The 121,896-nt window shown below is 45.0% G+C and overlaps 1 protein-coding gene, 1 long non-coding RNA gene and 1 other non-coding gene across 7 annotated transcripts; 1 reads left to right on the top strand and 2 right to left on the bottom strand.

Moving 5' to 3' along the window:
- Positions 1-2,993: 2,993 nt before the first annotated feature.
- Positions 2,994-43,175, bottom strand: ANP32A (acidic nuclear phosphoprotein 32 family member A). Of its 3 annotated transcripts, none has more exons than XM_060618181.3 (7): positions 43,070-43,175; positions 11,232-11,381; positions 10,900-11,022; positions 8,603-8,801; positions 7,308-7,405; positions 4,491-4,554; positions 2,994-4,230 (listed from the first exon to the last, which is right to left on the bottom strand). In XM_060618181.3, exons 1-7 carry the CDS (start codon positions 43,121-43,123, stop codon positions 4,169-4,171), a joined length of 750 nt encoding a protein of 249 aa, XP_060474164.1. In that variant the 5' UTR covers positions 43,124-43,175; the 3' UTR covers positions 2,994-4,168. The 3 variants fall into 3 exon arrangements, with proteins under 3 accessions (XP_060474164.1, XP_060474162.1, XP_060474163.1); XM_060618179.3 differs by lacking the exon at positions 43,070-43,175 and adding an exon at positions 40,381-40,688; XM_060618180.3 differs by lacking the exon at positions 43,070-43,175 and adding an exon at positions 39,992-40,145.
- On the top strand, positions 40,569-56,775 carry LOC132668953 (uncharacterized). 3 transcript variants are annotated; one of them, XR_009605891.2, is made up of 4 exons: positions 40,569-40,683; positions 43,146-43,621; positions 47,415-47,582; positions 53,236-56,775. It is a non-coding gene; the product is annotated as an uncharacterized LOC132668953 (long non-coding RNA). The 3 variants fall into 3 exon arrangements; XR_009605893.2 differs by lacking the exon at positions 47,415-47,582; XR_009605889.2 differs by lacking the exons at positions 47,415-47,582; positions 53,236-56,775 and having other exon boundaries at positions 43,146-44,025.
- Positions 56,776-64,463: 7,688 nt separating this feature from the next.
- LOC132670506 (U6 spliceosomal RNA) lies at positions 64,464-64,570 on the bottom strand. Its single transcript, XR_009606744.1, has one exon. It is a non-coding gene; the product is annotated as a U6 spliceosomal RNA (small nuclear RNA).
- Positions 64,571-121,896: the final 57,326 nt, after the last annotated feature.

Below are 121,896 nucleotides of genomic sequence, written 5' to 3'. Positions count from 1 at the left end.
GCCTCCACAACTCCCGGGCCTCCGACCTCCCAGCCCCAACCAAACCCCCAACAGGAAGTTGCTCATTTTCCAAATTCCAGGGGCCAAGCCTCATTTAACCAGTTTGGGTTCCAGGCTCTTCCCTGTACCACTCAACATGGTCTAAGTTCAGAATACACTGATTGGCCAGGACTGGGTCATCCCCGGAACCAGAGCGGGTAGCCCTACCTGAACTTCAGGTCTGTATCCACACGAGTCCTGCTGGTGGTCCCTGTAGTGTTGTTGCCAGACCAACTCCACGGATGTCCCCTGCATCGGCTTCTTGAGTCACAGTCGGCCATCAGGTTGGAATCTTTCTCGTCTCTCCCCTGCTGGCGTGCGCATGGCCTGCCTGATTCGGCCTGACCTGCCCTCCTGCGTCCAACCACCTCTCCTCGGCCCTGCTCACTCACCCCTGGGCCCAGCCTGCCACAGGGGCCTGTCTAAGGGCTGGTCCAGGGACTCAGGGCCACCATTGTGCAAAGCTGCTTATTAGGGACCCACTGTGGGAATCCTTCCAACCATGAACAATGAGTTTCTGAACAAGGATAAAAACAGCCTTTGCAAGTCAGCAAACGAGAAAAACGGAATTGCTCACCCCGCCTTCCCTCAGCCGCCTGGCCCTTTTAACACAGTGGATAAGAACAAGTCTTCCAGCGTCAGGACGTAGGCTTGAGGCTTAACCGCCACTTACTAGCCAGGCTAGTTGTCTTCTCTTTGAACTTTGATTTCGTCAGTGAAATCTGTACGAGGATTAAGGGAGGCCATGGATATAAAGCGCATGACACAGAGTAGCTCCTAATCTAGAAGCATCATCATTACGCTCTTTCCAGGCACTGGTTCTGCATCGGGAAACACACACCGATTCCAGGGATGACCAATGTCAGACACTATGGGGAACATTTAAAAACACAGGACACACTCCGAAGCCAATGGAGCACCCGGGTGTGCCGTGGCGCTCGCTCCGTCCTGCCCGCCCAGGGCTTAGCGGTGTTCTTCCTGGAAGGCACTACACTGTGTATCTTCCACTTCTGGAAGCCCACAACAGCTGGGCTCCCCGCAACCACAGTGCAGCTGCGGAGGTCAGAGCAGCAGCCCAGGAAAGGGGGTCCTGCCTTCCACGCCGGGCTCTCCCACCGCCTCGCTGCATGACCTTGGGCACATCACTCACCCTCCCTGATTTTGGTCTCCTTTTTGGTCAAATGGGACGGTTGAGGACTGGGTGATTTCTAAGGGCCCTTCCCTCTCAAGGGTCCATCCTGTTCATTTGCTGGCACTCAGCGGGGAAACCTCTGTCCTGGGGGCACCGTGACGGGCAAGGAGGAGGTGGCTGCAGGGATTCTGGTGGAAGGTAAGAGGGCTGGCTCTGGAACCACACACCCCTGGTTTATTACTGGCGCTGCTCCTTCCTGCCTGCATGACCTTGGGCCAGTCACTAAACCGCCTGTACAACAGGGATAACGGCACTTACCTAAGGCAGCTGTGAGGATTCGGTAAGGTGGAGATGACGCACATACAGCGTGGTACCTGGCACACAGCGAGTTCAATGACTAGGCTTTTAGTGCCTCCCCACCCCCCACCCGCCCCTTGGGCTGAGCTTCCTCTTCCTCCTTGTCATTCTTGACTAACTTCAGTGAAATGGAAATAGTTCAAACAGACCTGGGTTTCATCCTGGCTCCACCTCTTCTTACCTCCACATCACTTGACCTCAGTTTTCCTCATCTGTAAAATGGGCACAGCAAGACCTTTCCTTAAGGGTTGATGTAAATACTTGGTATGATTGCTACAGATAGTCTGCTCTTCCCTTAATCCCATCAACACTAACCCAGTCATCACTATGCATTTTACCTTACATTTTATAGCATGTGTGTCCATTATCTACATGAGTCAGCTAGTCTCTAAAGCCCCCAAGGAGGCAGTCAGGGTCAGAACACCCAGGGCCAGGTCCGAGACGCTCTCAACTTCACCCCCTCCCCGTGTTCTTTGGCCGGCTCCGGGAGGCACAGAGCATGCCCACCAGTTGATCTTCACCATCCCGTTGCTTGGCATGGGACCTGGCCTCTGGGAGGTCATCTTCCCCGCCTTCCACCTGGGGCTGGAGGATGTCTTTGCCAAAGAGCAGGACAGCAGGTGTCTGGGCACCGCCCAGAGACGGGGTGGGTCGGTCTCTCCCCAAGAAGCACCTCATTCTGCTGGAACCATGCAGAACCAGGCCTTGCTAGAACTCAGGGTTCAAAGACGTAAGGCAGAGAATGAACATAACATGCATACGCATTAACTACCACAGTATTCTACCATGGCGTAATCCTCCTGGAAAACACAGAACCTTGCACGGGAGCCTTAGAAATGTCCAACTTTTGGTTCCACGACCCTGCTTCTAAGGCTCTGTGCTGAGAAATCCACAAAAAGTAGAACAGAACCGTTGCAGGGGGAAGTGAGAAACAACTCAAACCTCTAACCATGTGGTTAGACTGAGAATCAAGCGAGTCAGAATAGTTAATGGACTACTACATAGCCATTTAAGATCCATGCTTTTGAACTCTTCAGAGGTAAGAGAAATTACCGTAACGATGGTTAAGGAAAGAAGGAACAAATTTCTTTTATCCCTCCCTGGGGGCTTCAGGTGAGTATTCTTTCCAACAAAACCACGAAAGAGAACTCAAAATAAGGTCCCAAAGTTGGCCTCACTTTTGGGTGACTGTTTCGGTGTTCGAGGAACTCTTTTTCTAGCTTTACATCTTTTGGGTTTTTACTCTGAAGACGAAGCTTTTAATGAAGACCACACACCACTGAGAGCCTGGCTTTGAGAACCCCAAGCCTCCAAAACTTGGCACCAGGTTCCATACTCTGTAAAGAAGCTATTTTAATCAGGTAACCAATGCTAACGCTTCCCCGCATCAGCTAGCAGGTTATCTGGAATGCATCTTAGAAAGATCAATGGCCTGCTGGACTCAAAGAAGCCATCCCCAAAAAAATTGTATAAAAAGATTTATTGAAATTTATCAATGACAAACAGACATAAAACTCAAAGTTTGGCTCTTCTGAGGGGGAGGAGAAAAACCGGTGCAGATGTTCTTTTATACAGATGAAACGCGGGCTAGGAAAGAACACGTCACTTCTAAAGCAATCCAGAAGGGGGACACGAAAGCAAACCTGTACACTCACTAGGAATTTGCAGTCATTTCAGATTTCCACTAGGTAAGAAAATACAATTTTGCGTTAGTTTATCCGTGCTCGGGTGTATGAAAAAAAAACCCAGCCGACATGCAGCACTGCCTCCCGTGCCTAGGTTTGTAAAAACGGTCTAAGCACAGAAGGACACGCGGAAGAATTCTCTGGTCATTTTTGTAAAACAAGGCGTTCGAGTATTTTACAGAACAAGATAGGACAGTTTTGTGTTTTCTTAATCTTATTTTAAAGAGGCTGAAGTTTGAGGGTTTGCTTCTTCTCTTTTAATTGTCATGACCGAATCCGTTCTACTCATAACCCATAAGCCTGCTGTTTTCGGCTCTCTGGCTCATAGCTCTGAAGAGTGACGCCACAGTCTTCTTCACAGAGCAAAGCCCACCACCATCTGTGAAGAGGGAAAGGAATGAGAGACGGGGAATGTCCCCCAACCAGTGCCAGAATACGCCTTTAGGTTGCTATTTACAAACCAGGGCGTTGGATGCCTCTAGCAGGCCCAAGAAATGCAGAAATCACGGGAACCAGCACAAGAGGTAAGACGTGGCTGGTGCTCAGCGCCTTCTGGGCTTCGAGAAACCAAACGGAGGCCAGCCACGACCTTCCAACTGACTCCAGAGACTCCGGAAGTACCAGGAGACAGAAGAGCCCTCCAAACCATCCTCTTTGAGAGTAAGAAACAAATGCTCACTTGGTGTGTACCTTAGCTATCGCATTTACAGGGACAAAACCAGACACAAAGAAAAAGTAGGGGAAAAAAATAAAGAGTGGCAGTAAAAATAGTATTTTATTCCACCCCCTCCCGCCCTCCCTCCCCCCACAACCCCCAGTACACGTTTCCCCTCTCGTTCCCACAGCAACGTTACAATCAGAAAAAAATAAGTTTCGGGGGGCGGGATTTCGGGGGGGGGGTATGGGTAAAAACAGTCAAATCACAATAGGAATTTTTCAAAATAGGTTATTCCACTTAGTCATCGTCTTCTCCCTCATCTTCAGGTTCTCGTTTTCGCTTCTGACCCCTTTCTTCTTCTGGAAGAGGAAGGAAAAGGCGTTTAGGTTAAAACACTGAGCCTGCCTCTCACTCGACCCACCTGCTGGGAAACCAGGGGACCATACGTCTGGGAAGCTGGGCCATCCCTGGCAGATCTGAGGGGGCAGATCTGCAAGCCAGGGAGGCACGGGGGGGCCTCGGATGGGTGTGTTCTACCCTCGGGCAGGTCCCCAGGGCCTGTGCGGTCCGCTGCCGACCGAGGGGGCCAGGTTAGCTGAGAGTAAAAAGGCTGCCATACCACCAACATCTTCTTCGTCTTCCTCGTCGTCTACTTCCCCATCGTTATAACCCTCTTCATCCTCCTAGAAGAGAATACAGACAGCAGACATTAGTGATGCCCCTGGCCCAGGGACACGCTGAAGAGGCCACTTCCCCAGACAGTGAGATCGAGAAGGTGGGGGCCTCTCAGAGCCTCACAAGAACCTGCCACCTCAGGATGGATCCAAAGCAGACGTTCTCTTGCATCAGGATCCCTTTGAGAAAATGACAAAGCTCTGAACCCCTTCTCCAGAAGAAATCGCCCACATCACACACAGTATCTGCAAACAATGTTGGGGGGGATGGCAGATTCTAACCCAGTTCAGAATTCTGACCTGGAGTCCCTGTAACTCAAGCAGCTTTCCAATCTGTGCGCTCTCGGGAGAGGAACTTCCCCAAGCCGACTCTGTCATGCACAAGCCAGCCGTGCTTTTATTTGCCCTCAAAGTAGTTTTCGCTTCAAGGGAAGACCCCGGTTTTAGCAAATCCAGGTTCTGTGGGCAAGTTCAACCTCACGCTACCCAGCCTGTCCACCGCCTTGCACACTTGGATCACTCGGAGGGGACGATCAATCCCAGGCCCCTGGAGGACATCATTCCCAGCTCCTTGAGATTCAGCAAGGTGTGTGAATTCATTCTCAGCACAGGATCCCTGTTTTACGCTGCTTCTGAAGTCCTATGCTAGCTGAATCTCTACATGTTGAACACTGTTCCTAAAGCATCAGGCAACCCATAGTTTAAAAAGAACCTGGTGTGGGGCAGTCAGTTAAGCGTCTGACTCTTGGTTTCAGCTCGGGTCATGATCTCTCCGTTTGTGAGTTCAAGCCTGACATCAGGGTCTCAGCTAACAGTGCAGAGCCTGTTTGGGATTCTCTCTCCCTCTCTCTCTGCCCCTCCCCTGCTCATGCTCTCTCTCTCTCTCTCAAAATAAATAAGTAAACTTAAAAAAAATAAATAAAATAAAAAGATCTTGATGAAAACCTTCTTTTTGTCAAGAGACATATCCTTTTATAAGATCACCAAATAGTTTTTCAGTCTGTCTGCTAAGACTTTTTTGGTCTGTGTGTAAGTTCAACTTCACTGGAAGCTAGAACTCTTGCAGATGGTCAATGAGATTACAAAAAAAAAAAACAAAAACAAAACAACAAAAAAAAACCACAACAAAACCCTGCACGTTGGGACTCCTGTGACAGGAAGCGCAAGATGAAAAATCCATTAGCTAACATGACTTACTGCCCTGTCCTGGGGGGGGGACTGTTTTTCTAAGTCTTTATTTTTTAAACATTTGCAATATTCTTGCAGCCTACACCTAGGGAAAAGGGAAACCCAGCAGCAGAACTAGGCGGGAACCCGATCTTTTTCTATTTGCCTTGCCTTGTGCCTCTCCTAAGTTTGGGGTGGGCAGGAGATCCTGTCCAAATGGGTCTGTGGCAGGATAGAGACAGGAAATCGGAGAAGGTAGGTACCCTGTCCATGTTGTTCTCACTTTCAGCCTCTCCAGGTGTAACTTTTTTTTTTTTTTTTAACGTTTATTTTATTTTTGAGACAGAGAGAGACACAGCATGAACGGGGGAGGGGCAGAGAGAGAGGGAGACACAGAATCGGAAGCAAGCTCCAGGCTCTGAGCCATCAGCCCAGAGCCCGACGCGGGGCTCGAACTCGCGGACCGCGAAATCGTGACCTGAGCTGAAGTCGGACGCTTAACCGACTGAGCCACCCAGGCGCCCCTTTTTTTGTTTTTTTAATGTTTATTTATTTTTGAGAGAGAGAGAGAGAGACAGAGTGCAAGCAGGGGAGGGGCAGAGAGAGAGGGAGACACAGAAACCAAAGCAGGCTCCAGGTTCTAAGCTGTCAGCACAGAGCCCGATGCGGGGCTTGAACCCATGAGCTGTGAGATCATGACCTGAGCCGAAGTCAGAGGCTTAACTGACTGAGCCACCCAGGCGCCCTTCCGGGTCTAACTTTTGTAATCAGGAAAAGCTGATTTAGAATTCTGAACAAGTCATGAAAAATGACTATTACAGAGAGACTCCGAACATCCAAACAGAAAACCTAGCACAAGACCTTGGAGAAGGGTGTAAAAGCCTAAAATAGTAAGTGGTATTACCTACAAATTTTTATATTCTCTTAAGAATTCACTGAATTGATCCTTCTTTTCAACTCAGATGTAAAACAATACCTATCTTACAGATGAAGAAATAGGCTCAGAAAGGTTAAGGAACTTGTCCAGGGACACACAGCCAGCAAATGGTAGAGCTGGGATCCGCCCTCCTCAGACTGTGCTATTAGTAACCCTCACAGACACGCACAAACCTTGTTAAGACGCTGGGAGCAAGCCAACGTATTAGGATCACAGCATTATTTCCACGTGTGCTAGGGACCCTTGTCACTCTGAATGGCACCAAGCAGGGTCTTCTCCTATGACCCATGAGTTCAAAGCAGTCTTTGATTTTCTCTAACACACTCTAAGTGCTCAGTAAATATCTGAATTAACGTATGAATGCAAAAAGGCAGAAAATAAGGATGTGGATTCCCTAAGAAGTAATTTTCCACCAGCACATGGCTCCCCTCCTGACCTGCCTCCAGAATCTTCTCCCTCTTCCTCTCCCGGGGCTGGCTGCAAGCCTGGACTCCCCCATAGTAGCCCCATAAAAGGCCCCGACATGGTCTCGTTTCCCCAACCAGGGTTTCCTGGCTGCCAAAGGCCGATCACTGAGGCCTTTAAGTTGGACGGAGTCATAGGCAGCAAGTAAGGGGGACTCTGGGAGCTGGTGCCCCTGCCCGGTTCAGCCTCTTACCTCTTCTTCTCCACTCACGTCCTCCTCTTCTCCTTCCTCCTCCTCCTCTTCATCCTCCTCGTCTTCCACTACCTGAGCATCTTCATCATACTCTTCCTCTGTGCAGCAGAAATGGGGACAAGGGAACTGGTGGTGAGCCCGCCTCCCTCACAGCACGAGCCCAGGCTGTGCACGGGTGTTCCATACAGGTAGTCTCCCGTGGGGCCCAGGACCCTCCCACGCCCACTCAGGCCCAAAGCCTGGAAGCCCCAGTGTGACTGAACACACCCTAGAGTCATCCAAAAGCTAAACCCTCCTCCCAAGTTGTACAAAAACGAGAAGGTCCTGGGTGGAGGCTTAGCCCACAGAGAACTCGCTGGATCAGAGGAACAAGTTACAGGGTCTAGGAAGGCAGGGAAGTCAATTCATTTGCCAAGAGCATCTAGCCAAATTCCTTGCTTTAAAGGTGAACATCCGAGTCCCTGAGGGGGGATGTGACTTGTTCAAGGTCATTCGTCAGAGTTAGCCACGGAGGTGGGCCTAGAAACCTGGCCTCAGGACTCCTGTCCTGGGCCCTTCCTGTCATACCACAAGATGGAATAAACTAAGGCAAATGGGTGTCTTGAGTATCTGACCTAACAAGGAAACTCAAAAATCCTATGTCTGAATTAATGGGCCAAATGTCTCAACTCTCTATGTTACTGTGGCCATGAAGAACCCGCTGGGAAACTACACTACGCTGGCACAGGGGGGAAGGAGACAGGACGCGCTCCTTTCTTTTCTTCCTTCCTTCCTCCCTGCAGGTCCTGCCGCTCACTGCTCAACCTCACCCTCCCCGTACCACCAGGGGGCCCAGCATGCCACGCGAAGCAGCCTCTTGTACTTCCGGGGTCCCTGGGGGCCCCTGGGGCTCCAGCATCCACACCCTGCAGGTCCCGCCTGTGGTCCTGTGGGCTGCAGCCACCAGGGGGCCCCACAACCTCTCCAGCTCATGACCTCATCTCCACTGCTGGACACCCAGGTGAATGGGACCCTCAGGCCACACCCCACCTTCCTCTGTGCGCTCACCAGCCCTGGGCTGGGGAGTCCACAGTCACACTACAGAGAGACACTGTAGGATCTCATTCCGGGGGTGGGAACTTCGGAAAAGAGGAAAAACCAGAAGGGAAGGTTTAGTTAGATTTCTTAGAGAGTTACTGCACTATCAGGCAGTGTCACGACGCCTCTCTGGGGTTCGAGCCCCAGTGAGAAAGGTGAGGGATGGTGGCAGCAAAGCAGCCCCACTCTCCCCACCCTCCCCACCCCCCGACACCCACCATCCTCGTCCTCCTCATCGTCGTCCAGCCCCTCCACATAGCCCTCGGCGTCTGAGTCAGGGGCCTCCTTGTCATCCCGGTCGTAGCCGTCGAGATATGTGAGCTGTGGGAGGAGCTTGAACACGTTTTCTCGGTAGTCGTTCAGGTTGGTCACCTCACAATTGAAAAGGTCTAAGCTCTTGAGGTTTTCTAACTTTTTCTGCAAGCAGAAACATGAAGTCGACAGTGAATGATCTGTGGGAGGGCGGGAGGGCAGGGGGGAAGCAGGAGGGGGACTGAGTCAGGTGGAGGAAACAGCTTTGCTCTGCCCAGCCCCGTCACCCTGGTTGGTGGGCCTCAGTTCCTTCACCCATGGGAGGGTGGTTCCTTCACCTTCATATGGGAGGGTGGACTTTAGGGCCTTTGAAGCTCCATCCAAGGCTAACACATTTAGTCTGCAAATACAGCTTTGGCCGTGTCAGTGACCGGCTTCAAATTAACCTGGGGCTCCCTGGGGCTCCAGCCAAGAGTTTTGCGGCTGCCCCTGTGACGAAGGAGCCAGAGGGGAACGAAAAAGGCGCCACGAACAAAGAGACTCCTGATGTGTCTATTACTAATGATGGTGTGGATGACGGCCATTCACATAGCACACTAGGTATTAACTCAGTTTATCCTCACAGCCCCGATAAGGTAGAAGTGATTACTAATGTTCAGTTGCTCTCAAGATCTCAGGAGCGAGAAGTCATTCTCAGCAGGTCAAGGGCAGGGAAGGAGTCTGGGCTGTGGTCTGGGTGGGCGAGCCCAACACCCTCCCCCAGCCTGAGGAGGTGAGCGTAAGGCATCAATCACATTGATACCCAGGGAAGGAGAAGCTCCAAAAACATGTGTGGTCTGTGCAGGGAGAATAGGGTGTGTCTGTCTGTCTGTCTGGGTCAGACCTTTCATCGTAAGCCGAATCACAATGTTTTATATACACATACGCTTGGTCTCTACACCTGCCTCCCCAAATACACACATACAGAACTTCAAAGATCTTCCTAGGAAATCACGAAATCAAGGCTTCCAGGTAGATCCAAATAGTTTTGCTTTGCCCTAGGAGGTTGGTGGAAGACCTAAAAAGAAGTTCTGTGGGACGCATATACTCATAGTTGACTCCACGCCACAACGGGCAAAGTCGGAGCTTGGGAAAGATGTGCCGGCTTCTGGTTCTGCCGTTCTGGCCCATCAACCTGCCCCTCGAGCGTCCACAGAGGGCAGGGAGTGCCTTTTGGACAAGAACCCTACAAACCCGAACTGAGGGATGCCCCAACTTCTACTCTGTAAACCTAGAAAGTGTGGCAAACTTGGCAAAATACCCTCATGACCTTTCCCTGACTCTAAGGTGGATGGCTTGCGAGAGGGTTCTTACGTGTATGTTCGCAGTAAGAATGCCTATTTAACGTGGTAGTATTTCCGTATGTCAAGAAAGCTATTAGTCAAGGACAGCTGAAATCAAGGGAACACAATCACTCAGATCCAGGTAATGGAGAAATTGTTATTGTGACCATGCCTTGTCTCTTTCTGGTGAGTAAACCCATTAAGTTTGGGGTGTGTTCAGCTCTATATAAATGAACAGGAGCCAGAAACACGGCCCACGTCTCTGAGGCCCTGGTCACTATCACACCAAGGACTAGAGACCATGGCTCAGTCACTCTCCTCTCTGCCCCTCAGAACAAGGCCTGCATCGAGGCTCTTGCCCCATGCCATTCTGTGCCATCCAGGGGGCCATCCCACCATTTGGGGGTACCAGCCTCAGGCCAGCAATCCAAGGAGAAAACAGGTGGCCACTCCCAGGGGCAGCTTAATTCTTGGGTGGCTCCTCCCTCCCCAACGAGGGACTATGAACCAAGCTCAGGTTCCCAAAGCTGAGCAGAAACTGTAAGAAGAAAAGCACTGGACCAGAAGTTGAGGCCAGGGTCCTACCCCACCCGGCCCCCTGACTACCCACTCTGGCAGTGTGAACTTGCTCAAGCCATTTAACTTCGCTAGGCTTCAGCTTCTCTGCGGACATGGCAGAAATAGTAGGTCCAAGTTGATCTCATAGCACACGAGAGTCAAATAAAGTAAAAGAAGTGAGGAAAAAAAAAGAAAGGAAAGGAAAAGGAAAAGGAAAAGGAAAAGGAAAAGGAAAAGGAAAAGGAAAAGGAAAAGGAAAAGGCAAAGGAAAAGGAAAAGAAAAAACAAGCCCCAAACATTCTACAAACGCAAAAGTAGTATTCCCTGATATCACCTCCTCCCCCCTCCCGCCCCGAGGAGAGGGAAGGACCAGAATGACTCACCAGTGGCTCTATTGTGCTGAGGTCTTTAATTTTGTTGCCACTTAAATTTAGATGCGTGAGGTTCGGACACTTTTCTGCCAATACTTCCAGGCCCCCTGAGATTCTGTTATCGCTTAGTTCAAGCTAAACAGGGCAGGGAGGGGAAAAGCAGAAAGAGCTCTTAACACGAAGGCGGAGGGCCCAGGGTGCCCAGCCCTCAAAGTCGTCCGAGGGCCTCGACCACGGGCGTGTTGGCGCACGCGGCCGCCTCACCTTCGCTCGCGCCCCCTCAACACCAAGCAACAAGCGACCCTCTCCCCTCCTCCCAGCGCACACTCCTAGACTCTATTTACCTTCTTAAGTTTGTTTAACTTTGGTAAGTTTGCGACTGAGGTGAGGCCTACGTTGATTGTACTTAAGAACTCCAGTTCTTCAAATTCATCTGTGAGGCCCTCGATTTTGCCTTCGATTGACCGGCAGTTGTCCAGGACGAGCTCTTTCACCTGCAAAGGGAAGGCCAGCGGGCGGTCAGACCCAAAGAGCAGTCAGTCTGTCCTACACTGCAGGCTGCGCCTCCTCTGTCTCTTCAGGGGCATCGTGCGGTCAGCACCCACCCGGGTCCTCCTGCCGTCTGCGGTCCTGAGGGGAAGGACGGAGGGGGTGGGCACACGCCCCGGGGAAGGTGGTCTCGTTCCAACGCCACGGCCACACTTCTCCAAAACTCCCCTTAAACATAAGCCGCCACAGTCCCCAGCTTCCCACCAGCGCCAGCCACGCCGTCAGATCCCCACCTCCCTCCTCCCAGGCCCTGTGGCCTCAGCCTGACCACCTCCCACGGCCAGCTACTTCCCCTCCTTCTGCCTCCGTGTGCCTGTGACCCTCGGCGTGCGGACGGGGCCCAAGACACACACGTACGCCACCCTCACCAGCTCACCGGCCAGAGCCTGCCCACTCGTCACCACAGTCACCCGCTTGGCCTGGCCCCTGGTAGGGGCCGCAGACTAGGGAGCCCCCCACTCCCCGTTCTCTAGACCAGCCCCGTGCAACAGAACCTCCTGCAACGATGGATGCCTCCTGCTCTGGCCAAGAGAGGAGGCGCTAGCCGAGGGTGGCCACTGAGCACCTGTGACCCAGCTGGTGAGACTGAGGAACTGAGTTTTCACTTTCATTTTCCTTAATTTAAATGTAAAAAGATACTTAGAATTACCATACGGGATAGTGCATCTCTAGACCCTGCTCTTCCGGGTCCTGAGCATAGATGTGAAAGGAAAAGAATGGAAATCCGCAACCCTAGGACGGCCCCGTAATGCATGCTGAGGTCGTCGAAGTACAAAAAGTCAGTCTTTGGAAGCACCTCTGTGACCCTGTCTGGCCCTTCTTTAAAACTCCCTGGAGGCAATTTTGCCGCTGGAGTTCTTAGATTCTCTTCTTTTCTCTTCTTACTCCAATCTGGGTCCAAATCCTTTATTTCTGATGATGTAGAAAGAAGAGTTTGGCTCAGGTCATGATCTCATGGTTTGTGAGTTTGAGCCCCACCTCAGGCTCTCTGCTGTCAGTGTGGAGCCTGCTTGGGATTCTCTCTCTCTTCCTCTCTCTCTGCCCCTTCCCCGCTCTCTCTCTCTCTCTCTCTCTCTCAAAATAAATAAGTGAACTTTCAAAACACCCCCCCCCCCAAAAAAACTGAATTCATTAAAAAAAAAAAAAAAAAAGACTCCTGAAAAGCAACTTCTCATTAGGTGGTTAAAAGGTAGATTTGGCTGAAGGGAAGATTCCAGGCTCCAGTACAGATGGTGGGGAGACAAGCTGAGGAACACATCAAGTCCCAGGACCCGATGTCTCTGGGGAGTCAGCAAGGGAAGCCAGGGTGCCCAGCCCTCCAGGAGGATGCCCCGGTGACCCACTCCTGCCCCAGCAGTCTGGCTGCTCCTTGGCCACCCAGGGCTGGCAGGCACCTTAAAGGTAACTCTTCCTGGCCGCATCTGGTGCTGGACACAACATCCCCACCTGTCTGCTCCCCACAGCCTCAAGGAAACACACATCACCATGTCGGGATCTGCTGTCCCCCTAGGACTTCCCCCTACAGGTTCTGATTGGTCACGGATGGTTCAGACAGTACGATCTAGTTCTTCCAAATGGCAGTCCCACACTGTCCAAAGGGTCATGCCAGCCCCTCAGAGCCTTTTCTTCTCCTGGACAAGCAGATGGCCTTCTGTTCTAACCAGCCCCTGTCCAGAGCTCCTCCAGCCCCCTGAGCAGGCCAATTTGCTTAGACCTTCCTGCCGGGCCCAGGATGACCGGCTTGCCACAGTCCTCCAATCCTCCCTCCTGCTCAGGCGTCTCGAGGCCAAGCAGAAACCTGGGGGGACAGAATCTACAGTGGGCCTGCTGGGCCCCTTCTCAGCCCACCCTTGTCAGCGGGCAGACCAGGGGCGCTCGGGGCACATCTGGACTGCAGAGCCCCCACAGTTACCCTGCTTTCTTCTTCCCTGGCAGACAGAAGTGGTGTGCCTAGCCCAGCGACAGTGGCAATCTGCCAGGAAGGGCAAAGCCAGGCACAGGAGCTCCTTCCCAGAGCTGACCCGTTCTGGGCCTAGGCAATGGCCGCCAAGTCCTGCCTTTCCCCTCGGATCTGGGATGAGAGAAGTTAAATCCTTTTCCACTCCCTCAGTCCCCAGGAGAGGCCAGATGTCCAGGTCAAGCCACCTTCTCAAGGTCACTGGCAAGAGTGCCTGGGAATAAATCCTGAGAGGCCTTCTGCCCTAGGGCAGGAAATCAGTGTAGAGCCAGGAAGCCAGGCCTTAGGGGAGCAGGGCAAACGGAGGGAGGTTCACAGTGCTGGGGAAGGGGGTAGGCCCACCTCCTTCATCTGCACCAAACTCTGGAGCCACAAGGCCTGCGGTCTTCGGAAGTCGCTGCAGTTTCTTACAGCTCCACCAGAGAAAGACAAATACAAGCAGGGATTCCAGTCCACCCTCAAAGATTTCAGACATGTGGTTTTTCCAGACGGGTCAAGGGCTTCTCCTCTTAACGACCATTTGCCAAGGAAAAGAAAGCCTTAGAGATGGGGGTGGTGGGGCTGGGAGTCAGGGGAATTCCTCCCGGAAGTCAGCCTCTTTTCCAGAGAGCCACGGCGCTGCCTGGGAATTCTACGGACAGGCACGGGGTCCCAGTCCCGGCACCCCACACGACCGCCAACTGGGGGCCATTCCTCCCGGGGGAAGATACGCAAGCGGCTGCCACTAATGTTTTTATTAATAGGAACCATCGGATCTTTCCAGAGCCTGCACAGGCCCCCTTGAAGTGCTTTGCTGGCACCAGCTGGTTCACTGGTGGGAATGGGATTTTCCCATTCCACAGCCACATCAGAACCACCTATCCTAATGGCCCCTGGAATGGACATAAGACCCCATGCAGTGAACCAAGGTGGTCAGTGTTGGCTCCTGACTGGTCCTCAGATGTTCCCAAATGTGAGGCGCGCTCTCCCAGACTCCCCCAACTCAACCCTATAAGCGCCCCTGAAGCCCCTTCCAACAGGTCCACCAGCAGGGTGGGGACCGCTCCTGGCAGTCCCCGCCCTGGTTACACTTCCTCCGTAACCAAAACAAAATCCCAGCCAGCCCTCCTTCAGATGACACTGTGATTAGGGAGCAAGGATGTGGAGAGGGGCTGGGGGACCTGGCACCCTGCTCTTGCCAAGCGGGAAGAGGCTGCTTCCAGCCGCTTGGGCAAGTCTATGCCCTCTGGAGTGCCAGCGGTGGCCAGTTATAGGTCAGGTCTGCGGGGCCTCTGGGACCACCACTGGTTTCTGCATTTCCTTCCTGGCAGGAGTTTCGGCAGTGTTTGGGGTGAGATCAAAGATGTGAGAGAGGGGCAAGGTTCAGACACTGCGGCTGCTGATATCACCAAAAAGCCCCAAAACCACGAGGGGGAAACCCACTGCTGCTTTGGGGAGTGACTGTCACTTTGGGGATGGCAGGTAAGCCGCCTGTGAAGTGCCTGAAAGTGACCAAACAGGAAAAAACAAAAACACCGGCCCAAGAGGTGATCTGGAGTCATTCCATGCACGTCCCCCGGGTCCCCCTGGGTCCCCAGAAGGTGGCCCTTTCCTAGAGCTCCAGGACAGACTCCCACGTTTGCAAACCTCCAACCAGCCCCAGCGCTCCTCAAATCCACTCTTGAGCTTCTGATCCAATTCCAACCCACTTCCTCCCGTCTCTGTGCGGTGGCCGCCACTCCAAGCCCTTCCAGGCAGAGAACATATCCCTGTTACATCCAGGGTGTGTTCTCCTTAAAAAAGAAAAAAAAGAAAAAAAAAAAAAAAAAAAAAATTAAGGTCCACTTCCCCCTGCCAAATCCTGGGTGTGAGCTAAGTGCAAAGTTAAAATTAAACTGGAAATTTGTACTTTGGGTTGAGACTCTCTCCCAAGCTTCACTGGCCCTTTAAAAATATCTGAATGTGGTTGCTCTCTAGCCCAACAACTGGCTTACTCTGCTGGTAGCAGAAGCTTTTCAAACACCCATGGACAAAACTACACAGGATTCTAGGCTTCACTCCTCAGGTGTCAACACCCAAGAGGAGTCTGCATGTTCACACTCAGCCCTCACGAGAGGTCAGTGGGGAGGCCACTGAAGCTTCCCAAGAAATCAGACTGTCCGGCTCCAGCATTTCCTGAAAAACTTGTCCCCAAAGCAAGGACACAGCAATCATTTCTCACCAATGGGAGCTGAAACGTCCGTGCTAAACACAAACACATTATTACTCTAAGGAACAACCCGTTGCTTGTTTCAAAACTGTGAAATCTTGTCTTCACAGCTCTCTCAAATGTGACCATTTCCTCTCTATTCTCTACACCGCATTCCTGATCACAGTCATCGAAGTCACTCTAAGTCCGATTCTGCCTCCCAAGGGGGTCTCTGTGACAGCGGGGGACACTGGACTACACGAACAGGTCAAGGACCTGGCTGGCTGAGGACCCTGACTCTGTCCCTGAGGGCCGCCTCTGCGGAAAGAGGAGAATGGGATCTGTTTAACTTGTGAAGTACAAACCCCAGCCTAGAACACATTCCTTGTGTGTGTGTGTGTGTGTGTGTTTCGGGGGGAGGGACGGGGGCTCCAAGTTCCTACACTGACCTAAGTGGGCCCTCCACTCTGACCTCTCCTCAATCTCACCCTTGCATCACAAATCGAGTTCAGGCCCCCCTCCTCCCCAGGAAACCTTCCCCACACCCAGCTCTGAGCATCCCAGGGCACTGAGGGCAGCTGCCACATGAATCATTTAATCGTGTATTAAGCATCCGATCCTCCTAGAGGTCAGGGACTGTCCTTCCCCGTAATCAGCCTAGCGGGGAGCGGACACCAGAGCAACTGCTTAACAAATGTCCTGCTTACCGTGCCAGGCACAGCACTAGGTGCCGGGAGTACAGAGTGAGTCAAACTTAGTGTCGCGGGTCCCCTACACACTGAATGAACCCGACCTCTTATAAACAACGTTTTCCACGTGTCTTGTGTCCCCCAGGAGGCAGGCCAGCTGCGCACGCTCCCTTTGACCTGACCCAGTGCTCTGCACGCCAATCTCTCGCCTATTAAAAAAACCCTCCCTCCACCAAGGGTGCTCCTATGACACTGTTCACCTGGGTAAATGCTGAGGGGACTCAGAGGCAACGGTGAGCCGGTGAGCCGCAGCAGGGTCCCTGCCAGCAAGAGGTGTGGTGGCGGCTGGGAGGAGGCAGACGGCTGGTAAATAACCTCAGAGCAGCGTGCCAGGTAGCAGGCCGAAGGCTGGGACAGAGCGCATTCTTCAAATGCCTCTGCCCCAGCAGGACAGGCATGTTAAAGGAAGACAGGAGGGACCCAAGCAAGGGGATGTACTATATCAAAGCCAGGACTGGCTATATCGTTGGCAGGGCTTCGTGCAAAATGAAAACATGAGCCCTCTTGGTCAAAAATTATTAAGAACTCCAAACGCACGACAGCAGCGCATTGAGCCCAAGGGAGGGCCCTCCTAAGCACAGGTCACATGCCCGTGATCAGCTGGCCCTGATTTAAATGGACAGCTTGGGCCTAAAACAGAGCCCTCTGAAGGCCAGAGCCAGAGAGAAGGAAGCTTTAGTGAGAACAGCTCTTTATTTTCCCAGCACTTCCGGAGGCAACGTGGAGAGGTGGACAGAAGGCAGGCTCTGGAGTCAGAGAGACTTGGCTCAAGTCCACATTCTCCACTTGCTAGCTCATCTCACCTCTCCTGAGCTTCCGTTTCCCCCAGTGACAACAGTGCCCATCACCTAGGGCTGGATTAAGTGAAATAATGAATGCACTTAGAGCATTCCCAGTTTGGAAAAAGCCACTTGCCTTCTCCGTGATCCACAAGCCACCTTTACCACGGTGTCCACAGCCATGCCACAAGAATGGGAACAAAGGCAAGCCGCCACATCTGAGCCACCAAAGCTGTCTCTCATGGAATGCACGAAGCCTCTTAACATTCTGGAGAACTAAGGTAGTAGGCCCAAAATATACCCCTCTCGACCTTACATCTACACCTCTCGTTTTTGGCCTTGTTTTCCCCCACTGGCCTCGAGTCTCGATTTTCTTTTCTTTCCCTGAGCAAGAATTCAACAAATATTTGTAGCTTTGGTTTTTACCTGTCCGTCCCTGACCAATTTAGTTTTCAGGTTCCAGTCTTGCACAGAAGAGGAGACTCAAATCAAATTGACCCCGCGTTTTTTTGGTGCTCATGGGTTTTAAATAGGTCAGCTTTTAAATGGGCCATCCCCTGCTGCAGATCCCATTTCTGGCTAGAAGGCCAAACTCGAGTTCTGCTTAACAGTCTTGTGTGGCAAGACCTGCCAAAACCCAGTCAGGTTCCATGGAGGGGAAAGTCAGGCTCTGGGAGAAAAGTCAGACATTTCGAAAGCTGGAAAGGCCTTTTGGGATCATCTAGGTCAGTGGCTTTCTGACCACAACCCACAGTAAAAATATATTTATACCCTGGCTCAGTGCACACATGTCCTGTGTATACAAGATATGCACACCAAAACGAAACGTACCCTATTACAATTACTGTTTTCTGTTACATTAAAAAAAATTTTTTTTTAATGCGATTTTTTTTAATGCGACCCACAGTTTGTAAAATGCTGGTCAAGTTTAGCCCTCTTTTTTTTCCAGAGGAAAGAGCGAGGTCCAGAGTTGGCCCAGAGTCCAGGAACCTTGAGCTGGGTGATTCTTCTGTCAAGCTACCCCATACCACCCCTCTGAGCAGAAATCAGAGGCCCCAGTGGAAGACTGGGGAATCATCCACATAGCTTTCGAATTTCTGCTAACAGGAGGATTATTCTGCAGCCTCAGTGGTAGCCAAGACTCTGGCCTCCACACCTTAAAGATCTTTTAAAATCTTAAGGGGCAGGGTCCCAACACTACCTTAAAATAAAAAAAACAAAAACAAAAACAAAAACAAAAATCTCTCCAAGGAAAAAAGCATCTGAGTGTCTGGATTTTGTTTGTTTCCTACAATAGAGCTCTGAAGGCACGGGTGGGAGCACATGGCCGCGGGAAGTCGGTGACGCCATCCTTATTATTTTAGGGAACCGTGGAACGCAAGCCGAGGCGCGCTGCAGCGGTAATTAAGCTGTCGGCCAGGGCCCGGGTAATAGGCTAAGCGCCGGCTGGGGGAGGGCCCGCATTAACATAAACCCTGTGACTGGCTCCTGCTCCGCCTGGAACCGGCTCCCTACCTCCTCCAGCGGGTGCGGGGAGGTCTCGGTTTCTGCCTCGGAGACAGAGAGGAGCTGGTTCCGCTGCGGATGCTTCCTCCAGCCAGAAGGACAGACTCGCAGTAACCGGAGGCGGGCGGGGATGGCTGTAGGACCTGGGCTTCCGGCTTGTGGCATGGGCCCCACTTGGCGAGTGAGCCCCCGGCACAGCCGGGCCTCCTCCCTGATGTTTCGGGCCCTGGCTTTCCTCCCCTAACACCTCATTCCTCCCTCCGGGGCCAGTCTACATTCTACTCCCCTTCAAGACTTGTCAGTTCCACTTCCCTGACCGCCCAGCCCCTGCCCTAGCCCTGTCCGCCTTAAGTGTATGGGAAGCAAAGTATTCCCAGAGCGGCAGAAAATAGGGCCAGAAGGCTGTTTGGACCCAGGACGTGGGGAGGGGGTGTCTTGGTCTGACTTTGCTGGGGGAAGGCAGTGTAGTGGGAACAGGGAGAGATGAGGTCTTGGCTCCGGTGGATGATGCGATCGGTTGGCAACCTAGCAGGCTACATCTTCTCCATGGTTGTCCCTTCCCACCTTTAGTGGGTACTGGATGAAGCAGGAGTTTGAAACTGGCCCCAGAAGGTGGTATCTGAATGGTGACCAGAAGGAGGAAAGAGGGACAAGAAGCATGAGGGTGCTGATCAGGCAGTCAGATGACCTCGACCCTGGTGCCCACCTTGCCAGGGACTTGCTGTGTGCCTTGGGGGAAAGCCACATTCCTCTCTGGGTTTCTGCCAGCCCCCTAATTCACACACTGGACAATGGAGCCTGAGCACAGAGAGGAGATCCTTTCTAGCTCCAAAATTCTGTGGGTCCATCTACTTTTAGTCCCACTCACATCCAAACTCAGCCTCTGTTCCTCCGAAAGGAAGTGAGAGATTTCATGGACCAAAAGAGCTCAGGAATCATCACTGAGGGACGCCAGAAAGGAAATTTGGGGCCCCAGGCAATTAATGAAACACAAAAATCAATCGTGTAGTCTCTTAAAACACACCAGGGTCACAAAAACAGCCCCCAGAGGCCCAGGGTGCTGGGTTCCAAATGCAGCAGTCTGGCATCGTCCCATCTGATGTCTGCCTTTTCCCAGGGCAGCAGGGAGCAGGCACCTCAGCTCACGGGGTCCTATTCCCTGCTCAACAATGCTGCGGTTCATAAAAAAACCACACTGTTCACAATGATCTTATTAAATAGCCACAGCACTGGCCCCACGCAACAGAAAAGCCATGAGGAGATTGAAGGGGAAGGCCCAGAGAGCAGAGGGGTAAATCCTGACCAATCTCCTAAAACGCTGCTTTGATCATGTCCTATCACGTCCCATCACTCCTGGTCCACAGACTTTCATGGCCACAGGGACTGCAAAGCCGGAGAAGGATTCCCAGCCCCCCAGCCATCAGTGCTCCTGGACCAAAAACCCTGTGCCTCTTCCCAAGGCAGCTTGTCCCCACCTCACCTCTCTGCCAGCCTCCCTGCCCTGCAGCAAACACGGTGGCACCACCTGGCATTTCTTCCCTATATGACAGTTTACAAAGTGCTTCCCCAGGCATCACTGCATTGAATACTCAGACAACCGGAATTCTACTCATCCTACTCGTCTCCCAGGGAAAGTGCTCCTTCCACCAGGGTCCTCTGAGAGCTGCTGCTCGGCCACAGAGGGCATCTGGCAGTTCTTCTTCCTGTGATCTTTTCTCCAAACACAAGCTTACCAAGGGCTGAGGTCTCAGTGTTCCCCGCTGGTGCCCTGCCCAGAGGGGCTGGCTTTCAGTAAATACTTGCTAAATGGTCAAACTGGAACGGGTCACTGAAGCTAGAGCAAAGAATGGAGTGGGGGGGGGGGGGGGGGTGGGGTGGTGATGGCTCTGAAGAATCTTCTAGATTCTAAAAGGCTAACTAATCCCTAATTCACTTTCCTTTTTTTAAATTTTATTATTATGTTTATTTATTTTGAGAGAGAGAGACAGAGTGTGAGTGGGGGAGGGGCAGAGAGAGACAGAGACACAGAATCTGAAGCAGGCTCCAGGCTCTGAGCTGCCAGCACAGAGCCCGACGTGGGGCTCGAACCCATGAGTGAGATCATGACCTGAGTCGAAGCTGGACACTCAACCAATCGACTGAATCACCCAGGCGCCTCCCTAATTCACTCTCTTTAAAAAAAACTTTTTTTCTTAAGGTTTATTCATTTCTCAGAGACAGAGACAGAGCGTGAGCGGGGGAGGCACAGAGAGAGAGGGAGACACAGAATCTGAAACAGGCTCCAGGCTCTGAGTTGTCAGCACAGAGCCTGATGTGGGGCCCGAACTCACAGACCGCGAGATCATGACCTGAGCTGAAGTCAGACACTTAACCGACTGAGGCGCCCCCCCCCAATTCACTTTCTGAAGCAAACCATCCCATTAGTTCCACTCCTAGACAAATCAACAAGCATGGCTTCCTGGGCCCTCTGTCCCAGCTGCCTGATGTGGTTGATCTGGACTCCTGAAATCAGATTCAGGGACTGTCAGCCTGGCTGACAGCAGGGGCACCTGTGGACAGCAGGGGCAGTCTGATGTGGAAATGCCACTGGAGTCCTCAGGTCAGCAGAGTCCAAAAAGAGGGCAGTGGGCCCAGTGTGGACCTTGACTGCTACCCACTCCCTGTGGACCCCCAAGTGGAAGAATGGTCTGCAAAACAAAAGTTAATTCACTTCCTCAGATCCACGAGCTGGCAGGTCAACCCTCTGCCCAGCCCAGCCCAGCAGCACAGCCCATCTGAGAAGACACCTCACTACCCAGACTCAGACTCAGAGGCTGGGACGCGCGTCCCACAGCCTCTGGACGTGCCTCAGCCAAATTTGCAGCTGGCTATTAAAAAGTACATCACAGAACCAAAGGACCCCATCATCACCACCTCTAGGGAACCACCGATCCTCTCCAGCTCCTCAAGCAACTGATGAAGCTCTGTGAAAACCAACCCAGTGACTCACCCAAGGTCACACAGCCCATTACGGAATCAGACCTTGGGCTGTTCTCAATTCTCCCACACCCTAAAGCACAGGCCTCTCCGTGATGAACTCCTGGAAGCAAGAGGAAACAAAGGAGGAAAAAGAAAACAGCTGTGAGGAAAAGAGCCCCATGCCTGAACCTGGCCCTCCTCCCTCCCTCCCTCCCGCCTCCACACACACACACACACACACACACACACACACACACACACACACCCAGCAGGACCGGAAATGCCGAAGAGGCAAAGAAAGGCTCAGTGGCCTCAGAGTCGAAACTCTCGACCTTGGCCTCCTTCCCTGCCACCTCTACCCAAAATGACAGTGGCATTGGCAATGACAGAAACAGAGCAAGTAGTGCGGTGTGGAAGGCCTCATGTCCAACCACCAATAGGAAACCGCTGATTTGGGCAGAAATGGGAACCCATCATGCAGAAGAGCCTAAAGCTGGGGGCTGCAAGTTTTTTCTATCCAAGGCCACAAAGCAAATTAGCCAAGGGTCACACATGAGAAGCAATTTAATCTCCGTTCTTTCTCCTTGAGAAAAATGGGACACGTGCACCTTAGCCTAAGCCTGTAAATGAAAGGCTATGGTAAAAGTATTTGCAATGGAAATGCTGAGAAGTAAGTGTTAGCTCCCCCTGTCTACTAAGTGGGAGGGCAGGGATGGGAGCAATGGCAGGAGGGAGAGGGAGGGAGGGGGAAGCGAGGGGTGGGCGGGAGATGGAAGGCAGAGGGACAGACAGACACTGAGGAAAAGACACAGGCAGTCAAAGGCAGGAGAAAGAATAAAGTGGAAGGCTCTGCACGTTTTGCTTTACTTCCAGAGTTCCACCCTCTTCACGTGGATTTTGGAGACAGAACTTTATTCATGTTTACTATCTTTTAAAATAGGGGACAGGGTGGGGCACCTGGGTGGCTCAGTCAGTTGAGTGCCCAACTTCAGCTACGGGCATGATCTTGCAAGTTCATGAGTTCGAGTCCCAGGTCAGGCTCCGTACTTACAGCTCAGAGCCTAGAGCCTGCTTTGGATTCTGTGTCTCCCTCTCTCTCTGCCCCTCCCCTGCTCACACTCACTCTCTCTCTCTCTCTCTCTCTCAAGAATAAACATTAAAAAAAAATAAAAATAAAATAAGGTACAGGGGCACCTGGGTGGCTCAGTGGATAGAGTGTCCGAATTCAGTTCAGGTCATGATCTCATGGTTCTTGAGTTCAAGCCCCGCATTGGGCTGGCTGCTGTCAGCTTAGACCCTGCTTTGGATTTTCTCTGCCCCCCCCCCCCCCACACCCATCTCTCTGTCCCTTCCCTCTTGCACTCTCTCTCTCAAAAATACATCTTAAAAAAAATTTTTTTTTAAATGCCAGAAGCCAAAACCAAAAACAAACCCTTATAATAACCTTTATGATTCTTGAAGAGTCCGAGAGGGGCTCAACGACTAGAGACAATGTAAAAGTGAACCGAATGTGTTCTGTCTCCCAGACGAGGTCATCCCAAGGCTGTGCTGACAGCAACAGGTCAACAAGGACCGAGGCTCCTTGGGCAGGGTCTCTATATACACTCTGCTCCGACGGGACTAAATCTTGAATTCTGAAACTTGAGGCAGAACAAACTTGAGGAAGGCACCCAGGGTGGGAAGGCCCCTGACAACGGTGGCACCGGGAGAACCATCAAAGGGACCGGGGATGTTTTGGCCGGAGGGTGGGGGAGAGCCTTTCGACAGCCATCTTTTTCCAACTATCTTGAAGGAGTGTCCTGTGCACACAGAAGTGCGTTTATTCCGTGCTCTCCTGTGCTTCGAGAACGAAGATCAGTGTGCAGGAATTACAATGAGGCAGTTTTCGGCCCCACGTAAACTATGAGAGTGTTTAAATCATTACAACTGTCCCAGAAAAGAATAGGCTGCTCTGAAAAAAAAAAACAAAAACAAACCAGTGAGCGGTCTCCCTAAGCATACAAATCAGAGGCCTCTAAGTGACCGTCTGCAGAGGGCTCTAAACAGGGCTGAACAATTATTAAATGGAGTGATATTGTATGATGAAGCGCTGCAGAGAGACAAGCCTTGGGTCTTTTCGCCTTTAAAAAAGAGGCTATGATTTGCTTCTTTCCTCTTTAAAGAAGTGTTACTTGTTTAGGCCACAGGGCAATTTACAATTTACCTGTTCAATACTGTGTACAGAGTATCTATTAGATGCTGGGCACCTATGCTAGGCAGACGTTAGGGATACCGTGCAAAGCCCAACTTGCCAGGCTTCGTGGGCTTGCACATCGGAGGGGACGGGGGGTGAGGCAGGAAAGCGATCAATGTAGTCTGTATGTAATATGAACAGATACCATAAAGAGAAAACAGCAGTAGTGGGGAGGGATGCCACTTTCCTATCCAAGGGAGTTTCCAGTGGGGACTTGAAGCCACGGAAAGAGCTTTTCAGGTAGAGGGAGGGAACAGCCAGGGCAGAGACCCTGAGCGGGGAGCATGTGTGGCTCTTCTGGGAAAGAGGATGACAGAATTTGTGGAAGAAGGGAAGGAAAAGAAGAGGAAGCGGTGGCAGGAGAAAGGGGTGGCGAGAAGGATGCTGTCACATCCACCCTTACACACGCCTGGGACATTCTGCACCTAACTTGTGGCAGGGTGGTGGGTTTCACAGGCAGTGGAGGTCCGAACTGTTGGGACCACAGCAAAGGGGGTTAAGACCCAATGTGTGACCATAAGCCTGAGGTTTCCACTGCCCTTCCATAAAAGCGAACAGTGAAGGAGGCTTACTGAGGACTGTGCTCAGCTGACTGTTTCCAGGTAGAGACTGGCCCACACCACACACCTCCGGGAAATCTCCTGTGGCGGAATGTTCTGCTTACGAGCATCTGGGCTCATGAAGAGCATCACAGAAAATCTGGTTTAGTTCCAGGCTCTACCACTTAGGAACTGTGTGGCTTTCGTTGGGCAAGACTTCACTGAGACTCCATTTCCTCATCTGTGAAATGGGGAGAATCCCTACCAACCCCACACGTCTGAGGGACCAGATGAGGTAAACTGTGCAGTCCTGGACGGTATGAGGAGGAATTTTACACTCAAGTTTCTCACCCAAGACTTCACACTCCAGAGAGCAGAGATGAGATGTTATGTAGCTCTGACTCCCCCACGCTGCCTTGCACTTAGCTCTCAATTAATGTTTGCTGAACTGAAAAGCATTAAAAATAACCTGGGAAAACATTCTGCCATTTTTTTTCCTTCCTATTAAACTGCAGCACTTTGCCAGAAAGCTCCAGAACAGTCTCTCTTCACTGTAATCCTCCTGTTTGAGGGAAGAACCAACTGAGTCACACCAGGGCAGGGTGTTCAGAGGATAAACTGCCAGGCACGGGGACAGAAACAAGGCCCAGACCTCGGCAGAGGGCTCCTTGCTCTCTGCATCGCCCCGGCCTTTCTCAAACAGCCAGAGCTGATCCAGGTCGAGGCCACCAAGAGAAGGGACTGCAGACCTAGGACCAGGTCAGTGTCTCCTGGAAAAGCCCACAAAAGTCAGAGATACACACAATATACACAACGTGATGAAACCTTGCTCTAATCCAATCGCCTCGTTGTTCGGATGGGGAGACGGGTTGCCCGGACAGACAAAATAGCGAGTCCAAAGTGACTTCCGTTATTTTTTTTCTTTTTACTTTTTTGAAGAAGTTAACATTCATTCTCATGGTTTCAAAACCAAACAGCAGGGGCGACTGGGTGGCTCAGTCGACTAGGCGACCAGCTCTTGACTTCAGCTTGGGTCATGATCACACAGTTCATGGATTCGAGCCCCACATCAGGCTCTATGCTGCCAGGGTGGAGCCTGCTTGGGATTCTCTCTCTCTCTCTCTCTCTCTCTCTCTCTGCCCCTTCCCTGCTCATGTGCTCTCTTTCTCAAAATAAATACTTAAAAAAAAAAAAAAAAAAGCATAGGATAAGCAGTCAATTCTCCCTCCCATCCTGCCTAGTTAACCATCCCACCCATTAAGTATATCCTTCTAGAATTTGTTTACACATACACAAATTCAAAATCTTATTTTTCTCCCCTTTACCCAAAACTAGTGCATATTAGCATATTATATACTGATCTTTGCCTTTTTTTGTTTTCGTTTTCCATGAAGTTCATGTGACATAGTACACAAAAACCTTTCTTGTTTCTTATTTGCACCGTTTGGAATGTGCCATCATTTTTCTTCACCGGGCCCTTATTGATGAGTATTTGGGTCGCTTCCAATCCTTTTCTACATTAATGTTGCAATTCAGATAAACGGGTACGTATGTCATTTTGTGTTCATCCCACTTATTAACCAAAGAGCTGGAATCAGATCCTACTTCTGACCCACAGAGCAGCTGTCCTGGAGCCTCGGAGTTCTACAATGGAAAGGCTTCACCACTGCACCTGTGTGGACAAGTTACTTCCCCTCTGCTCGTTCAACAACGCTTAGAGCCTACCAAAAACGCCAAGATGGCACCGCACCAGGCACCAGGGACCCAATGATAAGGTGTCCTTGCCCTCTGCCCCCAGATTGGCCAGTCTGGAGGGAAAAGCAGAAGGGACTGTTAGGACACATGGGGGCAGTTCGGCGTGCCTTGAGGGCCATCTAACCTCAGGGGGCCAGTTTCCCTGTCTGGTAATGGGTGTCCACATGCATACCTTAGGGGTGTTCTTGAGGATCAAAAAAGTGTTGTTTGCCAAACACCGAGCTGGACACAAGGCTTGCAGTAGGTGCTCTGTAAGGGGGCAGCCTGACTCCTTTCCCAGAAGGGGTCCTGCCGATGGCCAGGCTGCAAGGGGTTCCAGGGAAAACACACCGCCAGGCCCGTTCCACAACCTCCTACGCTCTCTCCTTACTCGAGGTCAGAATACGCTGCTGTGCGGTTTTTGAGGCAGCACCTAAGCCCCTAATTGTCTTAGCCTACTTTTACCGGAAAAGAATTTGGTCTTCCCCCACTTCTCAGACCCTCTTTAGTACTCTGAGGCACCCTAGGTAGGCTTCTCATCTGTGCGCCCAGGCCCTCGTGGTCGAAGAATGTCAGAAACACGGAGACGTGCAAACAAGACTGGCACAGAAAGGCAAAGGAAGGCACGTGGAAAGCGGATTTTGCTGGGATTTCCCAGACGATGCAAAAAAATCACTTAAGGGGAAAAATCCGAAGGAGGGGTGCCTGGGCAGCTCAGTTGGTTAAGTGTCCGACTTCGGATCAGGTCGTGATCTCACAGTTCGTGAGTTCGAGACCTGTGTCCGGCTCTGTGGAGCCTGCCTGGGATATTCTCTCTTTCCCTCTCTCTCTGCCCTTGGCCTGCACGCTCTCTCTCTCTCTCTCAAAATAAATAAATAAACTGAAAAAAAATCCATGGGAGAAAAATCACTGAACCTCACATTTACTTCATTCACTTTGATGTGTTCCATATCACAATAAAATATATATTTTAAAAAAAAAATTTTTTTTTTTTAATGTTTTTTTTGAGACAGAGACAGAGCATGAAAGGGGCAGGGTCAGAGAGAGAGAGGGAGACACAGAATCCAAAGCAGGCTCCAGGCTCTGAGCTGTCAGCACAGAGCCCGACGCGGGGCTTGAACTCACGGACCGTGAGATCATGACCTGAGCCAAAGTCGGACGCTTAACCGACTGAGCCACCCAGGCGCCCCTAAAATATATATATTTTAAACCAGATATGTTGGCATCATATGTCCATCCTCCTAGGGAAGACAAATGCAGCAAATTTTATAGAAAAGAGAAAGAAATGAAAGTCAGGAATCTAGAGCATTCTCATATTATCAGCAGCCTCAAAGTGGCTGGGAAGATGGGGGAAATCACAGTTAAGATTTGAGGCTATGTGCACAGCTCTGAAGTCAATGACCTGGCTTTGTACCCAAGCACAGCTCCTCAGTAAGATGTGACCTTGAGCTAGTTGCTAAACTAGCTTTCTGAGCCTCAGCTCCCTCATCTGTTAAAGTGGGAATAATCCCACTCAGCTTGTAGCATTTTTTTATACAGATTAAATAAGAACAAATATGGTATCTGGCACACAGCTACTCAACGGTTAAAAGCAAACAAAACACATAAAAAGATACTACATTTTTCTCAATATTTAGTAAAAGGATGAAAACCTAGCTCCTCCTTTTCAGAAGCCCAAACCAGAACAGTGGTCATCAAATTTATCCAGCCCCCCTAATACTGGGAAGCCGTTTCCCTAAACAGGCTAATTAATGAAGTCTTACTTCACCAAAAGCTCCTTTCAAATTCACGCAGGACACCTTCTTCTAGATGAAAACTATCAGCCAATTAAGGCTCTTCCTGGTCCTTGGGAGAAGACATGGGTCAGGGCTGGTTCTCTGACCTGATTTTACAGTGTGTTTCTCCCTGAAAGTAAGCCTGGGGGGAGTGGGGGCGGGGGGCTCTGAGTCCTGCCTCACCATCTTGGGTCAGAGGTAAGGGCAGGGTCTCCCTAGCCCACCCAAAGGCACCTGGCCCCTCAAACCAGGGTGGGAGGGCTAGATGGAATCCAAAACGTAGCAATGGGACCTTCCAAGAAATCCTGCCATTTCAGAAAGAACACGAAAAATCCCACTTAGAGGTGCCAGGGTGGCTCAGTGGGTTAAGCGTTCAACTTCGGCTCAGGTCATGGTCTCGCGGTCTGTGGGTTCGAGCCCCATGTCCGGCTCTATGCTGACAGCTCAGAGCCCAGAGCCTGCTTCAGATTCTGTGTCTCCCTCTCTCTCTGTTCCTCCCCCACTCGCACTGTATCTCTCAAAAATGAATAAATGTTAAAAAAGAAAGAGAGAAAGAGAAAGAGAGAAAGAAAGAAAGAAAGAAAGAAAGCAAGCAAGCAAGCAAGCAGGGAGAGACCAACACCAGGTGGTCAGCCCTTGCCCAGAGGACTCACTAGCGGTTACAAGATGTGTTTAAACTTTGTGCCCCCCACCCTCTGACTCACACAGCCATAAATGAGAAAATAAATCTGCTATTGTTAGTAAACGCAAATTTGCAAGTACAGATCTTTCAAAGCCGGAGCCTTAAGAAAATAATAAGACCTTCTGGGATGAAAAGGCGGGGTGGGGGGGGGGGGTCAGCTGGCCTGGGGAAATGACTAACGCTGGTGTGAGCAGAGTACTGGCCACTTATGTTTTGTCCCACTCTTCTATCACATCATCTTTCCTACTTATCACCTCACGAATCTGCACCTTAACCTCGCTGGGCCTCGACTTGCTCGTCAGCAGGATGATTCGTAGGTACTCTGAGATCAGATACTTTAGGTTCTGGTTCACGGGGGCCAGATGTCCAGTGTAGGTTACCGAGTGATTGCTCAAATGCCACCTCATCAGAGAGGCCCTCCGGGATCACACACCCCCTTTAGCACAGCTCTGTCTTCTCGGGGCTTAGCACACAGGCATCGTGACTCTTTACCGACCACCTCCCTCAATGGAATGGGAGCACCGCACGGGCAGCGCAGATGAGAAGTTTGTCTAGTTCACTGCTGCATCATGCAGAATGCCTACCCAGTGCACAGTGGTCATTCAATCAATATGTGAAATTGATGCATTGAATGACCCCTCCACAGTATTTGCTATCTGCAGAAATCACCCTCATAACTCTGGTGAACATCAGACGCTAGCCGGCCAAGTGCTGTTTATCACCAGAGACATCTGTGGCCGTCATAAGCCTCCCAGGGCTACTAACGAAGCATCTGCCCGAGACGAGTCTGGTTTGCCAGTACAGTGGGCACCTTGCAGACCAGGATCCCGACCTTGCTGGAGTCTATGGCCCCTGGTCAAACTCACAGATGCATTTGCACTTCCACTTTAGACACTCCCCTGTGGCCACTCCTGGCAGTGACCACACTGGCCGCTGGGACTGAGGGAAGGTTCCCAAGTGCCTACAGAGGCCAAATGCCTGCCCTGAACCACGTACTCCTTCACTGTTAAGAGGAGAGCATTCCACTTCTGCTGCCACGACCGCAGCTCCTCCACCTCCACCCAGAACAGCAGCCCTAGAGGGAGGGCCCTGCTCTGGGAGAAGCCTCCCGAGACTCACAGAGCACACCTAAAAGGACAGACACACCAGCTCTACACAGGCACATCTGCAACAGAGCCGCAAACTAGACGGGGGCTAGGAGCACAGCCACTCATCATGGCGGCAGGCCAACCTCTGCAGAGAGGATTCTCCAAGCCTTCCAGACAAAGCTGAGGAGCTGTACCAAAGTGCATGCCTGCCCACCCTTCCCAGGCTGCACCCAGGGTGCACCCGAATCTCCGTAGGGAAAAGGAGACAGGCAGAAATGGCAGGAACGCCCCGGGTGACTGTGATGGCCAATTCCCGGCCCTCCATATGGAATAGGCCCCTGTGCCAGAACAGACAGATCCTTCCCACAGGCAGCTAGGCGGGAGGCTGGAGACACATGACATCATCACAGAGCCTTCCTGGGGCCCCCAGCTGCAGGGGAGCTGCCCCGGTCTCTGCAAACCCTCAGGTCTCTGCAAACCCTCAACGCCACCCTCAGGCAGGGGGAATAAAGAGACACGAACCTGACCCCACAGAGAGCTGAGCCACAGTGGACGTGAGGTGCCATGGAAATTAGCGCAGAGGAGAGCACAGCTGGAAGTCCTGGGGACTTCTGCATCTTGACATCACCTGGGAGGAGGGACATGAATCGCACCCTTTCGTCCGGGTCAGTAGAGGAAGACTTCCTGGAGGAGGCCCATCGGGAGCTGTCTGAACGAAAAAGGCCTGACTGAGGCACACCTGGGGTCCTGCAGCCAGGAGGGGAGTTGAGAGGCAGGAGGGCCTGCAGACAGAGCAAGTGCTCCAGAAAAGAGAAGCCAGGCAGAGAGCCCAGTCACCCCTACTCCACAGGGAGAGGGAGGCCCTGGGGCAGGGGTGTCTGCAGCTCGCAAGCAAGCAAGCAAGCATTCGGGCTGTCTCTTGCCCGGGGCTCCTCCAGCCCCCTCCCGCCTGCTTGAGCAGCTCCAGGGGAGGCCTCCTTCTGGGACAGGCAAAGGCAGCTCTCCCCAAAATTGCTCCGGCCACACACAGGCTCAGACACCTCAGAGCAAGGGCCTTCTTCAGACAGGCTGCCCCCTCCCCAACCCGGTTCAAACACTCCTTCAAGCCTGGGCTGGTTAGAATCCACTAGCCTTCAGGGGCTATCCGCGACCCACACCCGGCACAAACATTTCTTTCGGTCCTGACAACAAGCCGGCGTTATTGTCAGTCACCATTTTACAGACGAGGTAGCTGAGGCTCAAACCTGCTGGGTGGGCTCTAACAGTGGAGTCAGCGGCTCGGGCCCTGCCCGAGACACCCGACTGCTTGGCCCTGGGGTCCCGTCCTCCTTACATAAAGGTCCCCTGGAGATCAAGGAAGGGCCAAGTGCAGTCTTGCTCAAGAAACCTCACTCGACAGACACTCCAGTAGCAGCCCCGTGAGGTCCAGGTTCACGTGCGAGTGTGATGAGCCGGAACGTAGGCCCGTGAGGGGGCCAGGCCAAGGACCAGAGCCCGGCACCCCGGCGGCGGGGGGGATTCTGGACCCCTCTTTCCCCTTCCCTGTTTTCCTTCCTCCATTTTCCTCGTCTTCTACCTCCACTTACTTTACTTCCTCCTACCTGCTGTGGAGTTCTGCACCCTGCCTCAATGTGGCGGTTCCCAACTGTGCCTTAGAGCCCCCTTTAGAGCAGTCTAAAAATACACTGACTGGGCACCACCCTCGGAGACTGATTCTGTAGCTGGGTAGAGCCTGGGAATTTCTTAAAATGCTCCCCTGGTGGTTCTGATACACAGCTGGGGTTGAAATCTGCCTTTCTAGCCACATGCATTCTTTCCCCTGTCCGTGCTCTATCTCCCCAACCCCACCACAGAAACCATAATTCCACTGGTCTGCAACCCACTCCCCACCCAGCTCGTGAACCACCCCCCTCCCCCGCCCCCCTTCCCCCAATCCAGAACATAGGAACTGCATTCACTAAATTCAAGCTGCTACCCAGATACTTACGTGGCATTCACAGAACTCCCTGCATCATTCTGGATGCTGGGCACACAGGCCGTGTCAGTGAAAGTGGGCTCCCCTCACCCTCCCTTCACAGCCACGCCATTTGGGCCTGCTGGGGAGGCCAGCAGCTACAGAAAAGTTGGTTACATAATGGGGGATGAGGGCCTCCACGGGATGCATGCTCCTGAAGAAATCTGTAATCCTTTTAAATTTACTATTACAGGTTCTTGCTTCAACCCGCCCCCTACGCGCGCGCGCACACATGCACACACAAGCGCACACACACGCACACTCTCTCTCTCTTCCTCTCTCACCACCACCCCCCCACCCCCGACTTCTGAGGGACGCAGCAGAATCCAGTGACCTGGCCCTTCTGGACACTTCTGACGGCAGAGTCCCAGCACAATGTTGCTCACGGAGACACCACAGGCCTTTCTCGTCCAGACTTCACTCTGGCCCTCCATTCCTGTTCTTCCAGCCCGCAGCAGAACCCTGCCTTTTCCTTATTCCCAGCCGGAGGACAACTAGGGGGGAAAGCCTCCTCACTCCCACTCTGCTAATGGAATCCTCTCACCTCAGACATGTCTGAGCCTCACAAGACATCTGCAGAACAGCCCAGGGGGTTGCCTTCGCCGGACCCTACGGGATGGCCTGAGAGGACTCTGGTGGGTCTGTGCACACGGCCTAAGCAGACAGCACCTACTAACACAGAGCAACGGATGCTTCCTCTGCTGGGGATCTCAGGCAGAACCCTGCACCTTCCCTGTTTGTCAAAGAAGGGTAAAGAATGCTCTTCACCCCTAACCCATCACACACCAGGGCTGGGAAGTTCCGAGTAAGGAAAGAGTGCTTGGTAAGGTACAGGCATTTCTTGTATGGCATGAACTTTCGTGACCAAATTAAAAATAAAATAAGCCACAGAGTAGAGCAGTAGTCTCCTAACGCAATCCACTGACATGCAGGAAGGAACTATTTGGACCTTGAAAAATACTTTTGTGTTTTATTAGTTTTTTGGTGTTCTGCTTTGCTGTGTGTGAATAATCCACTAAACTAAAAGGCAGACAAACTAGGGCTGAGGTTCAGATGTAAAAACCGGAAAAATCGGAGAAGCACAGGGCGCTAAGAAAGTGTGAATCACCCACTCAGAGGAAGAGCTCACACTCACCCAGGGGAGAGCTGGAGGGGAGGGGGTTGGTGGGCAAAAAACCCTACATTGTTTCTGATGCTTTGTTTCAGGGGCTTGTGCTTGGCTTTCCAGAAGGCGATGAAAATGACAAGAACACGCAAGGACCCTGGTTTCTTCATTCACCTTCATTTCTAGAATGCCCACCATGTGCCGAGTGCGGTGCTGCGCTCCGAGAGCACACAGTGATGTGTACCAAAAGCAGGGCCTTTAAATCATGCGGCTACACAGGGGGACAGAGATGCTAATTAAAACACTCACATTCGGGAATGTATAATTACCAACTGAAGCACTGTGAAGGAAATTTCTGTAAGAGTTTCATAACAAAAGAACCAGACCCAGGGCTGAGGAGGGTGGAGGGTGAGGGAGCTGGTGGAGACAATTAGATGCGAAGTCGGTGATGGTGGCTGTTATGGCCTGGAGTAGATATGCAGGAATAAAGGCGGTGAGTGAGGCCAGCGCCGTGGCAAGGCGGTGAGGGAAACGATGAGGGCAACCAGTGGCCAGTCCCTGCAGAATCTTCTCCTAAGAACACCACGTATTTGAAGCGCGGCGACACAATTACATCCGCGTTTCGGCGAGAGCATGCTGGCTCAAGTCTGAAGCGTGGCTCGAGGGGGCTGTTGATGCAGGGACATCAGCTGGCAGGGAGTAGAGGATGGTATTGCGAATAGACAGGACTCGTAACGGATAGAAGGTCGCGGCACATCCAGGGGAGGACGGAGGTTACAGAGGTCATGGGTTCTTTCTTGGGCATTTGCTTGTGGGGTGATTTGGGGACACTCAGGTGGAGACATCGGGTGGGTCCCGAGCTTAGCCAGGAGTCCAGGGCGGGGACGCACACATCAGTCACAGAGCGAGCACGGTCCTTTCAGCTGTCGGTGCGGGAGGACACCACATGGTGTGGAGGGAATGCAGACCGAGAGGGCCCAAGACCCGACCGGGCAAAATGCTTCGTGGCCACAGAGAGGAGGGCAAGGGACACTAGAAACGAGGAGTGACCAGAGCGGTAGGAGACATATTGGAGAAAGGGAGCGCGGGAGGGAACACGTTTCATGAAGGTCAAGGGTGCAAATGCTGCTGAGGAGTGATGTAGAAGACGACAGTGAAGTCTCTTTAGAGCTGTTTAGGAAGCAAAGCAGACGGAGGAGGGTTGAGGTGTGAGAGAAGTGAGGGAATGGAGAAGGTGGTTCTAGACAACTCAGGAAGTCTGACTGTAAATGGGAAGACAGAGCTAGGCAGCAGCCACGGTGACACAGAATCAAGTGAGGTTTTCTGCTGGCTGGAAGATGGGAGAAACACCACAAGCTTGAAAAGGTCCGAAGGAGAGGAGCGGCTTAGGTGCCCAGGGCCAAACACCGAGGACACCTGAGCTGGGCACAGATTCCGGCTAGGCATTTCTTAGGAAACCAGGCGTCACTTTTCCATGAAGAAGGCGGGGGTGGCCAGCAAGGGGGCAGGCTGGGAGGGCGGTGAGGAACAGTGCCGTCGCCCCGTCCGGGGGAGAGAGAGAGTGGTGACCTTACCCTCTGCACAGACTACCTGGGACCCATGGCTGGAGCTGCTCCGTGATGGTTGGATGTTCAGCTATACTCACATCCAGAAGCCACGCGTTTACTACTGAATTGCTTGCTCGTGGGGAAAAGACTTCTGCCAAGTTAAGAATCTCTAGCTTCTAACCTCTTTTCTCACTGAAACGAACGTTACTTTTTTATATAATGTGTGTTGTTAATGTATGGGCTTTTTTTGTTTTGTTTTTTGGTTTTTTTTAAAGCGAATGCCAACTATGCGGTTCCAGTGGGACAGAGCATAATACCAATGACAGTTCTGGTTTCCTGAGTGCTTACCGTGGGGTAGATACTATCACATCGTCACGTTACAGAGACAAAAGGAGGGAGGCGCTGTGAGGTGAAGGGGCTTGCCCAAGTGCCATGGCTGGAAGTAGGGGAGACAGGATGCACCCCCCCAGGCAGGCTGGGTGGGAGCAGAAGCCAAAGGCACCCTCCTCACCCTCTCTCCTCCACGCTGGAAAACGTGGAAACCAGGCCCCAGGCAACCTGCACAGTGTGTGGCACCTGAAGGATGGAAGGCACTGGGTGGTGAGCGTGGAGAGAAGGGGGTGGAGGAACAGGCTTGGCTGAGGGCCACTGGCACAACCAGGAACCTTGGAAGGCATCCACTTGGGGGTAGGAATTTAGGATAAGGATTCCTTAATGCCATGAGAAGGTTTGGGGTGGGAAAGAGCTAGAACTAAGGAGAGAGTGTGCAGTTGGAGAACACGGGACCCAGGGACAAGCGGTTTTTGTTTTTGTTTTTTTTTTTTAGTTTTATTTATTTTGAGAGAGAGAGAGAGTCCAAGCAGGGGAGGGGGTGGGGGTAAAGAGGAGGATCTGAAGCAGGCTCTGTGCTGACAGCAGAGTCCGACGCGGAGCTCGGACTCACTGAGACCATGACCTGAGCCGAAGTCAGACATTAAAGGACTGGGCCACCCAGGCGCCCCTCGAGCTGGCTTAAAAGCTGGAGAAATCACTATTGACCCTCAACGGAGGGAGTTCACAAAGCTACACATGGCATTCCCTCATCCCCCCAAATCAAACCACCAAATATTTGAGTGCGAAGGAAGCTCAATACTCATCTTTTAACGTCTTTCAAACAATAACAACTGACGCGATCAATTAATGGGTCAAAGCCAGCACACTTTTTTTAATGAACAGAAATGTTTTACATGTAGTAAGGAAGCGTCTTGTCATTTGTTGGTAGAACATATGCACGTATATACCTACCGGGTAGTGGTGCAAAACATATCTGTACTGTTAGGATCAAGAAGTTTGAAAGCCACCAATCCAATTCAATACTCCCATTTTAGAGTGAAGGAGACAGAGAGGCCCCAAGAAGCCCAGCAACTTGTCCAAGTTAGTTAATAATAGCAAAACTGAGAACAGCACACAAGTCTTTAATAGCCCTCCGCTAATTTGCTCACCAAACCGGAATCTCCAAACGCAAATATCTCTGGGAAAGACAGCCTTGACTTTAATCCACATTAGGGTAAGTGATAGTGGAGGAGTAAGCTGATCTTTTAGATCTGCTGCCTAGGGCAAGTTCTGGTAGAGAAGATAGATGAGCGTCCCAGGGCAGCCGTGGGGCTAAAACAAAATAAATGCGAGTGGATACATGGGGGTTGCAGGGTGTGGCTCGCTGGGCACAAGACAGGGACTAGTGTGGGAGGGCAAAGATATTTTATCTTGTTTACAGTTTTTGTATGAACAAATATCATCAGGACAACTGGTTCTATGGAAGGAGGCTGTTTCCACGTCCGGGCAGGTGGCCCAGGGCCACGGGTGCTTGGCTCATCTTGTTTCAACAAATTTTATTAAATGACAAGTTCTGAGTAACAGGTGCCTTCGCAATTCTCCATCCCTGCCCAACTCCATCTCTTTAATGAAAACATCACTGTTGGGTATTTATCATGTGTACAATTGTATTTCAATGTAACGTAAGATTCTAAGATTCAAAGTCGGGTCCCTTTTTCTCTGTATTCGTGGGAGGAAAGCGGTGGTGATGCGGAATGGGTGAATGGGTGGAGCACACTTCCCCAGGAGCCGAGACAACTAGCTAGGGCAGCGGGTGGGCAGGTCAAAATGGGGTGGGGAGACACGGCAGTACACATCTGTGAGGGAGTGGCCGCCTCTGGACAGCAGAGTAATGAGCCTCCTTTTCGTCTCAGAACTCAGGCCAAACAACTGGGCCAACCAAGCTCATGTGACCAGGGCTCCTCACCACTCAGCAACAAGCTCTGTGCTCCCCTCCCAGGCGGAGACACCAAGGTAGAGGGGGCAGGCACAGGGGGGAGGAGTCGCCTGATGAGTAGCCGATACGATATCCATAACGGGTCACTAACAGTCCCCGAGTTTTTTATTTCAACGTGGGATCATTCATTCGGATGGAGGCTCTGGGATGGCCAGCCCCCAAAGCTCAGTTAGGTGCCTGTATTACAAATAAAAAGGATTGTGTAAGTCTAGCGTAAGTCACCTTGAAAGGCTGGTGGTGCAAAAGCGGCCAAGACAGGGACCTGGGTCTGCAGTCCGCTGTCCTTAAAGCATACGCCAAAGTTGTGGGGACTGAGATTCCTCCCCTTGGATTTATCTCCTCCTCCCCTCAGCCTGGCCAGTCTTACTCCTGCTCCCTCTGCTCATTAGCTCGGGCACAAGTGGCTAGAGGTAGGAAGAAGGCTCTGAAACTCAAAGCCACTTTGTTGAGGGTGTGTTCCCCAGGAAACATGCATGGGGGAGGGGAGCAGCAGGGCAGGACCAGAGATTTCAGGATTATCTGTGGCTTTCAATGATCTGTGTTCTGAGGGTCTGATGTCAGCCATGGAGGACACAGCTGCTGCACCTTCTGCAGGCCTCAAAGCTCCGAGAAGACATTTGAAATTGAAGAGTAACCACAGAACTACAAGATACACAACACCCTTTTGAAATACGGAGTATGCAAGCTGAAGAATTTTAGTTGGTTACACAGAAGAACTTCTAGATAGAAGGGGCACTCAATTCTGAACTGGTAATGAGGACAATTTCTCTTCTGATGGAGGTTCTTGGATCAAAGCCAATTTCCACTAGGCATCAACTAGATAAAGGGCACACACAAAAGAACTTGGAAGCACTCCTAGAGCACCACCCAAATGAATGGTCTGCCACATGCTTAATAAAAAATTTAAGAATTAAAAACAATAAAATAAAAAAATCCAGATCCCAGCCCTCTCTTCCCCCAACTAAGAAAGGGATCACCAAGCTTTCTCTGTAAAGGGCCAAGTAGTAAACTTTACCTAGAGGCAAAACTAACAATACAACACAGGCACTTTTATAATGACAGAAAACAAATTTCCACAATTCTTTTATTGATGAAACTTAAGATCTGTAATAAATACAACTCGGGGGTCAGGGTAATGATGGTCTAACGAGACAAGTGGAATTCTTTTGGTGGGGGGGGGATAACATTTCACATAATTGGAATTCAAAGTTAAGCGTTCCACATCATCAAATTGATTGCAGTATTTCTACGTACAGATTATTCTTAGCTCATGATACCAAAACAGGCAGCTGACCCTGAATTTGACAGCACTTGTGCTAAACCAACATCTAGGGGTGCCAGGAATCTGCATTTTACATGCTCCCTAGGTGATTCTGATGATGGATGGGCCATGTTTGGGACGTGATGGGCTAGACAACTCTCAAAGCCCCTAATTTCCAACCAAAGAGGCCTCTGGTTTTACAGTAGGAGGAGAACCCAACTCTGTTGCATACCGGGACCACCCTCACAACATGGAGGATGTCACACAGCTTTGCCTACCCTTAATTAGTCGTTAGGAGAGTTCAGTGAGATGATCCATGAATTGTTACTAGTATACCACATCTTAGGTAAGAGGACATGCCAATTCTCTTCAGTTTTTTGGATGCAGATGGTGACAAATAAAACCAGAAAATGCATTCCATGCAGGATCCCATACAAACCACTGCCTAAGAGTCTTCTGATTACTAAAATGTGTACCCCAACATCTAAAAGGACAGACTTATTTCAGCGTCAACAGATGTGATGTTCTAAACCAAACTCGGAAAGTGTATGGCTTCCCTCCTTAAAATGACAATTCAGAGCCCCCCGGTCCTGACCACCCACCTCAGTATCTTCAAGCAGGAGGCCGTCCAGGGTTCATTTCAATACCTTAAATGACAGGAAACTCAATCTCTCATGAGGTGGCACTATTTTAAAGCCAGAGAAGAAAAAGCTCTCCCCTTAGTGTCTGATCAAAAAAAAATAAAAAGGTGCTTCAGGAGATGGAACAGAGAGTAAGATGATGAGTATGCAGACTGGCTGTGATAAGCTCTCTATGCCTCAATTTCCCTGTGTGTAATATGAGGATAATAACAGTACCTACACCTCACAGTGCTGCTGTGGGGACTAGATTAATTGATCTGTATAATCCACTTAGAATTGTGCCAGGCACAGCATGGTGCTGTGTAAGCACTCGCTATTATTATTGTTGTCGTGGTGGTTGTTGTTGTCCAGAACTGCAGAGAAGCTCAGAGTTGTGCTCTATTATCTCTCCAAGACCAACACTATTGCATATTGGGCACCTGACGGCCAGAACAAGCCAGTTTTGTCACTTACTCATTAGACCAGCTCACTAGTCCCCTTTCAAAGATGAGGAAATGAAGGTTTAAAGAGGAGGTTAGGTTACCTGCCCAAGATCACAGGGACAGGTTAACTTACCCTACCTCTTTTTGGCCAGAAGAATTCAAACGCAGAGGTCTGTGCAGCTCCAAAACCCACCTTCACTATGGAGTCCCCAGACTCAAAACTACCAGCAGCAGGCAGCAATCCAGGAACAAAACATCACTGACCATGACCATCCGGAGCCCCAGCTCAATTTTCTGCCTGTGGATCCTTGGTTGGCTTGCATAAACTGGAGTTAATATCAGGCTACATGAACCCAATTAGGCAGTAGTCTGGAAAACATCATGCGACGTATTCCAAAGGTCAAAGTTAAACCTGGCTTCCTGGGCAGCCTTTGCCAGGCACTGCCATCAAAGCTAGTCTCATGCAGACACCAGAGTTTAACCAGAGAGGTGCTTAACCAGCACTGACATCGGCTTTTAAAAAGTCCCGGAGAGAAGCCAGAGACGTGACGCAGAAAGGCGGTCGGCAGAAAGACATCGCTTACTTTTTAAAAAAGCTAACCTTATTCCCTTCTCTTTTCGGTTTAGGGTTACTACCGTGAACTGCCTTCCCCAGGGCAAAAATAAAAGGGGGAGGGGCAGTGGAAAACTGGGGTGGAGGGGGGCCTCCCCTCGCAGACTGCAGGGCGCTGTAACACCCACCTGAAACACGGGGCGCGACCTACCTTCCCGGAGAGCCCAGCCCCGGAGGGCGTTTCCCCAACACATCGACAACTCGTCCCTCCCGGGTAAGCGGCTGCTGTCCTTGGCTCCAGTCAGGGCCGCTGGAGTCGCGCGCGCCCCCCTCCCGAAAAAGAAACCTCATGTTTAATTTCTCCCCCGACCCGCCTATCAGTTTCTCCGAAAGAGCCAACACCCGGGCGACCAGTACGTCTTTAGGGCCACATTTAACTACGTCTGAAAACGCCAGCAGGAGGAAGGGCGAAACACTGGAAAGAAGAGGGGGTGGGGGAGGTAGGGAGAGCGATGGGGGGTGGGGGGGAGCACTTGCGGGGAGGATCGTCGCCCTCCCTGGGCGACCGCCGCCGCGACGCTCCAGCCAAGCCTCAGGCCGTTGTCTCGGGGAAGAAAACCCCATCGGGGCCCACAGCACGACCGGGGGTCCCCGGAGCCGACTTCCCCTGCTGCCTCCACGTCCGGGGCCGTCGGGGCGATGGCGCAAGACTCCGCACACCACCCCCACCATCTCCCCCCCCCCCCCCCCACATACACAGCGACAACAGCCACGGTGACAAAATGGCAGCCCGGCGCCCGGCAGTCGTGCCACAGGCGAGCAGGGCCCCGGCGGCCGCCCCTGCCCCCCAATAACGCGTCGGCGCCCTTCGGGCTCGGCCTCCGGCGGGCCTGGCCTTTGCAAAAATAATAATAATAACACAACACCTCGAGCTCCAAAGCAGCGGGGGAAGCCAGGAGGCCCGCCCGGGGCCGGCCCCGCGCGCCCGCGCCCGGCCCGTGCGCACGAGGCCCGGCCGCCCCGGCGCCAGCCCGCCCGCCCGCCGGCCCGCGCCCCGCGCCGCATGGAGCCCGGCGCCCGCACTCGCAGCCCCGCGCTCGGCGCCGGCCGCGCCATGGGGGAGGGGCGGGGCGGGCCGCGCGAGACCCGGGAAACATGGCTGCTCGTCCTATTTCGGCGTCGCGGCGTGGCCACCAGCCCCCGGATCCGAGTTGGGAGAGGCTCCGAAGGTGGGTATGTGGGGGCCCCCGGGGGGGGGAGCGCGGCGGGGAGGGGCGCAGGGGGCGCTCTCCGAGAGCTATTTGTCTTAAGAACGTTTACAAAAAAATAGTTCCTCCTCCCCCACCCCTTTTGTCCCTCATTAGCAAGCTTTCTCGCTCCCCCTCCTCCCCAAATGTGCAGAAAGTGCCCCCTCCATCCCCACCCGCGCCCCACCCCGCCTCGAGGCAGGGGGCAGGCGAGTGGGCAGGGAGACTCGGAGGCGAGGGGGCGAAGCGTGAGAAATCGCTCCCAGTTCGGCGCGGCGCGCTCCCCTCCCCCAGCACACACTCGGGGAAGTTTAAAGAGCCGGTTCGACCCGCTTTCGATCTCGCTCCCAGTTGGCCGGCCGGGTGGCTGGGGCCGGCCTGGCGAACCGCGCCTCCACACCCACCCGCCACGACCCCGGCCCCCCACTGCGCGCCCTTCCCCCTCCGCACGGGGGGCTTCCGGAAAGTACGCGGGAAGACCGCGGCTCCGGCCCCCTCCCCCATCACCACACCCAGCCCCCAAATCCTCCGGCTCGGGGTCTAAGCGGGGATGAAACCGGCCAGAGAAAGGCAAACCGCCGGCAAATTGTTCGCGGAAACTCCTGCCTTCTCGGCGGGCACCCCCTCCCTCCGCCACCCCCTCCCCGCCCTGCGCGCCATAAGGCACTGCACGTCTACAGTCCACAGCTGCGTTATGGTGGGGGGGGGGGGGGGCACAAAAAGGATCTTGTTTTCAAAAGTCTCACTCAGGTTTGGGGGAGGAACTAGAGAAAAGAGGAAGCAAGGCCTGCCTTCGCCAGGGATTCGGGTTTTAACGGGCTGAAGGGGCGACAGGTCAGCGCACCGTGCTACCCAAACTTCCAACTCTGTGGAACCCTGGCCACCGAGGCTGGAGGAGGGGTCCTCCGGCCCGCGCTGCCCGGGTCTCGGAAGGGGCCGCGAGAGGAGCCGGCCAGGGTCTCCGCCCCAGAGCCGGGGTCTCCGCTGAGCCGCCAACTCACATAAAACACTGTTTGAAAGCGAGAGGGAGACAGAAATACAAACGAGCGTTCGAGTAACCCACCCTCACCTTCCCCCTCCTTGGGGGTGGGCTTTCGCCCGAGCCTCCCAGTTCCCATCCGTGTAAGTTTCCTCCGGCCGTACTCCCGCCGCTGCCCAATCAATAACGGCGACCAGAAGGCAAACTCCCATCCCGGAGCTGCGTGTTTCCTATGCCCGCATAAATCTGGACCCGGCCAATACCCACCACGGGCACCAGGTCTGGGCAGCTCGCGTCCTGACAAAGTTTCCCGTGCCCATTTATTAACCAGGCGCCGAATGGCTGCCGAGGAGCCCACCCTGGAGAAAGCCTGGCCGGGGGGCGCCAGGGCTCAAAGGCTGGCATCTCAGCGAGGCCGGAAGGAGCAGGGGCGAGGGGGGACCGGGACGTAGCCTTTGGGTAACTTGCAATAGCGATCGCTCGAGGTGGGGAGGCGCGGGGATTATCTGTGCCTTAGCACGTTCGAAAATCCCTCCCCCCTTCCAATTTATCCTCCCTTCGGAAGGAAAGGAAGAAACATCAGCATCTGGCCCGAAGGTGGGGTGGAAAGAGTGAGGGAGAAAGAGGAGGAGAGGAAGGGAGGCAGAGAAAGGGAGGGAGGGAGAGAAAGGGCGCGTTCACGAACACTACAAAGTTACAAATATGGCTCCCCCGTCTCTCGCCTCATCACTGCAAAGAAATGAAGACGCACTTTAAACTCGAGCCATTCCCAACTCCACTGCAGCCCCCTCCCCACGCGCTCTCCCCGGGGGCCTCGGCCCACATTTATCAGAAACTAAACCGGACTCGCGAAGCCCAAAACTTATTGTGTGTGTGCGAGCGAGCGAGAGAGAGAGAGAGAAAGGGAGGGGGAAGGCGCGGGAGGGGGGCGGAAGGGGGGATTCATTTATAAAATATAAAACCCCCTTTTTTTGTTGTTAAATCCAGGAGGCAGCCCCCCTCCTCCTCTGCCTCGTTAATCTTTCCCCCAGACGGAGTCAAGGGAGCAGCGAGCTCAGAGGGTTATTTTGCCTCATTCTCTCCGACCCAAACGCGTGCGCCCGCTGGCCCCCGGTGGGTGCACACTCGCACGCACACTCTCGCACCCACACTCGCACACGCGGGAGCACACGCACAGGTAGTCACACACCAAGGGCAGCGGCGGCGGCAGCCGGAACATGCTCGGATGGCATTGCAACCCCCCAACCTTGCAATTCATTTGCAGTCCGACCCCGAAACCCACACCTCCCGGGCGCCCCCCCCTCAAAAAAAAGTGCCTCCCCCCAACGCACACACACACACACAAAGTAGGAGAATGGACCGACAGAGATATTTTTGGCAAATGCTCACATCAGAGGGCGTCCTGTTCCGCAGCTCTAAATGAATCCGTTTGTCCATTTCCATCTCTCGCGCTCTCTCTCTGCAGAGGCTCCCGCGCCGGCGGAATTCAATCAATAAACCCCGAACCCACGGCCGCGCGTTTTAGGACTTTGAAGGCTCAACCAGCTCCGCTCGGTTCTCGAGCCCCCAGCACCCGCGGCGCACACTAACCTGATCACGGTGGAGGCGGGACCTGCGGGCCGGCGGATGAGCGGCAACAGCTGGAGCCAATCGCCGCCGAGGGTCTCCGGGCAACAGCCAATGGTGGCAGCGGCGGGGGGGGGAAGGGACCAATGGGCGGGCTGCGCAGCCGGCCAGGGAGGCTCAGCCATTTGGTTGTGGTGCCGGAGACGGACCCCTTTAGATTTCGGGGCGGCTGAGGAGCGCGGCGGCTGCTTGGTGGCTGAGCTAGGGGGGGTGGGCAGAATGGCGGGGGAAGGGAAGGTGACTGCGCCTCGAGAGCCTAGCCGCTCGGCCTCGCCAGCCCGCCGCCTCAGCGTTTGGCCGGGGGCGGGGCCGCAGGTGCGTTATTCGAGGGGGAGGGGCGCGGCCGGAGGGGTCGGGGTCGGGATCCTCGCAGGGCCGAGGGCTTCGCGGGGACGCCCTGGGCCTGCCCGCATCGCTGGAGCGGGTTGGTGAAAGAGGTGGACGTCCGGCGCGAGGTCTCGGGGCCGCGGGCTGCCCCGCGGGCGGGCTGATGAAAGGCCTGGAAAGAGGGGGGAGGGGTCAAGGGTGCAGTGGGAGGAGGGGCTGGTCATTTTCTGGGTCCGGAGGGCCGAGCGGTGGAGCGTGGCTGCTGCCCTCCACCCCCTCCTCGGGTTCCCACCCCCCGGCTGCGGCTCACAGCCCGCGCGCCCCTTCGCCTCCCGCCTCGTCCTCGTCCAGCCGCGGCCATCGCCGCCCCTCTAATAAACAAGTAAATGAAAGCAAGATGCGTCCACCTTTGGATGACTTTCCTCGCGGTCTTGACCCTCTCTCTACGGAGGGGCATTTCAATTTGCTGTCATGTAAGGTCAGCCTGGAAGGAGCGATCACCAAGAGGCACCCAGGATCTTGTTCAGCCAATAAATGAATGGAGACCATGGATTAAGAGTTGTTGCTGAATATACTGAATATTAAAAAAAAAAAAAAAAAAAAGTGAAAAGGGAAGGTGCTAATAACTTCTGGTTTTCTGGTCCAAACATAATTTGATGGGCTTTGTAGACCTAGTGAAAGGAAACGGCGCACAGTTTATTCTAATCGTCCACCTGACTCATTTGGTTCAATTTGGGTTGCCAAAGAGGCTCTATTTGGAGCACTTTCTCCAGGTTTTACGGTTTGCTTGCTTTGGGTTTTTTTTGTTTTGTTTTGTTTTGTTCTGTTCTGTTTTGTTCATCACATTAGTTTTTAGACCTTAAAGCCTTCATCCCCACTGGGTTACCTACTTCTTATGGCCAGGCCTTGGACCTTGTCATGTACTAGGTTGGCTGCCTATGGCTGTTAATAAATCATGGGAATTGTTGTCAACAAGGACGGATCCATCGTTACCCTTCCACACAAGTGTTTTTCAGTGCTTCTATTTCTGTGTGTCCACACTTTTCCTTATACACGCCAAGGTGGTTTTTACGTAGGGATACATTGTATTTTATTTTTCAGGCACATGGGTTCAAGGGAGCGATAAAGCAGTATGTATGTTGCAAATTTGAAATATTGTTACATAACACCAATACAGTTTCATTCTTGAGCATATAAAGTTGAGGAGGAAATAGAAAGTGACGGAATGTAAATAAAACGCAGAGAATGCTCACACTGGGGAAGAAACTGTAGTAACTCTGATACTGTAACCTGATGGATTGTAAACTTAAAATCCTACAGCCAAGCATTTTACTCAGTAAATTTTTCTTTCAGATAAAATAATAAGTGGAATTTGAAAAGTGATAATGTTTACCCTGAGTAGCTGGGAAATCCAAAATAAAAATGGAAAGCCATTGTTTTATTTCATCGGGGTAGTAGCGTGTAATGTATTTGACTTGTTGACTTAGCCGACATGTTTGTCTTCCTCAGTTTTTATAATCTTGTTGAACTCAGTTTGTGTAGTTGGAATTTATTTATTTTTAAACTGTATTGGCTTTGTTATAGGACATACAGGGACCCTAAATTACCTCTCTTTGCCAGAGTCAGTTGTTATTTCTGGATATAGCATTTAAGGTGGTTTCGAAACAGCTTTTCATCACATACATTAAGTCCATATGATGTGTAGAAGATATGTAACAGAGGAGTACTGAAGGTTATGTTCTATTTGATGGTAAATGCTTGTCTTCAATTTGAATTTTTAACCACAGTTAAGTCCACACTGCTAGCAATGTGATAGGGAAACAGGGCCTTTCCAGAGGACTAATCCTTTAAAAGCCAACCAATCAAATGCAGAGATGTTCCCTTATCCAGCTCTGCTAAACAGAAGCAAATAGCTCACCTTGTCACACAAAGATTGCAGAAGATGACTTGGAAGCCTAAACCCCCGTGAAAGAGAGTTACAGGACAAATTAAGGTTACAATTGAAAAAAATTGTGGTTTGGTCACTAAGTCAAAATATCAAGCAACAATTGTTTTTAGAAGGATCTTTTAAACATTTTGATAGCAGATTTTGTATTGGTGTCAGAAAATTGAAAGAAGGCTTCACTAGATTCCAATCGTACAGAAGTTGAAATATCCAAAAAGTATATATAACCAATTGAATACTTAACTTCCCATCTTCCAACATACTTTTTTTAAAAGATTTTTTTTTTTTTTAAGTAATCTCTGTACCCAACATGGGCTCTAACTCACAACCCCAAGATCAAGAGACACTTGCTCTCCCACAGAGCCAGCCAGGTGCCCCTCCAACATACTTTGAAAGGACAGACTTCCTCTCACTTCCACAAATAGATTTGTTTGTAGTTTATTTCTAAGAAAATTTTAATGATTCTGACTTTTTCTTACCAAAAGGAAATGGAAATTTCACTCTAAAGCTGAGCCATTTACCCCATGCCACTTGACAAAAAAAAAGAACTCTTAATATTCCTTATTTTATGGAGTTGTTAAATTACATTTCATTGCATAATATAGTATTAAACAAATGCTCTGAATGATTCTGAATATCAGAAGATAGAGTAAGAAAAGCGCATTCTATAGTGGGAGTTCGGTTATAAAAGTTGCAGTCTGTAACTTCTGGAGCTGGATTTGATTCACACTGAGAAGAATAAATGAGCTACAATTCAAAGGCTTGAGCCCATAGGGAGAAAGATGGCCTTCAAGTAAGGAAAGATGTCTTCCTGCCTTCCAGGATATTCTAGAATGTTTTTCCTTCAAGAACCATTCCAAATAAATGAGCATCCTATGTTCTCTAAGAGGTCTGATCTGAGCAATGGATGTCTTAGCTTCTTGATACACGTTAGAAAGTACTGTTTTATAAATAACCCACAGTAAGGCTGCCGCCATGTAAGCTCATTTGCCCTTGCTTGGTGTCCAAAGATGGAGGCCCTCTGGTTAGCATTCTTTTTAGGAGTTGAACGAATGTATTCACAGTTCAACTTTTTGTTCTTCAGCCTGAATCACATACATTGGAACCTGGCCATTGTACTTTTTCACCTACATCATGGTTCTGCTGCCTGGACCCCAAAAGACAATGATATGGAAAGACTCCAGCTTAATTATGTTCTCTTTTGTCTTTCTATATAAATAGCTTTTAGAAATGTAGATTATTCTTTTGAAATCCATGGTAACAAATGTGAAGACTACTGCATTTTGGTTTGAATAGCAAAAGACTGTTGAGGTCCAGGATCTAAAAAGTTAACTATTAATTCTTTTGCTTAATAAAGCATTGAGTGGTTTTATTTTTTAAATTATTGAATAGTTACTTTTTCAATGAGTTGGGCATAGAGAAAAAGCACTGCTAGATGAAAAGTCATTCCATGTGATTTTTAAAATTAAATTAATAGTAAAAATTTTAAAGCCACCTTAAGGATGCTTTATTTTGAAAAGGAAAAAAAAATCAACATCACCTGCACACTAGTTTGGAAATCACTAGAGTTTTTTTGAATCCGATTCTTAAATATATTTATTAAAGATAATTCAGGGGTTGTAATAAGAGAAAGTTGATTACCGTTCACCAAGAACACCAGAACTGGTGAACTGGTGTCTGGTATTAAAATATGACTAAAAATAGATGCCTTAAAGGCAAATAATGGAATGAGAAGCCATTAGAACAAGACTGTGACTAAGGGTAAGCTAGGCTGAAAAAAACAGAAATGCAATTAATTTCGAACTTACTATTTGTTTTATTTTTTTCCTTAAGTAGACTGCATGCCCAGTGCTGAGTCCAACATGGGGCTTGAACACACAACCCTGGGATCAAGACCTGAGCTGAGATCAAGAGTCAGATGCTTAATCGACTGAGCCACCCAGGCACCCCCCTACTCATTTGTTTTAATCTATCTGCAGTTGAAGTTTGCCACTGAAGAAAAAGGTACTAAAGTCTATTAAGATATAGGAGGTAGAGAACAGACTTTCTAAGAACTTTTAATATTTTTAGTATTTGCCAGTAGTGTTTGTAATTGTAAAAGTTCATAGCAAAACTGTCCTCTCAGATTATCTCCTTTGTGGCAATAGTTTACTATTTGTACCTATAAGTAATTATTTTAAAATATGAACTCTATAACTCTTCTTGAATTGGAGATCAATTTCATGCATTCTGAGAAATTAGCCATTTTTAAATGAATTTCTAGTTGAAATAGCAGGTCCTCAGGGCTGAGTATACCTATACCCTAAATTTTCTCTGGAATTCCTGAATCCCAGCAACTTGAATCTAAAAATTATGCCTTTATTTGTACATGACCGAACAAAGATAGCCATGTTAGGTATTTGAGGACTTTTACCCACCAGAGGAGCACAGGCTTTCCCCTGCTAGATTAGTTCTGTCCCAAGAATTCACCTGAAATCATGTTATATGCCTTCACTTCTCTCCTTTCTCTCTCTCCCTCTCTCTCTCTCCCTCTCTCTCTCCCTCTCTCTCTCTCCCTCCCTCTCTCTCTGTCTCCCTCTCCCTCGGCAGAGAGAGAGAGAGAATTCCAAGCAGGCTCTGCCCTGTCAGCAAGGAGCCCGACACCGGGCTCAAACTCACAAACCATGAGATCATGACCTGAGACAAAACTAAGAGCCAGACTGAGCCACCCAGGTGCTCTTCTACATATATTTATTCGAAGGGAACTTGAGTTGAGTGTGACAAGTATTCTTTACTAGGCTAGACTAACTCATTATGTCTGTGTTTCTTTTCTCTTCTTTTTTTAAAAATTTATTTTTAATGTTTATTTATTTTTGAGAGAGACAGTGCGAGTGGGGCAAGGGCAGAGAGAGAGGGAGACACAGATTCTGCAACAGGCTCCAGGGTCTGAGCTGTCAGCACAGAACCTGATGCGGGGCTCGAACTCACAAACCGTGAGATCGTGACCTAACTGAAGTTGGGTGCTTAACTGACTGAGCCACCCAGGTGCTCCTGTGTTTCTTTTCATATGGAGAAGCAATGCTATAGATGAGGCCAAATAGCAGGCAAACACCAAGCCTGTGGATTGTGGTGTGTAGCACTTTTTATAACAGCTAAAGAAAGAAACAATATATTCATGTGCCCAGGAAAAAAGTTTGGGAGAGTGTGCCAGAAAATGTTTCAAATATTTTTTTACAAAGTTTCTCTATGGGTGATGGGGTTACAGTGTTTTCTTGTTTATGTTTTTTCAGTTGATAACTTTTGCAATGAGATAAAGTTATTTGTAATGGAAATATAGGTATAGCAGATTTGAGGGATGCTTGTGCTAGTTGGAATTCTTGGCTGCAGACAACAGAAGCTTTCCCTGACCCGTGCAAGCAGAAAATAACTTCATATAAGGCTATCACAGAACCTAAGCAGAACAGGGTCCGGGAAAAGAGCAGGAAACGGGAAGCTGGGCAGCCTGGGATTGCCAAGATGGTGTTCCATGTATAGTCTGCAGAGGAACCCCCCCCCCCCCCACAATACCTCAGAAGTCATATCTGGACTGTGGACTCTGCCCCCCTCCATTGCTGCAAATGATCTCTCAGGAGCCTCCATTTTTGTGTCACTCCCTCAAGGTTCAGAGCCCTTGGCAGGAACATTTGCAGATGTCCCGGCTATCAGGGAAAACGATTATCTGCCCTCTTTAGCTTCTACAGTGGGATGTGTGACCCTGCCTCCTATCTGTTTCAGGATTCTGCCCAAAGAGTATTCTGACGTGAGGTGACCAAAAGTAAAATCCACTAAAGCGTTCTGGTTGAATAATACTGTGAATGTTTCTTAATGACCCGAATTACCCCTGTCTTAGCTCCTCTCTGGCTCTCTACTACTTACCAGGAAAAGACTTGCTATGGTCTGAATGTGTTTCCCCCAAATTCACATAATGAAATCCTAATCCCCAAGGTGATGATATGAGGAGGAGGGGCCTCCAAGTAGGAGGTGACTAAGTCATGAGGCTGGGCCTTCAGGACTGAGATTAGCGCCCTTATTAAAGAAGACCCACAGAGCAACTCAGAAGACGGTGGTACCTGATCTCAGACTTTTAGCCTCCAGAACCGTGAAAAATAAATGTTTTCTTTTGTTCCTAAACCATCCAATTTGATATTTTTAAAAAAATTTTAAGTGTTTATTTTTGAGAGAGAGAGACAGAACATGAAGGGGAGAGGGGCAGAGAGAGAGGGAGACACAGCATCCGAAGCAGGCTCCAGATTCTGAGCTGTCGGCACAGAGCCAGACGCAGGGCTTGAACCCACAAATCGCAAGATCATGACCTGAGCCGAAATTGGACGCCTGACCGACTGAGCCACCCAGGCGCTCCCCAATTTGGTATTTTGTAGTAACAGCCCAATCAGACTAAGACAAGACTGCAGCATCTTCCTAGGGTCAACCTAAAACAGAGCTAAAAATCTGAAATCCTTGATTCCCTTCATTTCCTTTCAAATGCTTCCCTGTCCAAATCCTAAGCCATAATAAGTGATATATACGTGTGTGTGTGTGTATATATATATATTATTGTTCATGTCAATGAAATACTTAACCAAAACAGAGCTGATGATAACTCTGGGACTTTGAGACGAAGGATCCCAGTAGAGATATTTGATTTTAAGTCACAAGGAATTTAGTCCTGAGGAACACACCAAAGATATGAGTGATCTACGTGTTATATTTCATGACTAAACGCAGCAATCTCTGGATATCTAGTGATCTAAGATCTTGAGTAGTGATGCATTACTGGCAGTGGGTTTCAATGCACTACTCTGAGCACAGGTTCAGGCTCCAGTGCAGAACTAAGCTGAAGTGGATGAGATTTGTTGTAAAAATTTATGGGGAGTAGGCAAGTGGTCACAGGCTAAGTAAGGGATCATAAAAGGATGCAGTCACTTTAAGGACAATTTTGAAGAAAAAAATGCTGATGGTGAGAAAAAATGTCAAAACCACAAACACATCAAAGAGGCCATATTCCTGGGAACAGAGAGGAAGGCTGCAAAGGATCTGCTGATAGAAAACATATTAATCCTGGGGTACTGCCTCTTTCCTCTTGCCCCCCATCTTCTCAGGTCACTTAGCATAGATTGCGTTCAGTGAGAAAAAGCAAATGATAACCTCGCAAAGACTCTGAACAATGATCTAGGCATTCAGCTGTTTTCTCGTTTGATATTTGTAACTATTAAAGCATGGCCTAACTGTTACGCGAATAGAAGTTCCTCAGGAATGGCAATAACTTCTCTCCAGAGAGGCAGTGCTAAAGATGCTGTCCGTTGACACACAACATGCTCTTCGTGACCAACTGCTTTATTTATTTAAATGTAACATTTACTCAGATGATTTGATGCAAATTGTGGCAGGCTACTAACTATTCAACAAAATCTATTTCCTCTTCTTCCTGGACACAAAGTTTGACTATGCTTCCCAGCTGCCCTAGTAGTCAGATCAGGCCATATGACCGAGTCTTAGGCAGCAAAGCGTTCTGAGAAGTGACGCTTGCCGGTTTGAGGCCTTATACTTCCCACGCAAGCCAACTGAGATGCGGATGACAGTGACCTTAGTTAGAAGCCTTGTGTTGTTCTTGAGGGTGGAGCCTTCCGCAGCTTGGGTCTCTAAGGAGAGCTGGTCTACCAACCTATTCACTTGCTAATCAAGAGATAAACTGTGGCGGAGACAGCAACTTCCATGGTGCTGGGCCATTACATGTTTGATCTATTTATTATGCAATCCTATGCTAACTAATACACTAATAAAGTTGCTTTTCCTGTCTTAGTTTTCTGTCCATTTATGATTTTGTAGATGCACTGCAAATTTGAAATATTTATTATTGTGTTTGCAGTGTATCTTTGAATCATAGGTTCTCAGAAGCACCATAAAGCAGGCATAAAAGTATTGTGTTAAATAACAAGGACTTAATGAAGAAAAGACCATTGTAAGAGAGGCTACATAAATGACACACAAATATCTCTTTCCCCACATATAATGCTCGGTTCATAGTAGGTGTAAAATAAATGTCTGTCATCTCATCAATAAATGAGCCTCCCTCGCGAGCTCCACACTGACATCTCCATTGCCCGTGAGACAGTTCCAAACAGCTCTCCTCAGGAACATCCACAGAACATTCCCCAAACTAATCTTCCCTGTCAGCCTCTGCCTGCTTTGCTTCCACCAAAATACCATCGTGCTCCTCACTCTCCTGTTTCTGTCCGTCGCACCCTTGGCTTTGTCCTCTGTTGACTCACATAGCCAAACGGTTGCCCGTCTTCTGAGTCTGATTTCCCAAAACTCTTCGTCCCTTTCACCCATTTACTCTACGCTAAGAGTGCTTGACCCAGCTCCTGTCTCCCTCATGTCGACGTTGACCAAATGCGACCTAAAGTTCCCAGGCTTCTGTTTTTTCCACCAAAAATGTTTCAAAAAAAGTGTTTTAAGGACCAACATAGGATTACCAAATTTTACTTTTGCCAGATTAAAAAAATTTTTTATGGTTGAGAGATGTATATACACACACATACACATACATACACACATATATAAATATATGTTTATATATTTTCTTTGTCCGTTCATCCGCTGATGGTCCCTTAAGTTGTTTCCATGTCTTAGCTAGTGTAAATAAGTCTGCAGTGAACATGGGCATTTATCATTTATTTATAGACTTTTAAAAATGGTAATGTAGAGAGGACTCATTCAGAATATAGGGGAGTCCTTCACATTACATATTAATTTTATGCAAACTCACCACAGTGTCCAAGACTTTCTACCCACGTAATTGGAAACTCTCCTGTGGGCCCTCGCTTGCCCTGAGGTCCCAATATCCTCTTATGGCCAGATGAATGTTGTTCTGAGCTGTGGTTACAATACTCCCATGACCAACAGCCTCTGGCTCCCGGTGGCCTACACCCTCCCCTCCCCTCAACCCCCCCCACCCCCCCACCCCCCCGCCACAGCCTGGCATTGAAACTCCCAACAAGGAGATCCCACACTACCTTCTCCCTGTTCTCTCTAGTTTCCAAACAAATTGGACCTTCTGCTATTCCCTTCTTTTCTATCTTGCACTGTATGTTTCTCCCAACTTACATATTCTTTTATTTATTTTTTGCACCAGTCAAAATTCTACCCAGAATTTAAGACCAAATTTGATGCCACTGCTTTCGTGAAACTTTTTATGATCCACCCAAACAAACAAGATCTTTGCTCACCTTGACCTTCTGTAACAGGTCAAGGGCAGCAGGGGGCTGGTGCCTCCAGGTGCTTTTTTATCAACCCCTCCCACAATAAGTCCCCGAAGATAAGAATAATGTTGAACACATTTTTGTTACCCCTGCCTTACTGGAGCATTAAATATTCGGTATATATTCAGTAACTAAATAAATGTTTTGAACATACTGGGCACCCTATTTTTAAAAAGCCCCTTTGACACATTTCAATAACTTTAGTCTTCAGTGTCAAGTAAACAGCAATTGAAACGGATTGCTAAGTAAAGTATTCTTTCTAACATGAGGGAAGCAAGAATAAATCCTTGTTTCTATGAGCATAACACAGAAGCTTTCCTACTATAAAATTTTTATTTTAGGCTTCTACCCAGGAATTGTCTTGTCTTTTATTTTAGGTTCCCACCCAAGGATTGAATTGTCTTAAAAGCAATTCGTAAGAGAGATGGGAATTACAGAGCTCACTAACTCTAATTTTGTGTCTATGCCAATTTTAAAGAGGATACACAATTTTCCTTCCTTTGGGTTTTGCATTCTTCAAAAAGCAAGAAGGAATGAGATGGCAAAGCTCAACGACGTGAAACCATGAAACTCCTAGAAGAAAACATAAGGGGTAAACTCCTTGACATTGGTCTTGACAATGACTTTTTGGATGTGACACCAAAAGCAAAAGCGACCAAAGCAAAAATAAATAGGTGGGACTACATCAAGCTAAAAAGCTTCTGCACAGCAAAGGAAACCATCAGCAAATGAAAAGGCAACCTACAAAATGGGAGGAAATATTTGTAAACCATACATCTGAGAAGGGGATAATATCCAAAATATATAAAGAACACATACAACTGAATAACAAACACTCCAATGATAAAAAATGGACGGAGTGGGGTGCCTGGCTCAGTCGGTGGAGCATACAACTCTTGATCTCAGGGTTGTGGGTTGAAGCCCCACGTTGGGTGTAGAGATTGCTGAAAAATAACATCTTTTAAACAAACAGCTGGGAAGAGGATCCGAACAGACATTTTCCAAAGAAGACCTACAAATGGCCAACAGGTACATGAAAAGGTACTCAACATCACTAATCATCAGGGAAATGCAAATCAAAACCACACAGAGATATCACCTCACACCTATCCAGAAGGTCTAGTATCGAAAAGACAAGAGATAACAAGCGTTGGTGAGGATGTGTGAGGAAAGGGAACCCTCGTGCACTGTTGGAAATGTGCATTGGTGAAGCCACTATGGAAAACAGTATGGAGTTTCCTCAAAAATTAAAAAAAGAGCTACCATATGATCCAACAATTCCACTTCTGGAATATATCTGAAGGAAAGGAAATCGTTATCTTGAAAAGATATCTGTACCCTCACATTCACTGCAGCATTATTTACAGTAGCTAAGACATGGAACTAACCTAAGTGTGCATCAGTGGATGAATGGAAAAGAAAAATGTGAGATCTATCTGTTTATCTATCTATAACTCAGTCATAAAAAAGTAGGAAATTTTGCAACAACACGGACAGAACTTGAAAGTATGCTAACTCGTTGTAAGTGGAATAAGTCAGAGAAAGAAATATTATATGATCTCACTTATGTGTGGAATCTTAAAAAAACCAAAGTCATAGGTACAGAGAATAAGATTGTGGTTGTCGGAGGGAGGGGTCAGGAGGTTGGACAAAATGTGTGAAGGTAGTCAAATGGTATAAACTTCCAGTTTATAAGTTCTGGGGGTTTATTGTACAGCATGGTGACTGTAGTTACTACTGTACCATATATTGAAAAGCTGCTAAGAGAGTAGATCTTAAAAGTTCTCATCACACACACACACACACGCACACACACACACACAATTGTAACCATTTGTGGTGATGGAAGCTGACGAAACTTACTGTGGTGATCATTTTGCAATATGTGCATATATCGAATCATCATGTTACACTCCTAAAGCTAATACCATGTTATGTGTTCATTATATCTCAATACAACCGGGAAAAAAAAATTCTGACTTTTTTCAAAAAGAGGGAATGAGAAGACAAAGCTCGTCTGTTTCACTCTCCTTTAACAGCTGGAGTTCTGAGCACTTGTGCTGCCATGTTCTGTCTCTGACCAAAGAAATCTAATTTCCACCTCTCATGGTCTATAAATATGAACATCAGTATGTCAGTGTTGCAGGCTTACTCCAATTATATGAACAGGAAATTTAGCAAAGGTGAGGATGAGTATATTTGATTAAGCTATTCATTGTTTTATGGAAGGTGTGAAAATAAAGGACTTTCGACGTGGGATTTGAATTTGACAGAGACTATTTGGTAAGAGGCTTTATGTGTTTAGCCTCACACTAGAGTGAGAGATGAGAAAAAACAGAACGGTTCTTTAAATTAATTCCTTTTAAAAAATGAATTCTCTTGACTTCCAGCTCTAGTTATGATTGAGTGTCTGACATTGGACTCACCTTCCTGCTGTAAACAACAATAGAAGCTAGACAATTGTATAAGACAACGACTGCAGGCTTTGAACAGAAACCAAGGCAGGGTTATTACCCTTCAGAAAAGGGAAGCGCATGAGGTCAGCCTTGCATTCATCCCAGCACAGGGACGTGGAGCCCAGGCAGGGAGCAGCAACGTCTCTGGGCAGAGGAAATAGAGGTCAGAGCGCAAGCCCTCTAACACTGCTGGGTGTGGAGGGCAAGGTGCCTGGGAGGAGGGAGTTGCAGAGAAGGAATCCTCCACAACTGCATCCAAACTTCCTCTGAGTACTTGGCCCACTGGTAAGCTGTGTATGAGCAGGGCAAGACTCCAGGAGACCCAGCAGGGAACAGTTTCCAGGAGGTGATTGCCAAACAGATTTCAGAGGCTTCACCATCAGGGGAAGGAGACAGGGGAGGTTAGGCCCAGCCTAATGCAGAATGTATAAACATTCATGAATACGGAGGCACGCATGGAGACCCCAGAAAGGTCACACCCCGGGATTGAGGACCATGAAATATCAATGTCAACAGAAGTTTGGAAGTAGTGGATTCCAGTCCACGTGGAGGACTTGGAGGGGTCAAGTCTTCAGTGGAAGAAGTAACTGCGGATGTAGTAGAAATAGCAAGAGAACTGGAAATCGAAGTGGAGTCTGAAGACGGGACTGAATGGCTGCAGTCTCAGGATAGAACTTAATGGATGAGGAGCTGCTTCTCATGGGTGAGCAAAGAAGGCGGTTTCCTGAGATGGAATCCACTTCCGGCGAAGATGCTGTGAAGATGGTTGGAATGACAACAAAGGATTTAGAATATGACACAAAGTTAGTTGATAAAGCAGCAGCAGGGTTTGAAAGGATCGATTCCAGTTTTGAAAGACTAAAAGATAGATTTCCAATTTTGAAAATGCCATGAAACAGCCTCACATGCTGCAGAGAAATCGTTTACGAAAGGAAGAGTCAGTCATTGTAGCAAACTTTGTTGTCTTACTTGAAGAAATTGCCACAGCCACCCCACCCTTCAGTCATTACTGCCCTGATCAGTCAGCAGCCATCAACATCAAACAAGACCATCCACCAGCAAAAAGTTGATGACTCACTAAAAGCTCATGTGATGGTTAGCATTTTTTAGCAGCAAAGTATTTTTTACTTAATGTACATTGTTTTTTAGACATGATACTAACTGCATACTTAATAGACTATAGTGTAAATAAGCATAACTTATCTGTGCACTGGGAAACCCAAAAAATCACTTGAATCTTTATTGTTTTATTCACTTTATTGTGGTGGTCTGGAACTAAACCCATAGTACCTCTGGTATGCCTATATACTGCAAACTATGAATATTGTGAGAAGATTTAGCAAAGACCTAAATAAAATGAAATGTGTAATGGTCATTGAATAAAAAATTTGATATTATTAAGATGGCAGTTTTCCCCAATTTGACCTATAGATTCAACGTAGTCCTTTTTTTTAAATTTCATCAAATTTAAAAAATAAAAAATAAAAAATAAATAAATAAATAAATAAATAAATAAATTTCATCAAATTTTTTTAATGTTTATTTATTTTTGAGAGGGAGAAAGAGCGCGCACATGCACAGAAGTGGGAGAGGGGCAGAGAGAGGGAAACACAGAATCTGAAGCAGGCTCCAGGCTCTGAGCTAGAGTACAGAGCCCGATGAGGTGCTCGAACTCACAAACCATGAGATCATGACCTGAGCCAAAGTCGTACGCTTACTTCACTGAGCCACCCAGGCACCTTAGATTCAACACAGTCCTAATCAAATTCCCAAGTAGCATTTTTTTGGCTAATCAACAAGCTGATTCTACAATTTATATGGAAACCCAAAGGACCTAGCAGAAACAATCTTGAAAAAGAAAACAAAAGTGAAGGACTTACACTACCTGATTATAATGTTACAATAATCAAGTACAACAGGGGTGTTGGTATCTTAGTAAACTACAGATCAATGTAACAGTATAGAGAATACAGAAACAAATCCACATGTATACAATAATTGTTTTTTGACAAAAGATTCAAGGTCATTCATTAGAAAATGAAAATCTTTTTTAACAAAAAGTATAGGTACAACTGGGTATCTGCATGGAAAAAAATAACCTTGGCCTTTGTCTCACAGCATAAACAAACATTAATTTGGGGTGGATCAGAGATCTAAACATAAAATCTAAATTTTAAAGCTTTTAAAAGAAAACACAGAAGAATATCTTCATGAGCTTGGAGTAGGCAGATATTTTGGATGGAATACAGAAACACTAGCCATAAAATTAAAACTCATAAGTTGGACTTCATAAAAAGTAAAAATTTCACCATTAAGATAATAAAAAGGCAAGCCACAGAGTGGTTGAATACATTCTCAATGTATACGTTTAAAAAGGACCTGAATCCAGAATATATGAAGAACTCTCTCAAATCAAGTAGACACCTGACAAAAGAAGATGTACGAATGGCCAATAAGCACGTAAAAGAAGCTTATATCATTAATCAGAGATATGCACTCTAAAAACATAAAGACTATGTCATACCCTATAGAATAATTAAAATTTAAAGGACTGGCAATAGGTCCATACCCCTTGCTCTGTCCCTTCACTTTCCAAATGATTCAGTCCTAAAATCATTATGTGGAACAGAGCAAGGTAGGTGCCACATGATGGAGATTTGGGGGAAGGGGCAGCCTCATTGGGTTAGAACAGTGTATCAGGACTCTAGCAGGGTGAGGGGGCAAGCATGTTTAGGAACAGTTCAACATGGCATATTAGAGCATAAGCAACTTGGGACAGGTGCTCACACAGAGGGAAGCCCGATATTAGATGTCAGAGGCTGAAGAGGAAGAGCCCAGAGTCCATAATGGGAGATAGCCTAACATGGGGAGTTAGAGCCTAAGCTGAGTGAGAAGGTATCCATGTGAGGGTGACCCAGCATGGAAGTCAGAGCCTAAGTGGACTAAGGAGGTCATCCACTTGGACAGGTGGCCCAAAGCAGGGTCTCAGAACCTGAGCAAGGAGAGGAGGGTATCCTGGTAGAAACAGTGAGAAGGGTGACCACACTGGGGAGGAGATAGCAGTGGACATGGGAGATTGGATATATTCAGTGTATTGATCAAATAAATGAATATAATGATAACATATGTCAGAGAAAAGAGCTAAAAATATGGAAAGTGGAAAAACAAAAGTGAACCCCACCGTATGAGTTGTGTTAAAATTGGAAGTATTGGTGTAGACTCATGGTTTTCAATCAATGTAAAGGGGGTATGGAAATAAACATAGATGTAAGTGTGTGCATAGGTGTGTGTGTGTGTGTGTGTGTGTGTGTGTGTGTGTGTGTGTGTATGTATCCATCCACGTATTCCCTAGTTTTCTCCTGAGAGAGGCCTTGGAGCAGTGATATGCTAATAACAATGAGCACATGAAGTGCCTAAATCTTGGTTTCTAAATACCATCTTCCATTAAAAGAAACAAAGACTCCTTGGATAAATGGCTGATTCCAGAGGTAGGCAGAAAAAGTTCACGGCAATAGTGAATGTTCTTGTGCCAGAAAGCAGAGAATTGTTCCAAGAATGATAGGGACATTTCAAAAGGACACAGAAGTCACTTTATAGGGCCAAATATGGTACAATTTGAGTATCAAAATAAACAATGATAGTAAGAGATTATTACCTACTGAAGAACATTGGAAAACACAAGTCCATGCGGATATAAATTAATAAATGAACAAACTGAAAGTTTGCAAAGCAATTAGTTACCTAATATCAGAGTACTTTCCTACAAAAATGTAAATTGCAAAGAGAAAAGAGTAACTTTATATTGGAGAAGACATGTAGACGCCACCTTATTCAAATGATCAGAGTCAATATTATCAGTAAGGACAAATTAAAGTCATGTACCTTCTATGATAATCTTGCCAAAGATGTATAACATGGATACAATTATGAAGAAACATCAAACGGCCCCCAAATTTGAGGCCATTCTACAATATAATTGGCTTGGAAACTTTAAATCTTTAGGGAAGGCAACCTGAGAAAAGTTCCCGTTTAATGAAGACTAAAGAAATTTGACAACTAAATGCACCATATACTTTTTGAACAGGATTCTTTTACTAGAAAGAACATTATTAGGACAATTGTTAAAGCTTGAATAGTGTCTGAGGATTAGATCGCTGCAGTGCACCAAGATTAACTCCCTAATTTTGATTGTCATGTAGAAGAATGTCCTTGATTGTGTAAAATACACACGAAAGAATTAGGGGAACATGGAGCATCACGTTGGCAAAGGAAAATGTTCTTTGTACGGTAGCTGCAACTTTTGTGACTGTGCTACAACCTTAACAAAATATATTAAAAGTATGATCACACACACGTACAAGATAAGATCGAGTTTTGGCAAGGATGTGGATCAGCTGTTCCCTACTGTGGGTGGATGGTTAAATGGTACAGCCACTTTGGAAAAGTGTATGTCAGTTTCTTATAACATCAACGTTACACCTACCCTATGCCCCCATAATTCCACTCCTCGAAGTGCCCATAAAAAGTCTTTTATTAGAATGTTCTTAAGCAGATTAATTTGACATAGCCCCCAACTGAAAGAACCCATGTGTCCATCAATAGGTGAATGGATAAATAAATTGTGATTTATCCACGCATTGGAAAACTTCAGCTATAAATAGAACTGCTGATACACAGAATAACGTGAATGACTCTCAAAAGAATTATGTTGAGGGGTACCTGGGTGGCTCAGTCAGTTAAGCATCGACTTCAGCTCAGGTCATGGTCTCATGGTTCATGAGTTTGAGTTCCGCGACCGGATCTGTGCTGACAGCTCAGAGCCTGGAGCCTGCTTTGGATTCTGTGTCTCCCTCTCTCTCTCTGCCCCACCCCACCCCCCTTGTGCTCTCTCTCTCAAAAGTAAACATTAAGAAAAAAAAAAAGAATTATGTTGAGTGAAAGAAGCCAGACACTGTCAATTTATACTTATGATTCCATTTATATTTAGTTTAAGAAGAGTCAAAACAAAACCAAAGAAATTGAAATTAGAATAGTTATTGTTTTGGAGAAATAAAGATTGACTGGAAAGGGACAGGAGAGAACTTTTTGGGTGCAGAAATGTTTTATAGTTTGATTGGCTGATGGTTATATGTGCATATGTATGTGTCAAAACTGATCGAACTGTACATTTAAGATCTATCCATATTATTTTTATAATCTATACCTCAATTTAAAAAGCTACATTTAAAAAAATTCACCAAATCATCAGCAGTGGTTACTCTAAGGAGTGGGATTCTTTCATTTTCCACATAGTGCATTTCTGAGGTGTTTGAACTTTCTTCAACATGCATGTGTTAATTATTTAAAAGAACCACATTTAGAATCCAAAAATATAATTACATAAAGGTAGGATTTGTCCAAAGGGTGCTCAAGCAACTAGGTGTTTCAGGAGGAAGTTAAGTTAGACCTTCTTCTGTAGTATACACCCTGCCCCCAAGTTCAGGTAAGTGAAAGAGGTAATTAATGTATAAAGTCAAGCCATAATTTTAAATCAAGCCATAAATAACAGAAAATAGAGGTTAGCCTTTATTTCTGAATGGCAAATAAACTAATATTGAAAGCAATGTTAGGAACTCTAAAGGAATAGATTTTTGCTACACAAAAATATTAAGATACATAATAAAATTATATGCAAACAAAATTAAACACAACAGGAAGTTGGGGTAATTTACAAAAATACAGTGTTTGACAGATTTATAGGCAAAGCATGTGAATTCTAGAAAGGAAGGAAGAATAGAAGGGATGAAGGAGGGAGGAAAAGAGAAAAAAGGAAGGAAAGAAAGAAAAAAGGGAAGGGATAAAAGAGAGGAGAAGAGAAGGGAGGGTAGGGGAGGAGAAAGGAGGAAGGAGGGGGAAGGGAGGGATAGGAGTTAGGAAGGGAAGGAAGAGGAGGAGGAACACAATGGCTAATCAACAAGTGAATGAAAACTAACCTGAAATTTTACCTATCCAATTAGCAAACATTATTGTTACATTCTAGTATTTGATGGCAGGCATAGGCAGGCAAGACAAATTCTTGGTCACTACTTGTAGGAGTGTAAATTGCTATATTTCTGAAAATCAATCTAACAATGTGTATTCATAATCGTTAATATGTTTATATTCTTCGAACCAGAAATAACACTTTTTGGAATCTTTCTAAAGGAAATAATCATAAGAGTCACTCTTTTCAGGATTATTCATAATTGCCCAAATGATTTTAAATAATAACCCAAATGCCAACAGTATGGGACTGATTCGTTATATCATAGGATATCTGTTTGATGGATTATTATTCTACCATTAAATAAAGCTTACAATGAGTTTTCAACAACTCTTTTTTTTTTTTACGCTTTTTTTTTTTTTTTTTTTTTTTTTTTTTTTTTTTTAGTGCTCATGATAAATTAAGACCAGCAAGGCTGACTCCAGTTTGCCTCCAAAACAGAAATTTCCCACTGGTGCAAAAACACTGTCTCTAGACACACCACATCCCCCCTCATTATATTGTAAATATATTAAACGTTAAATGGTACCTCTGCCCCATATGTACTATTCAGGGTTTGTTCAGGACAACACAAGCCACTTCACGTCTTCTGGGTCTACAGGTTTAACACAGCAGTAGGGGTTTACACGGTCGTTGGACGAGCAGGGAGGGAGCAGAGCTGGGACAACTGCTGCGAAGGCACAGGTGGACGCTGGAGGTCTCAGCCGGAAGCAGGGGTTCCCCGAGAGCTTGCCGGACAGCCTCGGTGACGCGCATCTGCTCAGCATCTGGCTGTCACCACCTCTGGAGAATAACAGGTTCCCTTTCCCTTCTACCTGCCAAATTTCCCCTGAATTCCTTTCATGCAAACGCCAACCTCCAAGTGGGGGCATTCTGGGAAATGTAGTTCCTGGCTGCTCTGCATTGCGGAAAAGGGGTCGGAGGGATGCTGTGCTGAACAGTCTATCTGGCACTAGGTACCAAGTCCGAGGATTGTCCTCACACTCACCTGTCGAGTCCGCAAGTAGTCAGGAGGCCACAGGCGTTAGGGTTGAATAAAAAAAGAATTTGGATTAGAGATAACAGAAGTTGAATTATATATTTTCTTATTAAAATAGCTCATTTTTTCACACATGAGGCATTTCTAGCTCATTTTATTACAAATTGGCAAAGCAAAACAAAGCACCAAGCTGTATGAGTGAAGCCAATTTATAGATCCTCTTTAGAAAAATTAGAAAATGGCATTAATAAAACTACTCAAAAAACTATTCAAAACCCTCATACACTGGTAGGAATGTAAAATGTGGCAGCCACTGGGGAAAACAATCTGGCAGTTACTCAAAAAGCTAAGCATATTACTCAAAAAAATTTGTAGGGTCGCCTGGATGGCTCAGTCGGTTAAGCGTCCGACTTTGGCTCAGGTCATGATCTCGCAGTTTGTGAGTTCGAGCCCCGTGTCTGGCTCTGTGTTGACAGCTCGGAGCCTGGAGCCTGCTTTAGACTGTGTGTCTCCCTCTCTCTCTGCCCCTCCCTCACTCGTGCTCTGTCTCTGTCTCTCAAAAATGAACAAATGATAAAAAAAATTTTTTTTTAATTTTTTAATCTTTAAAAATAAATAAATAAATAAATAAATAGGCACCTGGCTTGCTCAGTTGGTAAAGCATGTGACTCTTGATCTCAGGGTTGTAGGTTCAAGCTCCATCCTGGATACAGAGTTTATTTAAAATTAAAAAAAAAATATTTTCTCAAAGAAGTTAAGCCTAGAATGACCATATAACCCAGCAATTCCACTCCTCGGTGTATAGTCAAGAAAAATATAAATATATGCTCAATATGCTCACACAAAAACTTACACACTAATGTTCATGGCAGCATTTTTCTTACAAGCCAAAAATGGAAACAAGCCAAATATCCACCAACTAACTAATATACAAGCCGAATATCCACCAACTTACTAATATAATGACTTATACTAATGAATAAACAAATGTGGTATATCCATACAATGGAATACTGTTTGGCCCTGAAAAGGAACGAAATACTGACACATGCCAACACGGATGAACTTTGAAAATACTATGCAGTGTGACAGACATAAAAGCTATAGGCTTTATTGTATCCTTTGTATAAAATGTCCAGAAGAGGGAAACGTATAGAGATAGAAAGTAGATTCAGTGCTGAGGAGAAACGGGGACTGGAGAGCGACTGCTGGCAGTAATTGCTAGTAATCGCTAATACCGGGTTTCTTTGGGCAGTGATAAGAATGTTCCAAAACTACAGGGGGTGACAGCTGTATGTCTCTGTGAACACACTACAAATCGCTGAGTTTGCAAAACTTGTGGCAAAACATACGTAAAATAAAATGTATCATTTCAACAACGCTCAGGTGTATGGGTTCTGTGGCGTTAAGCACGTTCCTGTCGCTGAGCAACCATCACCTGCATCCGTTTCCGGAACTCTTTCTGTTTTGCAAAAACCGAAACTCCGTGTCCCATTAAACAATAACCCTCCGCTCTCTCCCCTCCCAGTCCTGAGCTGGACGTCTTGAGGGTCCTGGTGTAAATGGACTCGTACTCTTTATCTTTTTGTGACAGGTTTATTTCACTGAGCGTGATGTCCTCACGTTTCATCCATGTTGGAGCATGTGGCAGAATATCCTTCCTTTTCAAGGCAAGATAATATTATGTTCATCCCTTCATCTGTTGACAAACACTTAGGTTTCTTCCATTCTCTGGCTCTTGTGAATAATGCTATGATGAACATGGTTGTTCAAATGCCTTCCCCCCCCCCCCCCCCAACACCCTGCTTTCAATACTTAGGAGTATTTACCTAAGACTGGAATTGCTGGGTCATATGGAGGTTCTGTTTTTAATTTTTTTTTAACGTTTATTTATTTTTGACAGAGAGAGAGAGAGAGAGACAGAGCATGAGTTGGGGAGGGGCAGAGAGAGGGAGACACAGAATCGGAAGCAGACTCCAAGCTCCGAGCTGTCAGCACAGAGCCCGATGTGGGGCTCAAACCCACAAGTGGAGAGATCATAACCTGAGCTGAAGTCACCCAGCTCAGTCACCGACTGAGCCACCCAGGTGCCCCTCTTATGATAGCCATCCTAACAGATGTAAAATGGTATCTCGCCGTGAATTTTTTTTTTTTTTTTTACAGTTCACAAATTTGTGTGTCATCTTTGTGCAGGGGCCATACCAATCTGCTCTGTATTGTTCCAGTTTTAGTATGTGTGCTGCTGAAGGGAGCACTCATTGTGGTTTCGATATGCATTTTGAATTATTCACTTTTTAAGGGGTAATTTTATGGTATGTGAATTACATCTCAATTTAAAACAACTATTCATTGAGAGGCCTTGTGCCCTGAGCATACCTAATGTCCGGATCTTGGCTTCTACGTTTCTTCACTAAAAGAAACCTGATCTGTGGTGGAGAAAGGACAAAGTGAGCCTGGGATATTAAGCAAGGAAGTGCTTAAACAGGGATGCGGCCTGTCTAAAGGACACTGGCCAAATTGGGGACAGATTGAGCATCAAAATGAGTAAGGACTACACTTGATTGTAAAATATGGCATAAATAACAATCCATGAATTCATGGCAATAGAAAGGGAGAGAAAGAGAGAAAACAGTGATTCTTTATAGAGGAGTCCCAGCTAATAGACGTAAAAGGAATTAGAGAATTTAGAAATCACCATTTTGCAACTCCTAACGAAATAATTGGTTCAAGCAAGGGTTCGGTAATAGGTGCTAGAACCATTAAGTGAACAACTATTAGGAAACCGAATATTCACATGGTGGCATCTCCCAGATTACTTTTAATTACAAACGGAAACATACACCTTTGCAGTGGAGAAATCTGGCAATTACTACTTTAAACATGCGGTCAGTTTAAACATCATGAATGGTAGAAAAACTTGACCTCTGTGCTTCCGAATATGACGCAGTAGTAAGTATACAACATCAGCTATTATTCTTACTAAAATGTGTGGCCTGAATGTAATCAGCCTTCTCTAGACCTGATCTTCATTTTCCAGGAATTCAGCAGATAGTGGGACTATTCTCTAAGACAGTTCACCTAAAATCTTCAAAAAGTTAAGGCCATTAAAAAAAAAAAAAAAAAGGAAAGAAGCAACAGCAGCAAAGGGACTGCTGTAGATTAAAAGACACTGAGGAGGGGCGCCTGGGGAGCCCCTGGGGGCACTCAGTTGGTTGAGCCTCCAACTCTTGGTTTTGGCTCTGATCATGATCTCACGGTTTGTGGGGTAGAGCCCGGCATCCGGCTCCGTGCTGTCAGTGCAGAGCCTGCTTGGGATTTTCTACCTTTCTCTGTGTTCCTCCCTGACTCACGCTGCCCCTGTCTCTCTCAAAATAAATAAATAAACTTTACAAACAAAACAAAACAAAACAAAACAACCGAGGAGCACCCGGGGGGCTCAGCCTGTTGAGCATCTGACTTGGGCTCAGGGACCCTCTGTTCCCCTCTCTCTGCCGCCCCCCCCCCACCCCCCAGCTCACTCTCTGTCTCAAAAATAAACCAAAAAAGACACTTAAGAGACCTAATTAAACAATAGCAGCAACAACAAAACTTCACACCTGTTCAGTAAGGGTCTATTGCTGGCTGCATGTAGATTTTGCAAACTGGTGTTAAAATTAGGGAGGCACATTATCACGCTTTGGTGATAATCTAAAATACTTATTATTAAAACTTGTTAACGAATGGAAATTTTCATGGCAAATCTCTTTCGTATTCCCTCCCCTATGGGAAAAGAAATCATAATCACAGAAATGGCTGCCCTTGAAAGTATGTAATACAGCATGTGCTTCAAGATATTTGTATGATTTATCACTAAATCACAGATTCAGCATGGAAGAAAAGAGAAATGTACAGACAACTTCTCATTTCACTGAGCATGCAAACCCTTTCCACCTGTTAACATCATTAACTGCAGTATGGGCCACTATAACATAACATTTCCAGACAAATGGAGCTTTTTAAATAGCACTGCCCAATGGAAATATAATGTGAGCCACAAATGTAAACCCATGTATAATTTTACTTTTTTTAATAGTCATGTTAAAAAAAAAAGTAAAAAGAAGTAGGCAAAATTCACTTTAACAATATATTTTACTTAACCCAATACATTCAAAACATTATAATTTCACTAAGTAATCGATATAAAAATTATTAAAAAGACATTTTACATTGTTTTATTGTACTGCCCTTGAAATCGGTATATAATTTGCACTTCTCGCACATTTCAATTTGGACTGACCACATTTCATACACATATAAGTTGGACAGTACAGGCCTAGAGTATAAATACTGAAATACTGAGTCTAAACAGAACTGGTTTTAAGTGCTACAAATGAGCAGTGTCAAATACAAAACTTTTTCCTAATTATATACATTTGATTTGCTTTTGCACTAGAAATTTTTTCAGGGATGAAAAAAAATAAGCCGAAAAATTCTGTTAACCAACCACGTGACTAATATTTTTGTATTTAGGGTAAAAGAGTGGAAATAACAGTGGGGGGGGGGGGGGAAGAGCCTCCAATTTTATACATACACATTCAAAGTCATTAAACACTAAATTACCTTATAATGCAGTTTACCCAGAGTATCTGGATGCAAGGGACATAAATGTTCCAAATTCTCCCGCCAAGCCAGCCTTAGTTATTTTCCTCTTAGGTTTCCACCAGCCAGACCTTAATGCACCAGCACCTGGGCTGATGCAGTTTCTCTCTGCTCTGTTCCAGAAGTTGTTCCAGCCCTGCCTCACAGACACTACCAGATCTGTCCTCCTCTTCCACGTCCCCGCCTCACAGACTGATGCTCCTGTAGGTGCAGCATCCTTCCAGCCATCCTGGATGGAAGGTTTCTGTTACCTGGCTTAACCCCGTCTTCCCATCTTGAATGCCATCCACCTTCCCCCAGTAGCCCAGGCTTGCCCTTGATGTTGCACTTTCTATCTCCCCTCTATCTCTATGCTCCCCTCCCTCTATATCCCCTCTATGCTCCCCTCCCTCTATCTGGCAAGTTAAGTCCTAGCTGCCTTTCCCTGCCTGGTATAAATTTCAAGTCTTTCAAGGAAGCTTTGCTGTCCTGCTGCCAGCAAGCTACTCTCACCCCTTGTGACCACACTGAGTTGCTTCTTGTCCACTGCCATTTACTCTCGTGACCGTCCCCAAGGGTATCTTACCTTGCTTGTGAGCCCGCAGGGCCAGATCACTAAGTGCTGCAGATTGTTGCCTCACACTGGCCTCAGCCCCCTGCATGGGGCTGCAGTGGGCACTCAGGTATAGAATTGCCCCCTTCCCCTGCCCCCGGAAGCCTTCTCCACAGTTCACAGATGCCTACAAAGTCTGAAGACATGCATAATTCTTACACTTAAAAACATATGTGTGAGACTCATGGCTACTTTTGGACAGAGCGAAGATCAGGGCCTTGGAAGATATTTGCCCCTTGTGTTATTCTTAGTTTTTTACCCTGTTGTGTATCCACGCCTGCTGCAACGTGACTTTGCCGCTCCTCCTGTCGAGAGATGGACCCCACTTCCCCAGCCTTGAATCTGGGCTGGCCGTGTGACTTGCTTTGGCCATTACAATAAGGCAGAAGAGAGAAAGTGCCTGTTGGACCCTAGGCCTCCAAGTAAACCAGGATCCGTGTGGACACAGTGGGAAGAGAGGGGGGTCAGGGGTCTGCCCTCCCCCTCCCACCGTATGCCAGTCTGGCTCTGCCAGTAATGAAGGAAGATACCTAAGGGCAAGGCCCTTCACCTCCTGGACCTCGGTTTCCTCATCTACCAAATGAAGAGATCCAACCAGGATAATGCTAGAGTCTTCTAGATCTTTATCATTTCGTGCTCATGAAAACTATTTACACATGTGTATTATGTACAGCCATTCTCACCCAACTGGACTACTGAATTAAATTTTTGCCAGCCATTGTAGAAAACGAGAGTACCCTCTATGTGGAGCAGATAATGCAGACAGGGTGTTCAATGTCTTAGCAATCATTGAAATCTTAAACCATCTTTGAAAATAGTCACTAAAATTAGTCACTAATTCTCCAAGTGCTTTCACGTACCATTGTCTTATCTCGTTCTTCCAACCCTGCAAGATGGTTATCAGTTTCTTGTTTCTTTTGGCAAAACAAACCCCCTATTGGTGAAACTGCTGGGGGTCGCACAGTTAGTGCATGGGGGGTAGAGCTGAGATTTAGACCTTGGTCCTGCCCAGAGTCCATACCCTGCCTGCCAGGCTGCACTGTCTTGCAACAATTGGGGTGGCTCAAAATGAGACATAGAAGTTAGTGCATAACTACCTTCTTGCATTCTGGTGTGAAGACAAGTCTGGTAAAAGACTTTTATTTTTTTATTATTTTTTCAATTTTATTTTTGAGAGAGAGAGAGGAAAAGAGGGGGGGAGGGCCAGAGAGAGAAGGAGACACAGAATCCAAAGCAGGCTCCAGGCTCCGAGCTGTCAGCACAGAGCCCGACGCGGGGCTCGAACTCATGGCCCACGAGATCATGACCTGCGCCAAAGTGGGACTCTTAATGGACTGAGCCACCCAGGCGCCCCTACTAAAACACTCTTAAAGCTGGCAATTTTTTTTTATACCTTCATCCTTTTCTTTCAGAGTTTATGCCTAGGGGCAAGGCCTCAGTTAGACCTTTCTGTTTAATTTGCGTTTCTCTGGTACAGTTCCTCCCGTTAGAGCCTGTCGTCACCAGGGATTCACATTTCACAGAACAGCACTCACATTTACAACGTGGATGTTATATCACAATGTGATGATATCTCTACTTACAAGGTACACTGACAAGAATGGGGGGGGGGGAGTTGTTTTTCTTATGATTTTAAATTTGTGGCCCTTTACTGGATACCAGTGCTGATAGAGCATTGTTAATTAATAGCCTTACAATCCTTCTGGGTATCTAACAAATAACAAACTGTAAACAATCACATGTTTTGTATTTTGAAAAAGGTCATGTTCGTTATGCACAAACATTTAAAATATGCTCTAATTTTGTTAACTCCAGCTTGAAATTTCTACATTTTATAATACAGCCTCGATGAAAGGAAGAAATGGGCTCTGTACTGAGAACAACATTTTCCACTCACATCTGAGCCTTTCAGGGTACAGAGAACCCGAATCTGATAGGATGGCTGGTTTCATGTTCTTTCTAGAGAGGAACAGAATACATCTACTTTCCTCCAGCACCTAAAGAGGGAATTACTCTAGAAGGGTGGCTGGCGGTCTACACACGCTCCCGTCCTTTCCCCTGAAATGACACGGGACACTAGCGACTTACCAACTCGAAGGAACATGAAACAAAAAGCGAAAACACAAAAACCAAAGGTAGACGTTCGCTTCCAGCTAGGACAGAGTAGCTGGTATCAGATTTATTCTGCTGAGAAGCGCTACGAAAACCACATTTTTAAAAACTGCTTTTTGGGGCGCCTGGGTGACTCCTGATTTTGGCTCGGGTCATGATCCCACATCTCATGAGATTGAGCCCCCCTCCCCCACCGCCCCCACAGCACGGAGCCTGCTTAGGCTTCTCTCTGCAGCTCTCCAATGCGTGCATGCGGGCACGCGTTCTCTCTCTCCCTCTCTGAAAGTAAATAAATAAACGTTATTAATTAATTAATTAATTATTTCTTTATTAAAAAGCTGCTTTGTGACTGCATTGGAGGGTAAGCAAGCCCGCTGGCGCCTGGAGGAACAACATCCTAAAGCCGGGAGAAGCGCAGCGACTGGGACCTACACTTTCAGTAACGTCCCCCCTCGAGGTGCGTTGCCAGTTCGCGGTTCTGGCGATAGAGACTGCAAAGCAGCAGCGTAGCACCTGCAGCAAACTTAGCAGGTTGTGGAGGCAAAAGTGGGAGTACAGGGCTATCGTAAGGTAGCCAGGATTTGAGGCATGAAGACCCCAGAAAAAAGGGAAATACAAAGAAGCGAGCCTGAGATTGTATTTATAATCCCATCTCCAGACATTTGTTGACACCTAAATTGAACTCATGAGACGCCAAGAAAATTAACAGGCAGTTGCTAAGGGGCTAAAAAGCTAAGCAGAGATTTTGGCAATCTCGCCAAAGGAGACAAATACGGGAATTTAAAATCCACCAAGGTAAAACCCAGGCCCTCCCGCTGAGACTCATGGATGGTCATTGCTCTAAGGGGTGGACATAGACCAGCTTCAACTCGACCAAGGTGGTCTGTCTGAATCTCTCTGTCTGCCAGGATGAGGAGGGCATCCATGTGGGCGGGTGGCCCAAGGCAGAGTACAGGAGCCAGAACACCAGAAGAGGGGCTCCTGGGTGGCTCAGTGGGTTAAGCATCCGACTCTTGATTTCAGCACAGGTCAGGATCTCATGGTTCGTGAGTTCAAGCCCCACATTGGGCTCTGTGCTGACAGTGGGGAGCCTGCTTGGGATTCCCTCTCTCCCTCTCTCTATGCCCTTCGAAGCCCTGCTTGCTCTCTCTCTCTCTCTCAAAATAAACTTAAAAAAAAAAAAAAACACACCATAAGAAGGGTATTGCATAACAGAGATGCCCAGCACAGTGTGAGGATAGTCATGTGGCAGGGGAGGGGCAGACTGGCATAGGAAGTGCATTCACAAGTCGGGGTGGCCCATGCTGGAGACTCAAAGCCCAAGCAAGGTGAAGAGGAGATCCCCATAGAGACAAGGGCTACTGGGGGGGGGGTGTCAGATACTGAGCAGGATGGGGGCGCTCAGGAGGCCCCGAGTGCGGTGTCAGAACCCTCCCAGGAGAAAGAAGGGCATCCATCTAGAAGGCCAGCTTGGTATTGGATGTCGGATCCCAAGCAGGGTAAGGACGAGTGCTTATGCAGTGGGCTCGTCCAATGTGAGAAGCTGAAGCCCGGATGGGAATTTTGCATGAGTGAGGGGTTGGTGGCAGTGATGTGAAATTGGTTATACACCAAATAACTAAACATATTAGGGATGATGGAGCCATGCTTCTCACTGTCAGAAAAGAGTTACAAATATGGAAAAGGATACAATTTGAACGTTGTGATGTCAGACTGGAATTCAAGGTATTGGTATGAGCTTCTGGCTATCAATAGATACAGATAGAAATAAATATGGGTGGAAACACAAGCCTATGTTTATACCATATACATACGTACGTACATGCACACACATGTGCCTGTTCTCTTGCTCTGTCTACTGAAAGGACCTGTAACGAGGCACATCCCCACAGGGATGAGCACAAGTGAGCCTGAGCTATCTTATGCTGGAAAGCCAGGAAGTACTCAAAAATGATGGGGATATGTCAGGGGACATAGATACCAGCTTGAAGGACTCTCATTAGTCAAATCAGGGACAATTCGAGCCTCAAAACACATAATGATCGCAATGGATTATGACCATCTAATCAGTCAGGAAACCATGAGTTCATACTGCTATAAACAGGTGAATAAATAAATAGCAAGTATGATGAAGAACAGGATATTATATAGTTTAATATTACTTCCCCGTGAATATGAGTTGCAAAGGGCAATAGAATAACCTTAGCTATTATACATACTGAAGAATTCCACTTATATGACATTATGGAAAGGGCAAAACTACAGGATGGAGGACAGGTCAGTGATTGGTAGGTGTTAGGAGTAGAGGGTAGACTTGACCGAAAAGGGGCAGCGTAAAGCAGTATTTTCTGGAGGGACAGAATTGTTCTGTATCTGGCCCCTGGTGGTGGTTACATGACTCCACATATTTGTCAAAACTCACCGGACTGAGCACCCAAAAACACATTTTACCATATACAATTTTTAAAAAAAATTTTAAAGAAGTACCTTTGTGGTTGAAAAGCCTGAGAGACAACACTTTAATCAAACAATCAAAGTGAAAATCATCAATAATGGCACCAACTGAAGCCCAGCTTCAGATCGTGTACACGTTGTGTTAGATTCAGATGCAATAACCAGCTACAGATCGTGTACACGTTGTGTTAGATTCAGATCTAGGTATTCCACTTGTTTTGCGGGGATTATAAGTGGCCTTGTGTTTTAAATTTTGTTTTGCACATGTTTTTGTTTTTTTTTTTAACGTTTATTTATTTTTGAGACAGAGAGAGACAGAGCATGAACAGGGGAGGAGCAGAGAGAGAGGGAGACACAGAATCTGAAACAGGCCCCAGGCTCTGAGCTGTCAGCACAGAGCCCGATGCGGGGCTCGAACTCACAGACTGTGAGATCATGACCTGAGCCGAAGTCGGACGCTTAACTGACCAAGCCACCCAGGCGCCCCTGTTTTGCACATGTTTGTTGCTAGTATATTAAAATGTGATGGACTTTTGTGTGTTGATTTTGGATCCTGGAACCTTGCCAAGGTGCTGTCTCTCAGGCTTTTCCTTGAACATTAGAACTTTATGTGACTTAACCTATGCTGGGTTTTTTCTTTCCCAGAGTACTAGATTCATTTATTGTTAAAAATCCACGCTTCTCAGTACAACCTTCTTACCATTGCTTTGTTGTTGTTGATGGAATGACTTTCTGTTTGTTTTATTGTGTGAGAACATTTTTTTAAAAAACACTTTATTTTTTTTTAAGTTTATTTATTTATTTTGAGAGAGAGAGAGAGAGAGAGAGAGCACAAGCAGGGGAGGAACAGAGAGAGAGGGAGGGAGAGAATCCCGAGCAGGCTCCTAGCTGTCAGTGCACAGAGCCTGATGCGGGGCTCAAACTCACAAACCGTGAGATCATGACCTGAGCTGAAATCAAGAGTCAGATGCTTAACCAGCTGAGCCACCCAAACGCCCCATGGTGAGAACATTTAATGTGAGATCTACTCTCTTAACAAATTTTTAAGAATATAACACAGTATTGTTATAGGCATGATATTATATAGCAGATCTCTAGAACTGATTCATCTTGCTTCACTGAAACTTCAGGTCTGTTGAATAAGAGCTCTTTATTCCCCTCCTTCCTGTTCCTGGCAACCACCATTCAGCTTTCCGTCCCTATGAGTTTATTTTAGTTTCTTCAGATGAGTGGAATCAAGCAGTGTTTGTCCTTCTGTGACTGGCTTATTTCACTTAGCATAGTGTTCTCCAAATTTGTTTACATTGTCACATACAGCAGGATTTCTTTCTATTAAAATTTTTTTTAAAAATATTTATTTTTGAGAGAAAGAGTGAGCGGGGGAGGGGCAGAAAGAGGGAGAGGGAGAATCCCAAGCAGGCCCCATGATGTCAGTGCAGAGCCCAATGTGGGACTCGAACCCACAAATTGTGAGATCATGACCTGAGCTGAGATCAAGAGTCAGACACTTAACTGACTGAGCCACCCAGGCACCCCATTTTCTGGTTTGTTTTTAAATTTATTTATTTATTTTGAGAGAGAAAGAGTGAATGAGAGCAGGGGAGGGGCAGAGAAAAAGGGAGAGAGAATCCCAAGCAGGCTCCATGTTGTCAGTGCAGAGCCCCTTGTGGGGCTCAAACTCACGAACCATGAGATCATGACCTGAGCTGAAATCAAGAGTTGGATGCTTAACTGACTGAGCCACCCAGGCGCCCCAATAGTAGCCATTCCAATAGAGGTGAAGGGATATCTCTTTGTTATTTTGATTTTCATTTCCCTCATCATTAGTGATGTTAGTCATCTTTTCATATGCTTTTGGATATTTGTATGTCTTCTTTGTATCTATAGTGTTTTTGAAGGTTTCTCTGTCATATATTTTTCAGTGGTTGCTCTAGGTATTATGTTATACATAATATATGTATATTATATATTATACATATATATATATATATATATATATATATATATACACACACACATATATATACATATATATACATATAACTTATCACCATTCACTAGTGGGCTGAATTGTGTTCCCCCCAAATTCATATGTGGAAGCCCTACTCCCCCAATATGACTATATTTGGAGATAGGGTCTAGAGGAGGTAATCAAAGTTAAATGAGGTCATGGGGTTCAGCCCTAATTGGGTAGGACTGGTGGTCCTATAAGAAGAGGAAAAAAGATCTCCCTCTGCTTTTCTGTGGGAGCACAAAGAAGAATTATGTGAGCTTACAGCAAGGGAGTGGCCATCTACAAGCCAGGGAGAGAGCTTTTACCAGGAACTGAATCAACTGGAACCCTGATCTTGGTTGCCTAGTCTCCAGAACTGTGAGAAAATAAATTTCTGTTGTTTAAACATAGTCTGTGGTATTTTGTTATAGCAGCCCAAGCAGACTAAGACAATTGGTCTCAAGATTTTACGATTTTGAGTGACGTGTAGAAGGATTTAGGTCTCTCTATCCTCTTCCATATCATAGTCTTAAATATTTATTCATATGCATTAAGAACCATACCACACAGCATTTTAATTTTTGCTTCAACCATCAAACATAACTTTAATTATCAACATTTTAATTTTTTTTGTTATTCTTTTTTCATTGCTGATTTTTCAAATTTGCTCCTTTTAACATTTCCTTCCTATTGAAGAACTTTCTTTTTTTTTTTAAGTTTATTTATTTTGTGAGAGAGAGAGAGAGAGAGAGAGCGCAGGAGAGGGGCAGAGAGAAAGGGAGAGAGAGAGAATCCCAAATAGGCTCTGAGTTGTCAGCACAGAGTCAATGTGGGGCTCAAACTCACAAACCGTGAGATCATGACCTGAGCCTAAACCAAGAGTTTGTTGCCAAACGACTGAGCCAAAAAGGCACCCCTAGAACTTTCTTTATCTACTATGTTAGGGTCAATCTTCTGGTAACAACTTCTTGTAGTCTTCCTTCATCTGAGAATGTCTTGAACTAGTTGTCTTGTCATTACTGAAGGATATTTTGGTATTTTCTCATGATTACATTTGGGTTATGCATCTAGAATTTCTAGAATCCTAGAATTTCTGATTCTTTAAAAAAATTTTTCTCATTTCTCCATTGAAATTCCCTATCTGTTCACCCATTTGCCCATGTTTTCTTATAGGTTCTCTATCATATTTATTGTACCAATTTCAAGGTCTTTGTCAGCCAATTCCAACATACGAGTCACCTGTGGGTCTGCTGCTACTACCTCTTAATTCCAGGTCACATTTTTTGCTTCTTCACATGTTTAATAATTTTCTTATTGCATATTGGGCATTGTGAATAATACGCTGTAGAAACTCTGGGTTGAGTGATCTTCTTGTAAAGAGTATTAGACTCTGCTATGGCAGCAGTTAAATTACTGGCAAATTACCTTGATTCTTGGGGGATTCATTTTGGCCCTTGTTAGGGTAGCTATATTCAGTTTGGCCTGTGGTCCTCAGATGTGGTCTTTACTCATAAAGTGTGGCTCTTCTGTTTTGTCGGTGGAAAGCCCAAGCCATTTACCAAATTTCTCTCTTTTGGTTGGACTTCAATGCCAAACTTAAACTCCCGAGTCCTAGACAACTGCTAAAATCTCAGCTAAGTTCCTTAGCCTCCTTTTTTTTTTTTCTAATGTTTATTTATTTTTGAGAGAGAGAGAGAGAAACAGACAGAGAGAGAAAGAGAGAGAGAGAGAGTGGGGGGGAAGGGAAGAGAGAGAGGGAGACAGAGAATCTGAACCAGGCTCCATGCTGTCAGAGCAAAACCCCATGTGGGGCTAGAACCCAGGAACCATGAGATCATGATCTGAGCCAAAGATGGACACTCAACTGACTGAGCCACCAAGTGACCCTGACCTCCTTCTTTTTGCTGGATTTCTTGGAGCTTTGTTACATGCATACGTACCTTAGGACTCAGTCAAGGATTTAAGGGAAATTTACATGAAAAATTCAGATCTTTTTCTTTTGTGGCTTTTTTTTTCTTTCTGGGACTCCCCATCCTTCAATTTCCATTGTGTCTAGATCACTTCCAGAACTGGAACTGTCTTCTGGGGAAAATCTGATTCAATGTGTACATCACACAGGAGCTTCCCTTTTTCAAGGATAATATCCTTCCCATCTCTCCCTACTTTGGGTTGCTCTCCTGTGCCTTCACATAGTTGTTTTTTATATTTTGTCCAGGATTTATAATTGTTATTGGCAAGAGAGTTAATCTACTACAGGCCGCTATCCCATTACATGAACTGGAGCTAGATAAATATGTTTTGATTCAAGGGTATTTAGAATTAACTATAAAGATGAAGAGGTAAATCAAACAAGCCGTGTTAATATTTATGTCTTAATGAATTTATTTCTGTCTGGCACTTTAGGAGTTTGTACTGTTTGATAGAATTTAGCATGCTAGGTTTGCAATTCTAACTTATAATGTGTAATTGAATAATTGGTTTAAGCTTGTCATTTAATGTTTAAATCTCATTTATTTTATAAGCAGTATGGGAAAAATTAAAGGCATTTTGACTCATCATATTTATATTTAATTGATTGAATTTGCAAATAGATACTTTGGAGAGGTTTCTCTGTAAGTCAGATATTGAAATACTTAAAAAGGAAACTGACTATATTAAATTTCAAAATTTAACTTGAAATAATTAAAGCATTTAATTACATTTATAAGAGGAACCAAAATTCATACAAGCTCCTTATTAATAATTATTAAAATCTTCTGCATTTATAAGGAAAATAAGAGAATGATTTACATTGTAAATTGAACTGGGATTTTACGTTTGTAACTTTAATAAATTGAACAATTAACTTTAAAACAGTATTCTAAGTGGGGATTTACTTAGATTAATAGACATAGATTAAGTGCATGAGTTTGAATTCTATAAGACTTGATTACAATTGCTCTAGAACATAATTTGTTTAATGTCTGTCATCCTCAATTTCTTAATCCATAAAATGGGGATAATGGTACCTCCCTAGAAGTATACATTTCAATAAATAATAATTAATAATAATAATACATTTCAATAATAATAATTAATAATAATAATTAATGATAACATATTTTCAGAGGAGAATTATAGAACAATGTGTATAGTATGATTCCAGCTCTTGGTTAAAAAAGAGACATACAAACATAGGTACTACAAAAAAAACTCCAGGAGATGTAGTGCCCAGGTGGCTCAGTTGGTTAAGCATCCAACTCTTGATTCTGGCTCAGGTCATGATTTCATAGTTGTGAGATCAAGCCCATGTCAGGCTGCTAGCTGACAGCATAGAGCTTGCTTAGGGTTTTCTCTCTCCCTCTCTCTCTGCCCCTCCCCTACTCTCTCCCTCTTTCAAAATAAATAAATAAACTAAAAAGAAAAAAGAAAAAAAAAGCTCTAGGAAAATGGGGCACCTGAGTGGCTCAGTTGGTTGAGCATCTGACTCTTGGTTTCAGCTCAGGTCATGATCCCAGGGTTGTGGAATTGATTCCTGTGTGGGGTTCTGTGCTAAGGGTGAAGCCTGCTTAAGATTCTCTCTCTCCTTGTCTCTCTCTCTCTCTCTCTCTCTCTCTCTCCTCTGCCCCTCTCCCCCACTTGCTTGCTCTCTTTCTCTCTAAAAATAAAAATTAAAACAACTTTTTTTAAATTAATAAAAACCTCCAGGAGGCTATGTATTTGACTTTAATTTTTATACACAATTAGCTATCATTTCTAATTTTTCCACCATGTAAATATATTATGATATGTGTGTGTGTGTGTGTGTGTGTGTGTGTGTGTGTGTGTGTGTGTGTATCTGTGTATATAGTCATATATAAAACTTTTAGTTGTAGCTAATTATTTTGTGGGCTGGGATCATGAGTAATTTTTACTGCTTGTTTCTTAATTTTATTTATTTTCTATGTTGAACAGATGTAATATATAATCAGAACATATACCTGAGCTTTTTAAAGTTAAAAAGACATCCATCTTTCCTTGGTTTTAATCTTTCATGGAGATCTTACCACAAGGATTCAGGGAAATAGAAAGAAGTCATGCTTGGTATAATCCATCAGCATAGCCATTAAGAAATCCTTTTTTTCTTTTTTTTTTAGCACATTTGGTTTGAGATTGGGTGCAGACTGATTTCCATCCATCCACGCTTCATTCCTGCCAATAAATGTGGTCTTGCTTCACAGTGTAATGGAGGTGTGCCTTCGCCTGCCCTGGGTCTGCCAGTAGAGTGTGTGTCTGGGGAACCCTTGTATCCTTTCCTTTTTCCCTTTTGCCACTCAATTTCACTCTTCATGCTCTTTTCTAAAGACCTTAAGCACTCTTGAGGCCTTCCTGATCCCCCCACACCCACTCTAGGGATTTCCTAATCTGTCTCTTAAACTCCTTCCTCTCCCCAGAACCCACATCAGAATATCCAAATGTCTACTGAACATACCCACCTCAAACTCAGCAAACCAAACATTGAGAGAGTTTTGTACTCTACAAACCAGCTTTTTGTCCTTTTTAAAAATAATCGTTAATGTGATCTCCAGCTGTGTATTTAAGCAGACAAACTGTATTTAACTTGAACTCACAGGTCATTTCTTCCCCAAGGTGCCTATAAGATATTCTCATCATTTGTTCATTGTCTTGAAGCAAAAGCAATACATTGTGAGCCTCAAAAATGCACTCCCCTACTGAGAAGAGGCAACTTCTTTAAAGAAGAGTCCCAAATAATCTATGTAGATACACTATCTCTTACTCCAACTATGGCCTGCATGTAGTGACTCACTTCCAAAGAGTAGAGTATAGGAATGGAAAAAAATAATAATCTTACAGTATTAGAAGCCTTGCAAACACCTTAATCAAGTGATGAAGGTTAACATCATCCATGATGCCAGGTAGATATCAGGTACCTCCTGGTAAGATGTGATGAGTAAGGCACTTCACCTCTGTGCTTCACCCCAACGCCTGTATCTCCAGTCTAACCATGAGAAAGCATGTGGCAAACCCAGATGTGGGACATTCTACAAATACCTGCATGCTTCAAAACTGTCAAGATTATTCAAAAACAAACAAATAAACACATAAACAAAAAGACTTGAGAAACCATCCCAGATCAGAGGAGACTAAGGAGATATGATAACTAATGTGATGTGGGATGCTGGACTAGATCCTGGAACAGAAAGGACACTAATGGGAAAGCTGGTGAGATCTGATAAAATCTGGAGTTTCTGTAATGATGACGTTGCCTTTCTAGTTACGACAAATGCACCGTGGTAATCAAGAAGCTAATATGTGAGGAAACTGAAACTGGTTAAACAAGGAATTCTCTGAACTATATGTGCAAGTTTTCTGTTAAGTCTACAATTATTCCAAAGTTAAGTTTTATTTTAAAAAAATCACTTCCCCATATACTATACCCTGTGTAAAGGCCAACAGCTCAAGCATGTCTATCTGGATATAAATGGTACCTCGTTAGTTAGATACCACATAGAATTGAGCAATACAAGCAACATAATTTATTTTTTACTTTATATTGATGATAATGGTTTGTGGAAGAGAATGCCAACTGCCTGCATATCCGTCCTTCACTAACAGAACCCACGTTGGTGCTCAGCTGAATGGCTACATTTACTATCTCCTTTGTAGCCTCAAGTGACCCTATGACTAAGTTCTGACCAATGCAATGGAAACAGAAGTAGACGGCATTTCTGGGGAGTCTCCTTCAACAGGGTGGAAAAAGCTCCCTTCCTCTCTCCTGCGGCTGGCATGAGAATGGGAAGACCCTAAGGTGGTCTCCCAAGGCTGATGCACCCACAAGAGAACATGAGTCTGAGTCTTTGATGAAGTCTGGGAGGAGTCACACCCAATTCTGACTGATCCACATGCGCATCATTTATAAAAGTGGGAACAATTCAAAAAAGTATATAGGTGCATACAGAAGACAATAAACATGAGCTGCAATTCCACCACCCAGAAATAGATTGTTTGGGGCCTATCCAGTATCATTTATTGATTAAAAAAATTTTTTTAACGTTTATTCAGTTTTGAGAGAGAGACACAGAGCACGAGTGGGGGAGGGGCAGAGAGAGAGGAAGACACAGAATCTGAAGCAGGTTCTGAGGTGTCAGCACAGAGTCTTGACGTGGGGCTCGAACCTACCAACCACAAGATCGTGACCTGAACTGAAGTCTCTTAACCCAGGTGCCTCTATCTAGTATCATTTATGAGATAAATATATATTAGATTTTAAAAACCTCTTAGGGGGTGCCTGGGTGGCTCAGTCAGTTGAGTATCTGACTCTCCATTTTGGCTCAGGTCATGATCTCATGGTTCTGAAATTCAAGCCCCGAGTCGGGCTCTGCACTGACAGCACAGAGCCTGCTTGGGGTTCCCTCCTCCCTTTCTCTCCCTGCCCCTACCCAACTTGCTCTGCCTCTCAAAATAAATAAATAAACTTAAAAAAAATTTTTTTAATTAAAAGCTCTTAGGATTCTACATAGCGAGCTATCTTTTTTTAAAGTTTGTTTATTTATTTTTTTAGTAATCTCTACACTCAGTGTGGGCTCGAACTCACAACCCTGAGATCGAGAGTCACGTGCTCTTCTGACTGAGTCAGCCAGGTGCCCCTCTATCTTATTTTTAAAATGGTTTGTTTGGTTTTTTTTTAGTGTTTGTTTATCTTTGAGACAGAGAGAGACAGAGCATGAGCAGGGGAGGAGCAGAGAGAGAGGGAGACAGAATCTGAAGCAGGCTCCAGGCTCTGAGCTGTCAACACAGAGCCCTGCTTAGTGCTTGAACTCACGAACTGCGAGATCATGACCTGAGCTGAAGTCAGACGCTTAACCAACTGAGTCACCCAGGTGCCCCGCCCTTCTATCTTACTTTTAAAAACAATAATGTATCACGGGAATTTTCTATATATTTATTTTCTTAAATATTGTCTTGATGTTTGTACAATATGCATTATGGTGATGAATGACTATGAGGAGTACGAATTTGGTGTTACACAGACTTGTGTTCAAGTCTCACTTGAGCTGTTGACTGTGTAACCTCAAGCAAGTTGTGCCCTCTCTCTATAAAATGGAGATAAAGAGGACTTACCTTTGAGAATTATCAAGAGGATGAAATGAATTAATGCATGCAAAATCTCCAGCACAGGGTCTGGATCTTAGTAAGGTCTTAATAAAAATAAACTATGGTGATTATTATCATTCTCTAACCAGTTCCCTCTTCTTGGACAGTTAACCTGTCAGGATCTAATTAAGAAGTAGAAACTGCACAAGAGAACTTGAAACAGAAGGAATTTAATGCAGGGAATTGGCTGCGCTGCATTAGGTGATAGGAACTCTGAGAAATCAAACAGGAAATTAACCCAAAGATTAACAACAGCAAGAAGGCACTACCACTGTTCAGTGAAAGGAGAGAGGGAAATGGCAGTGGAAGCGGAGCCTAAGGGCAGGGTCACAAGGTGAAGCCAGAATCGTGGTGGATCTTTCCTATGGGAGCCACAACCATGGAGGAAGTTCAGCTACTTCTGGAGATGCCATTAGAGGTGAAGAAGGGTAGGGAGAAAGACTCTGGATTCTCCCTTTCTCCCACCTCATATCTCTTTCCAGACCCTCTCATTGGCCAGACCCATCTAGGGGTCTGGGAAACAGAGTCTTCAGGGATCAGTTTTGGGGTACAGAGCAGAGCAGGGGAAGAGGATCTGGATGGAATGCATCCAATGGAAACAGATCAAGGACTAGCACCGTCTACCCCTTTTACTATGCAGTATCCATTCTCACCGACCCCCCCCCCCCCACCATATCTCACAACTTCATATTTGAAATGCCTATCTCCTACACTTGCTTTCTCCTTCCCTCCACTGAGAGGACTTGCAAATCCCACTAGTCATCATAGTCACGTTGGGTCTAAGATCTCTGGGAGCATTTCAGTCCTCCCCATTTAGTTTGGATGTGGGTTGTCATGGTCTAGTGAATTCATTGTGAAACTAAGCACCAACAACATTCCTCATATAAAATACCAAGGGAAGAGGAATGGGGGGGAAAGAGATATCAATGGTTACTACAAACCAAAAAGTATATACTGATCTTTCAGTTCTCATTTCTATACCTGGTCACAAGGCCATCACCGATCACATACCATTTTATCATTGATATTTTATTCCACCACCCATTCCATCTTACCCTGGCCCTCAGTGCCTTTGCTAGTTGTGATTATTTACTTCGTGAAAAATGCCTTCACACGTGAATGACCTGAGTCCTTGTTATTCCGTGGCTTTATTGGGTAACTTCAGTCTTTAATTGACCTTTAGTATTGGACATGCAATTATTATTCTGTAACTGTTTCTTTTTTTTTTTTTTTTTAACGTTTATTTATTTTTGGGACAGAGAGAGACAGAGCACGAACGGGGGAGGGGCAGAGAGAGAGGGAGACACAGAATCGGAAGCAGGCTCCAGGCTCTGAGCCATCAGCCCAGAGCCCGACGCGGGGCTCGAACTCACAGACCGCGAGATCGTGACCTGAGCTGAAGTCGGACGCTTAACCGACTGAGCCACCTAGGCGCCCCCTGTTTCTCTATTCTAAGTGGCACCCCAGTGACTCCCCTTGGTTGCAGATATGATTCTTCCTACACCAGATGTGTAGTGGAAAAATTATTTTCCCTTCACAATTGGTACCAATCACCCCACACAGTGCAGTTCTCCTTTCTCAGCCTGTCAATTCAACTCAACTTCAAGTTTATGGAACCATTATGGAATCTCCTGAAGGGAAAATACTTTTCTTGAGGGCCTAGATCATGAAGCCAGCAGAACCCAAGGTTTGGGAACGGGAAACAAGAGATCTTCAGGTCTAAAGTGAGAGGGGCCACTCCCAATTTTACATCTCAGTTCCCAGACCCTTTAAGGCAGCATTTCAACCTTGCAGGTGCTGTCTCTGAGTAGACACCAAAAAAATAGTCGTAAGCAAGTGATTCTCTGTTTAACAGGGCACCTGCTTCTGGGTGATGGCCTGTGTGATCAAACCAGTGAATTTCATCGACAAGAGCCTGTTGATGCATTTCTACTGCTATGAAGTGAGTACTTCGGTAAAAAAATAAGTGTATGGGATTTAATGATGATAAATAAGATTTTCTCTAACTCCACAGATGACATACTGGCAAAACCCTGGTGGGCAGGGAAGACAAATGGATACAGCAAAACAAGAGTTTATCCTATTTAGGACAGATGGATGCATCTCCATCTTGGAGTTGGTTTTCTGTGGAACCAAACACGCAGTCAAGCGTTCAGACTCTATGAAGTCCTTGAGGCATGCCACGGTCTTCTTCTCAAAGGAAGGCTAGTTACTAGCTCAAAAAGACACAGCTTTGCTTGCTTCAAAACTCTATGAGATTATGCTGTGATTTTCTTACTGGGACTTTCTTGTTCCATAAAACTTTGAGTACCATTGAACCTGTTGGGTCACAGGCCAGAGCCACAGCCTGGACCCACTATAGAATCTGCTCTTACTCTGAGCCCCACTTAAAACTCACCGTCTTACAGATCACTTGGCAGATGGGCTGGAGCATCACACCTAAATATGAAATATATACCCTTTGAGATCTAACGTTCGGAAATGGTACAGGTAGTTCAGTAAAATACAATAATTTGATAAATACTTTGCTTTGTCCACCATATGTCAGTCATTCTGAGAGGGGCAGGAAAAAAGCGAAAAGTGGATTCACCCTTTGAAGAATTTCATGTAGTCAGTCGCACAGCAATAGGAACCATGACTATGGCTCCTTGTGGACAGCGCCACGCTACATTTAGGTGTGCAGGGTTATGAGCATCACTCAAGGAGAAGGCAATCATTCCTGCCCTGGCAGGCTGAATAGGAGGAACAGGCGATATCTGGTCATATTAAACTGAGCTGATCAGCTCAATGAACAGCAAAATATTTTATTTGGGCCAAATATGAAAGGTGTTAAGATATTTCATGACTCTGAGATTTAAGCTGTTCTTAAGTATGTAATATACCTAACAGATAAATTTGGTTTCCGGATGTCGATCCTAAAAAATGCAACAGGATGGTTGGGTGGCGCTTGGGTGGTTCAGTTGGTCGGGCGTCCAACTTCCGCTCGGGTCACAATCTCACAGTTCCTGAGTTCGAGCCCCGCATGGGGCTCTGTGCTCACAGCTCAGAGGCTGGAGCCTGCTTCAGATTCTGTGTCTCCCTCTCTCTCTGCCCCATCCCCACTCATGCTCTGTCTCTCTCTGTCTTAAAAAAGTAAATAAAACATTTTTAAAAAATTAAAAAATTGCAACAGAATGACTTTCCATTTCACCTTTATAAAAAGGGAGAATTTAAAATTAATTCAGGTAATTTCTGATTGCTCTTCAAATCAGCAATATAATCTTCACCGTTACCACTTTCTGCTCATGGCCTGGCACTGAATCATACACTTAATACAAATATACACTTAATTATAAATCGTATGCTAAATGTGTGTTCTTGGGGCGCCTGGGTGGCTCAGTCGGTTAAGCGGCCGACTTCGGCTCAGGTCACGATCTCGCGGTCCGTGAGTTCGAGCCCCGCGTCGGGCTCTGTGCTGACAGCTGGGAGCCTGGAGCCTGTTTCAGATTCTGTGTCTCCCTCTCTCTCTGCCCCTCCCCTGTTCGTGCTCTGTCTCTCTCTGTCTCAAAAATAAATAAACGTTAAAAAAAATTTTTTTAAATAAATAAAAATAAATGTGTGTTCTAAGTATATTATTGGACATAATATTGGCACCAAATTTTGAGAGTTGAATACAGCCATTCTTTTGTCTCATAATGATAAATCAGATGTGAGGTACTCAGAACACCCTAGCATTAATTCTCATTCACTATTTCTTTTTTTTTTTTAATTTTTAAAAAATGTTTATTTATTTTTGGGACAGAGAGAGAGACAGAGAATGAACGGGGGAGGTTCAGAGAGGAGGGAGACACAGAATCTGAAGCAGGCTCCAGACTCTGAGCTGTCAGCACAGAGCCCGATGTGGGGCCGAACTCACGGACCATGAGATCATGAGCTGAGCCGAAGTTGGACACTTAACCGACTGAGCCACCCAGGCGCCCCTCTCATTCACTATTTCTACTCTGTGTGTGTGTGTGTGTGTGTGTGTGTGTGTGTGTGTGTGTAAGACTAGGAAGTCATCTTGGAAATACATCAGGAAATGTTCAGCAACTTGAATCAACAATCTGTATATGACATCTTGTATAAGCTGATGTCAAATGTGATCAAGATTGAATAATTTATATTTTCCTATTGATAGCAAAAATATTTTGAGCTTTTTTTAATGAAAAATGAATATCTCTGATGCCTCTTTTCTAAGGGCCCCTGGGTGGCTTAGTCGGTTAAGCGTTCAACTCTTGATTTCAGCTCAGGTCACGATCTCATGGTTTCGTGGGTTTGAGCTCTGAGTTGGGCTCTGCACTGGCAGCTCAGAGCCTGCTCAGAGAGAGATTTTCTCTCTCTCCACCTCTCTGCCCCTCCCCGACTTACACTCTCTGTCTCTCTCAAAACAAATGAATAAACTTTAAAAAAAAGGTTTAAAAACATAAAAAATACAAAAACAAACTAACACATACACAGGTATTTAAATGCCTTGCCTTATCCTGTGATAGCTGATATCTTAAGGTTTAATGTATACTTGAGGTGATGTTGATAGTTAATAATAGTGTGTGTAAATAATACATCTCTCATAGTCTTCTTGATAAGTTCAAACCTTTTTGGCTAACTTTTTGTCAGACCTGATCCTTTAACGGTTGCTGTTTTTCAGCCTTGTGGGTTGACGAGAGATATATAAGGTTTTGCCTCTCTTTGTTCTTGTTCAATTGTACTGGTTTTACTGGTGTCATCTGTGATCCAAGGTCCCTTTGAAGGCCCAACTTTACAACATGTTGGGAGGGTTATTTAAGTGAAAAGGAGATAATACAGTCCGTAGATCCATGAAACCGAGTGCCTGTAAACTTCAGTGCATTGCTGTGAGCTGGAAGAGAGGAAATTCTCGAAGGCACCATTGTCAGCTGCTCCAGGTCGTGGAGCCACCTCTCATCCCCCAGCCCCCCCGGGCTTCCCCTTGGATAACGTGGCTGTCCTATGTTGAGGTGACGGTACTAACGTCAGCCTCATTACAGGCACCTCGTTTTATTGTGCTTTGCAGCTACTGCGTTTTTTGGGGTTTTTTTGTGGTTTTTTTTTCACAAATTGAAGGTTTGCGGCAGCCTTGGGTCAAGCAAGTCTATGGGCGCCATTTCTCCAACAGCATTTGCTCACTTCATGTCTCCGTGCCACGTTTTGGTAATTCCCACAATATTTCAAGCCTTTTCTTTATTATATTTGTTATGAGCATCGGCGAGCAGTGATTATGACTCACTGAAGGCTCACATGACGGTTAGCACTTTTTAGTGATAAAGTATTTTTTAATTAAGGTATGGACATTGCATTTTTTTAGGCATAACGCTATTGCACACATAGTAGACTACAGTACGGTTTAAACATAACTTTAAGGGGCGCCTGGGTGGCTCAGTCCGTTAAGCATCCGACTTCAGCTCAGCTCATGATCTCCCAGTTCATAAGTTCGAGCCCTGCATCAGGCTCGGTGCCAACAGCTCAGAGCCTGGAGCCTGCTTCAGATTCTGTGTCTCCCTCTCTCTCTGCCCCTCCCCTGCTCACACACTCTCTTTCTCTCTCAAAAATAAATAAACGTTAAAAAAAAATGAATATAACTTTTATACTCACCGGGAAACCAAAAAAATCACTTGACTCATTTTATTGTGATACTAGCTTTGCTGTAGTGGTCTGGAACTGAACCCACAATGTCTCTGAGGTAAACCCGTGTTACAAAATCATGCCTGAGTAAAAATCCATTCAAACTGCAAGGCAGACCAATGGATTTTAATGTAACAGCCTACTAAAAGTTTATTGATATGGTTTCAGGTTCTGCATTGCAACTAACCTAAAAAATCGACCACAATGATCTGGAAAGACTACTGAAATATTTCTCCTTTTCCAATTACAAATCTATACGAAATCAGATTATCTTCAAATATTTCTACCAAATAACATATCACAACATATTAAATGCCAAAGCAGATATAAGAATCTGGTTGTCTTCTATTAGGCCAGACCTTAAGGAGATTTGTAAAAATTAAATTTGTGTAAAATACAATTTTTTGGTGTTTTTTAAAAATACAGTTATTTTCATAAAATCGCTTATGGTAATATGCAATGGGTTATTGTTGTTATCTTAAAGGCAATTAATACATATTTTAAGATTCACAAATTAAATTCTAATATGGTGTCAATAGATATAATTTTCATAAGGGAAAGCTCTTAGAATCCTCGATGATTTTGAAAACATGAAAAAAAATGAATAAAATGAACGTACCATGGTAACATCAACAACATGAATAAATTTTATTAACATAATAAGGACTAAAACCAAGTTTTGCCAACACTAGTATTACGTCTGCTTAAAAAATTCAAGCCATAATGTCAGCATCATGGCCGAATAAGATGTCCCTCATCTGTGTCCTCCCCCCTGCCCCCAACAACCACAGTTTGGCATCCATCCATGGACAAAAAGTGCCTTTGTGGACCCTGTGGAATCCAGCACCACACACCCAGGGACCTGGGAGGAGTCTCACCCACCCGTGCATTGGGTAATAGACAGACACACCTCGGTCTCAGCTGTGGACCCTGCAAGGGGCCACAAACTGGCTACAGCCCCTCTTGGTCATGACCTGGAAGCCCCTGGAAAACTGTCTTAGACAATCCCCCACAGATGGAAGTCCAGGGTTCTAGTACGCTGTTAGGGCAAACAGAAATATGAGTTTGGATGCATCGTAGAGGGAAGAGAGACACTTTGACTTTACTTGTGCACACACACACACACACACACACACACACCCGCCTCAAGGTGACGACTTAAGGCCAAGAGAGATCTTCTCAGCTTATGACTTCTCTCTTGGGGAAAAGAGAGCATGTGAATGAGCACCTGGCTTCCCCAGCTGTGTGGGATGCTCCCAAAGAAGCTCATCTCTCTCTCACTGCATCCAGCATACTGAATCATGAGCTGCGCGAGTTGGGGGTGGGCAAGAAGAGGCTGGGAGAATGGCACATGTGACTCTCTGAGGGCATTAAAGGGTGCAGATCTACTAACTGTGTTGCAGACTCCATCACGGAGCCTGCACGCAAGCCACTGGTGACACTTTGCTCATGAATCTCCCAACTGACCCATGGGCACCCACAGCACTCTGTATACCACACACACACACACACACACACACACACCGTGGCCAGCCCCCCCCCCCCGCCCCGTGTGCTCCTGATGGTGGCAGTGAGAGCAAGGTCTGGCAGACGTCTTAGTGAGCATGTGCAGAAAGCCAGCCGGAATCTACAGGCCAGGGAGAGACCACAAACTTGAGCTTTAGCACCACCTTTGGGAAAACAAAAGAGAGGCTGTATCAGTGCTCTCAGCCCGGTGCATTTCAGAATAGAAAGAAGGCATACTCGCTTAAGAATTCTGCCACAAGGGGGAGCAAGAAACACGGAGCAGGTGTCTCTACCGAGTTTCTGCGAAAGCCTCAAAATGCCTAGTAGGGCTGATGGAAGGAATTTCTCTCCCAGAGGCAGTTAATAAAGACTAGAGGATGTGGCTCAATGCAAAACTTCAAGAAACATGAAAAATTAGGGAAACGTGACACCACCAAAGGATCACAATAATCTCCCATAGCCAGATCCAAAGACATAAAGATTGGTGATTTAACCGATAAAGATTTCAAAATAACTGTTTTTAAGAAAACTTTGAGAAAACTCAGTTATAAGAAAGCACCGACAGCTGGGGCACCTGGGTAGCTCAGTTGATTAAGTGCTTGACTTCAGCTCAAGTCATAACCTCATGGTTCATGAGTTCAAGCCCCGAACTGGGCTCGACTTTGACAGTGCAGAGCCTGCTTGGTATTTTCTCTCTCTCCCTCTTTCTGCCCCTCCCCTACTTGTGCATGTGCTCTCTCTCTCCCAAAATAAATAAATAAATAATCTTTTTAAAAAGGTGAAGAAATCTTATGGAACCTATAGATTCCGTTAAAATAAATAATTTGCAAATTATTTAAGTTCCAGAAGGAGGAGGAGAGAGAGAAAATGGGGCAGAAAACTTATTTAAGGAAATGATGGCTAAGAATTCCCAAATCTGGGGAGAGTTGGATATCCAAGTTCATGAAGCTCATAGGCCACCGAACAAACTCAAAAAGACCCTCTCCAAGACACATGATAACAAAGCTGTCAAAAATCAAAGACAGATAAACAATCTTAAAAGACACAAGAGAAGAGAATTGTGTAACTTACAAGGGAACTTCTGTAAGGCTATCTGTAGATTTCTTAGCAGAAACCTTACTGGCCAGAAGAGAGTGGGGTGATACATTCAAAGTAAAGGGCTGAAAAGAAAAAGCTAACCAAGAACACTCTACCCAACAAAGTTATCCTTCAAAAATGAAGGAAAAAATAAAGGTTTTCCCAGACAAACAAAAGCTGAGGGAGATCATCACCATGAGATCTGACTTACAAGAAATGCTGAGAGGAGTTCTTCAAGCTGAAACAGAAGGATGGAAAACAGTAACATGAAAATACACAAAACTGGTAAAGGGAAGTATATAGACAATTTCAGAATATTCGGATACTAAATACGGTGGTGTGTTAACCACTAACTCTAGTATAAAGATTAATGGACAAGAGTGTTAAAAATAACTACAGTGATAAAAAATTATAGTGACAGTAATTTGTTAATGAGTGCACAATATAAAAGACGTAAACTGTGACATCAAAAACAGAAAAGGGGGATGAAGAATCGACTTTTTATATGCGACTGAAGTTAAATTGTTCTCAGCATAAAATAGACTGTTATACCTCATATAAGATGTTTTATCTAAGTTTTTTGGTAACCACAAACCAGAAACGTACAGTAGATTCACAACAGATAAAGAGAAGGGATCTAACAGACATATACAGAATATGCCATCCAAAAACAACAGAATATACATTCTTCACATGGAACGTTCTCCAGGATAGATCATATGTTCATTTACAAAACAAGCTGAGCATACAGAAGAAGACTGAAATAATACCAACTATCTCTTCTTACCACATGGCATAAAACTAGAAATCAACCAGAGGAGGAAAGCTAGAAACTCCATAAATATGTAAAAATTGAACAACACATTCCTGAAAAACCAATGGGTAAAAGAAGAAATAAAAAGAGAGGTAAAGAAATACCTTGAAACAAATGAAAACGGAAACAACACATCAAGACCTATGACACTCTGCAAAAACAATTCTAAGAGGGGTTGAAGTAAATGCCCACATCAAGAAAAAAAGAGAGCACTTAAATAAACGACCTAACTTTTCACCTCAAGGAACTTGACAAAGAAGAATGAACTGAGCCCAAAGATAGCAGAAAGAAGGAGCTGACAACGATCAGAGAAGAAATAAATGAAATAGAGACTGAAAAAACAATAGAACAGATCAACAAAACTAAGAGGTTTTTTTTTTAAGTTTGTTTATTTAGAGAGAGAGAGAAAGTGCGAGTGGGGGAGGGGCAGAGAGAGAGGAGAGAGAGAGAGAATCCCAAGCAGGCTCCACACTACCAGTGCGGAGTCCTATGCAGGGCTTAAACTCATGAACCTCAAGGTCATGGCCTGAGCCGAAGTTGGATGCTTAACCGACTAAGTCACCCAGGCTCCCAAGAGTTAGTTTTTTGAAGACATAAAATTCACAAAACTCCAGTTAGACAATGAAAAAAAAGAGATAAGTCTCAAATAAATAAAATTAGAAAAGACAGAAGAGATGGTACGATTAATACCGCAGAAATATAAAGGATCATAAGAGAGTGGTATAAACCAAGACACCAACATATCGGACGGCCTAGAAGACATGGAGAAATTCCAGGAGGCATACAACTTACCAAGACTGACTCATGAAGAAACAGAAAATCTGAACAGACCAATAACAGGTTAGGAGACTGCATCAGTCATCAAAATTTTCCCCGGGGCACCTGGGTGACTCAGTCAGTTAAGCATCCAACTCTTGATCTCCGCTCGGGTCGTGATCTCACGGTTCGTGAGTTCAAGCCCCGCATCAGGCTGTGCACTGTCAGTGTGGAGCCTGCCTAGGATTTTCTCTCTCCCTCCCTTTCTCTCCCTCCCCAGAGTATTCTCTCTCTCTCCCTCTCTCTCCCCACCCCCTCTCAAGACAAATAAATAAAGTTTAAAAAAAATTCCCAATAAGAAAAGCCCAGGACCCGATGGCCTCCCTGGTGACCTTCTGCCAAACATTTAAAGGAGAATTAACACCAAACCTTCTCAAACTCCTCCAAAAAATAGAAGAGGAGAGAGCACTCCCAAACTCATTTTACCAGGGCAACATCACCCTAATACCAAAGCCAGATAAAGATCCCACGAGACGAGAAAACGATAGGCCAATAACCCTGATGAATGTCGAAGCAAAGATTCTCAAAAATAATTAGCAAACCACTCTGAACAGCACATTAAAAGGATCGGACACCATTATTAAGGGGTGCGGTAAGCCAGACGGAGAAAGACAAAGACTGTTGTCTAATATCTGATATACTGATATCACTGACATGTGGAATCTAAAAAAGCCAAATGCACGGAAACAGAGTAGAATGTTTGTTGCCAGGGGCTGGGGGTGGGGGCAAAGGGGAGATGTTGGTCAAAGGATACAAACTTCAGTTGTAAGATGAGTACGTTCTGGGGATCTCACGTACAGCATGGTGACTATAGATTATAATGCCGTATTATATACATGATAGAGTTGCTAAGAGAGCAACTCTGACATGTTCTCACCCCCCAAAAAGCAATGGTCATCATGTGAGGTGATGGAGGCTAGAGTGGTAACCATTTCACAATAGAGAAGTGTAACAAATTACCACTTTGTACACCTTAAACGTACACGACCTTAGGGGCGCCTGGATGGCTCTGCTGGTTAAGCATCCAACCTCGGGTCGTGATCGCGCGGTCTGTGAGTTCGAGCCCCGCGTCGGGCTCTGTGCTGACAGCTGGGAGCCTGGAGCCTGCTTCGGATTCTGTGCCTCCCTCTCTCTGTGCCCTTCCCCCCACTCACGCTCTGTCTCTGTCTCTCAAAAAGAAATAAACATCTAAAAAACATTTTTTAAATGTTCACAATTGTATATGTCAATTCCATGTCAATAAAGCAAGGAAAAAGGTTGACCAGAGTTATTAAAAGTGGTTGCATAAGGGGGAAAGGGAATGGAAGAGGAGCTGGAGGAAGAAGTGAAACATAAATAAAAAAGAGGGGCTTTGCAAGAACAATGTGAAGAGCGTGCCATAAATTGAGAAGAAATACCTCAATTTTATGTAGTTGAGGTTAAAAAAAATTTTTTTTTTTTTGTCATGTAATGTGATATGGCCTAAGGAGGCCGAAGAGATCTTACTGAGGTAAACTTCCGAGTATATAAGGTTCCACTAGTTTCCCCAGGTTGTCTTTTTTATGAGAGTCCTATTCCTGCCGAAAGGTAATTTCGATTCTCTCACAGGATCTCTCGTATCTCCTTGTTGGAATGTGTTTTAACAGAACACAAATCTCTCTCGTTTCTCAAATGGAGATATTTAAAATGCAAATAACCTTGAGAGGGACAGCCCACAAATTAAATTTACGGCAAGGAGTAAATGATTGATAGTAGATTTCCTTGTTAAGCATGTACTTAGTGGGAGGCTAACGGAGCACGACTTTAAATTTCTTGATCGGGTCTGGGAATGGAGGGGATAGAAAAGAGGAGGACAGACAGGTGCATCGAGGCACCAAAGGCAAATTAGATCCCTCATAGTTCTGCTGAAAATTAGTGCTCATGACACATTTTATTTTGGGGTTGAAACAAGAAAGAGTTCACCTTGCATTTATGGTTCAAGGTATGCCACAGGGAAACTGCCACCTGTTTAATTTTCACTGTGATTAACGACTAAATAAATATTAATTTACTCTCTAAAAATATACAGATTGTATAGGCATACATATTTATGGGATAGACTATTAAAAATGCAAGTGGATGATAAACACAAGTTGAGAAATAATGGATACCTGGTGTGAGAGGAGCATATGGGCAGCTGTAAGTTACCGGTAAAATTCTGGTTTGAAGGATTGAATGAAGGAATGAATAAATGCAATAAAAGAGGGGCATTGAATGGACTGATGGTTTTGGTGCCATATTTAAAAAGAAATTTTTTTTAATGTTTATTTTTGACAAAGAGAGAGACAGAGCACAAGTGGGGAGCGGCAGAGAGAGAGAGAGAGAGAGAGACAGAATCCAAAGCAGGCTCCAGGCTCTGAGCTGTCAGCACAGAGCCCGATGTGGGGCTCGAACTCACAAACTGTGAGATCATGACCCAAGCCAAAGTCGGACGCTTAACCGACTGAGCCACCCAGGCGCCCCTGGAAAACATGTTCTTCAGCAGCTCTCCTGGACTGGTGAGTCAGGCCAGGGGCTATCCTGAGAGGCGATCAGATTTTGCTGGATCTCTTGTAGGGAGTAAACAGAAGCAGCTGTGCATCTATCCTGAATGACAGAGCCCTTGAGATTGAGTCATCAGGGGTCTGCTCAATAACTGGGTGGGCTGGAGCCCCACAAAGTGTCAGCCCCTCGGAGACCAGTGCAGGAGACTGTGAGAGTAGATCTTAAATGCTCTCACCACAAAAGAGAAATGGGCCTTCCTTCCAGGTGGCCTTAGCAGGGAAGGAGGTAGTGACCGAGGCTATAATGACCGAGGCTGGTAAAGTCCAGAAGGGCAGCCCTCCGGAGCAGAACCTTCCTGGAGGTGTTTGTTACACAGGAGAAGCCCAGAGCGCTGGACAGGCAGGGGCCTGCCTCGGTGTCAAGAGCCTTATCTGGGAGCCGGCCACTCCTAAATATGGCAGGCGCTGCGGAGGGAGGGGTGGCGGGGCCCACAGCTTCCTGGTTTGTAGGTGGCAGCGGGTAGTGACTTCTCCAGCAGGGAGCGGACGAGTTGATCAGGAACATTCAACCACTCACTGGGAGAGCCCCTCCAGCCCAAGCCTGGCATGGGCAACCCTCTCTGATCTCTCATCAAGCCTCAGTTTATTCACTCCCGAGGCAGCCTCGGTCTCATGTGGGGTCTACTGGTTGGGCCTTTCATGAGATTCAACCCCGTCCACTGACCTCCGGTGTTCTCGTTTATTTGTTTATTGTAATAAATTCAAGTGCTCATAAATAGGTAACATAATGACATATTCCAGAAATCAAAAGCAAGAAAATGCTATATACAGTGAAAACTCCCTGCCTTCCACCCTTAGCCAGGCCTTCTTTCCGGAGGCAACAATTATTGTCAGATCCTCGTGCTATCTCTGTTATATACCTACGTGTATGTGCATTTCAGCAAGCGTATGCTCCTTTTTCGATCCTTTGCACACTAATAAAGAATATCATAGGGGCGCCTGTGTGGCACAGTCGGTGGAGCGTCCAGCTCTTGATTTTGGCTCAGGTCATGATCTCACGGTTGTGGGATCGAGCCCTATGTAGGGCTCTGTGCTGAGCATGAAGCCTGCTCAGAATTCTCTCTCTCCCCCTCTCTCTGCTCCTTACCCGCCTCAAAATAAGTAAATAAACATAAAAAAAGAGAATACCATATACATGGTCCCATACATTTTTCCTCTTCTTTATCTTGAGGACGTCTTCATATCAACAGACTAAGAGCTTTGTCCTTATTTTTAACAACTGCGTGATTTTCCACTGTGTGCACGTGTCAGAGCTTATTTAACTGGCCACCTATGGATGGATATTTAGATGTTTTCCGGTCTTTCCACATTGCAAACAATGTTGCATACAATAACCTGGTACGATGTAATTCCCATGTGTGAAGTGTGAGAATATCTGTAGGCTTAATTCTAAGAAAATCTGAGGCCAAGGGTATATTCCCGGCTTTGATAGATACTGGCAGATTCCCCACCACAAATGCACAGATTCCCAGTTTCCCCGAGGACTGGGTGAGAGGCCTTATTTTTTAGAATCTGTGCCTCCTGGGTGTATTATTAATCTTCCTGATTGCTGCTAGCCTCCTAGATTAAAAAAATGACATCTCCCTGGTGTTTTCATTTGTTTTTCCTTAAAAGAGGGGAGTTGAGCATGTTGTCATATGTCCAAGATGCATTTTCACTCTTCTCGATAAACCGTTCATTCAAATGTTTTACCCATTTTTCTATTGCGTGATCTGTCTTCTTAGTGATTTGTATGTCCCTTTGGATGTGCTTTATTTCTGGCATTTGTCTTGATTTTTCTCACAGCAGTGTGTGTGTGTGTGTGTGTGTGTGTGTGTGTGTGTGTGTACAAGCGGGGGAGGGGCAGAGAGAGAGAGGGAGACACAGAATCTGAAGCAGGCTCCAGGCTCTCGATGCTAAGCCTGTCTCGTGGCTCAAACCCATGAACCACAAAATGGTTACCTGAACGGAATGAGCTGAAGCTGGATGCTCAACCGACTGAGCAACCCAGGTGCCCTGACAATGTGACTCTTGATCTCAGGGTTGTGAGTTCAGGCTCCACAATTGGGTAGAGGGCCTGCTTAAGATAAAAATTAAAAAAAAAAAAAAAAAAAAAAAAATTAGAACCAGCCTCTTCAGATACACATATACAGGCAAAGCACCCATGTTAACCTAAGGAAAAGTCACATCTTTGACATATCGCTTGATCCTTTTCATGCACGTGGCAAACTTCCATCTGTTCAAGTATTTTCCTGTGTAGTGTAGGGGTAATATGATTATCCGTCCTCTCATGGCCCCTGCCCCTGAGCTCAAGTCTGCCATCGTGTGGCCACTGCTGAGCCAGCGAGGGGGCTCCAGATTGTATTAGCCACCCAAGGGTCCACCAGTGGTATCTGTCATTGATTTTTTTTTTAAATCACCTTTATTGAGGTCTAATGCACACATAATAAACTATATCTTATGCACACATGTTGGCTCAAAAAATAAAATGTCAAAAAATTTTGCTGAGAAAAATACAGCACGTCGACACTGAAAAAAAAAGAGTGCCGGCAGGTTTTCCCAAGCCCACGAATGCTGTTTAATCAAGGACTACTATGTGCCATCCCTGACACACTCGCCTCCCTCTGGCCCCAAATAGGTCAATCTTCAACTCCGTTGTGGAGTCTGTGACCCCAAAGCATCATGGGATGTTGGAGTTGGAAGAAGCCCCTTGCAGGCTAAGGAGTCCAGTTGACCAATTCAGTATCATGTAGGAGAAAAGATGCTGTGTTAAGGCAAAGGGCACCTGGGCATCCTTGTCGCGGCCCATCCAGTATCCAGTTGCCTGGCCAAGATTTTCAGTGTTTTTGAGACTCTATTTCTACAACTACGACTGAGGGGTAAGCAATACATGCTTGGTCTATCTTTAGGTTGTTCTGAGGATGGAATGAGATAGAAGGTGTGAAAGGTATTAGTAAAGTCAAAAGACGAAAATATAAGGGGTTATGATTACACGGATAAGAAAGAAAAAAATGCAGTCATATGAAGGTCCCCTTACCCAAAGTCATCTTCTTTTTGATTTGGTGACACGAATTCAAGGAGCTCTGAATCTCATTCATCACACTCGACAGACTCTACCCCCCCTCCCCGCCCCCCGCCAAGTGTTGTGTTAACAACACTTACTGTGTTAACAGTTGTGTTAACTTATTGTGTTAACAAACAATAACGGTTATCCCTGCTCTGAAGAAACTCATCATCTAGTGGGGTAATCTGTTTCCTTTTCAAAAAATAGACTTTTGGGTATGGTACAATGAAAACTGGTGTGCTTTTCTGTATGTATATTAGGTTCTATACAGAGTTTACAGAAAAGTAATCTAATTCATTTGAACTTTGTGTTTGTAAGACGCATTCACAGATCTGAATATAGCACAGCATTTTATCATTTATTTTTATCACTTAAATTTTACCATTTATTGCACTACATTTTTTTTTAACCTATTCTAGTAGCGACGGGCATCTGGTTGTTTCTAGTATGGGGCGATGGTGAACAAGGCTGCCGAGAAGTTCCTTAGATCTGTCTCCAGGGGCACAGGTACCCGAGTTGCTCTGGGGGTAGACAGCTGAGTCGTTGGTTATGGGTAACTTCAAGTCTACTGGACGGTGTTAAACTGGTTTTTGAAGAGGTTGCTCCAGTTCTCCCCACCAGGAATGTAGGAGACTTCTCCAACTGCTGTTGACAGACATTAACATTTTTGCCACTCTGACCAGTGCTTTGTGGGATCTTATTGTGGTTTTATTTGCATTTTCCTGATGTGGAACCTTTCTATATGTCTATTGACCTTTTGGATTTCTTCTTTGGAGAAATGCTTCCTCAAGATTTTGCCTGTATCTCTACTGGTATTTCCTTTTCTTACTGATTTGGACTGAGGATTACTTAAGAATTCTGGAACTCTAAGTGGACAGGTACCCTGGGATCCTGGTGTGGTCCAATGGGAAGAAGTTATAGCTTTGACATCTCTGAAGTCGTCAGCTATGCTTCTTCTCTCAATAGGTCGCTGGGAAAGATGGCTTTTCCATTATACTTTTGTTATCAATTTTTATCCTAATCGCATTATAGCCAATCCTCTGAAGTTGTTGAGACTTGATTGATGAACTACTGTACTGTCATTTTTGTAAAAACTCCAAGTGTGATGGGACGAACGTACCTTTTGCAGATACTTGTTGGAGGTCTGTGCGTGTGCATCATGTCAAGTGTTTTCTTTGTGCTCTTCAAAATCTGTACCGCTTATGATTTTTTTTGTCTGCTTGTCCTCATCGTTACTGAGTTGAGTACATCAAGATATTTCGTTGCAATTACAGATTTGTCTATTTATCCCTATAATCCTGTCCACTTGGGCTTTACATACTACCAGACCATTTCTGCCCGCTTTTGCTGTGTTACAAATCCACGTTATTGACCCACCTTGCTGTCACAGGATATAGGAAGCCCCTTCATCTGCCTGATGATGCCTGTAGCTCAGGTATCATGAAGTATTTCCTTCCACCTCCCTTTATAATTGTACTTCTCTCACTTTACAAAAGGAGGGCACCTCACTCACCCATTTCACTTCCCACAGTGCTTCATTGCTTCTGGAGCACCAAAGGGTTCTCTGAAATATTTATTATTAATACTAATAAAGCCTTGAAGGCAAGGCTTTGTGTTTATCATTGGTTAGACATATATGTGTTAGAGCACAGCGTAACATTAGATTATCATGGGATTTTCTGGCATATAACCCAAGAACATTTAAAAAGTTGAATGACATAACATAATAAAATTCCTCCTTTTTCTACCACTGATCTATGTAACCATCCTTTCCTGTTATTTACATATATAGAAGTGGCAACAGAAATAGAATTTATTTCGAAACTGTCTCATTTAACTGATCAGTAGCATTTACCACAGATTTGCAAACTAACTGAAAAACAAAAGTCCCAGCCATTTCATCAAGAAATATAGACATAATTTAATTTAAATAAAAGATATTTAATGTGATTTAAAATTTTATGTTTAATACATATAAAAATTTATAATTATGCTGTTTTAGTTAATTTTATACCAATAATAATTGCAATGGTAGCAACCAGAATTTTTTTAACATTTGATCTTCATGGTCACATGAAATTAAAAAATGAAAATCAATTTTCCCATATTTTAGTTGCAGATAAGGATAATAGGGTAATGAATTTTAAAAAAAACCTTTAAATATAAAGATTTTTTAATGTAGAATTCTGACTTAAAGGAGAAAAAAAGAAGGATGTAAAATGTTTGGCTGTTAAAGATGAGTTAGTTCAGGTACATTTTAAACAGACAGCAATGGGAATCAAACTGCATAGTATTTATTTTCCATTGTGTACATTCATTTTTTTTTAACTTTTTTTTTTTTTTTTTTTTTTTTTTTTTTTGGAGAGAGAGAGAGAGAGAGAGAGAGAGAGAGCAAAGCACACCAAAAGGCAAAAAGTTTGAAGAGACTGAGCAAGCATCAGAATCAGGCATGTTGGAATCATCAGGCTCGGAATTTAAACAACTATGGCTGAAATACTAAGGGATCTAATGGATAAAGTAGACAGTATGCAAGAACAGATAGATAGACAATGTAAACAGAGAGATGGTGAAAGGGCAGGCCTACGCTGGCCCTGGCCGGCCGACTCCATCTTGTTCTGTGTCCTTCACCTTGACCACACCTCCTCCCCTTGAGTAACCCCCCCCCCTCACCTGCCTAACAGGACTCGGACCCTTCCCCAGGACCCTTCCCCAGCCAATAGGCTGAGGTCATAGCCATTACCTCACCAACTGCCCCTAGGCCCCAATAAAACCTTTGTCCTTTTGAAACGCGCTCTCTCTCCCTGGTATCTCATCGCTGCGTCGGTGCAGGTAGGGGATTGAGCTCGAGCTAGCTCGAATAAAGGCTCTTTTGCTTTTACATCGGACTCGGCTCCCTGGCGGTATTTGGGGATCACGAATTCTGGGCATAACAATGGAAATCCTAAGAAATAACCAAAAAGAAATGCTAGAGATTAAAAACACCAAAAAACCCCACTATAATAGAAATGGAGCATGCGCCTGATGAGTTTAATAAACTGGACACATCTGAGCAAGGAATCTCTGAGCTTGAGAACATCTCAATAGAAACCTCCCAAGTAAAGAGCAAAGAGAATAAAGATGGAAAAACAGAACAGAGTATCCAGGGATTGTGGGATAACTACAAAAAGAGCAACATACATGTAATTAATGGGCACGCTAGAAGGACAGGAAGGAGAGAAAGAAACAAAAGAAACACTTGAAACAATAATCACTGAGGATTTCCCCCGAATTAATGTCAGACACCAAACCATAGATCCAAGAAGCTCAGAGAGCACCAAGCAGGATAAATGCCAAAAGAAGAAGGAGGAGAAGAAGGAAAAGGAGAAAAACCCCACACCTAGGCATATGGCTTTCAAATTGTAGAAAATAAAAGATTAAAAAAATCCTGAGAGAAGCCGGGGTGGGGGGGTGGGGGGAAGATACAAATTACATCCAACTTCTCTTCCGAAGCCTTGCAAGCAAGAAGAGAATAGAGTGAAATGTTGACAGTGTTGAGAGAAGAAAACCACCAACTGAGGATTCTGTGCCCTGTGAAATTATGCTTCTGAAGAGAAGGAGTTTGTTTGAGCCTTTCTCAGATAAAAATTGATGGAATTTGTTGCCGATAGACATGCCGGCAAGAAATGTTTAAAAAGTTCTTTGGAGAGAATGAAAATAACGTAGGTCAGAAAGTTGGATCTACATTAAGAAGTACATCAAAGGATTAAGTAAAGGCAAAACGAAAACTTTTGTTGTTCTTATTCTTTTTTTAAGATTTTATTTTTAAGTAATCTCTACACCCCACGTGGGGCTTGGACTCACAACCTGAGATCAAGAGTTGCATATTCCCACTGACTGAGCCAGCCAGGCACCCCTGTTGTTCTTATTCTTAACTGATCTCTCACGGATAAAGGTTTGTTCAAAATAACAATAGCAGGAGCGCCTTGGGGGCGGGGGGGGGGGGGGGGGGGGGGGGGGGGCTCAGTCGGTTGAGCAGCTGAGCATCCGACTCTTGATTTCAGCTCAGGTTGAGCAGCTGAGCATCCGACTCTTGATTTCAGCTCAGGTCACGATCCCAGAGTTGTGGGATCGCGTCCCGCATCGGGCTCTGCGCTGAGTGTGGTTGGAGCCTGCGTAAATCCTCTCTCTCTCTCTCCCCTGCCCCGCCCTTCTCCTCTCTCTCCAACAAAACAAAACAAACACGAAACAAAAAATAAAAACAAAACAAAAAAGCATAACCAACCAAAACCCCCACCAAATGATAATAGCAATAATGTATTTGATTATGAATGCTCATATATATATATATATATATATATATACTTATACATAAGTGAAATGATATCTGGGGGCCCTGCACCATCCTCTAAATTTTGCTATGAACCTAAAACTTCCCCACAAAAGAAAGTCCTTTAAAAAAATGTCTATGGTAGGGATGGACATTAGTGTTGTTAAAAAAATAAGAGGCACCTGAGTGATTCAGCTGGTTAAGAGTCCAACTTCAGCTCAAGTCATGATCTTACTGCTTGTGAGTTGGAGCCCGCATCGGGCTCTGTGCTGACAGCTCAGAGCCTGGAGCCTGCTTCCGATTCTGTGTCTCCCTCTCTCTCAGCCCCTCCTCTGCTCTTGCTCTCTCTCTCTCAAATATAAAATAAAACATTAAAAAAAAAATAAAAGTGTTATGAGAAGAAAGGAAAAGCACAATAAATTGCAATTGGAGAAATGTGTGAAGAATTTTCCCAGGAGACATGTCATTTGAACAAATTTTGAAGAATTAATTAGATTTTCTTAGATTTGGCACAGGGGTGGGGAAGGGAGGCCCTTCTGCTTCAGAAAAAGAACTGCACGAGGCTTTATTTATTTATGTCTGTACCGAGCACATACTGAGCGTGTTGCTAGGTGCCGTGTAGGACGCAGAAGTACGAGAACTTTCCACTATGAAAACAAGACAAAACACATCACATGGGGAAAAAAAAAGCGTGCTGTTAAATTCCACGGTGTAATTAGGTGTCAATATTATCGGCAGGACCCAGAGATGGGGCAGACCATTGCCTGAAATATTTGCAGCACAGTGGAAAGAAGCCTACCGGGGACGGAGGGAGAGATGAGAGGTACATTCTTACCACCCCCTTTCCTTAGTCTTCTAGCTTAAAAGTATTATTATTTCTTTTTTTAATATTCATTTATTTATTTTTGAGAGAGAGAGAGAGAGAGAGAGAGAGAGAGAGAGAGTCTGAAGCAGGCTCCAGGCTCTGAGCTCTCAGCGCAGAGCCCCACATGGGGCTCAAACCCATGAACTGCAAGATCATGACCTGAGCCAAAGTCAGATGCTTGACTGACTGAGCCACCCAGGCACCCCTGTTATTTCTTAATGCTATATGAGCAATACCTGAAAACACTTGGGCAAGAAATTCAAGTGTAAACAGTAAGAGAAAATCAAAGCCTCCCTTTACCACTTCTAACTCCCCTCTAATCCTCTCTCTCCCCAGATAGAACTACCATTGCCAGTTTGGTGTGGATTCACTCAGGACTTTATGCGTTTATGTACAAGTTTAGGTACATACACAAATACACAGGGTTTTTTGTTTTTTTTTTTTTAGTTCCTGTATCTTTTATATAAATGATTCTGAACATTTCGTCAACTCTTATTTTTACTCCAATATATTTAGGGAACTTTACATGTCAGTCTATTTAGATAAACCTCGTTATTTTTAACTAGTATTCCATGGTATCCTTAGTTCCTTAACTATTCCCCTCTGATCAACCATAATAGGGGCAACCCATTAAGGTTCTACTTAATTTGAACAATAGCTACGACAACAACAACAACAACAACAACAAGAATGAACCCCAGGCTGGGTTTAGTAAATGGAGCCCTCACTCTAGGGAGGCATAACCCTACTGCTGATTCCAAGATCTGAATCAATGCACAGATCCAGAATGGAGGGGCATCTGGGGACCCTTGAAGAAGAACACAGCAATGGTACTACAAGGGTGACCTGAGGATCTTTTTCCAGGCCTTCCCCAAAGAGATTGGTGGTCTTTGACTAAGTAACTATACACTGAGAAAAGAGAAATACCAAGAGCTCGACAGCCATGGTGGTCCATCAGTGAGGGTGGAGAGTCCAGTGGGCAGGGGAATAAATGGTGCTTAGATATGAGATATGCCTCATAGGAGGCTCCAAACTGGAAGAATGTTCCAAGATGTTTGGGGTGGAGAAGGCAAGACTAGGTAGAGCTCTTTGCATCACTACAGATTAAAGAAATGAAGATAAGAACAAGATACCCATTCACCAAGCTGAGTGGTAAGTCAATCCATCGTTCATGGGATGGAAATCAATGTTTGCCCTTTGACCCGGCAAACTTAGTTTCAGAAATTATCCCATAGAATTGCCCTCACATGTAGGTAGAGGGAAAGCAGAGAGTGAGAGAAGCTGGTAAACTTCTGTTTTACTTAAATCATGGGCTTGACCTCTGGGGTAAGGTGTTTTGAACCCATCTGGTCATTACTTTCCAAGTTCCTGAGGGTAGTGTTGAAACTGATACACTTAGAAACGGGCAGAATCTTTACTCTGGATCCTGAATCCCCCGGAGTGAGGGCTGTTATGGTGGGAAAACCCAGACCTCCCCTTTTTACCATATCAAAGAGTAAAATCGCATCCCTGGAAGGACTGCAGCAACTTGAAGGATGCAGGAGTGGCGATTTTTATGACATCCGCAATTTACCTGATGAGGTGGCTGAGGCACAGCTTAGAAGAACATGGAGAATGGAATGACAATGACTTTAACTGCATCTCTTTTACAGATGTTGTCTCTTTCGTAGCCCCTGGTATGTCATTATCGATTGGGCCAGTGCTTCTTCCCCTGTCCCAATAAACAGTGACACCAGAAGCGGTTTGCTTTCACATGGCAGGGACTGTCGAGTACTTGCAACATTTTGGCCTCAGACGTATCAGCTACATGGTTTTGTTCCTCAGTCTTTTTTTGTTGTTTTGTTTTTTTAATTTAGAGAGAGAACGTGCAAGTGGGGGAGAGGGGCAAAGGGAGACAGCGAGAATCCCAAGCAGGCTCCATGCTTGGCTGGACATGGGGCTCAATGCCACCAGTGTGGGATCATGACCTAACCCGAAATCAGAAGTCAGGCGCTCAGCTGACTGAGTCACCCAGGCGTTCCTGTTCTTCAGCCTTGTACTTAGAAACCTTGATCCTGTCACCAACCCATAGGACATGGTCCTGGTCCTCTATACTGATGTCTCTGTGCTAAGCGGGACTGATGAGCAGGAAAGAGCAGGCACCCTGCCTGACTTGGTAAGATACTTGGATGCTGAAGGGAGGAGATACAGCCCAAGAAAAATCAGGGAATTGCCACATCCGTAACGTTCCCGGGGGGTAGGGGGGTCCAGTCATCTGAGTTATGTTGGATACTTGCTCCAGAATGAAAGGCAAGTCTGACAGACATAAGGTACTTTATAGGACACCTTTGGAGAAGCAAATGCTTGCCAGCTTTGAGCGAGGCCCAGAGAAACAATACTTCTCAAGCTATACCAGGCTGCAGTGAAGGTAGTCTGTCCCTAGTCTAACCCAGAACATCCAATGGTGTTCAAGTGCGTGTGGCAGATTGGGCTGTGTGGAGCCCAGGGCAAGCCTCAACATGAGAAAAGTAGTATGAAGGGTAGTACATACATGGCCTAATATACATGTTTCCTTTACTGTCATTTCCTTTTGCTATAGTACCACAGGATATTTGTTGTTAATGTATTTTTTTAATTTTTAAAAAAAGTTCATTTGTTTTTGAGAGAGAGAGAGAGCACAAGAGCAGGGGAGGGGCAGAGAGAGAGGGAGACACAGAAACTGAAACAGGCTCCAGGCTCTGAGCTGTCAGCACAGGGCCCGACGCGGGGCTCGAACTCATAAACTGCAAGATCATGACCTGAGCTGAAGTCAGACATTTAACCAACTGAGCCACCCAGGCGCCCCCTCATTCAGCTCTTCTAACCACAGGCAAGCAGCTTATTTCAAGTAGTACAAAGATTAAAGAGGGCGACCTAGGAGCCAGAAAATTTACTCCCATTACTGAGGGTAAATGAGGGTAAACTGAACACCTGGATGGAGTTCCTCCTTAGACTGAGTGGTCGAATTTGGTGTCAGAAAATTCCTGGACTAATCATCAGACTAAAGTCCAATGCATTACAGTTCCGTTTTTGGAAGCATTCTGGACTCACTCATTTTGATCGTGGTTCTTCCATGTGGCACAGAAAAGTGAAAGAAGGCTTCTCTGGAAGGCATTCTAATTGTATCAAATTTGAATCAACTACTTTGTAAGTTGCAGTATTCCAGGAGTATATATAACCAACTACACACTGAACATTAAAAACATTCTAGAGCATACATTAGAAAAAACATTCCCCTCCCCTCCTCATTTTATAAATGGAGCTTACATTTGTAGTTTCTTTCTAACATAATTTTCATCTAAGCTTGATTATTTTACGCACATAAAAAAATAGAGTTACATCCTGGATAGGAAGGCTGAGTGGTTTACTCTGTTACCTACCACTAAGGATGGGATGAGTGGTTATGATGTGCCCCTGAGGTGATGTAGAGTGAAGCACACAGCATCACACATGCAGTACCCTTGCCTAATAAAAAAAAAAAAAAAAAAAAAAAGGAACCTGAATCTCATCAACCAGTGGATTCAACAACATGTTAAACCATATCATAAGAATACAATCAGGCTGCCGGTGCCTGGGTGGCTCAATCGATCAAGCATCTGACCTCAGCCCTCATGATCTCATGGTTTGTGAGTTTCAGCCCCACATTGGGCTCTCTGGTGTCAGCACAGAGCCCACTTCAGATCCTCTGTGCCCGCCCCCCTCTCCGCTCCCCTCCCCTGCTTGTTCTCTCTCAAAATAAATAAATAAACTTAAAAAAAAAAGAATACAGTCAGCCTAAAGTTATCTTTATGCCAAAGAATAGCGTTCCTTTTCAGATTATTGGTATACGTGATCAAACTGGTTCCAGAAAGCTAAATATTTACACACTCACCATAGTGAACAAGAATTCATCTTACTGCACTTTGACCAGAATTGCTTATAATCATCCATTTTAAATTATGTACACTATTTGAATTAGGCAAGATAGTATTTGTTATTGCATTAATTTGAACACAATTGAGGTTAAGTGTATTTTTTGCTTATTGATTAGCTATTGTTTTCTTTTTTCAGAATTGTGTATTCATATTTTTTGCCCATTGTTCTGTTCGCTCCTTGATAATTTTCTTGCTTCCACATATGAGGCTTTTATTTGGTAAAGAGATTTACCCTTTATTAAATTTGCTGCAATTTTTTCCAGCTTCTACTTGGTCTTTTAATTATGTTTATGGTCTCATATAATTTTAATGTTGCTAAACCTGCCACTTCTTTCCTTTGAGTTTCTAGCATTGCTCTTGAACTTAGGAAGTTTCTCCTTATTTAGAGAGATATTCTCCTGACCAATAGAACCTGACAGATAACAACTCTACTTTTTTTCTATTTATTTCTTGATGTTTATATACTTAACTGTTTAATCTATCTAGACATTTTTTGGTATAAGATATAATAAAACTGGATCTAACTTATTTTTCCCCAAATAACAGCCCTGTGGCTTGAACACTATATTGATAATTCTTATATTCATGTAATTATTAGTATGTGAAGTTATAAAGTTATCAAGACCCAATGTTCCTACTTTATTGCCAATCTAGAAAGAGCAATTTTGCCAAAACCTGAATGGCTTTGGTCTTGATGTATTTTTGCTCAATTTTGTTGTTTTCTTTGAAGTAAAAGCGGATGCTAGCTTTTTCCTCCCTTATGTTACTGATTAACAAACAAGAGATCAACTCATTTGCATTTTATAATAGTGAATAATTGCCTATTGCATATTTTGCAAGCTAATATTTAATTTTCACTAACAGCAATGAATTTTGATTTCTGTTTGCACGCACTATTCTAAAACTAGGAAACCCAATTCCTTAAATTACTACAAGTGACATCCTGACTGATTCTAGTTTTAAAATGTACTCCTAAAGAGAAGTTCAAAAATGTTTTTAAAAAATCAATTGACAAACAGAGAAAGTAATTAACACCCACATGTCTGTTGCACTAATGAACCTTGGGGGAAAAATGACAAGGTAAATTTCATCATGGGAAGAAGGGAAGAAGAGAACCACCTACCGGGCAGCGTCAGAGTGGGTTGGCCAGACATTTCACAGAGAAGCCATGAAATCCAATGAGAACCCAGAAAGGCTGGATTCTGGAATGCCGCTGGAACATGTCTTTTAATATATTTAAAACCCAAACGAAAACATTGTCTGCTTCCAGATGCATCACTGGGTTTAAATATATTAAATGATGCCGAAGAAGGAATACAGGTTGCCCCCGTTATCCAAAGGTAGAGTATGCCTATGATACCTATCGTAAGCCGAAATGGCATAAAGTGAAGAAGCAATTACCATTAATTTATACCGAAAATTTTTTGAGTGTTCCCGGACCCCCCCAAAAATAACCTCTCTTAGGCTTTTCTGATATCTTAGGGCACATCTTGTTAACAGATGCACAAAACAAATTGAGATAAAGCACAAATGCTCCAAGATGCTGTTCAAAGCCGAGGGCTCGCTGCTGATACCGAGTGCAGTTCCCAGGGAAGGCGCTTGGCGGCGCCACTCTCCCTGCTTGGTGTCTGCTGTCTCCGCAACCGCTCACTGCAAAACACTGAACGCGCTCTTTTCGCGTGCGGCCTTCTTCACAAAAACAAAACTCCTCTTCGGATTTCTTTCCGTCAGTGAAACCAGGTACTAACGTAGGTCTCTCGCAAAAGCCAAGAGGCATATCGCAAACCTTCGCACGGTGGGGGTGCCTGCCAAATGTATACAAATCTTACACGCTCAGAACTGAGCGTTGAACAAGTCGCCAGGAGGCGACAGGTGCTGCGACTGAGCAGAAACCTAACCTAGGAAAGATGGCAGAGGGGCATTCTCAACTGAATCGTTACTACATTATTAAATTATTTCACTTCGCACACACCTGCCATTTTGAGTTCATCCTTCCACAAATTAGGGAACAAACAAGCCGAACTGTTCAAGCTAAGTTGGACAACCTTTTCGAAGGTAAGAGCAGAAAACGTTCAGAAACTGTTTGGTGAGGGCCCACTGCTAGCTAGATCAGAATGTGTTACGTACATTAAAGCTAAATTTGAACCTGAAGTCAAGTCTACCATGATTTGGAATAAATACAAAGTGCTTGTATTGACATTATATTTTATGTTGCCTTCCCCCCCCCCCCACCCCGGGGAAGAAAAAGACCCATAAATGTGTGTCCTTGAAAGCAGAGAGTGTAATATGTGCTCCGTGACATTCGTATGACTCATTGCTACAGGGTAGAGCTAGCCTGGGAAGAAAACAGAAAGATCTGGAACAACCTGTGCCTTCACTGGACATGTAAAACGTCTCCAAAGGTTACTGCTGTTAGCAGCGTGATAGACCGTTCCGTGAACAATGCCTAGGGTCTGTCTAAATGTTGGACCATGATGGGATTGGCCATGCGTAATATCAGTACAAAGTCTTTAAATGTCTGCTATGAGTCTCTCCCCGGCCACTGCAGTTAACTCTTGGGGTTATTGCCTGCGTGGGTCTCACCTTGTTCATGAGCCTGCAGGGGTGGAGCGGTAACCCCTGAATATTCCTGCTTCTGGTCTAGCTCCCCATAAGCTCTCCTAGGTACTCAATGAAGAGCATTTCCGAGGAGCCCACAGTTTATGAAGGAGCTGTTGGGAAGGTCTCATAGACATTAATTTATACTTGGGGGGAAAAAGGAAAACATTTAGGAGAACCACAGCTACTTTTGTGCAAAATACAATTTTGCACACGAAGAACAAAAATATCCTTTAAAAAGTTTTTAAGTGTTTATTTTTGAGAGAGAGAGAGAGAGAGAGAAAGAGAGAGTGTGTGTGCGTGGGAGAGGGGCAGGGTAGGGGGAGGGAACAGAGGATGCAAAGTGCGCTCTGAGCTGACAGCAGTGAGCTAATGCGGGGCTCGAACTCACGAACTGCGAGATCATGACCTGAGCCAAGGTTGAACGCTTAACCCACTGAGCCACCTAGGCGCCCCTAAAAACGTCCTTTTTAAACAACAGATTCTTTTACTGCTGAACTTCTAGACCCAAATGCTTAAGGCCTTGAATTACATTTGAAAAATGTGCAAGAACAGACGGTGAACAGTAATCATGCAGTTGTGGAAAGGACTGACGTGAGAGTCAGAAGAACAGGGTTTCGGCTTCTGCGAGTTAGGTTCTGACTGTGCGATCTTGGACGAGTCACTTGACTTATAAACAAAAGACATATACAAAAGAGAGAAAAAAGTTAATGTTAAAGCAGATACATGCAAATATGAACATGTTTAGTAACCCCTTATCCTCCATATGATAAAATAATTTTCTTTATAATCAGTAATAATAGTTTTCTTGATTTGGTTTTAGTTTTACAGTTATTTAAAAGGAACTGGGGCATCTGGGTGGCTCAGTCGATTAAGTGTCCGACTTCAGCTCAGGTCATGATTTCATAGTGGGTTCGAGGGCCGCGTCGGGCTCTGTGCTGACAGCTCAGAGCCTGGAGCCTGCTTCAGATCCTGTGTCTCCCTCTGTCTCTGTCGTTCCCCCGCTCTCTCTCTCTCTTTCAAAAAATAAATAAATATTTAAAAAAAATTTTTAAAGGAACAGATATAAATTTTAATGATATTTCAGGTATGAACTAAAATTTGCACTTACCAACAAAAAATTATATCTCATGATTGGCACACGATTTCACTGTTTTAAATTGTAAATACAAGTAGAAACTCCAAGAGGTCACAAAGAATAACAGAACTGAAGTAACCCAGGCTCCGCTTTCTCATCTTTCCAACCATGTGCCATCATTGCTGACGTCAAGTCTCCTATCTAGACGCAGGGATATGTCATATCACCGGTGCTCGAGGCACACGCGACGCCAAAGAGGGCTCGAAGAATTCTGAACAATTTGAACTTAATCTCAAAACAAAAGTGCACAGCTGAGTGTGTTAGGGGCCAATGGTCTACCTGGGAGTTCTCCAAATTAGCCTCTGCGTAGACCAGGTGCTTACCAAACTGTAAGTAATAAACAAAAGTGTAATTTCAAGGCTTGTGTGTATATTCCTTTTTTTTTTTTTTTTTTTTTTTGAGAGAGAGAGCCAGTGGGGGGAAGGGCAGAGAGAGAGAGACAGAGAGAGAGAGAGAGAGAGAGAGAGAGAGAGAATCCCAAGCAGGCTCCACACTATCAATGCTGGGCTTGATGGGGGCTTGGAACCACAAACCATGAGATCATGCCCTGAGCTGAAATCAAGACGCTGGTCTCCGCTTACGTGTATATTCTTAAAACCCAACTGTAGTCACCACTCTTCTTTTTTTTTTTTTTTTTTTAATTTTTTTTTTTCAACGTTTTTTATTTATTTTTGGGACAGAGAGAGACAGAGCATGAACAGGGGAGGGGCAGAGAGAGAGGGAGACACAGAATCGGAAACAGGCTCCAGGCTCCGAGCCATCAGCCCAGAGCCTGACGCGGGGCTCGAACTCACAGACCACGAGATCGTGACCTGGCTGAAGTCGGACGCTTAACCGACTGCGCCACCCAGGCGCCCCTCACCACTCTTCTTAAGAATGTAGAACAACAAAAACATTTTTTCAGGGAGCTGGTGTTTTTCTTTCAATGATTTTTTTATCAGAATTGTCAGAGTAGTGATCATAAAAAGCAGATCAATTTGCAGTCAGTTTTATTATCATTTGAAAATTCTCTTTAATGTTCCCCTCTTGCTTGCATCAGGGACAGGCTCACCTTGCCCTTGGTAATCCACCTGACCTAGTCTCCTGCGTTTTCCCTAGTAACATTGGCACTGACTACCCCATCCTCACCTCCCCAGAACCTGCCATGGCCCAGGCCCAGCATTCACAGAGGACCTTACATTTAGAATTTAGATGTACCACCTTTTTTTTTTCATTTTTTAAAAAATGTATTCATTTAAATTTAAGTTAGTTAACGTACAGTGTAGTATTGGTTTCAGGAGTAGAACCCAGTGATTCATCACTTACATATAATGCTCAGTGCTCATCCCAACAAGTGCCCTCCCTAATGCCCATCACCCATCTAGCCCATCCCCCCAGCCACCTCACTTCTAGCAGCCCCCAGTTTGTTCTCTGTATTTAAGACTCTCTTATGGTTTGCCTCCTCCTCTGTTTTTATTTTACTTTTCCTTCCCTTTCCCTATGTTCATCTGTTGTGTTTCTTAAATTCCACATATGACTGAAATCATATATGTGTCTTTCTCTACCTGACTTATTTCACTTAGCATAATCCACCCTAGTTCCATACACGTTGTTGCAAATCACAAGATTTCATTCTTTTTCATTGCTGAGTAGTATTCCATTATATCTTTATCTTTTCTTTATCCATTCTTTACCCACATCTTTATCTTTTCTTTATCTACATCTTCTTTATCCATTCGTCAGTTGATGGAAATTTGGGCTCTTTCCATAATTTGGCTATTGTTGATAGCACTGCTATAAACATTGGTGTCCATGTGCCCCTTCGAATCAGCAGTTTTGTATCCTTTGGATAAATACCTAGTAGTGCACTTGCTGGGTCATAGGGTAGTTCTATTTTTAACTTTTTGAAGAATGTCCATAGTATTTTCCAGAGTGGCTGCACCAGTTTGCATTCCCACCAACAGTGTGAAAGGGTACCATCTAAATGAGGCTATTCCTATAGTCACAGATAGACCAACAAGAATGAAGGAACAATGAAGAAATGACTGTTTACATGCCCTTCTGGTCCCAAGATTATGGCCAAGTAGATATCAAGGTCACCAATAATAATTGGAGATTGCCAAGGACTTGTTTTAATGTGTTTTCAAGTCTGACTGAGAATTCTGACATTTTGAAATAAATAAGAAATTATGAATATCTAAAATCAGGTTTTCTTTAAAAAAAAAAAAGAATGAAGGAAGATGTTCACCTTATAATTTTTAACCTGTGCCATTAACTGGGCTTCTATGTGTAAATTAATATTAAAAATTCTGAAGTTATCTTGTGAATAGCACAAGTATAATGAATTGTATATTTGGGGTGTTTTAAGTGCATTATTTTGTGGTAAGAAAATGTTAACATGTGCCACAATTAAAAAAATTTTTTTAATGTTTATTTATTTTTGAGAGACAAAGAGACAGAGCACTAGCAGAGGAGGAGCAGAGAGAGAGGGAGAGACACAGAATCCGATGTAGGCTCCAGGCTCTGAGCTGTCAGCACAGAGCCCGATGTGGCGCTCAAACTCACGAACCATGAGATCATGACCTGAGCCGAAGTCAAACGCTTAAGTGCCTGAGCCACCCCGGTGCCCCTGCACGTACCACAATTTTTATAACCATTTTGTCATTTCTACAAAATGACAAAGTAATAGATATAGCTGAGCCTATTTGCACTGTTAGCGTTTCCCATAGGAACCGATCCTATGGGTTTTCCAGGATGCAGGACTTCTAGTAGTTAAAAGTGGGACAGTCCCAGGGTGCCTAGGTGGCTCAGTCAGTTAAGCATCTGATTTCGGCTCAGGTCATGGTCTCCTGGTTCATGAGTTGGAGCCCCACATCGGGCTCTGTGCTGACAGCTCAGAGCCTGGAGCCTGCATTTGTTTCTGTGTCTCCCTCTCTCTCTGCCCTTCCCCCGCTCATGCTCTGTCTCTGTCTCGTCTCACTCTCTCAAAAATAAACATAAAAAAAAAAAAAAAGAAGTGGGACAAGTCCCCTCCAGGCAAACCAGAATTGTTGGCTGTCTTGCCTAAACCCTTCAGAGTATAGCACACTCTGATCTTACAGGATGGCTGGTTTCTCACTGGCTGAGTCTGGAAGTCTTTTCTGGAGAGGAACAGAAGCTACCCATTCCCCCTTTATGCTGAAACAGGCACTCATACGAGGGGCATTCAGCCTAAAAGCATGAGGCCTCCATATTCCCCTGCCCACTCCTCCTCAAACTGACCTCTCTCGAACTCAAATCGAGCATTTATCTGATGACAACAACAAATGCAATTATGTAATATCCCTTGTATAAATCACACTAGAGTGTTTTACAAACTAAAAACAAGATGAATGTAGACACTTGATGATTTTTTTAGGACCTGGCAAAGATTTAGCTTTCTCAAAATCACCTGGAGGCTGCTGCCATACCTATGTGGTATACATTCAGAAAACCCTAGATTTGGGGTTCCAAGGCTGACATATGAAGTATCTAAGACAGTTGAAGGATACAGACTTTTGAAAATGTAATGAAATAAAAGGTTTGGAGAGTGTATGATCTTGCTAAAACTGTGCCATGGGTGAGTCCAATAACTTAAAAAATCAATACACAGTGTTACTGACAACCCCAAGCTATTGTATTGTGGAGGTTTTGTGCTTAAACAAGTAGTAGTAAAAGAGAATGATGGTGTTTTTCATGCTTTATGTGTTGCCCTCCAACCAATGGCATGATCTGGGGAATCCATAACTAGTGATTTATGGCACAACTCAAGCCCTGAAATAAAGTCATTCGTGATCACGTTTGATCAACGTCGTTGCCTGTTGTTATTTACAAAACAATAAAAGACTTCTAGACCTGAAAGATAATCACCCACAGGTTAAAAGAATAAATGGGTTACAGAAACTTCATTAACTGACCACGTAAAACTTGGCCTTTCACAGCACCAGTCAGATTTAAGCTGCAAGTTCCGTTAAAATAAAGCCAGTCATAGTTTATGAATGATTGGAAATGGATCAGCTTTGTGGAGAGCCAAATAAGAGCCTTCCACCATAAGAGTATGGTTTGAACATGCTCACCTGTGACTGTGGAAAAGTAAAGTGGGACAAACTCTGTTGAGGGCAATTTGGTCCTAAATACAAACTTTTATGTATAGTGTATCTGATTGAGAAGAGCCATTTCTCAGAATTTTGTTCACAGAAATATTGGCACAAATTTGCAAAAATATACAAACAAGGAAAGCTCATTGCTGAATAGTTGTGATATTTGTGATCGTGGAAAGTTGACCACCTAGATGTTTAACAATAGTGTTAAAACCTTTATTGTAGATCTGTACTTGCAGCCATCGAAAAGAAGGATATAGATTTCTGTGCATCGTCTTGGAAATGAGTCTGGGATACACTGGGGATAAGATAGCAAGTTTCAGAGCAGCATGCACGGGATAATTTATTTTGTAAAATAAATTCAAAAAAACAATCTGAATACACATTCATATGTATGCTCATAAATAATTCACGAAGCACTATATTCACAGCAAACTTAAGAATGGTTAGTGCTTGAAGAGTGGGAATGTTTCATTTAAATGTTTTTAGGATGTGCTTACATTACTTTTTTTTTTTAAGGCAGAATTTCCTTTTTTTTTTTTTTTTTTTTAAGAATCAGGAACATGCTGTCAATTAGGTGCTGACTCTGAAAATCACTGTACCTCTCCCTTGCAATAACCACATCAGAGACAAGGGGCACCGGGAATTGTATGTAAAAAGACACCAAGGATCCAGCAAGTAAAATTGGGCCTTTTCACGCTATCCCAGGTACAAGGATGGAAAAAAAAAAAAAAAAAGAGCTGCTCTATCCTGTATTTTTGGCAAGGTTTTAATTACGTTACATGTTGAAGTCACTTATGAAATGAAGATAACATATTATTTAAAGAATCAAAGTTCTCTATTGATACCTATTCATATTGCACTATTTTAAATTTGAAGGATAAAGCATCCCTTTCCTTCTTTCTCAAGTTCTCTCTCACTTCCCTGGGTTTTCCCAAGCCTACATCCGTCTCTCTCTATAAACCATTCCTTTAAAGTCAACTTTTTGCCTGCACTTTTAAAAAAAGTTTAATTCCAGTGTAGTTAACATACAGTGTCATATGAGTTTCAGGTGCACAACATGGCGATTCAACATATATTCCATATATGGCCCAGTGCTCATCAAGGTAAGTGTATTTTTTTTTTTTTATGAAATTTATTGTCAACCTGGTTTCCATACAATACCCAGTGCTCATCCCAACAGGTGCCCTCCTCAATGACCATCACCCACCTTCCCCTCCCTCCCACCCCCCATCAACCCTCAGTTTATTCTCAGTCTTTAAGAGTCTCTAATGGTTTGCCTCCCTCCCTCTCTAACTTTTTTTCCCCCTTCCCCTCCCCCATAGTCTTCTGTTAAGTTTCTCAGGATCCACATAAGAATACTACAGATATTTTTAATTCCAGATGAAAAAGATGTGAAAATTTTGAGATCGACATTTTTGTAGAAAATTTTAAAAAACTTCATCAATATGAAACTCAAACAGTTAATTACTAATCTTCCGGGGTTTTTTTTGCAAATTCTTTTTTGATTTATGTTTCAAAATTTACATCCAAATTAGTTAGTATATAGTGAAGCAATGATTTCAGTAGATTCCTTAATGCTCCTTACCCATTTAGCCCATCCCCCCTCCCACAACCCCTCCAGCAACCCTCAGTTTGTTCTCCATATTTACGAGTCTCTTTTGTTTTGTCCCCCTCCCTGTTTTTATATTATTTTTGTTTCCCTTCCCTTATGTTCGTCTGTTTTGTCTCTTAAAGTCCTCATAGGAGTGAAGTCATATGATTTTTGTCTTTCTCTGACTGACTAATTTCACTTAGCATAATACCCTCCAGTTCCATCCACATAGTTGCAAATGACAAGATTTCATTCTTTTTGATTGCCGAGTGGTACTCCATTGTATATATATACCACATCTTCTTTATCCATTCATCCATCGATGGACATTTGGGCTCTTTCCATACTTTGGCTATTGTGGATAGTGCTGCTATAAACATGGGGGTGCATGTGTCCCTTTGAAACAGCACACCTGTATTCCTTGGATAAATACCTAGTAGTGCAATTGCTGGGTCTTAGGGTAGTTCTATTTTTAGTTTTTTGAGAAACCTCCATACTGTTTTCCAGAGTGGCTGCACCAGCTTGCATTCCCACCAACAATGCAAAAGAGATCCTGTTTCTCCGCATCCTCGCCAACATCTGTTGCCTGAGTTGTTAATGTTAGCCATTCTGACAGGTGTCAGGTGGTATCTTACTGTGGTTTTGATTTGTGTTTCCCTGATGATGAGTGATGTTGAGCATTTTTTCATGTGTCGGTTGGCCATCTGGATGTCTTCTTTGGAGAAGTGTCTATTCATGTCTTTTGCCCATTTCTTCACTGGATTATTTGTTTTTTGGGTGTTGAGTTTGATAAGTTCTTTGTAGATTTTGGATACTAACCCTTTATCTGATATGTCATTTGCAAATATCTTCTCCCATTCTGTCGGTTGCCTTTTAGTTTTGCTGATTGTTTCCTTCGCTGTGCAGAAGCTTTTTATTTTGATGAGGTCCCAGTAGTTCATTTTTGCTTTTGTTTCCCCTGCCTCTGGAGACGTGTTGAGTAAGAAATTGCTGTGGGCAAGATCAAAGAGGTTTTTGCCTGCTTTCTCCTCGAGGATTTTGATGGCTTCCTGTCTTACATTGAGGTCTTTCATCCATTTTGAGTTTATTTTTGTGTATGGTGTAGGAAAGTGGTCCAGGTTCATTTTTCTGCATGTCGCTGTCCAGTTTTCCCAGCACCACTTGCTGAAGAGACTGTCTGTATTCCATTGGATATTCTTTCCTGCTTTGTCAAAGCCATACGTTGGCCATACGTTTGTGGGTCCATTTCTGGGTTCTCTATTCTGTTCCATTGATCTGAGTGTCTGTTCTTGTGCCAGTACCATACTGTCTTGATGATCACAGCCTTGTAGTAGAGCTTGAAGTCTGGGATTGTGATGCCTCCTCTTTGGTTTTCTTTTTCAAGATTGCTTTGGCCATTCGGGGTCTTTTCTGGTTCCGTACACATTTTAGGATTATTTGTTCTAGCTCTGTGAAGAATGCTGGTGTTACTTTGATAGGGATCGCGTTGAATATGTAGATTGCTTTGGGTAGTATTGACATTTTAACAATATTTGTTCTTCCTATCCAGGAACATGGAATCTTTTTCCATTTCTTTGTGTCTTCTTCAATTTCTTTCATCAGCTTTCTTCAGTTTTCAGTGTGTAGATTTTTCACCTCTTTGATTAGATTTATTCCTAGGTATTTTATGGGTTTTGGTGCAACTGTAAATGGGATCGATTCCTTGATTTCTCTTTCTGTCGCTTCATTGTTGGTGTATAGGAATGCAACCAATTTCTGTGTATTGATTTTATATCCTGCAACTTTGCTGAATTCATGAATCAGTTCTAGCAGTTTTTTGGTGGAATCTTTTGGGTTTTCCATATAGAGTATCATGTCATCTGCGAAGAGTGAAAGTTTGAACTCCTCCTGGCCGATTTGGATGCCTTTTATTTCTTTGTGTTGTCTGATTGCAGAGGCTAAGACTTCCAATACTATGTTGAATAACATGGTGAGAGTGGACATCCCTGTCTTGTTCCTGACCTTAGGGGGAAAGCTCTCAGTTTTTCCCCATTGAGGATGATATTAGCGTTGGGTCATTCATATATGGCTTTTATGATCTCAAGATATGCTCCTTCTATCCCTACTTTCTTGAAGGTTTTTATCAAGAAAGGATGCTGTATTTTGTCAAATGCTTTCTCTGCATCTATTGAGAGGATCATATGGTTCTTGTCCTTTCTTTTATTAATGTGATGAATCACGTTAATTGTTTTGCAGATATTGAACCAGCCCTGCATCCTACGTATAAATCCCACTTAGTCATGGTGAGTAATTTTTTTAATGTATTATTTGATCTGGTTGGCTAATATCTTGTTGAGGATTTTTGCATCCATGTTCATCAGGGAAATTGGTCTATAGTTCTCCTTTTTAGTGGGGTCTCTGTCTGGTTTTAGAATCAGGGTAATGTTGGCTTCATAGAAAGAGTTTGGAAGTTTTCCTTCCATTTCTATTTTTTTTTAATTTTTTTTAACGTTTATTTATTTTTGAGACAGAGAGAGACAGAGCATGAACGGGGGAGGGTCAGAGAGAGAGGGAGACACAGAATCCGAAACAGGCTCCAGGCTCTGAGCTGTCAGCACAGAGCCCGACGCGGGGCTCGAACCCACGGACCGCAAGATCATGACCTGAGCCACCCAGGCACCCCTCCATTTCTATTTTTTGAAACAGTTTCAAGAGAATAGGTGTTAACTCCTTAAATGTTTGGTAGAATTCCCCTGGAAAGCCATCTGGCCCTGGGCTCTTGTTTTTTGGCAGATTTTTGATTACTAATTCAATTTCCTTACTGGTTATGTGTGTGTTCAAATTTTCTATTTCTTCCTGTTTCAGTTTTGGTAGTGTATATGTTTCTAGGAATTTGTCCATTTCTTCCAGATTGCCCATTTTGTTGACATATAATTGCTTATAATATTCTCTTATTATTGTTTTTATTTCTGTTGTGTTGGTTGTGATTTCTCCTCTTTCATTCTTGATTTTACTTATTTGGGTCCTTTCCTTTTTCTTCTTGATCAAACTGGCTAGTGGTTTATCAATTTTATTAATTCTTTCAAAGAACCAGCTTCTGGTTTCATTGATCTGTTCTACTGTTTTTTTGGTTTCAATAGCATTAATTTTTGCTTTAATCTTTATTATTTCCTGTCTTCTGCTGGTTTTGGATTTTATTTGCTGTTCTTTTTCCAGCTCTTTAAGGTGTAAGGTTAGGTTGTGTATCTGAGATCTTTCTTCCTTCTTTAGGAAGGCCTAGATTGCTATATACATTCCTCTTATGACTGCCTTTGCTGCATTCCAGAGGTTTTGGGTTGTGGTGCTGTCATTTTCATTGACTTCCATATACTTTTTAACTTCTTCTTCTTGGTTCACCCATTCATTCTTTAGTATGATGTTCTTCAGTCTCCCAAGTATTTGCTACCTTTCCAAATTTTTTCTTGTGGTTGATTTCAAGTTTCATAGCATTGTGGACTGAAAATATGCACGGTATGATCTTGATCTTTTTGTACTTACTTAGGGCTGATCTGTGTACCAGGATATGGTCTATTCTGTAGAATGTGCAGTAGGGAAGAATGTATATTCGGCTGCTTTGGGATGAAATGTTCTGAATATATCTGTTAAGTCCATCTGGTCCAATGTGTCATTCGAAGCCATTGTTTCCTTGTTGATTTTTTGATTAGATGATCTGTCCATTGCTGTGAGTGGGGTGTTGAAGTCTCCTACTATTATGGTATTAGTATTGATGAGTTTCTTGATGTTTGTGATTAACTGATTTATATTTTTGGGTGCTCTCACATTTGGTGCATAAATGTTTACAATTGTTAGGTCTTGGTCTATAGACCCCTTGATTATGATATAATGCCCTTCTGCATCTCTTGATAAAGTCTTTATTTTAAAGTCTAGATTGTCTGATATAAGTATGGCTACTCCGGCTTTCTTTTGTTGACCATTAGCATGATAGATGGTTCTCCATCCCCTTATTTTCAATCTGTAGGTGTCTTTAGGTCTAAAGTGGGTCTCCTGTAAACAGCATATAGATGGGTCTTGTTTTCTTATCCATTCTGTTACCCTATGTCTTTTGATTGCAGCATTGAGTCCATTGATGTTTAGAGTGAGTACTGAAAGATATGAATTTATTGCCATTATGATGCTTGTATAGTTGGAGTGTCTGGTGGTGTTCTCTGGTCCTTTCTAATCTTTTGTTGCTTTTGGTATATATATATATATATATATATATATATACATAAATTTTCATCTTTTGTCCACTCAGAAAGTCCCCCTTAATATTTCTTGCAGGGCTGGTTTAGTTATTTTGATGAGGTCCCAGTAGACAAACTCCTTTAATTTTTGTTTGTCTGGGAAACTTTTTATCTCTCTTTCCATTTTGAATGACAGCCTTGCTGGATAAAGAATTCTTGGCTGCATATTTTTCTGATTCAGCACACTGAATATATCCCGCCACTCCTTTCTGGCCTGCCAGGTTTCTGTGGATAGGTCTGCTGCAAACCTGATCTGTCTTCCCTTGTAGGTTAGGGACTTTTTTTCCCTTGCTGCTTTCATGATTCTCTCCTTGCCTGAGTATTTTGTGAATTTGACTATGATATGCCTTGTTGATGGTCGGTTTTTGTTGAATCTAATGGGAGTCCTCTGTGTTTCCTGGATTTTGAATTCTGTGTCTTTCCCCAGGTTTTCTGCTATGATTTGCTCACATAACCCTTCTACCCCTATTTCTCTCTCTTCCTCCTCTGGGACCCCTATGATTTTGATGTTGTTCCTTTTTAATGAGTCACTGGTTTTTCTAATTCTTAAATCATGCTCTTTTTTCTTAATCTCCCTCTTTTTCCCTGCTTTGTTATTCTCTATAAATTTGTCCTCTATATCGCTGATTCTCTGTTCTGCCTCGTCCATCCTTGCCACCGCTGCATCCATCCGTGATTTCAGCTCAGTTATAGCATTTTTAATTTCATTCTGGCTATTTTTTACCTCTTTTATCTCTGCAGAAAGGGATTCTAATCTATTTTCGACTCTAGCTAGTATTCTTATTATCGTGATTCTAAATTCTGGTTCAGACATCTTGCTTGAGTCTGTTAAATCCCTGGCTGTCATATCTTCATGCTCTTTCTTTTGGGGTGAATTCCTTCATTTTGTCATTTTGAAGGGAGAAAAGGAATTAATGAGGTAGAAAAATTGAAATTAAACAAATTAAAATTAAAAAAATATTAAAATTAAAAATTAAAAACACACCCACACAAAAATTGAATAGATGATGCTAGATCCTAGGTGTGTTTTGGTCTGGGTGTAGAAAGTGGTTTGACAGATTAGAGAAACAAAATAAAAGGGGGGGGAGAGAAAAAAAAAGGAAATTGTTTGAGAATTTGAAAAAAGGAATACACTAAAGTAGACTAAAATACACAAAAGTAGAGAATATAGTAGAAAAAAATTATAGAAAAATATTTTCAATAAAATTAAAAGGAAATATGAATTTTTTCATTTTCTGTATTTAAGAAAAAAGAAAAGAAATGAAAAAAAGAAAAAAGATGAAAAAAGGAAAAGGCAAAAAAAGAAATTGTTTGAAAATTTGAAGAAGTGAATATACTGTAGTAGACTGAAATAAAGTGATGTAAGATAGAATTTGAAAAAAATTATATGAAAGCAAAAAATATAGTAATAAAAATTAAATAAAAATATTTTTAAAAGAAATTGAAAGTAAAAATGAAGTTTTCTTTTTCTGCATTCAAGAATGAAAAAGAGAAAAAAAGAAAAAGAAACAAAAGGAATTTGTTTGAAAATTTGAAAAGGTGAGTACACTGAAGTAGACTAAAATAAAATGATGGAAATAAAGTAGAATTTGAAAAAATTTACACAAAAGTAAAAAATCTAGTAATAAAAATTAAAGACAGATATTTTTAATAAAAATTGAAAATAAAAATGAGTTTTTTCTCTTTCTGTATTCAGGAAAAAGAAAAGAATTATAAAAGAGAAAAAGGAGAAAGAGAAAAAAGAAAATTGAATAGATGAACCTGCTGACAGATTGAAGTAGGACTGAAATTGCTTTGTTTTCCCCTAGAGGTCAGTCCATGTAGCTCTTTATAGTCCATAGATTAAATCAGCGCTGAGGTTTGTGTTCTTAAAGAGCGATCTTGTCCCAGTTGGGCAGGGCTCGGTGTAACATCTCAGCTCTCCCCTAGATGGCGCTGCTAGCCTACTGGGGTGGATTGTTGCGGTGCTCGTCAGGGCGCCTGCGCATGCGCGGGAGCGGTGAAAAATGGCACCACCCAGCCACCCAGTCTGTTCTCCCCGATCAGCAATCGCGCACCGGTCCTCCGTCTTCAGCTCTCGTCCACTCCCCGCTTTTCCACTCTCCGTGACCAGGGCCCAGGCAGTACCTCTCTCCCGAGTTTTGTCTCAGATGCGGCTGTTTTCCCCGGCCCCTTGCTTCCGAAGGACTGCGGCTTTGACCCGCTCCGCCCCTCTGCAGGAGGGTCTCACGGAGTGATGGCTGAATGAGCAATGGCCAAATGTCGTCTGTACCCAGGAACGCCCGCTGGATTCTGCTGTTGCTGGTGCCCCGAGACTGCAGCCAGGTGCCAGCCCCCCTGCCCCCACCCCCCGGAAAAAACGCAAGACAGTGTAGCCTCAGCGTTTCAGGGACC

This window comes from Panthera onca, chromosome B3 (genome assembly GCF_046562875.1).
Source record: "Panthera onca isolate mPanOnc1 chromosome B3, mPanOnc1 haplotype 2, whole genome shotgun sequence".
In the NCBI taxonomy this organism is placed as follows: Eukaryota; Metazoa; Chordata; class Mammalia; order Carnivora; family Felidae; genus Panthera; species Panthera onca.
This window is presented reverse-complemented; position numbering and strand designations above follow the sequence as displayed.

Excerpts from the sequence above, each read along its gene's own strand:
- ANP32A (XM_060618179.3), bottom strand. The coding sequence starts at position 40,611 with ATGTTTCCCGGGTCTCGCGCGGCCCGCCCCGCCCCTCCCCCATGGCGC. Across the intron at positions 11,382-40,380 it reads CCGCTGCTTTGGAGCTCGAG|GTGAAAGAGCTCGTCCTGGA; the intron begins GTGTTGTGTTAT and ends TTCCCTTTGCAG. Across the intron at positions 7,406-8,602 it reads CGATGAGGAGGACGAGGATG|AGGAAGAGTATGATGAAGAT; the intron begins GTGGGTGTCGGG and ends TCTGCTGCACAG.